General features: G+C 37.2%; 9 protein-coding genes, 2 long non-coding RNA genes and 1 pseudogene across 16 annotated transcripts; 9 read left to right on the top strand and 3 right to left on the bottom strand.

The window, feature by feature from the left end:
• The first annotated feature begins 17,989 nt into the window (after positions 1-17,989).
• LOC114142042 (uncharacterized) lies at positions 17,990-18,899 on the top strand. The gene is made up of 2 exons (XR_003594950.1): positions 17,990-18,246; positions 18,551-18,899. It is a non-coding gene; the product is annotated as an uncharacterized LOC114142042 (long non-coding RNA).
• A 16,266-nt stretch (positions 18,900-35,165) lies between these two features.
• Positions 35,166-51,855, top strand: fcgbp (Fc gamma binding protein). Its single transcript, XM_028012987.1, has 23 exons — positions 35,166-35,237; positions 35,331-35,378; positions 35,961-37,211; positions 37,302-37,648; positions 37,740-38,316; positions 38,420-39,018; positions 39,110-39,677; positions 39,787-40,052; positions 41,465-41,806; positions 41,894-42,467; positions 42,558-42,757; positions 42,974-43,115; positions 44,312-44,640; positions 44,722-45,301; positions 45,397-45,995; positions 46,365-46,932; positions 47,262-47,860; positions 48,537-49,104; positions 49,187-49,386; positions 49,510-49,890; positions 50,007-50,293; positions 51,445-51,494; positions 51,589-51,855. The coding sequence occupies exons 2-22, from the start codon at positions 35,333-35,335 to the stop codon at positions 51,452-51,454; spliced, it is 9,033 nt and encodes a 3,010-aa protein (XP_027868788.1). The 5' UTR covers positions 35,166-35,237; positions 35,331-35,332; the 3' UTR covers positions 51,455-51,494; positions 51,589-51,855.
• Positions 51,856-54,277: 2,422 nt separating this feature from the next.
• LOC114142167 (FXYD domain-containing ion transport regulator 6-like) lies at positions 54,278-73,688 on the top strand. 6 transcript variants are annotated; one of them, XM_028013302.1, is made up of 11 exons: positions 54,278-54,520; positions 54,705-54,744; positions 59,972-60,028; positions 60,154-60,180; positions 62,402-62,425; positions 62,623-62,646; positions 64,816-64,890; positions 66,556-66,592; positions 66,693-66,730; positions 66,852-66,876; positions 66,955-67,217. In XM_028013302.1, exons 3-10 carry the CDS (start codon positions 59,977-59,979, stop codon positions 66,854-66,856), a joined length of 282 nt encoding a protein of 93 aa, XP_027869103.1. In that variant the 5' UTR covers positions 54,278-54,520; positions 54,705-54,744; positions 59,972-59,976; the 3' UTR covers positions 66,857-66,876; positions 66,955-67,217. The 6 variants fall into 6 exon arrangements, with proteins under 6 accessions (XP_027869103.1, XP_027869102.1, XP_027869105.1 ...); XM_028013301.1 differs by lacking the exon at positions 54,705-54,744 and having other exon boundaries at positions 54,279-54,520; XM_028013304.1 differs by lacking the exon at positions 60,154-60,180 and having other exon boundaries at positions 54,279-54,520.
• Positions 73,625-85,313, bottom strand: nfkbid (nuclear factor of kappa light polypeptide gene enhancer in B-cells inhibitor, delta). Its single transcript, XM_028013297.1, has 12 exons — positions 85,169-85,313; positions 80,250-80,386; positions 80,119-80,152; positions 78,889-79,076; positions 78,600-78,781; positions 77,282-77,387; positions 77,027-77,173; positions 76,853-76,904; positions 76,589-76,743; positions 76,236-76,352; positions 75,936-76,100; positions 73,625-75,452 (listed from the first exon to the last, which is right to left on the bottom strand). Exons 1-12 carry the CDS (start codon positions 85,182-85,184, stop codon positions 75,381-75,383), a joined length of 1,371 nt encoding a protein of 456 aa, XP_027869098.1. The 5' UTR covers positions 85,185-85,313; the 3' UTR covers positions 73,625-75,380.
• Positions 85,314-91,363: 6,050 nt separating this feature from the next.
• Positions 91,364-95,039, top strand: hcst (hematopoietic cell signal transducer). The gene is made up of 5 exons (XM_028007575.1): positions 91,364-91,484; positions 91,892-91,962; positions 92,128-92,148; positions 92,365-92,499; positions 93,703-95,039. The coding sequence occupies exons 2-5, from the start codon at positions 91,923-91,925 to the stop codon at positions 93,750-93,752; spliced, it is 246 nt and encodes an 81-aa protein (XP_027863376.1). The 5' UTR covers positions 91,364-91,484; positions 91,892-91,922; the 3' UTR covers positions 93,753-95,039.
• Positions 95,040-96,798: 1,759 nt separating this feature from the next.
• On the top strand, positions 96,799-98,245 carry tyrobp (transmembrane immune signaling adaptor TYROBP). Its single transcript, XM_028009405.1, has 5 exons — positions 96,799-97,215; positions 97,297-97,317; positions 97,402-97,545; positions 97,632-97,699; positions 97,907-98,245. The coding sequence occupies exons 1-5, from the start codon at positions 97,179-97,181 to the stop codon at positions 97,961-97,963; spliced, it is 327 nt and encodes a 108-aa protein (XP_027865206.1). The 5' UTR covers positions 96,799-97,178; the 3' UTR covers positions 97,964-98,245.
• A 58-nt stretch (positions 98,246-98,303) lies between these two features.
• Positions 98,304-102,064, bottom strand: LOC114139440 (uncharacterized). The gene is made up of 11 exons (XM_028009394.1): positions 101,514-102,064; positions 101,351-101,415; positions 101,205-101,237; positions 101,063-101,110; positions 100,838-100,882; positions 100,706-100,756; positions 100,581-100,610; positions 99,007-99,363; positions 98,866-98,904; positions 98,720-98,759; positions 98,304-98,562 (listed from the first exon to the last, which is right to left on the bottom strand). Exons 1-11 carry the CDS (start codon positions 101,519-101,521, stop codon positions 98,544-98,546), a joined length of 735 nt encoding a protein of 244 aa, XP_027865195.1. The 5' UTR covers positions 101,522-102,064; the 3' UTR covers positions 98,304-98,543.
• Positions 102,065-103,730: 1,666 nt separating this feature from the next.
• On the top strand, positions 103,731-112,859 carry LOC114142037 (casein kinase II subunit alpha). Its single transcript, XM_028013058.1, has 15 exons — positions 103,731-103,881; positions 104,607-104,694; positions 104,962-105,039; positions 105,213-105,341; positions 107,820-107,931; positions 108,016-108,117; positions 108,222-108,272; positions 108,352-108,411; positions 108,495-108,578; positions 108,668-108,778; positions 108,899-109,000; positions 110,543-110,643; positions 110,747-110,895; positions 111,696-111,785; positions 111,982-112,859. Exons 4-15 carry the CDS (start codon positions 105,241-105,243, stop codon positions 112,095-112,097), a joined length of 1,179 nt encoding a protein of 392 aa, XP_027868859.1. The 5' UTR covers positions 103,731-103,881; positions 104,607-104,694; positions 104,962-105,039; positions 105,213-105,240; the 3' UTR covers positions 112,098-112,859.
• A 2,308-nt stretch (positions 112,860-115,167) lies between these two features.
• Positions 115,168-118,399, top strand: LOC114141748 (serum paraoxonase/arylesterase 2-like). Its single transcript, XM_028012540.1, has 9 exons — positions 115,168-115,324; positions 115,417-115,487; positions 115,571-115,626; positions 115,813-115,975; positions 116,482-116,608; positions 116,709-116,909; positions 117,007-117,088; positions 117,477-117,605; positions 117,730-118,399. The coding sequence occupies exons 1-9, from the start codon at positions 115,248-115,250 to the stop codon at positions 117,889-117,891; spliced, it is 1,068 nt and encodes a 355-aa protein (XP_027868341.1). The 5' UTR covers positions 115,168-115,247; the 3' UTR covers positions 117,892-118,399.
• Positions 118,400-119,036: 637 nt separating this feature from the next.
• On the top strand, positions 119,037-124,369 carry LOC114141747 (serum paraoxonase/arylesterase 2-like; annotated as a pseudogene).
• LOC114141746 (potassium channel subfamily K member 5-like) lies at positions 124,015-127,873 on the bottom strand. The gene is made up of 5 exons (XM_028012538.1): positions 127,593-127,873; positions 126,972-127,083; positions 126,486-126,652; positions 125,287-125,455; positions 124,015-125,197 (listed from the first exon to the last, which is right to left on the bottom strand). Exons 1-5 carry the CDS (start codon positions 127,773-127,775, stop codon positions 124,500-124,502), a joined length of 1,329 nt encoding a protein of 442 aa, XP_027868339.1. The 5' UTR covers positions 127,776-127,873; the 3' UTR covers positions 124,015-124,499.
• A 114-nt stretch (positions 127,874-127,987) lies between these two features.
• On the top strand, positions 127,988-130,234 carry LOC114141749 (uncharacterized). The gene is made up of 2 exons (XR_003594901.1): positions 127,988-129,994; positions 130,134-130,234. It is a non-coding gene; the product is annotated as an uncharacterized LOC114141749 (long non-coding RNA).
• Positions 130,235-130,716: the final 482 nt, after the last annotated feature.

Genomic DNA, 130,716 nt, shown 5'->3' with positions numbered 1-130,716 from the left:
TTTGGTTTATTTCTAAAATCCAAGAAAAAATATTTCCGATTGGTGAAATGCGTGACCATGTTTTGGCAATAAGTGAATCTCTATCCATTTTAGCTTCTCAAACAGGTTTACAACTAGCAATCCTGATTGTTACCAGTTTAAATATTAAATTGCATATATGCTGCTACAGCCATTTTTCCCCCCCATTCTTAACACTTACCATCACAGTTTTTTATGGCCTCTGTCCCAGCTTTGTGCATAACAATTTTAAAGTTTAAAATAAAAATATTAACAGTGGAATACAATAAAAAAATCAATTAATGCATATATTTAATTGTATGAGAAATGCTTTTTTGTGACTCCCAAATCATTCAGCTTTACTCTTTATTTAGATTGGTTTAAAGTTCTAAGTTAGTCTAGTATTTCAATTGTTAATACTGTAGGTATGAAGAAACCTTACATCAATACTGTGAACAAAAATACATTATACTTACTTGGATTTTCTTTTGTACCTTCATTTTCAGCTTGGGAGCCTTCAACATAGGGAATAACTAAGTGGCAGAAAACAAAAGAGCAGTTACAGTTTTCATTATATATACTTCCTCTCAAGTGTACAACAACAACCTATGGTTTTCCGAAGCCATTACTTTACTAATTTGAACTTTTAAACATTTTGATTTGTAGATTTTTAGTCCGAGCTTATGCACTTATATCCTATAGATAGAAAAAAGCTTCAGGCTCCTGTGATGAGTCGTAATCATTTGTAGAAATGCTCCCCTTACAAGAGCAGGCACACAGACTGCAGCCCTGGTCTAACGGTCTGTAATTCTATCAAATGCCCATCAAAGCCTGGATGAGGAGTGACAGGGAGATGTGTGGTGAGAATGAGAATGCCAATGTTGATTAGGTGACCGACAGGGCGGCAGAGATATCAGCATGCTCATTGGCCTTTCAGCAGGATCCACAGGGCCTCTCTGGAGAGCTAATTGATTCCATTCAGGGCTTAATGGTTAGAAGGGGGTAAACGCCAACAGGGGCCACAGACCCTCTGCACATCTCACTGGACTGGAACAGCCTATACACAATACTGACGGTAATTAGAGGCCGTAACCTTCACATACTCTCCTGTGAGCAGCTGCCATTACAGCGATTGTGGTCAGAAGAAGTGGCACAATTCAAGAATCAAACCTGCTGTTGGTGAAGTGTGGAGTGAAAAGAAAAACTCACTCTTTCTCATAGCAAAATCCTCATCATCTGAATCTGTAAAAAAAACAACAGAAGAAATACCACTGTAAGGAGAACAAGCAGAGCACACTTTTAAATGACTCAAATTGGGAGTAGATAACAAAACTCTAAATGAGGAATTCAATTAAAAAGGGAAGCTGGAGCTGTACATGAGAGTCATCACACAGAATTATGCACCACCTGTTTTTCACTTGGGTTTAAGCAAGTCAGAATGTGGAGATGGATGAGGATAAAAAGCCCTGGAAAATTACCCTCCATTTTTAACAAACAGACTGCATGGCGAGCCTACCTCTTCACTCTTGCTCACTCTGTTAAGAATTTATTTATTTTTAACAAAATCAACCAAGCTTTCCTGAAGTTGAAACAAGAACAAAACACTGACAAATAACAGCGCTTTTCTGTGACTTCAAAAGACAATTGAAAAGTTTCTGTAGAATACATAAATATGAAGTTGTCATCTTCAGTAATTCAAACAAATGCAATAATTCATAACTTGAAATTCAAGCTCAACATTTTCATTTTAAGCTCCGAACAAAGCACATAAAGATCATCAAAATAAATGCTGCCTTTCTAAAGATGATTGAATTGTGTTGCATGCAAAGTGCACTTCAGATATATTCGTACCTCTTAATTTTTCCATTTTGTCTCATTACCACCAATCATTTCAATACTTTTCATAGGGATTTTAAATAGCGAAACTAACACACAAACAGGCTAGGCTATTATGCCTTTAAATAAAATACAGTAATATGAATTACTTTCTGAAGTAGCACATAACTTCAAAGAAAAAAATATTTGTTCTGTACATTGTTTTTATACCACTATATAATATTCAATCTCATACAACACTAGAAAATAAACTGCATTATGAACATCAATATGTGGAAAAGTGCAAAAAATAGGGTGTGAATAGTTTTGCAAGGCACTATATCTGCATTTGGTTTCATTAAGAGTTTTTCATCCCCAGTCCTCAAGCTAGCCTCCCTGCACACCTGACTTCAATTGATGGCTGATCAACTGCAGTCAACTGAATCAGGTGTGTTAAAACAGGGAAGCGTCTAAAAACACGCAGTGCATCTTGAGCGCCAGGGTTGGCAAACATTGGACTTCTTTCTGCAAGCCATTTTATTGTTGCACATCCAACAAATCGTCTCCATGGTATCCACTCCCCTTTCTCGTATCTTTTTAGGACTATAACGTCCTTGTGCAGTTATGTGGGAGTTTTTTTCAACTAAAGTGAAGAAAAGCCATGAAAATACATTTGATTTTAAGTCAGCCCTTAGAGGGGGCTGAAACAGGCTAAATTACATAAATGTGGTGAAAGAAATTGTCTTTTATTTCATTATACTTGGAGTATGAGCTAATATAATCCAGCAATTACACAAAATTGTCAGTTCACTTTGAATAACAGGTCATTATTATCAATAATGGCACATAATGAAGGCTTGTGTACAAGAAAAAACCATGCTTAAGTCTTTTCAAAACACATCAACGTGGTAGTAGTACTTGTTGAAGTTGGGTGTGATCTCAAGTAAACGTTTATTGTAAAAAAAAAACAAAAAAAAACACTGACATTTTAATCACTAAACTATTGCAATCCAAGAAACAGTTGCTATTTACTTGGTAACCTTAAAATCAACATGAATATGTTTCCATTTTATGTTTTGTTCTCAGTTTTCCTGAGTGAGATGTGCAATTCATACCATCAGCTGATCCCTCTAAGTCTTCTGAAAGCACTGCAAAACAAAAGAGGGGTAAGAATTATGAAGCCAAGCAGTTTTTTTAAAACATTTAATGTGCAGGGTTTTGCAACAGTGTTTATAGTTCTGGAACTTATTTCTAACAACCTAGGCAACCAACCACAAAGCTGTAAATGAGCCTGGATTTGGTTTCATTTCATGCACAAGCAGGTACTCTTTATTTTTTTTTAATCAGGAAGTAGCATGTTCAAAGTTATATGCAGCATTTATTCTCCATTGCAGTTCATATTCAGCATGTGCATCAAAAGTTACTTTTCGGTCAATCTGTCAAGAGTACAGTCTTCACGTTTGCCATGTCACATGGCTTGTGTGTGACTTTTTTGTTCTTATCTGCATGACAAATAGCTGACCAATCAATAGCTTCTACCCATGGAGCTGGGGATATTTGCAGCTCTTCCAGAGTTACTACAAGCTGCTTGGCTGCCTTTTCTTGCCTGCATTATCAACTTAGGTAGGCGGCCATGTCTTGGTAAATATACAAGGAAGGTGCAAAGCAAATGGTGCCCCGGGTCCTATTTAGGAGTCCGAGTGTAAAACGGACTGAGTACAAATACATGCCACGCAAATTTTAATCAAAGAAAAATTTTATAAGATTTTCTTTGATAAAAATATCTTTTTTTCTTTTTATCAAAGGAATAAAGTAAGTAATAAGTAAGTTTACTTGAGGAATACCACTACGCATTCCTAAAGTAAACTTACCAAATAAAGTCTCAATAAGTGACACAGAAATTTGTGGTTGTACCGTGACAAGGGACACACACAATTTTGCAATGTAGAACATAATTATACATAATGTACTTTGGTACATGTCTTTCAGCACATTGACAGATCATCAACTTTTTCTTTTCTCTCTACTAGAAAAAAAAAAAAAACATGGACTGTTGCCAATTTAATTTTCATGTTTTTCTTTCTGTCTTGTTCATTTGCTGTTGAGGTGAACAAGTTCTGTCATTGTGTGCTCCTTCTTAGACTATTGCGAAATCAGGCAGCGGGTGCATGTGGTAATCTTGTTGCACACAACACAAGACAGTTAACGCATGTAGGCAGTTGAAGAAGGCAGCCTGGCACATGGATGCCTGAGCCCCGATTAGATGTTTATCAACTGAAAGCGTAGCAGAGATGAGAACATACCGGTGGCAGCTGGCAGCAGTAGCAGTACACAGAGGAACAGCAATCGCATCATCTTCAAATGCTGTAGGGAGGAACAAGAAAAAGAAAAAAAAAACACACACACCCAAGTTAAATATATCTGCTATTAATATGCAGTCACTGATGTGAGTGAAATCTTGGGGTCCTTGTGTAGAGAAGGGGGGTGGGGTGTTGGAAAGCAGAAAGTATTATTGGGACTACCGCTGGTACTTTTGAGATTCAAGCATTGCGTGTTAGCGGAAAAATATAAATTCTGAGAAATCCAGGCTGGTTTAAAAAGTGCACATGCAAAATATAGATTGTAATCTGAGATGTATGATGGTTAAGAGGGTCACACAGAAAAAGTTCCCACTATGATCAGCAGAAAAAGGAAAACATATTACAAAAAGCTGTTTTTCAGAGTAAGCTGGTAGCAAGTGCCTGCTCAACATTTCCACCTCTTTTGCAAAGCTATGGTGCCATACCTGTTGCGGAATGTTTCCAGGAAGATGCAAAATGACTAATTAAATAAGCATTTCTTTTTCTGTTGCATCCTGGCAACTAAAAATATCTAGAAATTTGCTTTAGTCCTTTTGATATTTAAAATGTATTCACCAAGTCATTTTTGGTATGTGTTGTTTTTTTACCTAATGGAAAATGAATCTCTCAACTTCCTCATGGCAAAATTCCTGACAACAAGCCATTCTGCACTTCCCTATTACAAGTGCATAGATGCAAAGCACAGATGTTCACAGCTGGCAGAACAAAAGCACTGGCTATTTTCAACACAATATAGATGTTGGTATTTTTAAAATGGGAAAATCATGAGAATGACCTCTCCTCCAGTTTATGTCCAGAATGAAACTTCCTTGTTCTCACATAGGTACTGAAACAGGCTCCTTCTCAGGAACTAAGATCATTGGCTCATGTCTGGTGATACGAGAACAAAGAGTGAACACTCCTGTTGAGCTTTCTGCCACATGTTGAACTATGGGCACCTCATCATTGACCGCCATTAACATTGTGCTCTTGTTTCCTCAGCTGTTAATTACCATGAGGAAACGACTGAAGTGAGAGACGAGCGCAAATCCCAAGGCACCTACTAAGACTGCCAAATAAGAGGAAATGACTCTCAGCTACCACAGAGAAAATAAGTAAAGAGGCTAAGGTTTCAGGGTTTTGGAATTTCCAATGATCTAATCACTACAAACATTGTAATGTTCAGTCATTATGAATATGCATAACATTGACGTGTGAGCTACAAGACTAGCATCCACTAGCTGCAGACTGGTTTGTGATGTAAAAGTTTACCAAAGTTTGAAAAGGCCATGGTTTTCTAACCCCTTGGATTCGGAGTGATTCTGTTTCCACAACGTAATTTCCATAGATGCTATAGAAAGTGTTGTAGTGTTGAAATTTGTTTAACAATATGGAGCATAGAGTAAAGAAGCTCTTCTTCTCCCCTACATGTTGCTGACAATTAACCGTCTCAAAAAAGACCCCAACACTTTTCTCTGCTTTTGATAAGAGGGACAAAATCAGCTATTTGGAAATATTTCTTGTTGCAAACATATGGCCAGTCACGAGTCAGAAACAAAGGAGCATCACTGATTATCCTAAAAGGATTGCAACAACTCCAACAGAAATTATTTATTCCCATCACTTACACCAATTGTTTGAGCTTAAAATGTCCAAGTTTCTATAAAATTACATTGAGCTGCCTTATCAGGTGCAATACCTGAGCTTGCCAAAAGTTAAGCAGCATATCAAAATTAAGTTATTAAGCAGGAGCAGAAATTATGTTTATCAGTTTTAAATGAAATCAATTAGATTAGATTGAACAATTCAGATTTTTATGTTGCATAGATACATTGAAACCAATATTTTTACTGAATATTGTCACACCTTGACAAGCTTGTATTGGTCATGCGTAGCGTTCACAATGCAGGGTACTCTGGTACAAACCAATTGTCAGGATAATTTTCCTACTAAAAATAGATACACGGCATCAAGAACTGTTTTGCTTGATTATATTGGGAGGAAGATGTTAATCACACAGCCGTGGCTGATTGGAGAGGGAGTGCTGTATGTGGGCTGCTTAGGCCCCTTGAATAGCTGGAGTAAATCTCCAAACGCAACCAACCTAAGAAGCTGCAAATAAAAGCCCCTTCTGTATCCAATTTGCTTTTCAGAGTCGCTTTGGGTGAAATAATAAGCTGATCCAATTTGCAAATATTTATCAACCCAGTCCACTGCCTCCACATCCAAATGGCTCCTGACGCCTGTATTATTCCTCAAATTGGGTAATATATTCTTGTACGTTCGAATTTGCTCTTTCATACCAAAACCCAATTTGCGACATATAATAACAGGCAGCACGCTCATAAAGCAGATATGCCAGCTGCCTTCCGGCCGGAGGACTATAAACAATAAATGAAGAAATCAACAAATCATGAAACTATTGTGCTTCACTGCAAGACAGGAATGGACAGGGTTCGGTCCATTCATTAATATTGGATTATTACAAACTCCCACACCAATCTGGTAATATTAGAGAGAAAACACTCTTAATTCCAACTAGGAAAGGTTGATTTTAAGCCAAAACATAATCTAATCTAGCCAAAAGTTCACACAGCGTTCAACAACAGGTCACTTCAGCAGGCTTACAGGTCATTTCTTGCTTATCTGCTTTCATAGATAACAAGCACTGAGTTAAGGACAGGGCTGGTACTGGCGATAGCAATCACAAATGTCTGAACAGATCAGCATTTCAGCAGGCAAGAGGGTTCACAGGACAGCAAATGTGACTTAAAACATTTGTGGGAAAGTATCAAAGCTATAAGTTTGCTCCATAAAGAAGGAGCAAAAACAATCATGAGTGCAGATGGAAGGCAAAAGAAGGAACCTAAATCGTTTGTTATTCATTGGCATTGAGCTTTCTAAGAAGTGAATGCTTCCGGTTCACAAGAATTGTGTACTTAATTCTGCAAACTCTCACAGCTGCTGTTTATCAAACCGGACTTAATGCAAAGGCATTCCTTCCATAATGGACTCCACCAGAACAATTGCAACAAGAAAATTTGCAATGGCAATCTTAAAGCAATTTACAAACTTACCATGGTTCAGCCAGTGCTGTACATTACACCAAGCCGATCAGTCAGCTGAGGAACTACAGGGTTTGTGAGTGAGTTTTTAGTCTACTGGGCCATTGCAAGTAGTGAAATAACTAAGAGGATATGAATGTGTGCCTATAACAATGAGCCAGTGACGCCTTTCCTGTATCCTCTCTCCCCTACTTCAGTTGAATGAGTGTGATAAAAATATATACTTATAAAGCCAATAAATAAAAAGAGCTCTACATTTCTGCACGATGTAGGCATCTCCAACCTTACCTAAGCTCAAAAACGCAACACAAACCAAAATAAAGACATACCGGACTACAGTCACGTACCGATTTTCCTTTTCTTTCTTTATCTGATGAGAACAAAGCTGTTCTTCATTCTGTTAACCCCAACAACCAACTGGTTCCAGTCACAGTGAGGGTTTGCAAAAAACCCTCATTTATCTCAAAATCCAGCCACATCAAAGCAACAACAAAGTTTTTTTTTTCTTTTTTTTCTGTAGATATAAGAAGCAATGTATCTGCCAAACTGTAATGAAGATTTAAAAAAAAGGACATATGTACACTGACGTATGTAGAGGACGGATAAGATGTCATGACAATTACAGACACACTCACACAGGAAGTGTGAAATGAGGTGCAAAAAGTGAGTAGTATTTATCTTCTGAATAACCCTGTCAATTTCAGTTGCTATTGCTTAAGAGAGACACCTGATAAGCACAAAAACGTGTGAAAAGCACACAGACAGAGAAAAATACAAACATGACCAAACAGAAAGGAGGGCATCTGTAGACTTCCTGCATCATCATGTCACGCCAGTTTCAAATAACCTACCCTTAAAAGTACAAGACAGATCTGGAGCAAAGAAAAAAGCGTATTCTGCTTATAAAAATGAAGTTTCTCTGTTAGATTTGGTTCTCCATCTGAGCCCTGAGAATCAACACCCTCACTCACCGCTGCTTGCTTGTTGCTCTGATGACTCACAAGTGAAGTCCTTAAACAGGATATGTTCTCTTATTGCTGAGTGGGCTAAGTCAGGAAGGCAAGAAAAACTTTTTGTCACCTGCAAAAGGGACTTTACTGCCACCTCATTTAGAGCTGAAATTTACCCTCAGTTTAGTTTTTTTCTGTGGAAAATACCTCTGCTGACATCATTCTCATCAAACCTCTTGACTACTTTCATGTGAATTTCTTAGAAACAAAACATTTACTCATCCAAAAAAGAGGAAATGTATTTATATATACATAAATCCCCAAATGCAAGGAGCTAAACACTGACTTCCTTTTTAAAAAGTAAGATCTTGCAGTTCTTCTTGATGATGGTGATTCTAATAACTTGACAGCCCCATATTGGTCTCTGGGCTGATTGACAGGCTCATAACACAGGTGTGCAAACAGGACATTCACTGCCAACTTTCCCCTTCTCACTTCTTCTTAATCTTTAAGTGTATTCAACAGTGTGCAAATGTTTTTAAACAAGAACCTATATATAAATAGGTGTGTGTACTCTGTGACAGCTGGCTTTTGAGAGATACTAAAAGTTAATACTGCCTCTCCAGCTGTGCTCTGCAAAGGAGAATTTTCTTTGCAGGTGCAGAGCTTTAATTACCCCCAGATCCAAAGGTCACACTTTGCACAAACACCCAGGTAATGGATAAGCCAGACCAGTTTTGCAGCATGTTAGTCCTCACTTCACGCGCATTCCTCCTGGACTTCTATCCACGCAGTGGTGTTATTTTACCAAAGGCCATACAGCATATGCAGAGCCGACTTAAAGAACTGTACACAGTTCATGTCAGTCACAATTAATAATGAGTTTTCTATAAAATCACCTGCATGACTACACCGGCACCCAGTTTGACTTCACTGAAAATTCAGTTGAACTTTCCCTCATTAGATTCCACACATATAAACAAAAACGTTCTCATGACTACATGAAAGATAGAAGGTATAAAACTATAGATAAACCCTTTTGATAAAACTCTTGGCTGAAGTGTTTACTTACGTTTAAATGAGCTGTTGTTGTTCAGAGTTGCTTTAGCACACTGCTGGCTTGGTATGATGTTTCTTCTCTCGCAGAGTTCCTTACAATCTTTGAGACTACCAGCGTGCAAGCTCTCTTTAGACCAGGTGTACTGACTTTAAGGAAACATTTTATGATTGGCTACTGAGCTTTTGAAATGTGACACCACCCCTCCGCCCTTATCTGCTTTGCAAGTTAACGTGCTATGCTTAGAGGGTTTATTGTGAAACTCTGTTGCTGGTTTCTGCAAATAGATGTACAATTATTGTGTTAGAGGGAGAGTGACGTTTGCATTTAGACAGTCCTCTGCAGTCAGATCAACTCATTCTGTTTAGGGTGTTTTTGTTCGCACATATGGATATATTTTCTCCAATTACAACTGGGATTATTTCCAATTGTTTTATTAAATAAAATGGATCATGTGCAGGCCTGACCACCTTAGCTACAGTTAATTTAATGAGAATAACCTTTCTCAGGCTATTAGGTTATCCCCATCTCTTTTTAAAAGCACACTAGAGAGAAACGCTTTTCTTAGGGTGGACACAGACCTCAGACTTTTTTTAAAAACAGGTACCACCTTTTTTCCTTCCAAGTCCTTTTAAGCATGACCTTGCTGATGGGCATTTCAGAACAGTAGAATATGATTTGGACTTTCTCAATTTGTTGTGTTATGTCTTTAAAGCAATAACAGAAAGGTGAAAACATTCTTATCCTTTTAAAAAGCTAATATTTCAAAGTTTAATGTCGTTCTGGCGATTGTGTGAGAAACAACAACAACAAAAAAAGCACAACAGCTATTCTCCTGTCAGAATTTCAAGCAAGAAAGTCTACATTTTTTCCCTCAACCACAACCTCAAAATCTAACATGGTTACTGAACATATGAAACCTGTTGGAAAGTACAAAATGCAGAGCAAAAAAAAAAAAAAAACCCATTAATTCCTGTTTCTAATCGTAGTTAGTTATAATAAGGATAATTAGAAAAAATTATCAGGGAAAAAGGTTTTGAAATGATGATTTTAATAATTAAGGTGAAAAAGCTATTAAAACCGACATGCCCCTTTGTGAAAACTAATTCCTCTGTAAACATATTAAAAGGTTGTGTCACCCTTGAGTGAACAACTGCCATTAAACTTTGTGAAAACTGATAAGAAATCTTTAATATCTTTGGGGGAATTGTATCCTACTCTTTGCCAGCTGTTCAAGGCTTTTTGAGCATCACTGGGCTCACTGGTGTCATTTGGATCATTATTTTGTTGCATAACTTAAGTGTGCACATGAACTGACACTTGGACATTTTCCTTCAGGACTGTTTACAAGATAGCAGAATTTGTGGCTCTATTACTTACAGCAGGTCATCCTGATCATTGACCAGCAACTCATCCCAAGACCATCCACCCACACGCTTTTCTGTCGGTATGATGGTCTTTTTCTTAAATGCGGTGTTAGTTTTACATCAGATATAATGAATGCACACCTTCAAAAAAGTGTTGCTATTGCCTTTTAAATCCTGTGAATTACTTTCCAGATGGCTTGGGGATCATCAAGATAGTTTTTAATAGTTGTGAGATGGGCCTCTGTGTTTCTTTTAAACATCATTGGCCTGCAGGAGTCCCAAAATTTAATTGGGTTACTGGCACCCTTTCCAGATGCCAGTAACTTTTTTTGACTTTCTTTAGAACAGAACACAATCAGGTTTTAGAGATCCTGGAGTCTACTTTATGTTGTCAAACAGGTTTTATTCAAGTGATTTCTTGATTATACTGATCCGTCAGAGACTTGTGAATTTGAATCATCTTTCCAAAACACGTAGTTAAGTGTTGTTAATTCATTATTGCTTCATGCAATGATTACATAGGGTTTTGTTTGTTTGAAAACATTCTCCCTGATAAATAAAGTCTTTCTCTGAAAACTGGATTTAGTTTTTTTCTTTTCTTGTTTTGTTTAATTGTCAAAAATGTGTGATGATCTGAAACGTTTAACGTTTTCTTTCAGATGTTTTTCAAGGTGCTAGATCAATTTGCTTTAACAAGCTCACATTTATGGCTGCTGTACTTATCATTGCTACGTCACAGCACAGTGATAAGTGCTCATATTTGTGGTACTTATCATTGTGGTACTAAAAAACATCTGATTCCAAAGCATTTTTTAGATAATAGTTGTATTTACAATAGTTAGCTTGACTTTTCTGAAATACTCAGCTATGCACTGTTGGTATCAGTATTTTCATAACTGAAACCACCTTTGTAAATCTGATATAAAAAGATACAGCAGTCGTGGTGAAAATCTTGACTCTAGTTTAAAACATATATCGCTGCAATATCTTTTGTTTCCAGAAAAATTATTTTTTTCTGGTTTCCTTATGGACAATAGTTTACAGTAGTTGATTTGCACAAAAAAGACTTTTCTTTTTTTTTAAATTCTGCCTGGATTACATTTTTACTCAGAATTTTTAAGTAACTCGCAAAACTGAGAAGCTTTTTAAAATCTTCTTTCTTTGGAATCTCCCTTTCAAAAGTTCCCAATCAAAGAGAAAATAGCTCTACTCTTAAAAAAAGTTTGCTGTTCACAGGAAAAGGGTGAATAGTACTTAATTTAGAGATTTCCAAGCCTTATAAACACCTGCCTTCTGTCACTGAATTAACTAGCCACATGAAATTTGAACAGTCTCTGCTGCAGGAATTCTGGACTTGAGTTAAAGATGAATTTTCTGAGTTTACATCATGGACTGAAATCCTGAAAAGGAATTTGACACTCTCTAGCAATGTACATTGGTTGATAAATATATTATATTGATTAAATACATATCAATGTATGGAAATAATCAACATAATCAACATATTAATACTTTCCACCTGTTGAGCGATTTCTTATTTGCCTATTTTAAAAAGCAGTGATATATTTCTAAGAATTAAGACATAATTCAATAATATAGGTATTATTAGTTAAATTCTGCTGGCCAGTGGTGGACCTTCATTCTGTTTGCATCAGGACTGAGGTATTGTGGTCAAAGCTATGTAGTCAACCTACACCATATTGTCAAAAAGTTCTGGATCACTCATCTAAATCACTGATGTTGACGGTTGGGATTCCAGCCACTGTCAGATGTAGTGCTGCAAAGCCTGCTGACAATAGACACTAAAGCCGTGAAGAATTGTTCTCTAGAGACAAATCACCCTCTCCTGTCTGATAATCCATTGGATGAGTCAAGGTTTGGCTGTTGCTAGGAGAACATTACTTTTCACACTAATTCTTCCCAAGTGTAAAATTTGTTGGGGGGAGGGTTATTGTTTTTGGTTGTTTTTTCAGGGGTTGACTTTGACTATACAGTTGCAGACAAAGGAACTCTTAAGTCTGAAGCTTACAAACACATTTTGGAGGATTAAAGGCTTCAGAATTTGTGAGGAAAGTTCAAGAATGGTATATTCGCATCTAAAATGCTCCTTGAGAGAAATTAGATCTTAGCCTTCTTGTCAAGCAGAAGTATGTGATCTCATAGACGTTCTAATGCAGAAATGTTCAAATATTCCTATAAACAAGCTTTTAATCTTTGTTGAAAGCCTCCCTAAATAGGTGAAGCTGTAAAAGGGTGTGCCAATGTCGTTTTAAAGCTTTTGAATTACGAATTAGAGATCATAACACACGGTTTATGCTTGTTTAAAGACAGGTGACCAAGTGCTTCTACTAATATAGTGTATTTGTCAAAGTAGTCATCATCTTTATGAACAAATGAGCCTGATTTCTTTTTAAATGTATTATTAAATATATCTTAAGAATTTATTTAACAGAGATCCCAAACCCCCAAATCTATTGTTAACTCCAAAACCCTGGAGAGATAATTCATGTATGACAACTTGGTTGGTTTGGTTGAAAGCTCAAACTTTTAGAAAGTTTATTTATTTATTTATTTTATTGTACAAATATTTTATTTAATTGATGGTTTCTCTGGAGTGTTGTCAGATTCATCTGTGATGAACAGTAATTTAGCACATGGTTTGAAGTCATGCACCTGAGTCAGGACAGAGCTCTATGGAGACCAATGTCATTGTCACATTTATACTCTGCTGTTATAACTTCTCATATGCAAAATCTTTTCTGGTACTTTCATGGGTTACCACTCAATCTTTGGTCTCAATCCACAAACTCCCAAGTCAATATATGTACGTGTGCAGTATACAGATGAGTACTGAGGGTCTTGACTCAACATTGTTGTACAGGTTCCACTTAGGTTGAAAAATTTCAACCTATTCCATTAAAACTATTGTGACACCTTACATAGATCTTAGCTAGGTCTTCAGGAATTAAAAAAATGATTCAATCTACCAAAATCTCCTTCAACTCATCACTTGAAGGAAATGAGTTCCACTTTTTCCCCAAAGTGAATTACAATTATATTGGCAATTACTATGGGCAACTATAGTATTTTATGTCCAGACAATCCTCTCGCAGGCCCATAATTTAACCCACCTGCTTCCCATATGGGCTCCATATGTAAATTTTTCCTGGTATGATCCACAATAAATTACCAGCTCCTCTGTATATAAAGAAATGTGAGCTGCAGTGAAAAAAATGGAAGGAGTCCAATGTTTTCATATCTGTACTCAAGAGTGTATACACATATGTAGATTTTCTGTTGTAATTGTTTAAAAGACTTCTCTTCCTTTTAGCCTTGCGAATAATGATCCCTCATGCTCAAGTCACACATATGACAGCTCCTTTTCATGCTGAAATGCAAAGAACGCTGGATTTGCCTTCCTTTTTCTCCACAGTGCTGGGTGTGTGTGAGCCAAGCTCTGCGTGGTTGCATTTGCATTGGTGTTCACCATGAAATTCATGAGAGCTTCCGTTCTAATGAGCACTGTCAGCTGTATCGTGTGACTGGGACACAACAGGGTGCACTTGTACCCACTCAAGGTGCCCAAATGTAACAAAAAATATGCCAGACAAAATGGTCAGAGGGCATCCCAGTACATCACAATAAGTAGAAATCTCTGAAGCTACTCCAGACATTTTTTTTTAACACGAGTGCTTTCAGGAAGTGTTGCAGATTTTACTGTGGTTTGAGTGTTACTTAAATTATAACATATTTAAATTCATGCATCTCTGAGCTATTCCTGCCCAATTTCCTTTCCGCCTTTTGACATGTGACCCACTCTGTTATGGAAAAAGAGGTTGCTGTCACTTCACTTATAGTCGGCCTAATTTGACAGAAATGCAAATTGTTTGTCTTAGTCTGAAAGAAATGTGCAACTTGTGCAGATTTAACAGACTTTTTATAACTGATAATAAACAACTTAAAATATATATTTCAAATAATGTGTTTAACCTCTGAAAATAAAAGCAAAATAACTTGTATTATTTAGCTATTTAATTTAATTCAAAGTATTTCAACAATATTACAACTGGATTTAGAATGCTTGTAAAAATATTAAAATATTTTTTAAAGTTCTGCATGTTTCGTCACGTTGCATCCCCAAACTTCAATGTGATAGCACATATGTGCAGTAGGTGGAGGAAACATACATAGTTTCCAAGAACAAAAAGAAAGATAGGGAAATCTGACAAAGTGCATTTGTATTCAGTTTCTTTGATTATGACTTCCATTAATACATTGTTGTGCAACAACTTCACAAGTCTTAAACATATGAGGAGACAAGAGACCACTTGATAATTCTTTAGGAGCTGCAGAGGTCCACAGCTCAGGTGGGAGATTCTGTTGACATGATTTAAAGAGTTTAAAGAGGCCATTTAAAGAGTGACAAGAAGACAGGGACTGTTAATAAAAAGCCAAAACAAATCCTATACACAGTTTGAGAGTCTTGTGGAGGACACGTAATAGATATAGAAAAACATGCTTTGATCAGCTGAGACCAAAATATTTTTTTGGTATCAGCTTTACTTTTTTCCCTAAATGGAATGCACAATGTGTAGCTTGCAGTTGTATTCTGATGGGATGAATACAATGCATACTATTTTATTTTATTTTATTTTTTTGTCAAAACACAATGGCGCCCATTCCTTATCTTCATTCCACTTCATAATTATGCACTAGTTTGTTTTGGTGTACAAAATAATAAGCTTCTGCAAAGTTACATGATTTGTTTTCATCCAGTGATGCATTAATTTCTCATTGAAATATATCATGGATGAATAGAAAGTCCAAACAACTGAGTAAAGTCATTTCAAGCACATCCCAAAGATTGTCAAAATCCAAACTCGTCGGTGGCCAATTCATGTGTGAAAATAATGCTCCCTGAACCACTCTTTCACAGTTTGAGCCCAGTGAATCCTGGTATTGTTATCTTGGAATATGTCCAGACCATCAAAAATGAAAATAAAAGTCATTCTTCTATTACGCTATCCACAGAACATCCGTCTGGTGGTTTTTGTTTTACTGGATCAGCAATCACAGTCAGAATCATTTGATGGTTTCCCCACTTTCCTTCCTGTTATTAGTAAAGTGTTCTTAACCCAATTTCTGTTGTTTCTCCACACTCCTTATATGCTTTTTCAGTTTGAAGCTAGCCAGTGTTTCGAGCCTTCTTAGACAGACCAGCATCTTTTCCATAACCAAGGGTTGTGTCTTTCATCATAGGTGTTGAGGAAGCTGCTTTTTGCAGCAGTTGGGGTTAAATACCTAGTCGTTAGCTGAAAGATAATTGCCCATCTACTTGTTAATCCTGGTGACAACTTTTTTATGGGCCAGAGAGTGTACATTAAAATTTGTGGTTGCAACATTAGAATGTGTAAACCAATTAAGGGGGTCAGAACTTTTGCAAGACATCATATTTAAAGCACATTCAGACCCAGTACAGGCCAAATTATTAGATGTCAAAGTTGAGCAAAACAAGTGACAAAGTAATTTCATGAACTCCCAATAAGATGACTCATTAAAATCATTGCAAAACAAACACATGAATCACCTACACCTATTACAAATGATTAATCAGAAAGTCTTCTGCTTTTGTGTAATCCTGGGTTGCTTATTTGCTCAGTCTTTCAGTAAAACAGTTGTGTAACACTTACACATTGACTCACTGCTGGCTATAGATTGGGGCGAGAGCGTGCGCTGAGGGATGCTATGAGCAACAGAACTGCTTTGCAGATCCCGCAGTGCTCTATGAGCCTCCCTGTCACCCTGAGCGATACGGCTGCACCCTCAACAACACCTAAGGCTGAGAGACAAAAAGTAAGCATAACAGGTTCTGCCAGATCAGGTGACAAATAAACACAGAATAGATGTTGCTGAATAAATGGCCCTATTTTATATGTCAAATTGTATTATTCTTGCAGTTACATGGATTTGAAAAAAAATTTTATTTTTTTTTTACTTCCTCTTGTTTTTACATAAAATGATTTTGTATTGCATCTCTTTGCATATCTGAAATCTGCTTGTTTTCCAGAGGGTAGTCATGGCTATAATGCTTGTCAAATTTAGCCAATAATGCATCCATTTCTAATAGTACTTTCCATTGAGAATTTAATAAACATGTCACAAACCACTGAAAGTATATGAATATTTCAACCTATCTAATATACTTGGGGCATTTTTTTTATCACTTCTGGTACCATAAACTGTTTGCATATAACTCAGAAGCCAACTGCCACTGCCTGCAGGTAACTCCTCTACCCAAAATCTCATTTATCTTTCGCCATTTAATGAATTTTTTTTTCTTTCTTTCTCACCAAGTCAGTTACAAGAATTATGAGATTCTTGTTTTCACAAGCAATTTTTATTAAACCCAATGTTGGCTATGTGAAAGTCCCTTTGCACACTTTAATTATGTTTCTCTTACAGGAAAACTGTACTTACATTTTGATCAATAACACCAGCAGGAATATTTCATTCAGTGGTAGAGTAGGAGATTTTAAACTGCAGTGTGGACAGGAAGAATCAACAACAACAACAAAAAAACCTTTATTGAAGAGAACATTATAACAGATATCTCATGTATGCTTTCCCAGCTGATACATCTCTGGGCAGATTGTGCAACACTTCACTTAAATTATCTATAATAAAAATAAAAATTGGGTGCTTGATTGCTAATGTGTCTTTATCTACACAATACAGAACCTCACTCCATCCCATACCTACTAATATTTTGATAAACATCTTTCATTGACTTGTTTAGAAACCATGCGTTTTTCATACACATCAAAAGGCTTTTGGCATCATTCTAGATTGATGTTTCAGTGCTCTACTTATGAGAAATACTGGAGATCACTTGAATTGCTCAATTCCCTTGGATGGAGCTAGCTTTTCTACAAGGTCGGCAAATTTTAAACGTGGTTGTGGTCAGGGCCCTTTCATTCCAAAAGTAGTTTTAAGGTGTGTTTATCCTGCTGAAACACCCAACTGTGTCTCAATTTTAACTGTCTAGCTCAAAGGTGTCCAAAGGCAAGCCTTCTGATTCTGAGAATGACCACAATGTATTTATCTTTTAGTATTCAGGTATATATTTTTGTTTTTATTTTAAATACATTGTAACTAAAGCCATAACCATCTGGTAAATTTGACCCCAAAGCAGAACAGCGTGCATTAACACATAAAACATTGCTAAATAAAGCAATTGTTCTTTTGTTGTTTTTTTTAAGTTTCACTATTGCTGGTTAGAACAGACAGTAGTTTGCAATATCACATGCCTTTCTGTGTTTTGGCAAACTTGCAAGCTATTTTTATGTATTAGACTTCCAATTCCCTTTTAACAAGTGTAACCCCCATAAACTATGCTGAACTGTCTGTATGTTTAATGTGTTTGTTTGTTAGTTCTTAGAATGTCCTGTAGGGGGCACTAGACCCACATTTCCCCTGTGTCGGTACGAGAAGAAGAGTAAAGAAGAGGGAAGAAGAAGAAAAGAAATGGCAGACTATTCAGACTAAGCACATTTCAGCAGAAGTAGAGAAGTTACTACGCATAAGTGCTGCTGTGATATGAGAGAAATCTGTTTATTTTGAACTGGATAATGTACATTCTGTTCTGAGATTTCTCCGGTGAGTCTGTTGTTTTATTTTCAGCTGCTTACTTACGCAGAATGGCTACCTAGCTGCAGCTAACGTTGCTCAGTGTTTTTCGAACTGGAAAAAAAACCAACCGGAGTATAAAGTGTCGCTCTGTAAGCAGCATAGCTCTGTGAAATGAGACTGTTTATGATGAAGTGATGTTTATTAAGTCATTTCTTTATTACTGAGCGTTTTTGGTTTATTTTAAATGCTAATTTGATTTTCACTGAGAAGTAATTGAAAGATTTCTATGATTTCCGTACACCTGCATGATCGGTTAACGCTCTGCATGCAGGTTGGTGTTTTTTTTTTTTTTTTGGACGACCGATACCTGAACGAGCCAGTGGTTCCAGAACCAGGAGGGATCCGCCGCCATCTTTGTGACTCGGACTGAAGCCTGGAGAGACGGAGGGCCTGGTGCTGCTGGATGTTTTGCGTGGACAACAGATAAGCTTATTGAACAAAAAGGGGCCCCAAAACTTTTTTTTTTATTCCACAAACTATTTGTTCATGAACATTTTCATAACGGACAACTTATGTGCACATTGACTGAACTGACTGACCGAACTGTTATATTGAAGGACTAACTGGAATATGTAATTTCTTTTGTTGAAATAAGCTTTAAAGCTACTGTTTAAAAAAAACTACCCTCAATTTTCTATACATTAATTTGATATTTTTATGTAAGGGTGGACAATTTAAGTTTTATACCTTAATTTTATTAAGGTAATTAGTGTTACCTGGATTATTATTTTTTTGTGGGGAAAGAAAAATAAACTTGAGTTGTTAAAACTTGTATGCTTATCATCCTCCTGTGTGACCCTAGAACAAAAGTAACTTTCCTACTGAATTTATTGCTAATTAAATTAAGTAGTGGTTACACAAGGATAAATAAATGAAATAAAAATCAGAATGACTCTTTAAATTGGTTTGTGTTGCCGGGGCAAAATGATGAGACAGTACAAGAAGTGTCTATTTGAAGTAAAGTTAAACAGCTTAGAAGGAATCATTCTCTAGCCATGTTTTGCATTTTGCCAGTAGCACCAGCAAAGAAATAGACAATAAGTATGATGCTACCACCACCATACTTTACAGTTGGTTTTATGTGGACTCCTTCTTGTTAATGTAATTAAATAGGTCCATTTCTGTTTCTTCTGACCATCAAACTTAACTGTGAAGACATTTGCCTTCTCAGTATGAGCAGCTGCTAATTGTAGCTGGATTTGAAGTTTCAGAAATGACTACATGGTTAGCATGCTGTAAATACATGTCAATGTTACATTCACTTTGGTGTGGACGTTGACTGTTGCATCAGTTTCCAGTTCAATATCAGATCAAGCCTTTAAGATTTTCAGGTTGTTCTTGAACATCATGAGAACATTTTATTATTGTCTTACACAGACAGTTTGTGTGAGACTGTAGGAACTGTGTTAGAATTGATTGTTCCCACAGGACATTGATTCTAAAATACAGATCAAATCTGGATTTGGAATGAAAGCAGGCTAAGATTAGAGTTCCTTAATGGCCTTCTGCAAAGGCATGGGAATATACAGTACAGACCAAACGTTTGGACACACTTTCTCATTGAATTCAATGAGAAGGTGTGTCCAAACTTTGGGTCTGTACTGTATATAAACTGTATTTTACCAATTCTTAAATGTCCAGGTCTTATCACACATGTAACAGAAAGCCTTTCATAGCTACAAATGTACAGTCAAGGTTCCACTTGCACAGTGTGTGCTAAACCAGTTTGTATTTTGTAATGTTATTCAATATCAATAATTCTGATCCTGTGTAGTTCAAAGGAACCCCACAGTAAATTTAAACTTGTTTAAAAAAAACAATAAATAAATCATTGTAGTTTTATGTTGTGTAATAATCCACTCTGGAAGAAGAACATCTCAAATGCATCGTAAAAACAGTGATGTTCATGGAGGTCATGAGTGCATGTAAACTTCTGATTGAAATTGTGTAGTGTGTGTTAAGCAGATAGCGGAGTTGAAACAGCAAAAGACACTGCATCATTTATGAGTGCTTTAAAATGGCAGGTAAACAGCATGTTTCATACAAAGGCAGTTTGATGAAGTCCTCATAAAAACCTGGAATGTCTGATGGAAATGCGTCACAATGGTGTCATTTGGAGAATGTAATTCAGACAACAGAGCTGGATTTGGGATGGGAAGAAGAGTGAGGCGCAGAATCTCAAGTTTATTGGTACTTTATCAGCGTAATAAAACATAGAGTAATTTCACACTAAGCATTTATAAAAAATTTAAGACAGTTGCCTAGTTGTTATGCTCTATAGTTGGTTTGGTGGTTTTCAGTGTGAAAAACCCAAAACGCACTAAAACACTGAAATATAATGATTTTCAACACATCTACAATGAAATAAGATTTATGCTTTATAGTTTGCCTTGTTATGGCTCCAGTGGGTATAATTAAGCAAACATCAACATCTATTTAGCTACATTGTCCTTCTTAATATAGTTTTATTACATGATAAAATGTCAATCAGGCAACCGGCAACCAGTTTTGGTTTAAAACATTGAAATTGCTTATGACTTCTCACATTGTGCATCACACACACAAAAACTGCAGGTCAAGTCACAAAAAGTTTTCAGAAAAAATACATTTAAATTAAACTTTTGTTTCAAGGGGAAATGTTTCTGATTGATTGTTTGATATTTTTTTATTTTGCACACCAAGATAAATGAACAAATTGGTAATACCAATACACAATATTGCATAGTTAGGAGGTGAAAAAATGTCCCATTCTCAAAATATTTTATGATGTAAAATCTGAAAAGTGTGGTGTGAATTTATATAAAGTCCCCTTAACTCTGGCACCCCAAATAAAAACCCAGCAAATTCAATAAAAGTCAAGAAGATAAATCAATATGTAATCTAATATCAGTATAGGTACGACTGTTCTTTGAGGCGTTAGACATTTGTTAGAAAATATTAGTGAAAATGTATGACCTAAAGTTGAAGGTTATTGTTTCTGCCACAATGTAGTGGAGAAAGTGGAGAAACAGCACCGTCTGCTGTACGTGACTTTAAGTTACAGTGAAGTCAATTGTTTATTGAAATTTTAAAGGTCTCTTGAAACTTGGCACAACCTGTTAAGTAAAGATGTCTTGTTAGAATTTTATTTTATTTTTATTTTTAACCATGTAAAATTACAGTTTTAAATAAAAGTGCATTTAAATGCCTTTTTCTCCCTTGTAGTCATCCACTCAGAGAGCTCTAACTCTATATGAGCCACATTTAGACATTTACACACTTGTTCGTACACCGCTTCTTAAAAATATATAGTCTCACAGAGACTGTGAAGTTCTCTGTGCTTAACATATATAACTCATCATGTCTGTGAAGTGGTTCAGCCTTTTGCCTGAGGATACTTCAAAAACCAGAGAAGGTGGTACAGAACCCTGTGACATTCTGGTTAGCAGACAAATTATCTGCTTCCTGAGTTGGTCCGTATTTTCTGCTTTTCAAATACTTCTAGCAGTGTTTGAAATGTACATTTTGTTTCATCACAACATATTAAACAATTTCAACAGTCATGAGGCGGAACATGCATCTTCTTGCTAATATGTAGTATCTTGAGGTGACCAATCAAAAATTCAAAGAAATATTTTGTTAGAACTGGATTTTTTGTTGTTGTTATTTATCTGAGCTAACGGTTTAAAATTTCCGGAAGACCTTACAATTGTCCCGGATAGTTTTTTTTATTACAGTTGAATTTTGGGGCTGCCTACTTTTTTCTATCAATCCCTTCAATGCTATCAAAACTTGATGGCAATGTAACTTTGTCCAGGAAAATCCATTGGTCATAAAGGCACACAAACGTCTTTATCAGCACTCGTGGTGGATGTGTTTGACACTGTATAAAATTAAGCCATTGGGTGGAAAGAATGGCCTAAAAAGTCATGAGACAGAACTGTGTCAGGGCACAAATATAGGGAAGGATAAATATGCTGTTCTTCAACTTTTGAAAAGCCAGCTAAACTGAAAAATCATGAATAAAACCTTTTCCTCAGCCAGATAAAAACAAGACAACAACCATGTAAAAATGATAGCGGCCTTCAAATTTTTAATAAATCAGTGATTTATCAGTCTCAAAAATACATTTCATTAGTCTAATATCTATTAAAGTTTAATCTGAAGGATTGTTCATTTGATTGAAACTGAATTATGACAAATACACAAAAAGCAGATATAACCAATGAAACCAGAAGTAAAACAGGAAGTGAAATTCAGCTTATTCTTTTTGACCATTTTTTTTGCGTAGACCTTCTGATTGTTAAAAATAAAGACATTTGTGGAAAAAAAAGAATTTGATAACTTTCTTTCTTGCTTTGCATTGAGAGCCCTGCAGCTACTGCTACACATACCAATTGTGTGTAGTGAAGCAATTTTAGAAGCTTATGTGAGCAGTTTCCCTCTAATGTTGATCATTCTCCCTCTCTCCGATCAGCCGTTTCCTGCCCACTGAATAGCCATTATGGTTCCTGGGGCACAGCCTGCTCTGCCACCTGTGAGGCTCCATTCATTTCAAGTCCCCCGACCCCTAAACCCCGTAGCTTGTGGGCAGATGTGCCTTTGCAGCTCTACGGTTCATCCTGGATGATGGCACCTGTGCCCTTTTGTGATGGTGTGCGTGCACACACAGTGTCAAGTATTGGTGCAGCAAACATCCATCTGGGCTCATGAACGATGTGCTGTTGGTGACCCAAACACCAAATGGACACACTCTTATTTAATTTATTGTGGCTTTGAAAAATAGTGCTGTGTTAATCCCATATCAGGCATTTATGCATGTCTGCTTGCCGTCTACTGTATATCAATATGTATTAGTTTGAAAACAGCAGCATCCACAGTTATTGGTACACCCAAGGATGTCTAAAAAGCAAAACTAAGGGACTCTACAGAAATGCTTCAATTCAATTTACTTCACAGGATTAGTCAGAAATGCTGTTATATGTTGTGTTGTTTTTTCTTAAGTTTTTTTTCCCCTTTCAAAAAACTGATAAAAAAATGATGTTAGAAGATTTATTAAATACATCATCCCTAAGTATCATCATCATAACCAAACAAAAGAAACTTAAATACTTAAAGCTGGACTTATTTTAGGCTTTCAAACGACGTTACTACACTAGCCAGTTAAGGTGGAGGATCATGAGTGATTTAAATACAAAATGGCATGTATTTGTGTAGCGCTTTATTTACACGTTTAACATAAATAAAGCATTTATTTACATGTAGTGTTAATGTAGTGGAGCAAGTAAAGCATAAGGACATAGATGTACCTTTCAAAAGGTGTGTTTTTATCTAAATATATAAAACAATTTAAAAAAGAATCAAACGTCACAGGACACTGAAAGGAAGTCAACTGATTTGAACCAAGTTTAGCTCATAGATCAAATAAAACAAACTTTTAGGAGGGCAACTGGTCGTTCTGGCCTTCCCTTGATTGAGCTGCATTGAGTCTTGCCCAATCAGCACTTCCTGTGCAATTACAAAGTTGAACATACAAGAGTGAACTAAATGTAGATTCTCCAAAAAGAAGCAATGTATTTCATATGTGTCAAATGAACATTTATTATGTAACCAAAGCTTATGTCATGGCAGTGAACACGAACAAAAATAACTTACATTTTGCTTTACATTGGTGGATTGGGGTTAGTGACATTTATTGGGTGGCTGCAGGTATGGCCATGAAACTGATCAATCATTTCTACTGAGCCTTGCCCATCTCAGGCAATTGAAATATCACATTAGTTAACAAAGTTCCTAATTTTTTATGTCTACTTTATTTTATTCATTTATATTTTGCTAATGCCAGGTTTAATTTTTGATTCGCCTTAGTGGCAAAAGGATATATCGCACCAGTGACAGCTTTCTATCAGGAACTGCACTCTCTCTCATGCTGATTTTACGTATAAATAAAGTCTCTGAAAGGGTTCTGATACTAAGCAGAGAACTCTTCAGAAAATATGCTAATTTAGCTCACGTTCTGAGTGCTAGCCTGAACTCTGCACCCACTGTTGACCTGAAACCATTAAGCACAGAGAGGTTTCACAGTCAAGAGTATTTTTCACCTCTTGGAAAAAGTTCAAAGACTGTGAAAGAATGTCTTTGGAAAACGATAAGTAACCAAGTGCCCAGCCTCCTTCTCTGAACCAGTGGATTGCTGAAAGATTATTGGGGAGTGGGGTAATGGACCATTTACACACTGTCATGGAGGGGTGGACCTCTCAAGCTTTTACACGAGCTGTGCCAGTGACCTGAATCTTTACGGCGGTCTCCGGTGTGCACTGTCTCGCCCTCATGGCAGATTATCCAGCTGTCTGCTTACCCCAGCAAGGCCCCACGTTATGCCTGGAGGAGTCCAGGATTTTTTTGAGAGCATTAATAAGCTCCCCTGTTCTGCTGCTCGAGTGAATTAAATTAATATCCCCTACAATTGTAGCTGTACTATTTGGAGTTCAGCATCATTGCACATCAAATGAAATATGAAGTGACTGCAGATGCCTTTGCAAGCTGATAACGTTTCATCATAGTGAGATTGTTGAAACCGATTACAAAAATGAGGAAACAGAGGAGGGAGATATGCATACAAATCAGACATTTGTCTGTAGGTATTTAATGTTGTGCTTGTTTTGGTGTGCTTAGCGCATAACAGATGGCCTGCTGGGACTCAGTATTGATGTTGTAACCTTTCAGGTGCAATTGGGCCACTAGATGGTACTAATGCATCACTGGTCAACCCTAACCTTTGCAAAGTTTAACTGTCTTTCTGTCCCTGGTGACGGATGTATTTCTGCAAAGCTGTCTGTCGCTTCAACTACACATCTGCCTCTATTCCCTGCTGTTTTACCTCAGATAATAAAACTTGTCCATGGATTTAAAAACTGTCTCCTTTCTCTAGCATGTGTAGGCAATACCATCTCCATCTCAACAAAGCTGTCAATGGCATTTGGTGGGGACACATCACATATCACAATGTTTTCTGAGAAGCGTGTTGCTGCTCTGAATCCAAGCCATCAAAATGCTCTTTAGAAGAAACTCAGCATGCTGAATTTGATTGAAGGACTTCTGAATTCCATAGTTCTTGTAACTGCACCACTCCACACAATTGCTCTTACAAGAAATTGAATGTATAGACTGTTTTGATAGCAGCAAAGCAGATTCAAAGCATGCAATCTACATTCACGTCAATGAAATGCATTCTATTTTTTCCTCTCTCTTCTTGAAAAATTCAAGCATCCTGTGTAATGACTTCAGAACCCTTCAACACAATTTATTCGTCCCTCAGCATAGGTGCCCTACTGTATATTTTGTGTATGAATTATTCTCCCAGGTAAATTGAGTTGTGGGAACCTGCCATTCTGCCAAAAAACCTTCACTGTGCATCAGGAAAATGAATGGATAAACACCCAGAGCCTTCAGTCAAAAGAATTTATTTCTAACCAACAGAGGGGAAAAAAACACATCCTGAGGAAGATCCACTGATTTTTATTCAGAACTAGACTTTTCTGTGATATAAGCTTGTGCTGTGAAAAAGCCTCTGTGTGTGATCCAGGCAACCTTTAACATGTACATTTAATGTGGTACTGAGGGAGCTTCTGGATGAGCAGTGCTGTTCTGTATGTTGTAGATTTTAAAATTCACAATAGTTTAATTGGTATTCCTACATATATTACTTGTTAAAATGTCTGTCACAAATGCCTAGTTTTCAGTTCATCAGTTTTAAAGTGGGAATATTTTCCTTTGAATTTGGAGCCAATATTTCTGGAGTAGTCTGGATTTAAGTATGAAACTTGAAGAAACTGCCAGAGGATTGATGGAACTATCCAAAATATACCTAAATTAAACTAAACACTTCTACATAATTTAAAGATTATGTATTTAAAGTTTTAGAATCTCTAATATGTTTAATAGAGAATCTTTATCATGTAACATTTTATCTCTTTAGTAAATGCATTCCAGTAATTATTTTATTAAGCCTATTCTTTTGAAAAATGACCTTTATAATACTTGGGTTGACAATGTCACCTCTGGGTATACCTTTGAGTAATATTCTTTACTCCAACCTACAGATTGAAATCTTCACATAGACACATACTCTGTCATAAATAAGATGAGAATTTAAATGTTTCATGGTTCTTTTATTATTTTTTTATGATTATTTCAGGCTGCATGGTTCATTCATATACATAAGAGATGTTGAATCATCCACCATAACATGAAATTATGTGGTCTTCCAGAGAAAACAGCAAGGAAAAAGATATTTAAACCTCTACAGCACAAGTGTCAAACTCCAGTCCTCAAGGGCCGATGTCCTGCAGTTTTTAGGTGTGCCACAGGTACAAAACACCGGAATGAAATGGCTTAATTACATCCTCCTTGTGTAGATAAGTTCTCCAGAGCCTTGCTAATGACCTAATTATTCTATTCAGGTGTGGCGCAGCAGAGGCACATCTAAATGTCGCAGGACTCTTGAGGACTGGAGTTTGACACCCCTGATCTACAGTGTTTAAGCCCCTGGAATTCATGTTGTGAGGCAACAGTAAAAAAAAATGCAAGTTAAGTGGTATTAATAATAGCTAATTAACCATTTAGACTACTGAAATCATAAGCATGACACTCATATTGTAGACTCTTTAAAATAACCAAATACTAAAATAATTCAAGCTTTATAAAAGTAGACTTTGTTCTAGTCCAAAAACCAACTTTTTACACTAAGAGAAAGATTTAGGGATCTTTATATTCATTTGCCAAAATTATTTACCAATAACCCTTCGCTAAAAAGAAAAAGCAGAGCATAGTACAAAGATTGTACTTGTTAACTTTTGGGTTTTATGTATATTTTATAAAAGGTAGCAATCTTGAATACTCTAGAAAACCTTTTAACAAAGTCAAAAATAGTGTAGAGAACAACTGAAGTTTAGACAGTTTATTAAAAAGAAAAAGGGCTAGGACTAATAACGTTGTGCTGCTTTGGATAACAAAGGTAAATGTTTCTTCTGATTTGTCTCATACCATATAAGTGATTTCTTTAAGATTTATTTGCGATGTGTTAAGTTACCATCTCCAAATGATGACAATTAAAGTATTTCTATAATTTTTTTCTCATAATTTTATGTTATAGTTGTGTTAAGGCTTGTAGCTGAAAATACAAATTGATGATGACATTGACTGATGACAATTATATGCATTTTGATGTGTAAAGTAAAAACATGTGTATAAAAAGTGTGAAAGAAAGAAAAAACAAGAACACAGCAGAAAACGCAAACCCAACAGATCCAAATACAAACAAAGTGGCCCAAAAGAAAATTACAGCAACTAACCCAGACAGAACTTACACAACAAACACTTACTCAAGCAACAATGAATAAACACAGAGAACTAGTTCAAAGGCAGTAAATTACAGCTAAACTATACGACAATGTTCAATTTAATGGCCTTATTGTCCTATAATTTCTCTAATTCCTAATGACTATCTTCATTTAACCATGTAACATCAATAATACTGTAGAAATGTAAGTAAAATTATATAATTTTGATCCTCTTGTCATTTCTCTGAAAACTATAGCCTTATCTTGGATGCAAATGTGGGAAAAGTAGGGGAAATGATCAACAAGGATAACTGAACTGTATTTTTGGTTAAACAGATTTATTATAATTTATGATTGGTGTGACTACAAAACAAAATCAAAAGGGTCATCAACAAAGTGTCAGTTTAAGAATCTACACATTTTTTGCAACTCGACCTTTAGACTTCAGAAGGAAAGATGACATTTTGCCCTCTTTACCTTCATTTCTCATTCTCCACATATGTCAATTTTATGTCCTCAGAGTCAGAAAAGCTCTTTAAACTCATCTGCAGAGTGCCTCTTGAGTAGAAAACATAAATTGCTGATCTAATCGAGGAGCAAAATATAGCAGTTTTAGAGACTGTACAATTGTGGATTACAATGTAAATAAATTACAATATGGACAACTAAAATGTTGATCTACATTTACAATACAAATTATATTTGAAAAGACTTAAACATCAGTTTTGATTTACACCCAAATATTTTATTCAAGTACCTCTACCAAAAGCAAAAAATAAAAAAGAGAATGGAATTAATGATTTGAGTTCACTTACTGTCAACATAATGAAATGATGACATTTACTTTTAATACCCCACAAAGCCTTCGGATACTAATTTAGCAGTGAAAGCTTCACAATACTCATCAGAGACAAAACTTATGATCTGGCAAGACAGACAGAAGTCATTGTTATCTAGTAAAAAGCTAAGTTTAGTCAGACAGTAGATAAAAGGGGTTTTTGTTCAGTAGTTTTTGTTTCATCAAGCCAGAACAGATATGTCTTGGACATTTCTAAGCTAATTAAACTCATGACAAGATGCTAGCTCATCTGTGTCTCATAATTCCAAGTTTGACAGGCAGCCACCTTAACTTGTGGCCAAAGCAGTCAGTTCAAATAAAAATAGCTTTGCTGTGTCCCAGATGTTCTTTGCTGCCCGTTCCTTTGGGGCTGTGTTGAATCTGACTTTGATGGATTACTGGCTGCTCTGTTTGACAACGCCTGTTGCCTCCACCTCTTCCTTCTGTCTGTTTACTGAGGTCAGTTTTAGCAGTGCTCCATAAATGGCATCTTGAGTTCCGTCACCAACCTAGAAAGGGTGTAATCTGCACTTTGTAACCCGAATGCACATTGAAAGGTAAAACCTGATTGGATAAAGGGTCTTTGTCAACATCTTTTTTAAAGTCTTGCTGCGGATTTTCATTGAGGTCTGAGTTGACTTAAGTGTAACACATAAATTTACACTTGTGTTTTATTTTCATTGTAGCTCTACCTGTATGTCTAATGTCTTCTTACTGGAAGGTGAACCTTTCCACAGCCTCAAGTCCTTTACACATTTTCTTCTATGATTACTCCTGTATTTAGCTCCATTCAAGATGCTGCCACTATAAATATGTTTTGGGATGAACTCCTTATAAACTGGTTATGTTTTAGTCATGAATATTTTAGGAATCAATGTTCACTTCAACCCTTATGATGTCTTACACTTAATGCTTATTTCATCTAATTAAGCTATCCAGTAGCCACCTACTTGGATATATCTATGAACTCCTCAAAGGTTGTTCACTACTGTGCTGTGCTGGATTCAACCACATCATCCTCTGGGGTTTTACTTGGTCTTTGTCTTGGCAGTCATGCATAACTGTTCTCATTTGACTGACTACTTCCTGGTACTGGGTGTTTTTACAATCTCTGTTTGCACTGACATTATGTTCAAAAAAAGTAATACATGAATTTGAAAATGTTATATGAATTTTAATACATTTCTGTTTGTAAATGGGTAAAACTACTCACACTGTGCAGCTTAGCTGTTGATTAAAAAGAATGGTTCTACTGTCTTTAGTTAGCAGCAGTGTAATAATCACTAAACTGAACAAACAGCAACTCCCCCACTTCTCTCATCCCCCACAATCTGCCAGTGTTTACTGTGCAAGAGGTGTGTGACACCACACCTTCTAGTCTTCATGGGAATGTCAGTGTAGACCGATGATGCATAACAAACATAGATTTGTCCATTCAGTTTCCACATGACAGCAGAGTCTGATATATCCTCACCACACAGACTCTGTGTTCACAGAAGAACACAATAAAAAACTCACTGCGTGTGAATTAGTTTTTAATCAAAGTTTCAATGTACCTCTAAAGTTTCCTAACAGCAGAAGCCTTCCATTTGTTCTTTTTTGTTTGTTTTTCATGTGTCCGCCAGCGTTGACTTAAAATTGTTGTCGTGTGAGGCCCAACAAATTCACTTTCACAAACAGAGCATTAAAGCTTTTGCCTTAATGCTCCACTTGAAATGCATATATATATACACTGCTCAAAAGAATAAAGGGAACACTTAAACGACACAATATAACTCCAAGTAAATCAAACTTCTGTGAAATCAAACTGTCCACTTAGGAAGCAACACTGATTGACAATCAATTTCACCTGCTGTTGTGCAAATGGAATAGACAACAGGTGGAAATTATTGGCAAATAGCAAGACACACTCAATAAAGGAGTGGTTCTGCAGTTGGGACTACAGACCACTTCTCAGTACCTATGCTGTCTGGCTGATGTTTTGGTCAGTTTTGAATGTTGATGGTGCTTTCACACTCGTGGTAGCATGAGACGGACTCCACAACCCACACAAGTGGCTCAGGTAGTGCAGCTCATCCAGGATGGCACATCAATGCGAGCTGTGGCAAGAAGGTTTGCTGTGTCTGTCAGCGTAGTGTCCAGAGGCTGGAGGCGCTACCAGGAGACAGGCCAGTACACCAGGAGACGTGGAGGAGGCCGTAGGAGGGCAACAACCCAGCAGCAGGGCCGCTACCTCCGCCTTTGTGCAAGAAGGAACAGGAGGAGCACTGCCAGAGCCCTGCAAAATGACCTCCAGCAGGCCACAAATGTGCATGTGTCTGCACAAACGGTTAGAAACCGACTCCATGAGGATGGTATGAGGGCCCGACGTCCACAGATGGGGGTTGTGCATCTTGCCAGGGGGTTGTGCATCTTGCCATTTGCCAGAGAACACCAGGATTGGCAAATTCGCCACTGGCGCCTTGTGCTCTTCACAGATGAAAGCAGGTTCACACTGAGCACATGTGACAGACGTGACAGAGTCTGGAGACGTCGTGGAGAGCGGTCTGCTGCCTGCAACATCCTTCAGCATGACCAGTTTGGCAGTGGGTCAGTAATGGTGTGGGGTGGCATTTCTTTGGAGGGCCGCACAGCCCTCCATGTACTCATCAGAGGTAGCCTGACTGCCATTAGGTACCGAGATGAGATCCTCAGACTCTTTGTGAGACCATATGCTGGTGCGGTTGGCCCTGGGTTCCTCCTAATGCAGGACAATGCTAGACCTCATGTGGCTGGAGTGTGTCAGCAGTTCCTGCAAGATGAAGGCATTGAAGCTATGGACTGGCCAGCCCGTTCCCCAGACCTGAATCCGATTGAGCACGTCTGGGACATCATGTCTCGCTCCATCCACCAACGTCACGTTGCACCACAGACTGTCCAGGAGTTGGCGGATGCTTTAGTCCAGGTCTGGGAGGAGATCCCTCAGGAGACCATCCGCCACCTCATCAGGAGCATGCCCAGGCGTTGTAGGGAGGTCATACAGGCACGTGGAGGCCACACACAATACTGAGCCTCATTTTGACTTGTTTTAAGGACAATACATTAAAGTTGGATCAGCTGTAGTGTTATTTCACTTTAATTTTGTGTGTGGCTCCAAATCCAGGCCTCCATTGGTTAATACATTTGATTTCCATTGATGATTTTTGTGTGATTTTGTTGTCAGCACATTCAACTTTGTACAGAACAAAGTATTCAATGAGAATATTTCTTTCATTCAGATCTAGGATGTGTTATTTGAGTGTTCCCTTTATTTTTTTGAGCAGTGTATGTATATATATATATATATATATATATATATATATGTTATTTTCAAAAGGTAGTTTTAATCTGACATACAAGATTCATTGAGACATAATATATTCTAATTTACTGAATGAAACTGTATATAAATCAAATCAAAGCACATTCCTGACAGAAAAGACAACACGGGTATCAGTACTTGTGCCCTTGGACAGAATATTTTAAAGCAAGCAGAGCATTATTGTTTTTCCCCAGATGAGTGAGGAATGTTAGCTTGAAGTTCACACACAGAAATGCTGGTGCCCCTATTTGAGTCAGCTGATATGTGTAGATCTAGAGCCCAAGGCACCACATGTCTGCAGAGTTAGGAGATAGCAGACTGGCTCATGAGCCTCCTTCATTATCTTACTCCATGATGTCCCTTAAGAAAGGAAAACAGCAGACACTGGCTCACTGTAGTCAATTACAAAAGGATGTTGTGATGGGAATATTTAAAAATTATTGGTATTTCCAGTTTGCTTGAAAATGGCAAATAGTAAGCTTTAATTCAGTTTTTTGTTTGTTTTGGGGGGAGGGGGGTTTACCAGAAATGCCTGCTTTGAATTTGAGTTGCTTTCCCAGCATATTCTGTGGGGTTTTAGAAAGTATTTATAGGAAATTTGATCAAAATAGATGTCATTGTGTGGTAGAAAAGTAAAAACTTGAACCTTTTAGTAAGATATCCTGTTCTTGCACTAATTTTATCAAGTAATGTATTCTGGAATGTCTAGAATCTAAAATGACATAATCAACACTTAATAGTCATTGGTTTACCAAGTCTCACTATGAATCTTTCTAGCACTTTTAACATGAGTTTCAACAGAGGTTGAGATTATGGCTCTAATTTTTGTTGAGTGGGTTTTATGTTGTGTTTGGACAGAAAACTGTCAGTCAGATCTGTACTGTCTATGCCATGAGCCTGCATTGTTGCAGTAGTCACTTGATTCAGGGTAATGACTACCTTGATTTATGAAATGGCACCCCGCTTTCTGAAACGGGCCCCTGGCTGTATGTTTAGTGTTGTCGTCCTGCTGAAAGAAAACCTCCAATGTGGAACTTTGTTTCAAAAAACAGGTTTAACAAAACCTGAATAGAAGACAGAAACTCTGAAAAACCTATTGGGGTCTGTGAAGTAAATCATTTTTGTTTTCAAAACAGGTGATGTCAATCAGGTAACTAAATTCTGAGTCAAGTTAGCTTCAAGTGAAGCATGAGCATATACAAGGTGTTGATGACAAACCAGTCTTGGAGATGCTTTTGCCTATTTTTTGTTGCTCACATATTCTCACATGACAGGAAGATCAGAGTTACTCTCTCTCACTTGTTGTAAAATGGAAACAGAGAAATAATGGTGTGTCTTGGGAGAAAGGCTATGACAGGTGGAGATTGGTGCCATCTTAGTCCAAGCGTCCTCTGTTATTTTAGCAAATTGTATGATCTGTGAGGAAACTTTAATTACCTTAATTTGCTCTGCTCAAGTCAATCAAATCATTTTTTAACACTGGGCAGTAATGTAGAACAGTGGAGCTATAGTCTCACTAATTAGTATTTGGACAATGAGGAGTTATAAATAGGTTCATGTGAATTTTTCAAAGTGGCATGTCTGCTGTAATAAATATTCCGCAGGACCCATTTGAATACAGTAAATGACCAATTTCCGTGCTCCTTTTACCGAATAAAAGCTAAAAGGAGCATTGTAGGTCACGTACGTTTTAAAGCAGGATCATTCCTTAGAAAAAGGGTGTTGAGGGCACGCCTTTATCCAATCCCAGCAAAACAGGCCATCTGCCCTGCCCTGCCCTGGACTGCATGAACACCAATTAAATATTTGAGTTTTTAATCCTTATTTTAAAGACACAGTAATGCAAACGTTTGAGTGCCAAGTCATATTTACTTTCTGCAATTTTTTGTTTCAGCCTATTTGACAAGTTGTTATTCTTTGGGTGGCACACTAAAGCCAGCAGGGAATCCACCCCTATTGGTTCTACCACCACCGGTCGAAATGTTGGTTTAATCCACAATGCATCCGTTTCGTGTGATTATCCGCCCCTTTTGCAAGCTTGACACAAGACATATTTGACAAGCATAAAAGAAAAGAACTTAAAACACACAACATGAACATGATCAGATGATGTATTTAAGCACTCAAAAGCAAGCAATATGACTTGTCTTTGATTACAGCATTTTATTACAGCTTGTTTAATCTTCAAATCATTGTGTAAATTGGGCACATCAAAAGGGTAGCTTATGATTTCTTTGAGCAAGTTGTAAATGTTCATAATGCAAGTGAATGTGTACAATTTTCTGCTTTTTCACACATTTTTCATTGTTTAAGTCTTGGCCTGTTGCAATAAGCAATAAGTCAATTAATCATATGATAAATTAAAACAAGCTCAATAATTTTCATTTTCATAAGTTATTTTTTTTTCTTTTCTTTCTCTCTATCAAAAAGTGGATGGCAAAAGTCTGGCGCATTATGGTCTCAGTTTTCCTTTTTTGAAGGTCAATTTTGTTTACAGACACTTTGAGAATGTGTTCTTGCATTATTCTCCTATTACCATTATATTACTGAAAATGGTCCAAAGCAACAATGTAATTGTTTGACAATAATTTATGAGACAATTTATTGTCCAACAGAATTTTCAATTGTGACAGGCCTACTTATGTAATGTTGATCAAAATGTAATATGCAGGTCTCTGTTAAATTGTCTTGACCTCCACAGTATTTAAGTTTGTCATATGAAACTTAACATGCAAAACCAGTTGTCATAATATGTCAAGCATAATTCAAAACATTTGCATTTTACTGTGCTGTGTGTATTATGCATGTGGGGGTGTGTATGTATGTGCATTTATTTATCCATCCATCCTTCCAGCCAGTCATCCATTCATTCACCAATTCATCCATCTATCCATCCATCTTCTTTCACTTATTTGGGGTCAGGTGGCGGGGGTAACAGCCTAAGTAGCAACACCCAGACTTCCCTCTCCCCAGCCACTTGTTCTCTCCAGGGGAATCTTAAGGCACTTCCAAGCCAGCCGAGAAACATAGTCCTTCAACGTGTCCTGGGTCTTCCCTGGGGCCTCCTCCTGGTGAGAACACCTCACCAGAAAGGCGTCCAGGAGGGACCTAATCAGATGCCAGAGCCACCTCAAATGGCTCTTCTTGACCTGAAGGAGCAGCGGCTCTACTCTGAGTCCATCCTGGATATCTGAACTTCTCACCCTATCTCTAAGTTGCATTACACCCCAAGTACAAATGATTATTCCTAGAAATGTCCACACCCATGTCAGCATGCAACAGGACCTAAAAGTCATTGCCAAGTTTTGGCTCTGTTTGTTTAAGAGGAAGGTTATTGTTAAAGAGAGGCATATATTTTTCTGATTGGCTCAAGTGTTTTTCTTTCTTTTTTTTTCTCGTCCATCGTTATAAAAAAAGGATGGAGCAGTAAAAAAGTTGCTCACACAGAACTAGTCAACAGGTGAGCACATTCTGGATCAAGCAGCATTTGTGTAACTTAGATAATATAACTGTTGGATCCTTTTTAAACTAAAACCATTTTTTACTTTTTCAGCCATGGGGATCCTTGTGCTGTTTTGTGTTGTGGGGGCTTTATTGAGTTGTAAGTACAACTAGTTTTTGCTGATTTCTATTACTGTGTAATTTAATTTGTTCGGCTTAAATTAAAGTGTAATTCAGCAAAGTTTTGATTGCATATGACATAGTTTTTTAGACTGCTTATTGAGTGCCGCTTAGAAGCAGTCAATGAACTAAAGTTCTTCAAAATATATCAGTCTATTTCATAAAAAGTGACCATTCATTTCTTCTAAAATTGTGATCCCTTTTCAGCAGCCATCTTTTTGGTTTCTCAAATAGTATAAGGTTTCTTTGTACTATTTGATAAATATATACATATTTATATATTTGTTTTGCCTTTTTATATATTGCATATATACATATATAATATATATGTAATATATATTTTTTAAATTTTAAAACATAATTGCTTCTGTGAATCCTTTGATCACTGTGGTGACAATAGTCTCATTAATTTCCTAATGCTTTTATCACATATTTTTAACACACAATATCCTGTGAAACTCAGCTGTGTATTGCTCATTGTTTTTTGAAGCAACTTGAAAAAGCTTTGGCATTAAAGTGTTTCTTCATTTTTTTCACCCATTTTTCATCCTGTATCACCCAGGTCCATCTCATGCTCTTTGGACAGGAAGGGAGTTTATCCTATCATTTATGGAGAATTATGCACCAGACTATGACAGTCCTCGTTTTCAGCTGTATATTACAGCTGTTCAAGCCAACACCAAAGTGACCGTGCAGGTGCCTCTCTTGAAGTTCAAAGAGGAAAAAACCCTTAAAGCTGGGGAAAGGGTCACTGTCAGTGTCCCTACTGGTGTCGAGATGTACAACAGTGAAAAGTCCTACAAAACTGTTCAGGTTGAAGCTTCAGCAGATGTGTCTGTAACCTCCTTTAACTGCAAGCTCTTCACAGCTGACACCTCTGTCATATATCCAACTACTGCATGGGGGAAAGAATATTTCATCCTCACTCCTCCCAGTGGTCCCTACGGCACTAGCAAAGAGTTTGCTGTGACAAATGGCAAAGACAAAAACCAGGTGGAGATATTCCCTGAAGCATTAATCACCTTTCAGGGACGTGTCTTCAACAAAGGCAATAAGTTGGTTATAGATCTTGAGCCATATGAGAGTGTTCAGCTTCAGAGCAAATATGACCTGTCTGGTAGTCAGGTTACTTCCCAGCATCCTGTTGCTGTGTTCTCAGGACACACTTGCTTCCTTCTTTTCTCTAAATGCAACCACGTTTATGAGCAGCTTTTACCAGTGAGCAGTTGGGGAACCAGCTTCATCTTATCTGCTCTGAGCTTCCAGAAGAACTATGACTCTGTTTATCTCCAGGCCTCCCAAGCCACCCAAGTCAGCGTTAACGATGGTAAAGGCAAGACTGCCTTTAGTCTCTCCAGAGGCACGATAAAGGAGATCAAATTAAAACACCCTGAAACACTTTTTATTCAGTCTGATCATGGCATCCAGGTTCTGATGCTTTTTAACGGCGTTGAATATAGTTGGTTCCAAATATATGATCCGTTTTTTATGACAATCCTGCCCATAGACCGCTTCTGCTCTTCTTATTCATTAGAAGCTCTTGAGAGTTTTGACAACAAAGCCCTTATTGTGGCAAAAACCAGTGCAACAGCCAGACTTCAATTGGACAACAAAAATCTACCACAAGATGTACAATGGAAAACGGTTGCTGGGACAGATTTTTCATGGGCAGAGATGTCCTACAAACAAATCTCTGGCAACAACATCCACACTGTGTCCAGCTCTGGTTCTAGCTTTGGGCTCTACAGCATTGGAGTCAGTCAAATGAATGGCTATGGTTCTGTAGGACACTGTATAGAGGAAGGGAATTCAGGTAAGTTGCACAAACTAAAGCTGACCAGAAATAATTTTTGTCTCAAACATATCAGATGAATAATTGTAAATATATTCTTTTTTTCTGTAGGCTCTTTATCGTGCAGTAGCATTACTTGTAGTCCCAATGAGGTCTGTGAAATGAGTGGTGGGTTTCCATCCTGTGTGGCCAAACCAGTGAAACCACAGCTCGGTACCTGCTGGGCCATGGGAGATCCTCACTATCGTACTTTTGATGGACGGCGTTTTGACTTTATGGGCACCTGCACATATGTTATTGCTAAAAACTGTGAAAGTAACAGCAAACTCCCAACCTTTGAAGTCCTTGCCCAGAATGAGAACAGAGGCAGCCGCAAAGTGTCATACATTGGTCTGGTCATAGTTAAAGTCTATGATATCACTGTCACAGTAGTTCGGTCTGAAAATGGTCGTGTAAGGGTAAGGGCTTTTTTATATTTTTTATCTATATTATAATGTGTCAGCTATGTTTTGTTAAATTAACATAATTTGTATTTTTTTTATTGTGCAGATTGACAACAGTTTGTGGTCCTTGCCTATAGTCTTGAACAACAGCAAACTGAATCTGTTTCAATGTGGCCGCTCTGCAGTTATAGAGACTGACTTTGGCCTCTCTGTCCGTTATGACTGGGATCACAATCTTGTGGTCAATCTGTCCAGCAGCTTTGCTGGTAAAACCTGCGGACTCTGTGGTAATTTTAACGGCAGCCCCGCTGATGATTTCACCACACCCTCTGGCACCCAGGCAGGTGGGGCTGTGGCCTTTGGGAGCAGCTGGAAGGTTCCCGGATTGGAGCCTGATCCTAAGTGCATAGATAATTGCGTAGGTGGATGTGACACCTGTAGCAGTTCCTTGATGAATAAGTATGGGAGTAACTCGTATTGTGGACTCATTGAAAAAGAAAATGGTCCATTTAACAAGTGTCATCCAGTCATAGACACTCAAGCTTACCTGGAAAACTGTAAATTTGATTTATGCATGGGAGGTGGTCTTCGTCAACTCCTTTGCAAAGCTTTTGAGGCCTACACTGAAGCCTGTCAGAATGCTGGAATCCAGGTTCAAGATTGGAGGAATATGGCAAAATGCCGTAAGTGCCTTAATGCAAAGTAAAAGATAAAGTCTATTTGAATATTCACAATCCATTATTTAAATTAATCTAATGAAGTTTACTCTGCTTTTTCTCCACACAGCTGCCAAATGTCCAGCAAACAGTCACTATGAGTTCTGTGGAAACGCCTGTCCAGCTACTTGTTCTGACCCAACTGCACCCTCTAAATGCAAACACCCTTGTGTGGAGACCTGCACCTGTGATAATGGCTTTGTTCTAAGTGGAGACAAGTGTGTGCCTGCTGCCAAGTGTGGTTGCACCTATGAGGGTCACTACATTCCTGCTGGGGAAGCATTCTGGGCTGACCAGAGATGCAAGCGATGGTGTAAATGTGTTCCTGGAACCAGGCGTGTAGAGTGCCAGGATAAGGGCTGTGGACCAGGGCAGCAATGCAAATTGGTGAATGGGATAAGAAGATGTCAAGCATTGTCCCAGAGCACCTGCCATGCCACCGGTGATCCCCACTATTTGACCTTTGATAAGATGCGGTTTGATTTTCAGGGCACATGTGTGTACCAACTTGCTGCACTGTGCTCAAAAGACCCAGAGTTGGTTCCCTTTGAAGTGCTGGTGCAAAATGATCAGAGAGGCAGCAAAGTGGTTTCCTATACTAAGTTAGTACAGATCAATGTCTACTCTACCAGCATTGTCATAACAAATACACACAAAGACTTGATTTTGGTAAGATATCCATAAAAAATATATGTGAGTTTTGATTCTACCTTGATTTTTTTTACTGCCCAAGAGTGCAACTAAACTTTCTCTCCTTTAGGTAAATAACGAGCTAGTTAACCTTCCCATTAATCTCAATGATGGGCAGATATCTGTGCATAAAAGTGGATGGGATGCTGTTGTCACCACAGATTTTGGCCTAAAAGTCACTTTTAACTGGCAAAGTGCTGCATTTGTTACTTTGCCGAGCAACTACATGGGGGCTGTGTGTGGTCTTTGTGGCAACTACAATGGCAAACCCCAAGATGATCTAACCCCTAAGGGTAGCAACAAACCTGTCAAGCCAGCAGACTTTGGCTCAAGCTGGAAAGTGGCCGAAATCCCAGGCTGTGTCGAAGGCTGTAAAGGGGTATGTCCCACTTGTGACATTACAGACAAGCTTCAGTATGAGAAGAAAGATTTTTGTGGGATAATCAGAGACCCTAATGGGCCGTTCCAAGAGTGTCATGCAAAGGTGGATCCAGCTGACTACTTTGAGGACTGTGTCTATGATGTGTGCCTGTATAAAGGCAGGAAGGATGTACTCTGTCAGGCTATTACATCATACACATCTGCTTGCCAAAAAGTGGGGGCTAAGGTTCACAGCTGGAGGACCACTCAGTTCTGTGGTAAGAAATACGTCAATAGAAATAACAATTGTATACTTTTCTGTGTACTTTTTTGTAATGACAATGGCAAATTATTTTTTTTTTTTTGCCATCTGTCCTTTGCTTGCAGCTGTGAAATGTCCCAATAACAGCCACTATGAAATCTGTGCAACTGCATGTCCTGCAACATGTAGCAGTCTTGCTCCTCCTCAGGGCTGTGAGGATATATGTGAGGAGAGTTGTGCCTGTGATGAAGATTACATCCTCAGTGGAAATCTCTGCGTCCCCTTCTCACAGTGTGGATGCGTCCACAATGACCGGTACTACAAAATAGGCGAGGTGTTTTACCAAAATGGACAGTGTCAGCTCGAGTGCAAATGCACACAAGATGGAGAGGTAATGAATGACAGTAAATATCCTGTCCCTTGCAAAATTATTCATATATACTTTTGTAACTTATTAAGAACCACAAACTATATTGTATGTTGTCAAGGTAAAATAAAAAGAAATCTTGAGTCAATCATTTGTAGAACCATGTTTTGCTGCAATTGCAGCGGCAAATATTTTAGTCCATGTATCTACCAGGTTTACACATCCAGAGATTCAAACTTGTCTGCATTCTTCTTTGCCTGATAGAGCAAACTCATTCAGATTGGATTGAGATTATCTGTGAACATTCATTTTCAAGGTTTGTGATGAACGCTAAATGGGATTAAATGTCATCAATATCTTTAACCTAACATTATCGTTCCATGAATTCTGTCCAGATTTTGTTTTGTGTCCCTACTGTTGTGCATAAGTAGCACTTAAAGGGGTTAGCCTATCACCAAACTGACTCAAGCCTAAAATACCATCTCAGTGTAATCACAGTTCCCATTCAGAAATGTGAACTGTGAAACCATTCACAGTTCACATTTCTGAAGAGGTATTTTTTCAAAAAAAATTACTTGAATGATCAGAGGTTCCTGAAACTGTTGAAAGCTGAAAGGGCATAATAGCACTTTGCATGAATCTGATAGTTGAATAATCTAAATAACTGATCCAGTTTGTTCTCTAATGTTCTCTAGCAATCCATTGAGGCCTTCAGTAAATATCTGGATTCATATTGAATTCATTGGAACATATAATTAAGAGACTTCTAAAGGCAATATGAGTAGGGATGTGACAGTAAAAGGAGATTAATGCAATTGCACATTATACTTTTAAATGTTCCCTCCTGAAAAAAATCTAAAGAAGTACAAATCATTTGCTGGGCAGCACAGTGGTGCAGTTGGTATCACTGTTGCCTTGCAGCAAGATGTTCCTAGGTTCGGTCCACAGCCTTTCTGCATAGAGTTTGCATGTTCTCTCTGTGCATGCGTGAGTTCTCTCAGGGTACTCTGGCTTCCTCCAACAACATGACTGTCAGGTTGATTGGTTTTTCTAAGTTCTCCTTAGGTGTGGGTGTGTGTGCGCATGTATGGTTGTCTGTCTATGTGTTTCCCTGTGGGGGTGACCTGTCCCAATAACCGCTGGAGATAGGCACCAGCACCCTTCATAACCCCACTAGGGATAAGCATGTGAGATAATGGATGGATATTATTTGTGTTGGTCTATCACATATTTGTGATGTTTTAATTTATATTTTCTTATAGTTACAGCTGCTATGTTGTATTTTAAGTGCTGATTTGGTAATTAAACTTATTGACGTTTGTGGTTCTAATGTAACAAAATGCAAAACAATTTCAAAGGGTGAAATCTTTATCAAGGCACAGTTAATTTACCTTGCTGGATCTGCAAACACTGTTTCATGTGTGTCTTTCACTCAGGTTGAGTGCAAAAACTTCTCATGTGGCCCTAATGAGAAGTGTAAGATAGAGAATGGAGTTCAGAAATGTCACCCAGTTGGGAAGGGTGTTTGTCGAGCTTCTGGTGATCCCCACTACCTTTCATTTGATGGGAGGAAATTTGATTTCCAAGGCACCTGCACGTATACTCTGTCTAAAAGTTGTGGCGTGGAGGGGACCCACCTCCAGGCCTTTTCAGTTCAAGTGGAGAATGAGCAGTGGGACCAAATGAGGGGAAAGAAAAAAGTTTCTGTCACCAGGCTGGTTGCAATGGAGGTCTATGGCTTCACCCTCATAATGAGAAACAAAATGCTGGGAGTACTGGTAAGTGATGATATTTTTATTATTATTATTTGAATGTGTATATTTGTTTCTGCAGTATTTATGTAATATAAATCCTGTGTATTTCAGATAAATGGAGAGTTTAACAACCTTCCGGTCAATCTTAACAATGGAGCAGTTAAGGTTTATCAGGAGGGCAGAAATTATGTCATTGCAACAGATTTTGAACTGGTAGTCGCATATGATCTGGTCTACCATGTGACGGTCACAGTACCGGGTAATTACCGTGGTAAAGTCTGTGGGCTATGCGGCAACTTCAACGGAGACAAAAATGATGACTTCCAGATGTCTAACCATCAAGTCACCAATAACGTCAACATGTTTGGAACATCATGGAAAATCACTATTCCCAATGTAGTGTGTGAAAATGGCTGTGAGGGGGATAAATGCCCAAACTGTGATGCAGCTCATAAAGCTGTGTTTTCAAAGCCCACTTACTGTGGTATCATTGCAGCAGCCAATGGACCTTTCGTAGCCTGCCACAGTAAAATTGACCCACAGCTGTACTTTGATGACTGTGTGTTTGATTTGTGCGCCTCCAACGGAGAAGGAAATGTGCTTTGTGACAGCGTAGCAGCCTATGCTTATAACTGTCACTTGGCAGGAGTGGATGTCAAAGACTGGAGAACTCCATCCTTCTGCCGTAGGTTTTCCTATTGTCATATTATTGGGTCCTACATTTAAAAAAAATATTTTTCTCACGTTTTTAATTTTAGCTGTTTTTCTTCTTTAGCCATGAAATGCTTTTCCAACAGTCACTATGAAATGTGTGCTGAAACCTGCTCTACTTCCTGTCCTGGCCTCACGGAAATTGTTGAGTGCCCCACTGGCTGTACAGAAGGCTGTGAATGTGACACTGGCTTCCTCTTCAACGGACAGACGTGTGTCAACGAAACTGAATGCGGCTGCTATGAAAATGGAAAAACATACAAAGTACAGTTCAGCAACTCTTTCAGTAAACCTGCATAAGACTATAATTATAAAAATGAGCTGATATATGAGGTCCATTTGCTTCAAATTTTAGATTTTAGCTATTTACATTAAGATGTAATCTGCAAAAAAGTTAAGTTTAATCTGAAACTTGTTTTAATTTGCCTTTGAAGGGATTTAAACCCATTATTTTCTTTTTTTTTTTTTATTATTTACCAGCCTGGTGAAATCATATATCAAGAGGACTGTAACACAAAGTGCACGTGTAATCCAGCAACAGGCCTTGTCTGTGAAAAATATTCATGTCCTAAAGACACTAAATGCATGGTCAAGAACGGAATCCGGGCATGCCACAACACAGGTAAGATGCAAACACTACAACATATTTACTGATATCAAGAAATGTGGTAAAGTGGGAAATAAAGTAATAATACTTTATTTTCAAAAATATATGTTGAATTTATTGGTTAATACAAATGTATTCAAACCCCTGGAATAATGTATATGTTGACATATAACAACCAGAAATTTTGATGTATCTAATTGAGACATTATGTGACAGACATAACTGAAAATGATGTTTTAAAAATCTCCAATCTAGCATTCACACTAGAGTGGCAATATGCAAGTCATTGTAAAAAAAAATAAAGAAAATAAAAAAGAATAAAATACAGCTTAGTCTGCAGTTTGACGGTGCTCTGATCCCATAGAACTAAAAGTGAACTGTCTAGTATACATTCAAAATGTTTTACATTGTAGAAAACATTACATCATCTTAAACAAACCATCCCCATGGTAAAACGAGATGATGACGGTATTATGCTGTGGGGGTGATTTTCTTCTGTATCTCAAGGAAGGCTGGTAAGAGTTAATGGAAGTATTGATGGTGCTTAATGCAAGTCAGTCATGAAGTACAACCTGTGTCAGGGGTGTCAAACTCCAGTCCTCAAGGGCCACTGTCCTGCAGTTTTAGATGTGCTTCAGGTACAAAACACTGGCATGAAATGGCTTTATTACCTCCTTCATGTGTAGATCAGTTCTCCAGAGCCTTGCTAATGACCTAATTATTCTATTCAGGTGTGGTGTAGCAGAGGCACATCTAAAAGTTGCAGGGCAGTGGCCCTCCAGGACTGGAGTTTGACACCTGTGTGTTAGAGTCTGCAAAAACGTTGAGAGTGCAGCAGAGATACACTCTAATTGAATGTTTAGATCAAAGCCTACATATGGTTTAGCTTAGTCTAGTAAATGTCTAGACTTGAATCCAATGAAAAATGTTGTAAGATCTGAAATATTATGTGTACAGGCAGTCTTTACCAAATCTGATTGAGCTTGAGCCAAAGAAGAAGTGATTGTTTTTCTTTCTAGATGTCCAAAGATGTTAGAGACATTTCCTAAAAGACTCTAGAATTTTAGCATTGTAGGTGGAGGTTATGCTAACTTGTGGAACAAACTACAACGGCAAGGTTGAGATCACAATGTAGCAAAAATGTAAACAATTTCAAAGAGTATGAATACTTTTGAAAGCCACTGGAACTTAATCTCGATTGTCTCTTTCAGATCCCTGCAAAGATGCTAATTGTCGTGTCCAAGAAGAATGTCGTGTTGAGAAGGGCAAGGCTCTGTGTGTGCCCAAGTTCACTGGCACCTGCTGGGCCTGGGGTGACCCACACTACCACACTTTTGATGGGTACAACTTTGACTTCCAAGGAACCTGCAAATATGTTATCTCCAAAACCTGTGGCACTCTATATGGTCTTGTTCCATTCTCTGTAAACGAAAGGAACGACAACCGAGGCAACACAGCGGTTTCTTATGTCAGGGAGGTTGATGTGCTTGTTTATGGGTATACCATAACAATTCGAAAGAACCAAATTGGTCAAATTATGGTGAGATTTTAACCTCCTGACTGATTCACCTGCCAAGTTTCTCTGAGTGGTGTGAGTATTGTTCTGATATTTGCTTTTCAGGTGGATGGTGAGCTGGTGAATCTTCCTGTTCAGCTGGGTGATGGTGAAGTGACTGTGCTTCAAAGAGGGAATGCTGCTGAGCTACAGACAGATTTTGGTCTAGTTGTCACCTATGACTGGAACTGGCACGTTGTCATCAAGCTTCCTAGTAGCTATTATGGCAGTGTCTGTGGCCTGTGTGGCAACTTCAATGGCAACAGTGGAGATGAGCTCCAGAACCCTACTGGCCAAGCTATCTCTTCAGTGATTGAGTGGGGAAAGAGTTGGCAAACACCTGATCAGGACAAGGACAATCCCTGCTGGGATACATGTGAGAAAAACTGCCCTACCTGTGACGATAACAACAAGAAACTCTACCAGACTCAGGCTTTCTGTGGGGCCCTAACAGCAAAGACAAATAATGTGTTCCAGAAATGTAATGGGAAATTAGACCCTCAGGCCTTCATGAACAGCTGCGTGTATGACATGTGTTTAAATAAAGGAGACAAAAAGATGCTGTGTCAGGCACTAGACTCCTATAATCAACAGTGTCGAGAAGATGGAATAATAATCAAGAACTGGAGACAGACGTTTGGCTGTCGTAAGTTTAAAAATTATTCTGCTGAAGATTGTAGTTAAATATTTAGCATCTTCTCATCCTTCTTTCTGTCTTTGGAACATTTTATTTACATCCAGCCATGAACTGTCAAAGGTACAGCCACTATGAAGAATGTGCCAGCCCCTGTCAGCCATCCTGCCCATTCCCCAAGGAAAAGCAGATGTGCAGCGGCACGTGTGTGGAGGCCTGTGTGTGTGACATGGGTTATGTTCTCAGCGCTGGTGTGTGTGTACCATCTAAAACATGCGGATGCTCATATCAGGGACTCTACTTCAAGCCAGGCCAGCAATTCTGGGCTGATGAAACTTGTGGTCGCCTGTGTACGTGTGACACAACTCTGGGCATGGTGACATGCCGTGATGCCTCCTGCTCTTCCAATGAGAAATGCACCGTAATTGATGGAGAGCGTGCTTGCAGGCCCATCAGCTACAGCCTGTGTACAGCCTCGGGTGACCCACACTATCGTACCTTTGATGATCGCAAGTATGACTTCCAGGGCACATGCGAGTATCAGCTGGCTGGACTGTGCTCCCAGCACGCTGGGCTGGTGCCCTTTAATGTGACTGTGCAGAATGACAACCGGGGAAGCAAGGCAGTGTCCTACACCAAGACTGTCAAGATTTCCATTCATGGCGCCACTCTCATCATCAGCAAAGAGTACCCCTACAAGGTCTTGGTGAGTATTGATGAAGTGGTATGAATAATAAAGCATGTGGATGTTGTATTAATAGCAATAGGAGTAATCTGCTTTTCTGCACATTTGTGGAGGGATAAGAATTAGGACACAGCTTCCAGTCGTTTCACTGAAAATAAAAACCCATCTGATTCGAATGAGTGGATGATAATTTCCTTTGTATCTGTGCTAATTTCCTCATCCCTCATGCTCTACTGTATATATATTTAATCACATATTAAAAATTTAATCCAGACAGTCTTAATTAAACTAAGATTTAACTGCACATTAGAATAGATCAGTGGGGTGTGCAGAATTATTAAATGTATAATCTCCTAAAAATACCCCCCACCCCCATTCTCTGCTCTTCAGCTGAATGGGCAGCTTGCTTTGCTGCCTCTGGATTACAATAATGAGCTGACTGTGTTTCAAAGTGGCCGTACAGCTGTATTGGACACTGTGGCTGGTATCACCGTGAGCTTTGACTGGGGAAGCACAGTGACCATCTCTCTGCCCAGCACCTACCAGGGCATGGTTTGCGGTCTGTGTGGCAACTACAACGGCAAAGCTCAGGATGACCTGGCCATGCCTAATGGACAGACCGCTCCTGATGGGACCAGGCTGGGGGACAGCTGGCAGGTGGGCATCACACCTGGCTGCTCATCTGTCTGCCAAGGGCCTTGGTGCCAGGCCTGTTCAGACTCGCAGAAGAAAGTCTACCAAGCTACCAAGTACTGTGGTATCATTGCTGATAAGGCAGGGCCCTTCAGAGAGTGTCACAGTCTTGTGGACCCCACTCCTTACATGGAGGACTGTGTTTATGATGTTTGTCAGTACCATGGTCATCAAGGCTCAGTTTGTGATGCAGTGGAAGTGTATGTGTCTGAATGTCAGAGCAGAGGAATCACAATCCACTCCTGGAGAACAAATACGTTCTGCCGTAAGTTGTGTTTTTTTCTTTATCAACTTAAGGGTATATTTAATTATTTTTTACAATATTTTCTATCCACTTGTGTAGAGGCTTGTAGCTCACCATAATTATATTAATTTCCATGACTAAAATTGAGAAATATTTTAAATACCGGTAACCTGGCAGAACGCAAGTTAGTGCAAGGTAGCCAAAACAATGGAAAAAGTTGTGTTTTACATGTGTTTCATACTTTCAAGACGTTTACATGCTCTGGCTCATAAAATATGAAGCATCCACTTTAAGCATTGTTTTAAGTATGTATGTCACTTTTATTCTGGGTGTTTTTTTCTGTCCTGCAGCAATGAAGTGCCCTGCTAACAGCCATTACACCCTATGTGCCACGGGTTGCCCAACCAGCTGTGCTAGCTTAACCTCTTTCGCCACCTGCCACAGGCGCTGTGCAGAAGCCTGTGAGTGTGACCAAGGCTATCTGCTAAGCGGGGAAACTTGTGTGCCAGTGAGAGAGTGTGGATGCTCTTATGATGGTCAGTACTACAAGAAAGGGGAGGTGTTTTACCCTGAAGACAAGTGCATGAAGAAATGCACCTGTGGAGAGAATGGGGCTGTAACCTGCCAAGAGGAGAAGTGCCGTAAAGGAGAAGTCTGTAAGCTCCTAAATGGTGTGAAAGGATGCCATCCAGAGGGTGAAGCAAAGTGTGTGGCTTCCGGTGATCCTCATTACACTTCCTTTGATGGTCGGAGGTTTGACTTCCAGGGTACCTGCATCTATACGCTGGCGAAAGTTTGCGATGATGACAAAGGTCAGCTCACACCATTTACTGTTACCCAGGGCAACGAGAAGTATGGAAATGGAAAAGTGGCTGTAACCAATGCAGTTGCAGTGACAGTCTATGGTTATGTGATATACATTCAACAGCGCCTGCCATGGAAAGTCATTGTGAGTTTGAGCATTTTTTCCAATACATTTGTTAGCTTGCTACAAAGTTTTTTAAAGATACTTTTTCTCTGGTTTTGTAAAAATCTATCCACATTTTGTCTGAGATTCCAAGGGAAAGTGTTGCAATACCATGTATGCTGTTGAAAAAATATAACTTTAATGATACCAAAAATCAGAAGAAAAAAGTTCAGGAGCATGTCTTTTGCCCAAGATATACTTGGGCAAAAGAGTCCATTTTAAATTAATTCAGAAACAATATTTAAACTACAAACATGTTATTGTGATGCCCTGTACAGAAAAACAAAGTAAATATGTTCAAAAATCTTTCTTTTTGTTAAGCTTTTTTTTTACCCCTCCAGGGGGTCTTTTGTGGGCTCTAGTGTGCCTTATATGAAAGTAGGCTGACAGGACAGGGGGGAAGGCATGTGGCAAATGTCGTCGGGTCCTGGAGTCGAACCCGCGACAGCCGCGTTGAGGACTCAAGGCCTCCAAACATGCGTCGCGCTATCCCCTACGCCACCACGGCACGCCCTTGGGGTTTTTTAGTTTGCTTTTTGACAGGATTTGCAAGCGCAGCAGAAAACGTATCTTTTAAAAATATAAAATGTTTATGAGGACAGGACTTTAGCCTTTTCAGCACAGTCTTCACAATGTTTTCTCTAACTTATGTTTACAGGTGAATGACGAATTGCTTAACCTGCCTCTCTCACTGGAAGAAGGCAGTCTGATTGTCACTCAGGAAGGTCGCAATATAGTGATCCGAACAGTGTTTGGGCTCAAAGTCCTCTACGACACTGTGTATTATGTTGAGGTGGTTGTTCCTTCTACATACCAGGGTAGGATGTGCGGTCTATGCGGCAACTACAACAACAAAGGTAGTGATGATTTTATGCTTCCCGGTGAGAAACAAACTAATGACATCACTGACTTTGGGAAGGCGTGGGTGGTGGACCTTCCTGGATACGTGTGCGGTGGCTGTGGAGGCCAATGTTCTTCATGTGAACCAGTGAAGGCAGCTTTGTATGGAAAACCAGACTCCTGTGGCATCATCAGTGCACCTAACGGACCTTTCAAAGCCTGCCACAGTAAAGTTGATCCTGCCTCATATGTGTCTAATTGTGTGTTCGATGTCTGTGCAACTGATGGCAACAAGGATACGTTGTGCGACAGCATACAGGCCTATGCTCTGGCCTGCCAGGGTGCAGGAATTCAAATCCAGCCATGGAGAAGCACCTCCTTCTGCCGTAGGTCACACAGTAGCATTTTACCTACCTATCCAAGCTACCTACAATTTGTTATTAATAAGCACATTTTGTTTTATTGCAGCTGTTTCCTGCCCTCCACACAGTCACTATGAAGTGTGTGCGGACACCTGCAAAGGGACATGCGCCAGCTTCCTTCAACAAGTCACTTGCTCTGAAAGCTGTTTTGAAGGATGCCAGTGTGATGCAGGCTTTGTTTCTGATGGCATTCAATGTGTTCCACTTGACAACTGTGGGTGTGTGCACAACAACAAATACCTGACGGTAAACTTTGAGAGAGACTTAACATCTGCTAAATCTGGTGGACAAGAAATTACTCATATATTTCATTTTCGTGCCAACGCTCACCATTGAATTGGGATTTTACTATCCCTAACTGTGTTTCAGGTGGGTCAAACTGTAGTAGACAAAGACTGCAGCTCCAAATGTGAGTGCCAGGCCTCTGGGCTGGTTACATGTGAAAAGCTGCTCTGTACCAATGGAGAGGTCTGTGACGTGAGAGATGGGGTCAGAGGTTGTCATGTCATACAGGGCCATTGCAATATCAGTCCGGTTGGCGAGCTGAGCTCCTTTGATGGCATGTCTGGAAAAATAGGAGCACAAGGGGCTTTTGACTTGGCATCTCTTTGTAATGAGGCCAGTAACCAATGGTTCCGTGTGGTTGTGGATGTGAGGCTTTGCAGAAAGAATGCGCCTCTCGCTGTTGCCACTTTGTATGTGTTCTTTAAGGACACTACTGTGGTAGTAAACAGTGAGCATGTAACCTGGGTGAGGAGTTTAAACCATGATCCTTTTAAAGCAGAAACAATTTAGACTTTGGGGAGCTTTTTTTTTTTTTTTTTTTACATCTTTTCCTCTTATTTCCTATTCATTATATTCTCCAGGTAAATGGTCGGAAGGTGTCCCTGCCCAGCAAAGTGACAAATGAGTTATCAGTCCAAATCTCAAACAGGAGTGTGGTTATTGAGAGGCTCTCAGGTGTGCAGGTTATCTATTCTATGTCACAGAAGGTCACTGTCACTGTTGATGGTAAACTATCTGGTGAAATTTGCGGTGCCTGCGGCAACTACAACAATAACTCCAAAGATGACATGAAGACAGCAGATGGGAAAATTACAAGTGATTTCTCAGCTGTGATTGGGTCTTGGAGTGCTGAAGACTTCTCTAGATGGTGAGTATTTTAAACATTCTGCAACATTTTGTGATAAAAATGTTGTAATATCTGCAGTCCTTTCAGACAGTGCCTTGCAAAAAGATATTTTTACTGTTGCCACTACTATTTCATTGGGATTTCATGAGATGAAACAGCACAAGTGAATGCAAAATTTCAAAGCATAACTGAAAAGCGGGTAAAGATATTCTGCAACTGCTGTGAAAAGCAATGCTTCAAAGTATTTGGAAGGGTTACTAAAAACAAATGCACTCATACTTTTCAGTTTTTTTATTTGTATGTCCACTTCATAATGATATGCTGCCTTCTGTTAGTTCATCAATAAAATACCTAAATAATACATTGAGAACTTGAGGCTGTCACATGAGAAAATTCAAAAGAAAAAAGGTCAAAGAAGGAAATACATTTACAAGTGGCAACATGTTACATGTTTATATCACAGTGCTTCTCACGCTGGCTTTTTTGCTTTGAACAAAATAGCTTCACCTTCTCGTTCATTGTCTTTAACCTCTTTAGTTAAGGCGTATGATGCAATTTTTCCGCTCTATTATCCAAACTTTCAACTTAATTTGACCGGTGAAATAATCAAGCAGAGATCGGTGAGAGAAGGGACGTTGCTACAACTATTCAACCGCTTACTCTCTTAACAGCATGAACTAAACAAGGACTCCACAGAGCCCCTTTTAAAAGAATGAGAGTGTGGTTTTTAATTGCATTTGGCTCAATTTAATTAAGAAATGCTAGAGAATCCCCTATGGTAATTACTGATTAAAAAGCAGGTGAGGCTGACAGGCATGGCCATCAAAAGCTACCAAGCTTGCAATCCAATCTCTGCTTGTCATCCAAGGACACTTAAGACTCATCTGGGTGCAATATTAATTTGAGAACTTGTCTTTAGTTTAGTGTCCTAGCCTCAAGTTAGACCTTTGGAATCCCCCCATGTACCCCTCCCCCCTCCACTTCCTCTTATTTAGTTATTTCACCTTGAGAAACACAAGAAAATAACCCAAAGAAGAAGTGCTTGCTCTTACATATGTGCATGGGAGGATTCAATTCTCAGAAGAACTGCTTGTAGTCTCTGCTGTGCTTGAGTGGTAATAAAATCCCTTCCTCCAATGCCACTTTGACTGCAATTTTCTTTTCCGCTGCAGTGGCCTGTAGAGAAGCTGCTTCTGTGTCGATAGAGGCCACTGGTACACAGGTAAATTATGAACCCATTTCCTGTGGAAAAATGTGAATGAATAAGACAGTTGTACAGTGTGACGTAAATGTGTGTGTTTTTCTCTGTTATACAGGAAGAAGAGAGGTTTCTTTGTTTGCAGCCCTGATTGCCATACTTCACCGCTTCCTCCTGATTGTCATTGCAGTTTTTGTTGTTTCCTGGGGATTTGGTTCTCTATTGTTCTCTTTGCTGTTATTGAACCAAATGGCTTACTCTTGTGCAACATCGCCATCTAGTGGAAGAAAAAAAAAGAAACTATACCTGATTTGGTATACTTTCCCAATCTTTTGCAAATGTGTAATCCAACCTGATCACTGAATAAATATATACCTGATTACAATTTGTACCCAAGTTATTTGTTTCATGTATTTAAAACATGCTGTATACAAACACACAGATTACATTGTGCTTTGTAAAAGTAATCACATCCTGTGACCCTTTTAAAATGTTGTCACATTAAGACCAAGACTAGCAAATTAGTGAATGTATGAAATGGAAAGAAAATGAGAGAAGCTTTTCATTTTTGTCTAAAAATCTGGAAACTTTGGTCTGCATTTGTAATCAATTCATTTATACTCCTAAAATAATATAAAGGCATAACCAGTTGGCTTAAGAAATTACTTGATTAGTAATGGCCAACATTCCATATCACCCTGAACACCCCATTCACATGATGACAGCAACATCATGCTGTGGGGATGATTTCCTAAACATGACTGGAGAAGACAGGCGGAGGATGACATTAAATACAGGGAAATGTTGGAAGAAGACTTGCTATTGGCTGCAAAAAGACTCAACCAGTGTAATGGTTCGTTCTCCATCAGGACAGAAATCTTAAACATTCACCCACGAGTACAGCTGAAGAATTTTGGTGAAATCATATTCATGTGTATAAATTGCCCAGTCAAAAGTCCAGACCTAAATCCAACTGAGTGTAAGACTTGAAAATGTTTGCTCTCAGAGGTTCTGCAGACCAGTTGACTGGTTTTGAGCTATTTTGTACAGGAGACTGGGCAGAAGCGTAGGTTGGTGGACTGCTGGTAGAAACACCCCCCAAAATGCTTGCAGCTGTGATTGCAGGCACACACAAGCACAACCCCCACCACTTCCTGTAAAATCCTGGATTACTAACATACTCTGTCTCTGCGGTTCCTGATCACATCAAATTCTATCGTAGAGGAAACTCTGGGAACAATGGTGAGAGCAATGTATTTCTATGATGTGTTGACACAGAGGCAGAGAAAAGAAATTCATAACACACTTATTTATTTGTACTCCTAATGCATGCACAACAGTGTTGGTCTGTCAGATAAAATCCAAATTAACTTTCCTATAGTGTTAGCTTTCTGTCACCATCCATGGTGTTTGGAATTGCCTAATTCGCAGAGTAACATCTATGGTGTTAGGGTAGAAATTGACCTCTTGAATTCTTCAAATTGTAGTGAAATAATATAAATACAAAATGAAGTGCATATTAGTACCCACAGTTGCCTTAGACTGAACACCTATGGAAGAAGCTGCACCCATCTCTCCCAAACATCCCTTACAGGAGAAAACTTGTCAGACTTTGAGTGTCTCTGTTTTCAAATCTGAGGGTTCTTGAGATCATTCAAATGGTCTAAAGTGACATTGCTTCTCTGAAAATATTTCTACCAGATGACGCGTCCCAGAGGTATTCAGTGGTCTCGATGCTGGATCTGTGTAATCCACCAGCAAGAAGAAGAACACCAGTGTACAGAGACAGGTATTCCTCATCAAAGTCAATCCTTTAGACTTTTTGTCCTTGTAGGTTTGTTATTGTGATTCTAACCTTTTTAGTGCCAGTGGCATGATCAAAAAGCATGTATTGATTTCACAAATCTTCTCACAATGAATCTTGTGACCCCAGGGGTCATTCTGATGACTTTTGCCGATTCTCTAGTTAGAAGGGAGGTGGATGTTTTGGTTTTATTTTGTTAATTCTGAGGTTTCTGACAAAGTAATAAAATCTTAATGTGACCAACAAAATTTATGTGGTTAAGTGCTTTTATGCACATAAAAATTGTGGTGGAGGTTAATGGTTGTACGGTGGTGAAATTTAAAGAAGTCCAAGGAGTGTGAATACTTTGCAAATGCTTTTTTTGTGTCAGTGGCCTCTGCTGCAGTTGGCATATCGGGAAAGAGAAATTCAATCACCAACAGATAATAAAAACACAAGGCCCTTGTAGAAAGAGGGAACCTGGGAATAAATACAAACTATGGGATGTTCTGCTGACCAACCATAATGAGGCAAGGGCCTGTTTCCAGTTTGGATCAGCTTTGTTTTTGCTCACTTGGAAAGGAATCTATCAGTTTTTCTTTTCTTTTTTTTCTTTTTTTAGGTTGTTTGCAGAAGAAGCAACCTTATGAGGACTGTTTTCATACTGCCCTTGTGACAGACTGCTATGGCCCTGAAAGCACTTCTCTGTTTATGCTTTGGCTTCACAGCACCAAGCTTCTCCCTCAGAGCCAGTAAATTACTCCACAGTACAACAAGCTCACTGTTCTACTCTGCTTAAGGTCTCTTAAATTTGCCTATGGGGAGCAGACAGAATGATCACAGCTCATTATGACGTTATATTTTAATATCTCTGCAGGCAATAAATTTTTGTTTTCCAGCAAATAAAAATACATATACAGCACATGAACACAGTGGTATGTAGCTGTGGTTATGTTGTTTAACAGTGCAGGGCAGCTCAGGGTAATTTTTGGGAGTAACTTCAGTGGCACCCCGCCCCCTCCTCCACTTCATTCCTGAGGCAAAAAACCAAGACAGAGCAGATCTTGACTAAGTTGTGCAGAAGAGCCCAGACTTACACATGTAGCATGCAACAGAGCCATTAATTTTAAGTTAGTTAATTTTTCTTTTTCATTAGCTTGTTTTTGTATATATTTGGTTATCTTGGCTCAAGCAACAACTGAGTGGGAAACTTTCTTGGGAAGTTTGATTTACTGAGGATCTCACAGTTACAAGCGGCCGGTGCACGGTAAGTGGATTTTATGGAACAGGTTCATGAAAATTTTTACTGAATCATTTGCATTTAACTTGCAGTCCAATTGATTCTGCGATAAGCTAACAAGACAAATTAAAAACACACCCTTTCCATAACAGCAGCCTTATTTATGAGACATCCTAGTTTTGAGGGTTTTTTTTTTTTCTTAAATCACCAGGTCTCAACTTCCATCCTCCAACTAGAAGAACCTCCTCTGTGTAAATATAACCCTGTCTAACTACTACGAGATATGTGATTCGGTCACAAGTTCACATGCTCGTGTTTGATACATCTGTTCGCAATTTCCTGTGTGACTTTAGGTCTAAAACTTATATTTTCCCATATTTTGCAGAGCTTTTATGTCAAGTGCAGTAATTTTTCGGCTTTAATGAAACTTGCCCTCATGCGTCCACACCGCAACTTTAGTTTACTTTCGAAGGTGCTGGGGGAAATTTCTTCTCACGCAAAGTATCGCGGTAATAAGCGATAACAACGACGCAAACCAGAAAAAAGGGGGCCACTTTTCACGGTCTGATATCAGGCAGGAAATGGGTCTAAATTTAAGTGATGGATTCAGGTTCCAGTGATTTTTATTTATTTATTTTATTTTATTTTTTTTGAAGCGCAATGCTGGAGCATGAGTGATGTTAAGAGAAGATTAAACTCGTGAAACAAATTATTTTTATTGCAGGGTGGTTGGTTAAATTTTCAGAGTTGTAAGTCAAAATGATTACATCTAAAAGAGCAATACAATAACTTTCGAATTACAGCAAGATCATGTGGCAATTATTCAAAGAATAAAACAGCTACATACTTTGTATTTCTCCTAGCTCGGTTTGGAAACCTGCATCTTTGTGTGTGTGTGTGTGTGTGTGTGTGTGTGTGTGTGTGTGTGTGTGTGTGTGTGTGTGTGTGTGTGCGTGTGTGTGTGTGTGTGTGTGTGTGTGTGTAAACGTCATGGCAGCAAGCCAGCAAAAGGCGAATAAAATTTTGCACTGTTTTTTTAAGCAAGCGGAGTAAGTTGTAATGCTGTATGCTAAATAATGACTAGTTATGCCAGTACATCAAGATGGTTAACAAGAATAACCTAATTCGTTGTCTGTGTTCAGAGGTCGGTATTTATTTGTGGTTACATTTACTTGAGCAAATGTTTGAAAAACAGAGGGGAAAAAAAGTCTTATGTGAATAGTTTTACTTCCCTATGCTTTTTACTTTTACTTGAGTATTTTTGAACTACTCTTACTTGAGCAGATTGATTTTGCATTTAAATAAAAGAGATTGGAAACATTTTTAGATTTCTGCAGTGTTTTGAGCTAATGTTTATGTGAATCTTAGCATAATTTCTCAGCCTTTTCTACATGTCATTGTAATTGCTTTTGTATTAATAAACATGGCTATTTTATTTGAAAGGTTACATAAACATATGTTTATGTATTTATACTACATTAAAGTTCTGTTTACTGTGCCCCCAAGATAAGCCATTGCCCCTTGCTACACTTAATTCCTCTGGAGCCGGATCTGGGTACTTTGTAAAATTATATATCCTTTATCTCATTAATAAGTGGCACAGTGCTGTAGGATAGTCTTTCTTACATGTTCCATTTGTTTTTGAAGCATAAAGAAATAAGCATTTTTACAGAGTTTTCTTGCTAATATAATTTTTGATACATTCAAGTTGTCTTAAAAAGCACAGCTGGGCATGATGTGATATCTGATTTGAGAACTTTTCTTGGATGTTGGAGACAGTGAGATTTGCTATATTTTGGTAATAAATTTTTCTGCAAGCTTGGACTTTTCCATCTAGAGTTCTGATTTCAGGGTCATTCTTGTTTCAGCTAGAAACTCTACAAAATTCGACTTTCAAGTGCAAAGAGAATGCATCATTAATACTGCAACTGTTTTTTTTCTTACTTATAAGTAAAATGTGCTATCCTCAGGTGTTACATCATTCCTAGATCTGAGCTACAACTTCTGAGACTAATTGAGTGTAGCATAACTTAATTTAAATTCAAAGAACAAGACATAACCAACTGCTTGAACAAGCACAAGTCCAAAGACTGTCAAAACAATTTTAGTTCTTCTACATTAGTTAGCTGTTCTTCACTGGGCAGCCCTGCTTGTTGCCAGTTGATTGGCAGCAGATCTAGACTTGCCGATAGTAGGCCTAACATAATACAAAAACATGCCATTGTTATATTTATCTTAGGTTAATACTTTAGTTTCTCAAAATGTGGGACAATATCAAGGGTGATGCTTGGGTTGCGTTTGGTAGAACTCAAAGAAAATGTGAGTATCAAACTTTAGATTTTCCCTCTTGGAATTTTGACTTTGTGGAAGTCTGGTAAAGTGGGTCAGTGGTTAAAGCTGTCTAAAGCAAGTACTGGTCAGGAAATAGTAAAAATCTGTATGATGCAATCAGGTTCTGATGTTCATTGTTTAACTCAGACCAGAACAGATTTAGAACATTTTGACAAAATATTGAACTCCTGAAATGATTATTCACGCAGGAGCAAAACAAAACAAAACACACACCATTTATCCTACTGTTACGATGCCAAAATCCTCAAACTAAAGGAGTAGGAGTGGGCTACTAGTTATTTTGCTTGAGTTTCTTGGAATGATCCAAATTAACAATGGTCTAATCACATAACTAGTGGCGTGTAATCTAATTGTCATTCTCAGTGATAGCTAACTACCAATCAATTAATTTCAAGAGAAATTAAAGAAGAGGTTATTACTTCAGATAAATTTCCAGCAGCCATGTTGGATTTCAAGATTTTTGATGCTGAGAAACATCCCCACTTGAAATTTCAACTTTAGGTGACTTTAAAGTCCAAACCTAAATCCATCAACAAAATATAATGTACCAATGGAAAAGATTTATAGTTTTCTTTTTCTTCTTGAATGTTTTTGTGAAAAAAAAAACAAGCAATCTCTTAGGTTAGTACTTGAAAATTTTGGTATTCACTAAGGTCATACTTGTTGTAAATAGCTTAACACTGATGTGTTAACAAAAGCAATCTGAACCAAACTATCTTTTTTTTTTACCTGCTAAACGACTGTGTAAACTCCAGTTTATTATAATCCACTTCATTTCACTTAAAGTGCTGCTTTATATGTTTTTTTTGTTTTTTTTTCTGTCTCCCCATTATTTCCTTTTATATAACTCAGAGGGCTAACAAACAAGATTATTGGATTGCCTCTTGTTCGAATAGCTCGCTGTGTGTTTGTTTGATTAAACCTGATTGGCAGGTCTTTGTACTTAATCCTGTTCCCGGGGCTTGAAGCGTTCATTTTTCGCTCTGACTACAGCGCGATGTTCACACCCCCGCGTTGGTTGTGCATGAATCTCCAGCAGAGCTCAGGGCCAAGGAGGGAAGCATTGGCTCTGCTTTGATCTCCCCAATGCAAAACATTTAATTTCATGGCTCAACCGCACAGCTAAGTTATATCTACCTGTGTTGCATTTGTGTTGCCACGACTCGGGACCATACTGGCATAATCGGTCTGAGGAGCAGGCAAAATCACAGTTGGTGTGATCTCCTAAAAGAGAGCCTTCTTCAGCTCGCGTGTCCAATTGCAAGAGGTTGTCTGGTTTCTTGTAATCTTAAGGGTGTAAGAGAATCCCAAAGGAATGTTCTAGATACTATATAGATTGAAAAATAGCACCCCCGTTACCCCCACTCATGGTGATGACCCTGCGAATCCCACTAACCAAATATCGAGTGCAACTTTACACCTCTCTTTTCGTTGCACCCCTCTGCTGCCAAGAAGATGTTCTGATCTGCAGGGCCAAAAATAGATACTCTTCTCCTACTCATAGCCTGGAAAACAAATTATGAAGGCATAGATCCTGTTATGTTGTGTCTACAAAGATGGAGCATTATGTTCTTGTCAGGAATTAAATCATCGAATGGGTGAGGTTTACTCATGTAACTGAGTTTACTTTAGTCTTCATAAGGATATGATTTTATGTAGTGTAACATTATACCTCTGAGTGATTCAACCCTGAGAATATCACAAAGATCCAGTGAAATGTAAAGTCGTTTGTAATGTCAAGTGACATTACAGTGGCTGAGAAATGATTTCATACTCTTTTAGTCACATTATAGCCACAAACTTTAATATGTACGTATGTTTAGTATGTTACTAGGATGCAATAAAACAACTAAAAGTGTTTAATAAGTGTAAGAATAAAAAAAAAAAAACCAAGATAAAGATCCATGGAAACCCCCTTTTTTGCATTTACACCCCCAAAGTCAGTTTTGCACATTCAGAGATGGAAACTCATTTAGATTTGATGGAGAGCATTGCTAAAAACATTCATTTTCAAGTCTTGCCACAAACTGTTAATACATCTGGATTTTACCTACCCGTTTCAACACATGAATATGTATTGATTTAAATCATCCAAGACTAGCTTTCCATGTATGTTTAGGGTCATGCTCCTGTTGGAAGGTGAAGCCTCTAACAGGTTTTCTTTCAGGACTTGCCTGTATTTAGTACCAACCAGCTTCCCTGGAGCTTTAAAAAGCTTCCCATTCCCTGTTAAGAAAACCATCACCCACGGCATGATGATGCCACCATCATGTTTTATTGTAGGGATAGTGTGACCAGGGTGATGTGCAGCGTTAGTGTTTCGTCACATAATGTTCTGCTTGTAGGTAAAAAAAAATCAATTTTGGTTTCATCTGACCAGAGCACCTTATTATTCAGTGCACTACATCTCACATTTGGCTTGTGACAAAATGTTAACAGGATTTTTTTTATAGATTTCTCTTAACAATGCCTTTCCTCTTTTTTAAAGGTCAAATTGGTGTCAAATATTTCTCAAGCAGTTTTCAGCTACAGTGTCACAATTACATGGTTTTCCTCATATCATGCAGCCCTAATTTGCAGTTGTGCCATGTTGTGCTGGATAATGGATAGAACAGTTTCTCACGAGATGTTCAGTGTCTGGGGTATTATTTTATAACCTATCCCTGATTTTTATGGTCCCTGGCTTGCCTGCTGTGTTCCTTGGTCTTTATGATGCTATTTGACCACTGATGTTATCTACAAATCACTTAGATCTTAACTGAACAGCTATATTTAAACTAAGATTATATTGCCAACAAGTGGACTCTTCTTACCAATTGGGTTACTTATGAAGGCGATTTTATTTGGATTCATTTATGGATATCAGAGCAAGGGGGGATGAAAACTATAGAACACTATATGTCCTCTTCCTTCCACTTCTGACTGTGTGCTCCTTTACATTGGTATGAAATTCAAATATAAACTAACAATATATGCATATACACAGCATTCTGCCTTTGATGAGAACCTAACTTATGAGCAACATGTCATTGTTTAGCTGTCTAGAGAATATCAGCTAAGTCTACATAAAATAAACCTCACCTGACTCCTTAATCCTGACTTGTTCCTCTATTTTCATTCAAACAGGTACAATGGATCTTGTATTTGTGGTGGCGTTCAGCTCTTGGCTGGCTCCTGCACTCGGTGAGAATGAATTTTCTATAATTGCTTTGGCATTCGGACCCTTACGAGCCCAAATGTGCAAGCGTGTTGTTCGGCAGTACACTGCTGTAGTTGTGTTTTAAGTTCCTGATGTGTGTGTATGACAGGGTCAGCGTTTGGCAGGGAGGTGTTTGGTAAGTTTCCTGCATTAGAGTGGCCCCTCCCTGAAATTGCATGGCCTTTACTCCCTCGTGTTGTTTTGTCGGCTGGCTTTTTGTGAACAGCACCACTTGTTTGAATTGCAGTAAATCATTTTTCATCCCTCTTTTCAGTTTGTTTTTTATTTGTCTGGAGATTTTGTTTTATGCCTGTGGATTTCTCCCAAAAAAGGGTTTTGTTTCTGCAGTTTGAATAATCAATCATCCGGTGCTGCCTGGTTTTCCATTGTTACAAATACAAATCTTGGTCTCTGACTTGTTTCCCTAGGCGCTCCACATACCGTCAGCAGGGTTTGATGCTAAGCAGATTTGCCTGCACCGAGTTTTTTATTTTTTATTTTTTGACTCAGTCTTGTGCCTGACTGCAGGTCACTTTTTAAAGCCTGTCGAGAAGCAAAACATGTTTTTCACCTCAGAGAAAAATACCAACAGTTCAGATTTATTTTGTCTAAGAATGAGGTCAGAGGTAATTTCAGGACAACTTCCTCTTCAGTAAACAAATTGCAGTGTTTTGTTTCTTTTTTATAAAATGAATGTAAGTCAGTGCAATCTACTCTAATGTAAAAAAAAATTTCGGAGCAGATAAATTAATTGTTGATAAGCTTTTTAGTATACTATATCCAATCGCAATTGTACCCTAGGACTTAGTTTTAATATGATTTACAATGTCTAATGATATTAGTTATAACAACTTTGCATTAAGTGATGATGTAAAATGTCAGATGGTCTAAACATCTGACATCTTTCCAGCTCTTCTTCCATCTGGCTCTTGTCTAAATGTTAGTGTTCACACAATGTCTGCTTTGTGTCTGACATAAACCTAAGTTGGTTGCTAAGTAACCCTGCATGTTTCCGGTTAGGCCACTAAACTTAAGGTAAGAATTGTGATTTAACAAGTTGAGTTTGTTTTTTGTCAACATTTCATAGTTTGGGCTCCAGGCAAGTCTTGTTTTCCAGGAGGAGGCTAGGCAAAGAGAAACTAGTACAAACAACAGGGCAATAAAATAAAAAACATTTGAGGTGAACCAATGTTATTAGAATTTTACAAATGTTGCTACATGCTGATCCCCTTTTTAATGGATGACTGTTTAAAGGGTTGATTGTTTTGTAATAACTTTGATCAGTAATGTGAAAAAGTAAACACATACAGTGCTGAGTAGCATTTTCCATACTCCTGTCACATTTTTTTTTATCATGCTGCAACTACAATAAAGGACATTGGAGTGTAATTCACTGGAATTTTATGTTGTGCACCAACTGTCAATGGAGTTCTTAATTGTAAAGTGGAACAAAAATAACACATGATTTTATTTTAATATAAAAGTATGAAAAGTGTGGCATTTAGGTCTAAACTTCTACCAGGCATTTTTGGCACATAAATACACTTTAGCTAAATCATTACATTCTCAAAATTCGTTCAAGTCTTACTGTTTATTTAGCTCCTACCATCTTCCTTTCTTTGTTTACCAGCTTCCTTTGCCCTCCTGAAGTAAAGCAGGTGCAGCATAATGCTGCCAGCGCCATGTTTAGTGGTCGGGGCGGAGAGTTCAGCATTATACATTGTGTTTTAGTTTTCAGCCTTGCATAATGTTTGCATTGACTCAAAATTATTGGTCTCATTTGATCGCAACACCTTCTTTCACATGTTGTCTTTCTCCCACACTTGATTTGAGGCATCTGACGGCCTTCTTTGAACAATTGCTTTCCTGTTAGCTGAACCTTCAGCAATCAAATTGCAGTTATATATTTTCCTGATACTGTCCAGCCCTCTTCCATAAAGGCCACATTTGTGAGGTGGACTACTAACTGTTATCACATCCACAGAACTTCTCTGAATTGTGCATTTCTGCATCTCCTCCAGAGTATCCTTTGTCCTATTGGTTGGTTCATTATGCTGTAATTGGATATTGTTACTAATTAGATTACCTTTGGAGAATGTTTGTTGCCCTTGAACATGTTTAGGAGTTTAGTTGTGCAGAGTGAACAGAACAGCAAAATGTTTTATAGTTCAGAATTATGCTCTACTTTGCATTGATGTGTCTCATAAATCCCTAGTACAACTATAGAATTTTGTGAAAGAAAGCCACTATTAATTTTATGGGGTGTACCTCGTGAAGCGTACTCAGCTATTGTCACGTTTGCAGTTTGCTGGCAGGTACTTAAACCACCATCTGATATGTTCTTTTCTCTTTTATAGTCTCAGCAGCAGACGATGAGAAAGGTGAGGACATTTTAAGAAAAAGCATAAAATAGTAAAATTATTAACAATTTGCTGCCATTTAAATCAGGAGTGTGAGCATCTGAAGGACTGAAACAACTGCAAATCTGTCATCTGATGAAAAGAGTCTGAAGTGTGTCACTGGTTTCATCTGCCTCTCATTCATTACCTCTCTGTCTTCTGTTTTTTTTTCCTTCCAGACTTCGACAGCGCTTTTCATTATGGTGAGTGCTGAGCACGCAGAGGTTCTCCTTTTAACAGTCGACCCCTCTGCTCAGGAAACATCTGGGAAGTCGAGATGAGTGAGCATTGTGGTCTCGTTTTTCCAGAGGTGATGGAAAACTTTCACCTTTTGGCGCAAGTTTTTGCAGCAGAGCCAAAAGAAGCACTTGACATCCTGTTTGCTGATTTTAATATTAAAAACAGCCACAGTATATACTGAACAAGAACATCTCAGCTGTTTACATTTTTTGTGTTTTGCCCAATCTGATGGTCCAGCATTTTACGTTCTGTTTATGTTTGAGGTTAGATTAAAAAAAACATCAGTCAGTTGCATGAGCTACAGTGCCTAAATGTTGTTTGCATTTTGGTTTTTTCAATAAGAACATTTATTAGTCTGGGTTTAGACTCTACTGGAAAGAATATTGGAAATGAATAACACAAGATTCATCTACAAATGAAAAATTGTTTTGTTTTACGAGAAAACAAAATGCTAGCTGATGATGTCAACAAATAACAGATGTTGTATAAACTGTAGAATAATGCCTAAAAAGTTTGACCTAAACTAAGATTTTAAACACCTTGCATAATTGACTTCATATTGTTAAATTTTCCAAAAGCATTTTGAATTTTCCAAAATGGAAGACCAGTTAAAATAATTCTGTTGATTTATTTTTATGGAACACAGCGGCCTTTAAAACTATGTAAACCTTTGCTCTCTGTATCTGACGAGCTCCAGACATGTTAGTAAATCCAGGTAAAGATTTCTGTTAACTCCTGTTAAGCTTGAAGGAATTTCAGTCCAGTCATCAGCCGTAACACTTTCATTTTTTCTCGGCCAACCTTTGTATGTGTTCTCATTATGCGTTTCTTGGTGGGACTAAATTTGAACGGATCGCAAATTTATAATAAATAATAAATAATAAATTTATTTTAGTTATGTGGTGGAGAATGACTAAATGCATGTAGTTCTAAAGGTAAATCTACATGCTTTGTTTAGATATTTTTGTTGTCTTGAAGGCCACCTCATAAAATGTGTGTATGAAATGTATTCATGTTCTCACTTTGGTACTTGTTACTTAGAGGAACATGAAGTCTCTGAGCAGTTTTGACATGCCGCATTGTGGAGCTAATCTTCTACTTTGTTGTTATTCTTTGTTACGCAATGGAGTTATTGCAAATATGCAAAGTGTTTCTTAGTTGCAGCTAAGCATCTGAGATCGTTCTTATTCTTGTCCCTCCTCTCCTTGATCTTTTAAGAGAAACAAATCCCATGACAGTTTATCAGCCCAGCTGTAAGATAACGACAGAAGTGTCCCAAGATAAATGCAAGAGTTTTACAACTTTCTTTTGTGTTTTCCCTCATTTCCCCTGTGACATGCAGGAGCAAGATGATACTTATTTTTACAAAGGTCACAAACCAAACATGTTCAAAATCACAGAGCAGATTTTAAAAAAATCTATTTAAATACTTTATTTTCCCATTTTACATTTTGATTATTTTCCAAGTGCAGATTTATTGACCTCTGTAACTTGACCCTGGGATCAGAATATTTTTAAATTTTCCAAAGCTTGCCTTACACATCCCTAAGCAGCAATTATCCACGGCAAAAACACAAAATCTTAGTGCACTTTAAATAAGACAAAACTAACTCACAGGTAAGTTGTCAGTAATATGTACAAACATGTTTTAAGTCAATATTTCTTTGAAATTGATTAAAAGTACTAGCTCTAATAGCAGTATTTTTTTACTTATACGTTTAAAAAAAAATTAAGCTTGTTTTGAGAAGGATATTTTTTTGCAGTGTTTTCACTGTCGGTTGCTTTGCATGCGTGGGAAAGTTTTCCTGCTCTTCTTCCAGAGAACTGTTACAAAACAAACTAAACGAGATTGCAACTGTTTTTAAAGTCAAGACTTGACACCAGCCCCGAAATTTGTTTACAGATCTGCTGTCTGCAGCTTCTATGATTTGTTTTGGCACTGTACATCCCAACAAAGCCATTATGAGACAGCAAATTACCTCTGCAGTGCTTTTCAATTAAAATTTCATTCGGAAGCCTCAGAAAATGCCTCAAGATATCTATTTTTTATGTCTTTAGGAGAAAAACTTCTGCATGTCTCCTTTCAGCTTTGCAAACATCTCCCCAACATTTTTTTTATTTTTTTATTTCAGATTATGAATCTCTGAGAATCGGCGGCCTGGTTTTTGCTATCGCTCTGTTCCTGCTGGGCATTTTCCTCATCGTCAGTAAGTATACAAGTTTGCAACAGATGTAAAACATCAAACTGAAATTATGCTACAAAGCATGCAGACTCTTTTTCTGGGCTCATGGACTCACGCACACTTCTTGGAAAGTGTGTGTGGGAAAGTATCAGCCAGTCACAGCATTTCGGCCATCATAGCTCGTCCTTCTCTTTTACTCATGGCGTCGTCTCAAAATTCCTGCTCCAACCTGCCAGCTCATCCCGCTGCTTCTGCCAGTTAGAGATGTGAAACCATAACTAAGCAATAAATAATTTAGTCAGACTCAACCTCTCTGCAGCACGTCCTCTGTGTTTACAGGGACTAAAGTGAGTTTCAAACATTTCTTAGAGAAAGCCGGCTTATGAAAACTTAGGGAAGGTAGAATAAAATTTCAGTATGTACAGACAGATGCCTATGAAACATCAAATACTAATCTAATCAACTACTAATTTAATCTGTCTTTAAATGTTAATCAAAACCAATACGTCTTTATGTTAATATCTTTTTTGGCAGTACTATAAGCTTTAATGAGATTTACATATGTGTAACAGCTCAATGGAAGAAACAATGCAATGCTTATGCCTTTTTATCGGTAAACGGATGCAACTTTAATCTTATTCCTGACTCAAAATAACTGTTTAAGATTCATCTGTCAGGGTGCTAAGGCTTGATTTATTTTCTATATAATTTCCTGTTAAATTGAAGAAAGTCTGTTTGATCTCATTTTAATTTAAAGAGCTTTTTAGACAGTGTGTCATCAGATTACATGGGCCAGGGGCAAGTAAAGGAAGGGAAGCATAAACAGAATTAAAAGATACACTCATGAAGGAGTATTTTCTGTCTAAATATTTAAATTGAACAAAAGAAAGATGGCAGTTTGAATCATATTTGCATTAAAATATTCCTTCTTCATTTCCTGTTTGCTTGCAGCAGTGGTGGTTCTTGCATCACTGGTGCCCCCTCTTGGTCCTTTATAATTCATGATTTTCCCTTTGATAACTTCTTGTTGTTTTAGTTGTATTCTAGATTTACTTTTCGAGTTTTGATTTTGGCATCAGTGCTAGTGTTTCCTTTGGTTACCAAAAGTTAATAACCTCTCACTGTGGACTAGGTGTGCAGAAAGTATCCAGGTTTCTAAGGACACATCTTTTTTTTTTTTCCATTTGCTGTCAGGATTTCAGGATCACATGATGGGATAGCTCCCATTAAATTAAAGCTATTCTATTTGAATTTATTATTGTTTTCTAAACCACAAATGGTTAAAATTATACTGGAAGGTGAAAGTCTATGCATACTCGTTCACACGAATAGAATATTGCGCTCCAACCAAGAATGTCAGTAACATTCTTCTGGTATAAGTTTGGCTGTATTTTTGGCAACTCCTCATATCAGAATTGGTATAGTTTATCTAAATGAGTTGGTTTCCAGGAGTAGAGGACAGAGAGTATTCTAAAATAATAATAAAAAATAAATACAGTGAGAAACCATAAAGCTGGGATGCATCTCAGACTTGCTGCCCAGAACATCCTGAATTGTTTTATACGTAATTTAATCCAGTTCTTTTTATAAATGGTGGTGCAATGTCAAAGTTTCATAACAGCACTGTAAATTTAAATGTTATGCTATATTAAATATTGAATATTCTACCCACCTTATTTTTTTAAACAGCTCGAAAGTGTACCTGTTCAAAGAGTGACAAGCCAAGGTGAATTACACAAAATAAGACAAAGATATGCTTTTGTTTTCATATTATATATATGTACAAATGTTATTTTTACATAAACACCTATCTGTATTTCCCTTAGGCCCAGGAATCCTGAAGTTGAATCAGCTGTCCAGAAAGGTATATTTTACATTTTCTTCAATGTTTACTGTTATGACCTGACATACATGTAACATTACACATAATACTAAACTACTCTGCTGTAATTTATGACTACAAAAATATATATGTATTTTTTCAGCTTAACTGAGGCTACAGAAAAACTGGTAAATGTCTCCAAAACATCAATGAATCAGATGATTTAAATGAGAAATGAAACTCAGTTGACGTCTTTGCGTCTGCAGTTTGCCTACTGGCGCCACTAGATGGCAGCAAATACCGCGAAGACGGAAGAGAGCGATCCTTTGAAGAGGACAGCATTGAGCCTTTTTAAATGACATAATCCAGTTGTTTCTTTTTTTTCCCCTCCTTTTTTATGTTTTTATCACCGATAACTGTCACTAGATGATGTTTTATCTTTATACAGTAGGAGTAGTGACTTTCATTTTTATCTTTCTGATTTTCAAACAGATGCTAGATAATAAAGCAAATGTTTGAAAAAACAAAAGTTTGCTTTGATTTATTTCATCCTAAATATTTTTTTTCTTTTTACCAGTGTGGTTGTAGAACTGCGAGTGTGGCCATCTGGTATGCTGCGCTCATGTTTCTGCTGACGCTGCACACTGTTCAGTTACACATGCAGTTGTAACTACCAGCAGTGTGTGAGGACTCACTGCATTATGCAGCATTCAGAAAGATTTTCTTTAAGAACTACATTGCACCCTTCTTTGGTTTTCAAGCTGCTAAATGGCAGCTTTACACTCTAGTGTGGTGGTAGCTTCTATAAGAGGAAACACTGCATTCGGGTGTATTCCCCCGACACTGCAACAGAGAACATGGGAAGTGCTGCTTTCACTGCATGCAAACTCATCTCTCTGAGAATTAATAGCTGGAAAATAGGTAAAATTATTCAGATATTCTCAAAACAAAATATGTCATTTAGTCTATTTTTTCCATGAATTAAAAATGCTCACAAAATAAGACTTTACAGTTCACTGAAGTAGTTGGATATTGTCTCTTTGTTATATCCATTTTTTTTTTCTTCGGGCTGGGCCACCGTCTCCTTTAATCTGCAGCCTGTGTGCTTCATCACTATTGGGATTGCCCCTGGATTGCACCAGTAGATGCGAAGGATGGATGCAGTTTTTCATTATCACCAGCAGAGGGACGCCTGCTGAGCTTGTACAATGCAGTCACAGTAAGATGTTCTGCCTGCTGCACTGCCCAGTTTCTCCAACCCTATCCAGGCTGTAACTGCAACCCAGCAACTTGCTAAATTTCCAGAAGGAGTCAGAGCTCTTCAGCATCTTTGCATCGCAGCCATGGCCACCGCGGGTTTGTTCTCTTTACTTCTGTCTCTATCATTTAGTACTCAGAAAGATATTTTGGACCTAAAGGAAAAGAAAAAAAATTTAATTTTAGTTTGTTTGATCCCTGTCTTTATGTTTGATTATTACAAAAGTAATGGAAGCTTGTTAAAGTAATGATGCATGGATCGGTGTCACAATGAGGGGAGTTCCTGAGTAAACTACCAAACTGAGAAGGTCAGTTTTTAGCACTTCTGCAAAATCAGAATAGTTTCACAGCTGTGGGAGAGCAGTGGTGTTACATATAAAATACCAGTTCAACCACTTGGGACTGAGAGCTCAATAAAAACATACTATTGGCAGCATCTCCAGCCTCTAACACTTTTGTGTTTATGAATTCTGGCAGCAAAAGATATCATTAGTAATTATAGATCTGGTTGAAAATTACATAACTGCTTTTTTCTGTTGAAGCTCTTACCCCCTCCTTTCCCATATTCTTGCCTCTGCAGCTGCTGCTGGCTTGTAACCCTTTTTTTTTTTTTCTGCTGAGCGAAGATGCTGCATTGAGTGCCGTTCTGTGTAGGGCAAGAAAAAAAGCTCCCAAAGTGTGTTGAAGCCAAGTCTGCAGACATAGGAACAGAAGACCCCGCTCAATTTCAACACAACCTTAAACTGCTCTGCTGAAATCAGCAGTTCTGGATCTGTAAATGACGAGAGTCTTTCTTTTACAGAATCAGTGTTTCCAGACCAAAGTGACTTTCACTATGGTAAGATTTCATCCGATTGCAGCACTTTGCAAAAATATGCCACTCTTTTACATTTTGTCACATTATAGCCACAAACTTCATGTATTTTACATAATAGCCCAAAAGAAGGGAAGGTATAATCGAAGTGTGAAGCCCCTAAGCAAGACTGGAGGTTTGCCATAGAACATCAGTGAACAAAAAGTACCATGAAGACCCAGGAGCACACCAGGCGGGAAGACATACAGCAGTTTAAAAAAATAGCCCACCTTTTATACAATCTTAGTGTAATTAATACACAAACCTACTAAGATATGGTCATCTGCGTAAAAGCAACAGGCAAAAAGAGCATTAATACAGAGCAGAAAAGACCTACAAGGACATGATGTGCTCAAATGACAACAAAACAGATTTTTCTGGCTTCTGTGTTAAAGGCAGTTCTTGAGGAAAACAGTTTAGCTTCTAAATATGATTTGGGAATTTTGTAAAGATTCACCTTCTAGCAAGACAATCATCATAAACCTACATCCAGAGCTACAATGGGACGGTTTAGATCGAAGATTATCCATGTGGTATATTGGACCTAAATGTTTTTGGTAGATGATGTTCATCCAATCCTTTGCATCGTATTTTTAACATTAATACCTTTACTTGTTTAAGTCACTTGTCATTTTATCCCCTGCAGATTATGAGACACTGAGGACTACAGGGGTCATCCTTGCTGTCGTTATGTTTGTCTCTGGCATTTTAATAGCCCTGAGTAAGTTTAATTTTTTTTTTTTTTTTTCAAATATGCCAGTAATACTGAGACTTTAGTAAATATATAAAAGATCAAACTTCTGTAACTTATCTATCATTCCTCAAACAGGCAAAAAATTCACAAAATGCTTTAAATCCTCATCCAAGTAAGAATTAAGTTAGATTTAGCGAATGATCTGCCCGTGCATGTCGTATGAATGATGTTGAACTGATTACAGAACCTATGCGGTGAAAAAAAAACATCTGTTCTTGAAACAACTTTAAAATATTTTTTAAAATTTTACCCTGTCCCTTCCTGGATGCCACTTGAACATAAGTGCTTTCTCCTTGTTCAACCAAAAATTCACTTCCATCACATCAGTGAGTTCATAAACAACCATTAGAGGAAAAAACTAATTTTTAATGCTTTCTTGACCCTTCCACCTTAGTGCTTGGCCTGAAAGGCATTTGTTTAAATGTATGCATTCAAGCAGAGACACTCCTTGTGTGTTGGTAGTGAATGTGGGAAATCTACTCTCAGCTAATCGCATGTTGCTTGAATGGCAAGACAGGAATAAAGACAAAAGCTGCTGTTTCAGGAGGACAAGGACTTGGCATTTTGGTCTGCGGTCATGGTGCTTAAAAGTTTGAAAACTCTTAAGGTTTCTGTTTTTATAAGCCTAAGATACAGTATAATCACATTTACAGAAATATAATAAAAGCAGGTTTTACAGGTGACAAAAAGGTGTAGTATGAAATGATTTTATATATATATTTAAAGGCTTGAAGCCCTTATATATAAATAAAATACTGCTGCTATTTTATTAAAAAAAAGAAAAAAAATCACTACCACTTTTTGCCAAATTTAGAAGATTTAGATTTAAAAAATCACTTAAGCCACTATTTTAAGAAAGTGATTATATTATATTATATTATATTGTTATGTTTTATTTTCTTTTTTCTTTTGTTTTTTTGTTTTGTTTTACATTAACTGCTTGTGTTAATACCCTGTCATAATTAAGCTGAAGGTAAAATTAATTCTTTTGGATGACAGCTTTGGGACTTCACAATAGGACTATAGTTACCCTTCTCAGAACTTACCAACCAACAAACAACGCTATGAGATCACCGCATGTGAAAAATGTCACCAAGGACCTTAAGATACCGTAAATGTATAACTAACCATAATGTAGTTTGATGAAATGAGAAGTGACGTTTTATGAAGAAATGAATATTGCATTTCAGCACAAAAATTCCAGCTATGAAATATGGTTGAAAAAGTCACTTACTTAGGCATGTTTCACTTCACTGGGACTGTTCCCCTCAATAAACAATAAGTCCTGAATTAAACCGGTAAACTCCTGAGGACGAAAAACTAGACTTGAGTTTGTGAGGTGCAAAAAATAGAACTGAGGTAATGTTTAGGAAAGTCAGGTTTCTGACATCAGACTGACAGAAATGTTGTAAAGAAACTAAAACTGGATAAATGGAAACTACTGAAGATGTCTTGACAAAATGTGAAATATTTCACATTCAGGTACATCATAAATTGCTACATCTTCATATTCAAAAGACTAAAAGCTAAAAGCATAAAAGCTTGTTCAGTTTCAATTGGCGAGATATTCTCTGAGTTGTTTATCTGCACTGTCTTCTGTTTCATTATGTCTATAAAGTTCTAACAGATGTAAAGTTGTAATGTAAAACTTTACTGTTCAAACAATTTCATGTCCATGTCTGTACAACAATTATGTTAAAACAATATAATATTTATATTGTAAGAATGTGAACTCTTTTTATTTAAAACACAATAAATATATATTGTTATAATGTGATACCATAAGAGTTTATTGTTAGAAAAATATTATTTTAATGTTATAACATAATTTGGTTCTACTTTTTCCTTTATTTCCGTAGGAAACTCAACATCTTATTTTTTCTTTTGTGTTTATACAATAACATTCTTCTGATCACGGTTAATGAAAATATTTACATTTAGTTTTTTTTCTGAATAAGAACAAGGCAGCTATGTTTTCCTCTTAATGCAAAAAGGAAAAACTCTTAAAGTTGTGCCACTCACAGATCTAAACTCATAATTCTTACAAGGCAAAAGTGCAAATGTTCTTTTTTTAAATCAATGAATTTTATTGAGACAGAGTCTGTTTCTAGTAACTAGGTGAAACCTAGTTCTTCAAAGCAAATGATTAAAAAAATGAAATCTCTAAAGCGTTTACAAACTTTTAAGCACCACAAATCAGAACCCTGTGGCTCCAACTCGTTTTAGATCTGGTAATTCTCAAAATGTGCACACTATGACAAATTCAAGACAAAGTTGTTGCCACAGTTTTCACAGTACAAGTATATTTTACAGTAACTAATTTAACCCTTTCATGCATGAATTATGATAACCTCACTGAACTTTTCATTTCTCTGTCATTTCAGTCGACTTAAGCCCTGCACATAAAATATGCAGCTCATTTCCTAAAACATGTTGTTCAGACCTTTTCACTGATTTTAAAAATTTAAAATTATGAATATTCTACACCGAGTGAAAACTATACATCCATTCATCTATTCATTGACTATATCTGTTTTCACAAGCCCCAACTTATCTCTAACCTACAGTATCTATAGCAGCCGTTGGGTGGGAGGCAGGGTACCAGTCCATCAGGGGGCAACACAGAGATACACAGGACAAACAACCATGCACACATTCATGTCTAAAGAAAAATTAGAGAGATCAATAGCAGTCATGTTTTAGGTCCTTGGGAGGAAAGTAAAACTATTACTATTGAACTAATATACCAAAATACCACATTTTACCATTTTCTAATACTGGTCTGCATGATGAAAAGAAACGCAACTTCAGACCACAACAAATATTTCTCAAAGAACAACAAAAACATTGCTCTCTGGACTAAATAACAATAATAATAAATGAATTTTTTAAAAAACCATGCTGATTTATTATTTGAAATATTGCTTTTCACCATAGACATGCCAGATTGAACATCAAGCTAATTTAGATCTATTTTCCTTGGTGGATTAATGTTGAAGCAACAAACAGAAAAGCAACAAACACATGACTGTACATACTAAGAAGTAACCGCATAGGCAAGCACCCACATTTCCAACCACATGTGTGTGAGTCAATATGTTCACACACTCAGATATTGCACATGAAGGGTTGCGACATTAAATTCATCTTCAAAGAATATTGAAAATGCAGGATCTAATACACAGAATATGCCCTTTCTGTGCAAATATTTTCCAGTACAATACAAACACAGTACAAACAGGCAGTCAGCCATGATGTCCTCTTTTATGGGAAAATTATTAGGTGAAATTTCCTGCCAACATAAAATTGAAAGTTAACGCATTTAACACATTTTTTAAACCCCCACTTATTAATAGTTGTTATCAATAATTTTCATATTGATAAAGTATGACAAAGTAAAGGTGTCATACTTTGGTGCAGCAAAGTATTTGCTAGTCACTTAGAATTTCTGTCTGACTGCCAGCCTAGTCAGATTGAAGTTGAACTAATTGACCAATAGGTGGCAGTGTATAGAGTCCAACCATCCCCACACCCAAATGTGTTTCTTTGTGCTTTTTAAACCATTATCTATTGTAGTGACCTCTATGCGTGAAAGGGTTAAATGAAATAAAATACATATGATGTATAATTAAGTGTTTATTTTCATATTTGCCTTTTAAAACAGCTCCAGCACGTCTGGTACCCAAATACCAAAAACAGAAGGTGAGTTACTTTGTCTGAGCAGGACTGCTTACAGCCACGTTGTACTTAAATGCAACAGTAAGAGCTCTTTCACTGTCATCCTGTCTCATATTTCTTTCTCTGTTGCAGTTCCTCCTCCAGCTGTATAGAAAATGTAGCACATGCCTACAAAGGAAGAGTGCCGTCACAGGACCCCTGCTGACAAACGCATTGTTTTCTTATAATGTCTTTTTGGCAAAAATATAGAATATATCTGACGATTGTCAATAAACCGGGTCATCCAACGCATCTTAATTTGATCCCTATACTTATGATTACTTTAGGTAAAATTCTTCTCATAAAAATGATTCCGTCCACAAGAGTCTGCTTAACAGAACACATGAAGCAAATGTGATTTGTCTTAAATATATTTTATTTGTGTTGAGCAATAAAATTGGCAGCATGATTACAAATCATACATTTGTCCAGTTTGCATCACTGTAAGTACTGCACATGTTGGTCAAAAGCAACAAAAGATTTTCTGACATGTTTGTTGTTCTGTCTTCCATGATCATTTCATGGGAGAAAATAGAGAAAATAGCTTAACAATACAATAAATACAAACACAAAGCATAACAATCATAATCATTCTGTAATGCCTTAGATGTTAAAACAGCTTTAAAAAAAAAAGTCAGTCAGATTAAGGCAGTAAAAAATTCAAATGAACTAGATTTTTCTTCAGACCTAATAAGGCAGATTTTAAATGAATATTGTCTATTGTTGAAGTTCATATTACCTCATTTCATGAGAGAAAATAGAAAACATAGCTTAACAATACAATAAATAGAAACACAAAGCATAACAATCATAGTCATTCTGTAATGCCTTAGATGTTAAAACAGCTTAAAAAAAAAGTCAGATTAAGTCAGTAAAAAATTCAAATGAACTGGATTTTTTTTCAGACCTAATAAGGCAGATTTTAAGTGAATATTGTCTATGCTCATATTACCTCATCTATCACTGAAATAGTTTTACAGTAATCTTAGTCAGGAGCTGCTTGAAATGGAGTTAATCACGCAGCAAGATTAATTGTTTTCTTTGTGCTATAGAGAAATGTCAAAGATGACACACAAGTGACAGACTTAATGATTGTCATTTCACATGTTACAAGGGTTCATCCTCCTCATATCAGTACAGGTAGGTGGGTAAAAAGAGATCTTGAAAAATAAATACTCTTTCACTACAAGTGTAAATTATTGCCTGACACAGCTCTTATAGTGGGATGGTGTATTTTCCACCCTGCTCATATCTGTCGCGCTAAATGTAAATGGGACTGTTTAAAGCTTGCCCTCAACCATAAAAACAATCTTATGGAAACAATGTTATTGTACTTTTACTTGTGACTCATAAGTAAAATGTACAGTGAATCAGACAGTTTGTCATCGCGCTGACTCATCTGATGTCTGCTTGAGAAAAAAAAAACATTCTTTGTCATAGTTTCTTAAGTTTTACACAGTAAAGTTTCTATTTCCATAATGAAAAAAAATTGCATCCAGTGTCGCACACAACATATGTATGGTCCATACAGACAACAAACCATTGAATAGGTTCTTGTTTGAAAATCAATCGTTCTTAACAGAAGAAGACACGTGCTGATCGATCTCAAAACCGCTGCTCCGAGTATCATTATGATATCGTATCAGTGAGGGGTTTTAACCAAAGGAGTCAGAGAGGTTTCAGGGACATGGTCCCAGAGCTTTTACTCACGATTTCACAGAAATCAACTTTGAATTGGGAGATAGACCTATCAAAGAAATAAGTACTCCAGGCTTCAGAGAAGCAAAAATACATAATCCATTACCTTATGTTTTTGTTATCTAATATTGTGTTTGTGTCACATTATTTTGATAATAATAATGTTGTTTTTTTTAGATTTTGAGAATTTGTAAAAATGTTTTACCTAATAGACTGATAGCAAAATCCAATATTTTAGAAATATTCTACTTTATGGGCAGTAAGTCACGGGCACAATTTATCTGAAAAAATCTAAAGTAATCAAACTTTTTTAATCAACATTTAGGTCAAAGACTCCCAAATTAAACTGAAAAGTTTCTCCCCTTCTCAACAGAGGAGTCACCTTGAAGACGTTTCATCCCAGCAAATCGGGATTACAAGTGATCTAAGTTGTTCCTGGTCCTGCCAGAACGAGAACTGCTTCGTCTTTTCAACATGAATTTGAGCTGTGAAACAGAAAGGATAACTCGGTGAGATTAGTTTACCTTAGGACAAAAAGCAGCAGTGTTTAAAAGGACCGTTCTACATGAGGCTCTTCTTTAACTGCAGTTGATAACTCTATTGGAATATTAATTTAGCATAAATTCAGAAGTTTAAGTTTATGTCCAAGACCAAAGTAAACTTCTACCATCATGAAGCAGCTCCAGTCTGAAAAATGTCCCCACATCTAATGTGAATGAAGTATTTTATCAGCCTTTAACCTTTTATCACTTTGAATACAAACAGTAGCTGAAAAGTCAAACAGTGTAAAAGGTAATAAAATAATGTTAACTTAATACTCATTCCATTTTTTTTTTTTTTTTTTTACAAGAACTCAGCCTCCACAACAACCTAATTTGGATTTATACCAAATAAAGACACAAAGACAGTTATCAGCAGTAGCTAAGATATTTACTGGGGCTAACAGTGAGAAATGATTGGCAGGTTACCCGTTCTCCTTGCGGGCCACTCTGCAGCAGGTGAGCTGGCTGGTCGTTCTCCAGGTTGCGGATGCTGGGATCGGCTCCTCGGTCCAGCAGCAGCTGCAGGATCTTCTCCTGGTTTTGGTTGCCATGAAGACCCGCCGCCATGTGTAAAGCCGTGTGACCATGGGCCTGTCGCAAACGTGTTAAGATGTTATGACTTGAAAAGTTCAGTCAGCGCAATTTTCAGGTACAACGTACAGTGAACTCATGCGCGGAATCAAACCGAGAATACAGTTCTGACTTTCAGGTCAGTGTGGGACTCACTTTCATATTAACAAAGTCTTTCATGTTTTGGAGGCGACTCCCCAGCAGGTAGTCCACAAGCTTAATGTTCCCCTCCTTCACAGCCAAGTGAAGCACTGTCTTGTTACTTTTGATTTCCTGGAATTTGATAACGGGAAGTGAGGGAAGGAATTATGAAACCACCACTTCAACAACAGCATTTGAAAGTCAAAGCGGAGAGACAAAACAAAAGAGAGAGTAGAGAGAGAGGGTGGCCAAACTATGTCATCATGTTGGTTAAATGAAACGTGGCACTTCCCTTGTACTTTCTCACTCAAGGTTCTTGGTTTGACATAAGTACTGTAATAAACTGTGTCTCTGCTGAGCTAAAGTACCTGGCTGAGAAGGGAGGCCCCTGCATGGAAAAGCATCCGTACACATGACAGCTTCTCCTCAGCTTTTGTCTGAAGACTAACATCTGCCGGTGCAGCTGAAGAAGCTTTCACGGTGACACTGTGAGAAATGGCTGCACAGTGTAGAGGTGTCATGCCTAACGCAAAAAAATAAAATGATATATGGCTTTCAAAATACATTGTTTATGGGTTATAAAACAACAGTGTTTGCTTATTTCCATAAAAAAATGTAAGACATTAAATTACCTTCAAAGTTGCGAGCTTCCAGGTTGACATTTGGTCTACCTGACAGAATTGCCTGCAGAAAAATAGAAATCACTGGTGAGGATTGTTAAAAAAAATAAAATAAAATAATAAATCTTTTTGTAATTTTTTTTTGGGGTATGATGAAAAACTAAACCATTGTTGTTGTTTCTTTACCTGGAGAACTGCTGGGAATCCATAATGAGCAGCCAAATGAAGAGCAGTTTGACCTTTAAAGTCGCAGGCATTTATGTCCGCTCCTAACAACAGAAGATCCTGTACAATCTCTGGCTGGTTGGCTGTCACTGCCACCAGTAAGGCAGTCTGCAAAATCACATTTAGCATACAATCACTCAATTATATTTCTTAAACAACGCCAAGAGAAATCCTTTGTTTTGCTTAGCGCATTTCTATTCACATTTTATTTCATACCTTTCCCTTGTGCTCCTTGGCATCAAGCCTCCCCACTTCTCTCAACCTCTCTGCAGCAGCAATGGCGTACTCCCGGAGTCCTTTGGCTGTGTAGATGTGCAGGATACTGTTCAAGAAAAACAAATGATGAGTCACTTGTAAATGATATTGTGTAACTGTGGTCATCCCCACAGTTATTCCGTGTTATTGCTTTTCTCTGCTGAAAATGTTTTTTTTTGTTGGTTTTTTTTCATCTTATCTGACTCTAGCATAAGACAATGACTCAGACTTTCTTTTTAATCATTCAAAAAATTACCATGTTCCAAATTTGGTTTTCACTTTCAGCTCACTGCCAAAAACAAAACTCGATAGTAGTAAGTAATTTGTTTACAATCATCTCGTAATCAACAGTTCAGTCATGATAGACGTGGTAGAGCTTCCTCAATGTTATTTTTCAGCCAAACTCATGTTCTGTATTGTACGTATACAACTCTGTGTTTCCCAATTTTTCAGTCTGTTAGTCTGTTTTAGCCACAATCTCTGAGACTCCCTTTTCTTTAAACAATCTTTCATTTTCAAGACCAATAAGACTTTAGGTAGGTGCACATTCTTTGTTTAAAGTATATCAAAATAACCATTGAGATATCAATTAGGTATATAAAGAATAGCATGAAAAATAAAACTTTTGATTAACACCACCACTGGGTTATCTCTGGACTTCTTAACTCTTTCTAATCTCTTTATAATTTCACATATAGTAAGTTAGTAAGCAAAGTTTGTTTATGAAGCGCTTCTCACAGACATAAAATCCCAAAGTTTTGTGCAATAAAATCAGCCTAAAGAAATATATTCAAAAATGATGCATGATGTCAAAGGAGAAACACTGAGTGTATCACAATCTTTCAAATTTGCTTTGAGGAAAATTTCTTTGAGATGTAGAGATTGTCACTGTTTTATTTATTTTCTTGTTTGTTGATCCGCCTAACCCTGACATATGAATATTTCAGGCTCAGAAATGTAAAAATAATAATAATTAAAAAAAAACACATTTAAATTCTGAAGAAAAAAAATGCATAAATCCCTTATAAAAGTTATCAAAAATGTTTTTAAATAATTGCAACAATGTTTCACTCTTTATAATCAATAAAACAATATTTGGGGTATATTATATTTAATAGGAATAGTTCTGTATGCTGTTTGACTTACCAGCTATGACCTATTCTTAGCATGATGCAAATAGGCACTTATTAAAAGGGCCGACCTCTTACCCAGGTCACTCTCGTAAAAAAAGACATTGGCTTTCTTACGTGGTTAATAAAGTTTAAATATAATAACTCACGTGTCACCGTCTTCGTCCTGACAAGTGGCTCTGCTGTAGTCCATCCCACTGAGCAGCATCCTGGCTTCATCCAGTTTTAAAGTATCCATTGAAGAGCTATATATATGCTGTGTGTTATCACTCAGACTCAGATGGGACCAGGATGGAGCCACACTGGGTTCTGGAACCGCCATAGAGCAGTCCTGAAAAAAAAAGTCAAATGTAAGCCACTATTGACCTCTTAACAGGTTTATGGACTCAGAAATGCTACAAATTCAAAGATGTGCCAAACTGAGAATATTTCTCTTACATATGGCGTAGATATTGAGTCTCCAAAAATAGAGACTTGCTGCTGTGTGCTGTATTCAGGTTGCATCGGAAGGTAGGATGAATCATAACTGGGTCCTGGGTCACTGCTGTAGTAACTGTTAGTGGATTCATGGGGTGGGGCCCAAGAATGATAGCTCACTGCCATGTCAGAGTAGCTTATTGCTCCACCTAGAATGGAAAATACCAGTCAACATCTTATTATGACTTTTTATTCTGCCTTTTTCTTAAAATTCCCAAATAAGGTAAGGGCTCAGCCAGAGCGACATTCTTGGAAGAACCACCTCTGAGTGCAAAATATCTGTAAGGTCCTATTTTGTTAAATATAAATCCCCCCAAGCTGTTCTTACCTTTAACTTGCAATATATAATTTAAAGAAACTGACCAACAAAGAAATTTGTCATAGGAAAAAAACAACAACCTTGAACTAAACTTTTGTTAAAGCACCTTCTGATTCACTTTCAGCATCCTGTCTTCTTGAGGTTATGCTTGCTATCAATTCTACTGAATTGTAACCTTTCTTTATATTCAGCTGACCTAGTAGGATTTTCCTGACATTTTGAAATCTGAGGAGAGCTTACAAATGATGAAAAGAATCTCCATGTAAGAAGTGGTCAGTCTGGTAAACAGCACAAAAAAATTATGAAACCAGTCACAATACTATACATTGAAAGCACCAATTGTCTAAAACTGATTAAAAGATGGGACACAATGGTCAAGGTAGCTGGAAAGATGACAACAGTAACAATCAAGGAGGTGCAAGGATGTTCAGCAAGTGCTAACTAAGGTTTACATGTGACAGTAGTCTCCTCTAATCTCCTTTTATCTCAACTAAGAAGAAGGATTGCAAGACAAAAGTTTTTCTTACAAAAAACCCCATCCAGGTGTGGCTATACTGCCCAAAAACCTTTTGGAAGAATGTGTTTGTACCAACTTGGCAGGCAAATACAAATACTATATGCTGATATGTAATCAAAATAATGCTTTAACTAAGTATTATTTTAAATATCTTCATAATTACGCACCCATATTGTGGCAGCATTTATATTTTTTCCTATATCAGATTTCTTTGTTGTCCTTTTGAACTATACAGAACATATTTCACATAACATATGAGAAAGGTATTTGATATTTTTATTTCTGTTTATTTGAACATTATTTCACATCAGTGTATAAAACATGTCCCTTTTGGCGTTAGATGTTTCACCCTTACCTGTAAATGTAAACGTCTCTGGTGAAGTCAGCTCCTAACAGATGCAACAGAAAAACAGTATATGATCACTAAACAAACACAAGTCACAAAGTATTAGGTGAGACGTTGACTAAGTCAGTATGTGGGCTTACTGCAATAGTAGTCGGAGGAATTGGACTTGTACTGGCAGCAGAGCAGGGGGGAAGCACAGCTGATGTCTCACGTCTTCTCTTCTGCTCCAAAAGTTTCTTTACTGTGGGCTGGGTGCAACACGCCTTCTCTTTTGGTGCTGGAAAATAAGAGTAAAACCAGATACAATTACATTGTTTTTTCTGACCTGATTTAAGATGTTTAATACCAAGTTACTAATTGATTTCTTTTAAGACAAACTCAGAAAAAAAGATGAATGTGACATACTGCAAAAACATCAAACTATCCAAACATGAGAGGATTTAATTTAAAAAAAATAAAGCATTTGGTGTTTACCAAGGATTCTATAGGCATGATCTCATCAGACGGAGAATGTTTCTTCCCTCTATGCAAATTTCTTCCTATCACACAAACAACTACCAAACTAAAAGGCAGCAGCAGATGTTGAAATTAAACTGTAACCTGTAACTCCCTCCATCACATCCTCACAACATTAGACAGAAGAGTGTTTGAGAGTGTGCAGTAGAAGTACTGCATCTCACAGCAGCTGCAATGTGACTGACAAAGAGGGCCCTGCAGTGGATAGTGAGGGAGCCGAGAAGGGTCATGTGATCCTCCATATGTACAGGACATGTTTCAAAGCTGCTGGAGGGAAAGGCCTCAGAATGACTTCTCATACCTTTCGCTTGAAAAATTTTAATTGCTGCCATCAGGCAAACTGTTTGGAACTATGAAAAGCAGAATCATGTTGCGAATCGTTCTGCATTAAAATGTTACTCATCTACCATTCAGATGAATCATAGGATTCATTTTGCATGTGAACATTAAAAACATTCCCATTCTGTAGGTTCTTCATCTTTAGATTAGACTTCTTCTTCATGTTTTGTGTGTTGTGTAAGCATTTATCCAGTCTTTTCGCTACTTCCACTATACAAATATGAACAGTTTAATCTGAATATAAAACAGTGAACTTTGTTGTATGCAAAGTTCCAATAAAAATGAATGTAGCTAGTTTTCAAACCACTGAAATACCTTGTAATCTTTGAAGGCTAACTGTCTCCCTTTATTTTCAAACAGAAGCAATATTCAATGTGTAAAGGGTCAATAGATAAAATAGAATAACCAGATACTTAAGCTTTGTAATATATTCCTTTGCTTCCATAGGATCACTGTTTATATTTCATTAAATTTTTGATCGCTTTTTCCTGCACAAAGAAGAAGATAAGGGCATCATCAGTGCAGCTCCTACATTCAATACTTTTTGTAAATACATTCTTTATTCTGCCACATCTTACATCAATAAGTTATACATAAAAACATAGAAAAATCCTTTTTTTTTCTTCTTTTTTTTTTTACAAAATGTGACTTTCATATAACAATGTAAAAGTAATTTGAATTTAAAGCCCTTTAAACAAGAAAATGCCTTCCAGGTCATTTCCTTCTAGTTTTTATTTTATGCATTCATTTCAGCCATTAGGAAAATTACAGAAATAAGCAAACATAAATTAATTAATGAATAAATTAACAAATTAATGAAGCAACAACTAAAGTCCTCATTGATCTTAGAGTAAAAAATAGATCCAGTTTTTCATGAAGCTCATTACAGTGTTTAACTTGCTGCTGTGTCCACATTTTATCCCTTATAAAAGATCAAATAGTATCTCTGTTCCTCAAACCCTTAATCATCATGATGGATGTCAAAAGGTGTCTGAATGATTCTTCAGTTTTCTCACTTTAATACCAGATTAATTTCTGTTTCTCTTTTTTTTTTTTTTGCCTTTAAAGTCCAGCTCCACAACTTTGTGAACTCTGGTCTACTTTATACTCAGACTTTTGTTCTTCAAATAATTTCTGCTACAATTTTTGGTCTTCAAATACTTCAGCTGATGCTTGGCAGGTCAACAAGGAGTTCTTCTTTACTTTATTTTCATCTGACTGAAATGTTCTAATGTTCAGACTTACGTTTGCCTTTTAAACATCCAGTTAATTAGCAATAACTCCTTAGCAATAACTCCTTAGATTGAAATGTTTTGCACAGGTTTCTTGTAAATTTCTTGAAAAACTTGATTTTGTTTGCCCATTTTTAGAATGAAACACAAAGGATTTTTGCTTCAACTATTTTTCAACCTATTACATTTTTGATGAAAACATTTTTTTTTCCCTATTTGTGTTTTTTCCTTAAACATTTGTTTCATTTTTAAATTCAGCTAGCTGTAGGAAGCCCTTTTTCAGACAGCTTTAGAGAGTCCAGGAGACATTTGTTTGATGACACCACACACTTTCCAGCAGCGAAGTGAAAAGGAGGTTTTTAAAATAGTACTTGTTCCAGCTCTACTTTTCCATGGAGGTTATAATCAGTGACACTAAATCTGTACCCACAGATAAAGGTGTAAAAAATACAGGAGTCTGCCTACTAGCACTTTTGAAAAGAATAATTCGATTGAGGACTTGACGACAAAAAAATTGTGTTTTTTCTTCATTTGGGTTTATCACTTTAATCTGTAAGCAGGACTTAATTACTTGATCTGCTTGCTTTTTCTGTACTTTATCAAAGAACAAGTAACTTGATCACACAATTTAGAGATAAGATGCTATTTTTGTTAACTGACTCTTCATTGCATTAGCCTCAAAAGGTCATATAAAATACCTTTTAACCATAAGACATCAAATATCTTGATGTAAGATTAAAAAATGTAAGATAAAAATGTTTCCAAGGTTGAGAACATTGATTTCTACTGCAGTTGTTTTGACAATAAAATGTAAAAACATTTAGATTACATGCATAAGACTTTTGTGTTTCCTGTTGAGTAACACGAGTGAATGCAGTAAGCAGTTTACTAATAATATCTACCACATTTAATATGAAAGAAACAACAAAAACATCTACTGATGGAGACAAATAGTGAACTTCCAATACAGAGAGATTTTCTGCCATTTTAAAAAGCAAAAATTGTTAAAAAAATGAATGAAAGTAACATAAATACTTGAAGTTGGACTTCCCTTTAGGGTTTTGTTTTTAATTTAATCGTATTAGTTTTATTTTAGCTTACACTGAAGATATTATCTATTTAAGCTTTAAACACTTCAAAGATCTTTTCTGAGATTCTGAACTTGGTTTCTCCATGGAGGGATTTTCTTTTTCTTCTCCTCTTGCCGTGCACCCAAACATCTGTTCTTTTATTTGATGTGCATGTTTCCTCTTCTAAGTCTCATTTCCACTCAACAGGTAAAGGAAAAGCGTAAAAACAGAAAAGAAAACAACACCGCATAATAGAAATCTGCTGTTTCCAGCCGACAACAAGCGACAACACAGGTTTGTTTCCTCAAAAGCTTCCCCCGCTACACGTGAAAGATAAAACGAAGGCCCTATTTCCACCCTGTCGGTGGAACCCAAGAACAAAGCTCAGACTCAAAAAAAACCTCCTCCTTTAGGAACAAATATCTTTTGCGGGCAGCTGTACAAATAAAACGGAGAGAAAGACAAAGAGTGAGAGAGATTCATCAGAAAACCTTCAGCATGGGATTGCCAGCACTCATTTTCTGTGACACCTTTCTGTCTCACTCCATTACGCAAACCACATCTTCCTGCCTTTAGTGTGTCAGAGACGCGTCACTTAGAAACGCATGTAGTTTGCCTTGTGTTTTCTGTTGCATCTACATTTATGCGAGGCACAGGCATTGTCTTCAAGCCCATGAGTGATACCATAGTGATATTGTCTGTGGCAAACACAGAAAAACAACACCCAAAGAGGTATTATTTTGGTTTCACTTTGCCCTGCCTTGTCTCTTTTCAAAAACAACTGTTTCACTTCCCCTTGCAAATGTATAAAATAGAGCCAGTGTCTTGTGTCCTATTTTGTGCCCCCGAAACACCTGATAAAAGGTCACTTTCATCCGAAATGACATCAGTCAAAACAGATCAATCCCGCAGGGTTTCGTTTTCAGGTTCAGGAGGTGTTACTACAAGTTACTTAATGCTGACTCATTTGTTCTTCACAGCTAAATGCAACCTTTGGCCTTTTCAGTGATGATACAACGCTGGCACAAACAGCCAGAGAAGGTGCATTCATTCAAAGGACTTTCATCAAATGTAGAAGTTGCTCCGTGCTTCACAGTTACAGAAACAGGAAATAAGGGGATGGTTTTTAATAGCTGGTGCCAGACTAAATACTCTGAACTCGAGTTTGTGCTAAATTCAAATCGTGCCCTGTGGAAACCCCTGGACAATGAGTCACGAGCGTGGGAGGACTGGGGATTCCGACGACCTTTCTCTTTTACTCGATCCTCAGAGACATGAAAGAGGCAGTGCATCACCAGTTTCCTCATTTTGTGGGTTTTTGCTCTTGGGCCAACCACACGGAACAAAATACATGTAAAGTGATCGCCCAGGCAAAAAAAAACCTGATGAACAAAGAAGTTTAGGCAAAGCAGGCTGTCTCTGTCATGTCACACAACTTGCCTCTTTGGTATTAATCAAAAGAGGAAATGAAAACATACAAACAGGGGTGGAGATGCATCAGGGGTTCCCCAAAATGAAGTCTGGACTCTTGGATTCACCCAAATAGTGATGTCACTGCACTGAAATGGTACACTGGGTGACATTTCAATGTAAAATACTAGATGAGACAGGTTGAGGAAAGTGTGACTAAGAGCAATAATAAGACGCATTTGTAAATGTTGCCTTATTAGATTTGGCAGCCAACATTACAAGGTAAAGATAGTTTGATAACCTGATGAGGCTGATGTATATTTTAGGGGAAAATATAAAAACAAACACTTTGCACAATAACATTACATCTGTCCCAAAACTAATTTTCAAGTGTAAGCACATTAACCAGAAAAGCATCAACGACACACCGACAAACCTATTGATGGCTAATATAAACTAGATCTAACAATCCATCACAGGATTAATACTCACATTTATCAAAGTGCATGTCAGAAACGGTTGTGCTCTGTGTCCCTTTCTCGTCGGTTCGTCCACTCGGCCAGCAGTCTTTTCAGAAACGGGACTTGTACACAGATCCGTTCAGGTAGGCTGAAGAAGTGAGTCTGGTTTGTTGACTTACAACCCCTGCCGCTTGTAGGCACCGCGTTGTCCCCGCCTCGAAGCCCCGCCCCCTGGGAAACCCAGCACACCCCCGCAACTTCAGCCAAGCGAGAAGAGTGCGGAGAAATGCGACGTTGCACAGTTATGGAGAAGTTAGCCTCTTGTTGGGCGATCAGCTGTGTGAATTACAGTAATACAGAAAGTCTGGGATAACGGAAAACTGACATTAAAAACAGCATTACTATTTTTAAAAGAATATTTTTATTTTATTATTAATTATTTCAAATTAGTGCTATTTGTTGTAGTTTTATTGTGTTCAGCAGGATATAAAACTGCAATTTTCATATAAAAGCTAAAATTATACCAGACAACTACTGCCATGAAGAGTTGGTTATAACTGGCAAATAATGTTACTGTATGTTGTTGTTGTGGAGTTGTGGCCCTTTCTGGATTGCTTAATTGTTATACTTCAGTCAGGGGATTTTTGATCATCACTTGCTTATTCAATGTTGTACTACAGCATTTCAATGTAAATACAGCCTTTAACTAGGCCACTCCAAACTGCTACTTTTTATATCTTTAGTTATTTGAGCCATTCAGATGTGGTGTTTTGAATTATTGTCCTGCTACATGTCCCAAGTGCAGTGAGCTTAAGGTCACAAATTGACTACCAGACTTCATCATTTTCTGCGAACCAGCAGAATTAATATCTCATAACAAAAAAGTCTTCAACATGTTTTTTGAAATACAGCAGCCAAAGAACATCACCCTTGTGTTAGTTTTACAACACGTGTAATCGGACTCAAAGTGTACAAAAAGTTTTGTCACATCACTTAACTCAATATTTTCTTGAAAAATGTCACCTGATTGTTCATCACTTTGATCAATATGAGCTTGTCATTCATATCTAATGAAGGGATATTTATTTTACATTTTACTTTGGTATAACTAAAAAGAACTTTCAAAACCAGTGTTGAACAAGAAGGATTCTTCAAAGAATGAGAAACTTAACAAACTGCTCCTCTTCAGGTAGTAAAAAAAGAAAAACATCAGAAATTAACTAATTAAAATAAGTTAAAAAAAAATTGTATTTCAATAGAGCTCATATCCAATAACACAAAGAATTACTATGCCTTAAAATGATTCCACCTAAAGCTGATTCATGGAGTCACCTATTCTATGAACAGCACATGGATAGTATTCTATAAATGTATTTGTGTTTACGTATTGCTTTGAATTCGCCTGGATAAAAGGCTTTGAATTGAAAGATTTTCCTAACACACCCAACATTTTTTCAAGTATGCACTTCAAAACAGATTTGTGGCTAGACACGTCGTCATCAAGGACTTGCAAGGTCTTCTCATACAAGTATAGTTCTTCTGAAACAGTCTTTCCATTAGTCCTTTCAGAAAAGTTAGTCATAGACTTGATATTTCTAGAAATGTCTTCCTCTCTATCAACAGACCCAAAGTGTAACAGAAGCTAAGCTATTTGTAATGACAATGACAAAAACACCCTAAATAAAGAAGAAGACATGGGTCATGGGCATGAAGCTTGCTGTTGTTACACTTGACATGCTTAAGGTTGAAGGTTTAGATTTGTGTTTGTGACATCATCATTTCAACATGATTACATATTGGTTATGTACACATAAAGCCAAAAAACAAAAATTCCTCACAGTGACATGGGCTTACAAGCTAGTTGGAAAATGTAATTACTTTTGTGGGCAAAACATAAATTCATCCAAAAGAGATTTTTTTTATTTATTTGTTCTTCATTTATACTGGCGGTCTTCATTGAGATCCAAGACCTCATTATTTTAGGGCACCCACTAAAACCTCGGGGACCACAATCTCATAGAGGGGGATTTTAATCATGCTCAACTTTTATTAAAATTAATAACATTTTGCATTAAATATGACACTATCTAATCTTGAACAACCTTGCAGAAAACTGTACAACAGCCTGAAATATTACGTTTCTTTGAATCTTGACTAACGGTCCGCCTGTTCAAAATTGCCTTTGATTAGCAGTAAATGGAAGATTGATCAACATCTCTGATCTTGTTTGATGATTTTGATGACACATTTGACAAAATGTAATGTTCATTGCTTGTTTCACGATTGTTGACTCTATGATGTCTTTTTTATGATGTAAAGCATGTTCAACTGCCTTGTTGCTGAAATGAGCAATACAAATAAACTTGACTTGACAATCTACAAGTGATCATGTGTTTTTCTCTTAATAAGATATACAAAAAAGGATGAACTCAATCTAATATATTTGTGACATTTATAGGACGACATTTCGTTGTGTTTTGCTGAAAACTGAATTTCTTCCAGATGCCCTGAGCTGCTGAGACAACACTGTGTGAAAGGAAATTCTGTAACACTTCATAGAAAACGTTAAAGCCTCATGTCTTGTCTCTTGTCTTTTAACCAGATGACTAACTTCTTCCAAAAAATAACTCAACAATAACTCTATACACTCACAAATCTTCACAAGGACTTTGCATTGACTTCCATTCATTTTGTACTCATTTTTATAGCCTAACGCTGAACCTTATCCTAAACCAAACCACTACCGGTATATGGCTACCCCTGAGTCTAACATAAACTCTCTCCCTTTTGTTCTACTTGGTTCTTAATTTGCCTCTGAACTGTTCAATCTGTAGGCTGTACAACAGCTCCCTCTACTGTCCTAACGAGCAAAAAACAGTATTTGAACTAGCACTGCACTGCTGATATCAGCTGAAAGACCAAAGCTTCTTAAATGTACAGAATGTAATGTAACAAAGGAAGGATAAAATATTGAAAAAAAAAAAATTTTAATCTCTGCTCCATTTTCTCTGATTACTGAATACTTTTTGATCCATCTCATTAATTTGACATTTTAATGAGTGATTGAACAATGAAATACATAAATAATATGCAATGACAATGAGAGTAGTCAAATATAACTTTACTGATGTGTTATTATTATTATTTGAAAATTGTCTTTTGCACTCAATATCTAAAACAAAATGATACAATATTCTAATTTATCAATGTAACACATAAGAAAGCTACAATAAATGTGTTAACCATTCAATGTGGAAGCAAAAGAGTCACTGAGCTTTTTCTGCATTTATCAGAAAAGATTAGATGGTATGGAAAACAGAAATCCAGATTTTTAAGGTGACCTTTTATTTTTTTGATGACCACATGAATCAGGCATTTAAACTAGGTCAGTTATGGTGAAAAGCAAATGTACACCTTGTCTATTCCAGGCTTTTGATATAAAATATATAGATAAATGACCTTGTTTCCATTTGCCTATAAGTTCACAAAATATATGTTTATTAGACTTTCTCAGGTGAAAATAATTTAACTGAAAAATCATATTTGAGTTTAATTGTAAAGCAATGTGTTTTCACGTTTGTTTTTATGAATGTACTTGTTCTTTTGAAGAACCAGTGTTCTAAGAAACCGGGTATGGGGAAAAGAAATAGGTACACCAGTTCTTCTTTGATTTATATGCAAAACTGTTTCAGCAATGTCCTTGTAGTGCAACACTACATTAAAAGATCATGTTATTTCAGGGACAACAAAAATGTAGCATCATAAGGACAGCAGAAGCAAGACACACAACAGAAAATGTAAATGAGATAAATGTTTTAAAGGTCGATCTTATAATCAAAGTCAGAGGTGTGTCGGCAATCTTAACTATTCCTGGAATGCCGCTTATCTCACATCCTGGCTAAGGTTTTCATGGGATGGTTCTCAATGTACAGTAGTGGAGAAGAGAGTCTCTGGTTCAAAAACCTCAGACTTTCAAGTTTACTGTCTGGATGGAAGGATGGAAGGATGGATGGATGGACGGACAGACGGATGGATGCCAGGTCACCATGCTTTAATTCATGGAGTTGAGCCTGCTCACTGCAAGTGGTGAGGCTCAAAGATTGCACTTCCTGACTCAAGGGCTGTCATTTAAACATTTGGTCTACTTGGAGCCCCCTGCTGGCCACATGGATGGTATAACACACTTTAGACAATAATGAATCAGACCTTCAACTGAAATTCTGATTAGGGTATTGTACAAATTTAGACTGATGCTGACTAAATCCGTTTCTAGTCCAGAAAAGGACAAACAGATACAAACACATATACAGTCATTTTCAATGAATTAGAATATCTATAAGTTCATTAATTTCAGTAATTCAGTTCACTAAGTGAAGCACATTGTGATGTTCACATTGTACTGTTTTCTGTTTGAGCCAATCCTAGTCACGCCCCTCATTTCCGTTATTCCTCGCACCTGCGTTGCTTCCTGATTGTCTCCCTTCTTAAGCCTCTCTCAGTCGCAACCACACTGCCAGATTATCGAACGCTTTCAGCAAGTAGTTTTCCAGCACTTTTACCTTGCCCTCATAGCCACCACCACGCTTTGTTCCTCGGACCTGCCCCTTTTGCCTTGCCCTTGTCGGACTATTACTATCGCCCTTCTGGATCTCGACCCATGCCTGTTTCAGTTACACCGCTCTCGCCCACTCCCACGGATTCTACCCTTAGCCCCGATCGTGCATGACCTCGGCCCGTCTGACTAAGGATTCGGATCTGGATTTGGTTCTTCTGCTGCCTAACTAGTTTGTAGGCTGCCCTGCATCAGCGCTTCCCTCCCCAGGCACTTCCTGCCGAGCTTTGCGTCAGCGCAGCATCCGCGCTCCTCCTGGTTCCTCAGCCGATCACTTCAGTTACTGATCGCCAAGCCAGGTTAGTGTTCCCTTCACACACACGCAGTAACAGATCCTTTTGTTGCTATTTGTCCAGTCACCGATCTCTCCTCTCCGCCCCCCTTCGCAGTGCTGCAGCAGACGATCCTGCGTGCCCGGTTTAAGCTGCCTTTTAATAAATATCAGAGTTTTCTGCTCACTCCTGTGTCGTGGCTGATTTTCTGGGTCCCTCTAGTGAACCATTACACACATACAGTATATGAATTAACTACACCCAAACTGAAAAGAATCCTCCCTTTTGATGGTAATTTTGATGATTTTTCTACTTGCAGTTTATGAAAGCACAACATTTACAATCAAAATATTACATCAGACTGATAAAATATATTTTAACAGAGGAATCTGGGCCCAGTGAAAAATAAGTTTAACATCTGTCTGTCTATAAGATATTGTCAAAAGATAGTTAGAATCTGGCAAATGAGTCTCATCAGAGTGCACATTCTAATTGAATGTATACCATTAGATCTCAGTTCTGCATTTCACATTATGATCAAAAGATACTGATCGAGAAAAAAAGTGGATGAGATTGTCTGTTTCTGTTCTAGCTTAGTTTTTGTCCTTCAACAGATAGAAATCTGAGCTAAAAACAACCACATGTGGGGTTTCCCAAGGCTTTAACGTCAGGGTAAACTATGTATATCCAAATGCTCAAGATACAGACTACGGAGTATTACAACATCAGGGACTCCCTGACAAGAATATGAAAACCCTTTAAACTTTAATCAGGAATGTTGCATAATTTATAAATGCTTTAATGTACTAATTTTTCACAGAGGCCTTAAGCAAAATCATATGTGTATTTCAACACACTAATCTATTAAAACATTCAAATAAAATGTTTTGCATTTACATAATGAAACTTAGTTTACATGGCACAATATTAGGCATATGCTTATTATAATTAATATGTTTTACGTATTTCTTGCACTGAAGAATCAAAATACAACAAAAACAAAGTGAAATAAAATGATGGATTAAATCTTGAAGCATGGACAGGTGTGTGATGAACATAATTTGTCATCATCTTAGTAATAATGATGTCGGATTTTTAACAGTTAATCATCAGATTGGAACAAAGTGTTGACCTTTAAGACGCCTACACATTTTGTCACCTTCCCATAGCAGATCTGTTATTAGCTGTTCATGTAGTTCACAGGAAATGTGTAACGACAGCCATTGTCAGAAATTATAAAGGTATTTGTGTGTGTTTTTAAATTTAGCTAATGTGTAATGCCCACAAATAAAATACCAAATAAAAGAAGGAAGCAGCCTGTTGATGACTTGTATTGTTTACACGAAAACAAACAGGCAGCATTTCAGCCCACTATAGGAAGTCAGACGTCACCTTGCTGCAGCAAACACTGTTCTCACATCATCTTTTGGATTGCACAAGGCACATGAAGCCAAGCAGAGAAGGTATGTGGAGCTAGTCTCTTACACTGACTTTCTCTTCCACAACTTTTCTTGTTTTATTATTCTAAAACCATCTAAAGTTGTGTTGATCCAAAATACTCATCTATTTTCGACAGATGTTGATATAAAAGCTAACATTTAATATTTAGTTCCAAGAATGTAATCTGCTTTAAGGCTAAACGGTGATGATTATTTAGAAATATTTTGTAAAAGGTTTTTTTTTACTTACTTTTTGATCTCCTTACATCTTTCTTTGTTCAAGTTTGTTCAAGTTTGTTAATCACACCATGTACAGCATTCATCTATAATGCTACCGTCAAATACGATGAAACTGAAAGGTACAATTTGCGAATGTGTACTGAATAATTTTTTTTCCTCTGAGATATGTGTCTCTGTGTTTTGCTCTTCAGATTTAACAAACTTGAACTGACTCAAAAAGCAATGGCTGACAACTTCACCACTCTGCTGTTTTTTCTGTGCAGTAAGTGTCATTTTTTTGCTTTGCTCTTTGCATCTCTTCACATTTAGGTGGTCTGTTACAGGAAATGTAACCACCAACACTCAGTTAAATGGAAATTTCACAGAAGCACTAACATATCACCAGTGATATATTTCAGTTCTTGTTTCTTTGTTTTCTTTGTGTTAGGTCTGACTGTGGCCCTAGCAGGTATGTACATCACATAGAAGATGAACACAGCCCTGAAATCTGTTTTGTACTCTCACAATCTGCAAAAGAAAAAAAGCAAACAGCTGCACAGCTGCAGAACCAAAAACCTGCAAACTTGATCAATCATATTTTCCATTGGTGTGTCTTTTATTGTGTCAGTTGTCTAGCAACCTACTCCTTCTTCTGTCACCTTTTCTGTTTGTCTCCGCTTGCCAGACAGCAACGTCTCTTGCTACAGAATTGAGCCAGGGACAATAGCAGGCGTCATCGCTGCAGATTTGTTGCTGACTCTTATCATTGTGGTCGTCACCTACCGATGTGCCAGTTTCCGACGTCAGAAAATAGATAACGGTAAGGCTTTGAGAGGAAGCTATGCATAGATATTTGTTTTTTCCAGATCTAATACTGGAAATAGTGTCCTTAGAATTTAATTAAACTACATTTGAACCCAGAGGTTCAGGAACACTGAAGCAAAAGACATACACACTGTTTTTACTGTCTGAAGTTAAATCAGGCCAAACTACTCTTGTTTTAAGACAGTTACAGTTACCAAAATTATTTCTTTTTGCTAAATACCACAATAACATTAGCTACAGTCAGATTTGGAGGCCGCATCTTTGCACAATCCTAAGATCTACCCACAAACTTATACAGGATTAAGATCAGGTCCACAAACAAAACAAAACATGGAGTTTCTTGTCCTTAATCCATTTTGTAACCACTATGCATATGTATAGGATCATTGTTTATTTGTATTTCCCTGGCTGATATCTTTCAATGTTGCTTCAATACTTTCACATAATGTGCACATAAGTGCACTTGTTCCTCCTGCAGCAAATAGCTCCGGACAGGAGGTTGCCACCGCTATTCCTCACTGTTCAGATGGTGTTTCCAGGCTTAATATGACTTTTTCCTCCAAAAGAAATTATGGCCATTCTGCCCAGTCTCACTTTAGTTTAATCAGGCCACAGGATATGTCTCCAGAAATGAAGGTCTTTGTCTCTGTACGCATTTGTAAATTACAGTTTACAGAAACATGTTCTGTAAAGGACATGTTTCACTGTGTGTAACAACATCGTCCTACCAGGTTCAGGCAACATCTTAAAATGGTGTGGTCTTAAAATGTATCAATAAGTGTTTCCGATGTGACATAAGTTAACTTATGATTGGCTAACTTATGTCAGTTAACCTATCATAAGCTTCCAAAGACATGACATCGTCTTGGCTTTCCCCCATTGTAGAGATAATAATCATTCTGTATGTATACTTCTGATTTTGAAGACATTAAAAAATAAAACTTTGACATATTTATATGCTTGTGATTATCGCAGCATTTAAGACATAGAATTAACTTTGCTCATTCTAACTGACCTAAAGCAAGAGGTGTTTGGCCTGATTAAACTTCAGACAGTGAAAAGAAATTGTGAATGTGTCTTTTTATTTGGTGTATGTAAACCTCTGGTTTCAACTGCATATATCTGGCTCCTTTTATATGTTTTTCATGCCCTATTTTAATTTTGTGTGTTGTTTCTCTCTTCTCTCATCTCTTCACAGCTGACAAGGTTTATATGAATGTTCGGGCCAACGTGAAGAACATAAAATAAAAATGTTTTATTGATCATTATCCTAAAGTGGTGGCTCTCTTTACTATTTTTTTTCAGACAAGTATTTTTACAGCATCCTCCATAATTATTGATATTCCTGGTAAATATGTGCAGAAAAAGCTTTGAAACAAGATCATAATTTGCTATCGCCATAATCCTGCTGCTGTTTTCTAACATCTAGCTTAAAAATACTTTTTTATCACCCTCCCTCATTTCCTCTTCCTCCATGTGTGCGTTTGGCAAGTAAAGCTCATCATGCCTCGTTTGTTACAGTCTACTTGCTACAAAATGTTTAGAATTGCTATATGAGCAAGTTCTGGTGAGCAGCTATTTTATTGAATCAATTTCTTAACTAATTACTCTGGCTTATTTGAATGGTATTTTCTATTGACTGTCCCATTTTGAAGAGTAGATAAGAGAAATTGCTGTCAGTGTCACAACATTTCAGTACAACATAAAAACAGCCAGTAAATATTCTCTGATCAAATTTTAAAAACTGGCACTATAAATGTTACACCAGTAATTTGCAAAAATACTTGGTGTCAAAATTGTAATTTTTAATGTTATTTAATGATTGTGTTTTTTGTATTCTTGACTGAGTAAATCTACTTGTAGCAATGATTAAAAAAATCTCTTGTTGCTGCAGTAAATGTTAATTTTGTTTAAATGGAGTATTTTTTTAATTATTTAACCAAGGATCCTCACAATCATTAAGAACACCATTTTAAAAAGGTAGTCAAACTTTCATGATGTCTTACAGAATTTGCCAGATCCCTATTTTAATCACCTTTCAAATTAACTTTACTTGATCATTTAGGCCCATTTCTGTTTAAAGACAAAATAAATAGTATTCATTTTAAACACACAACAACAACAAAACCGACTTATTTTGGGTATTTAAACTTCCCACAAATTCTTGTTGGGGCTCAGTCACATTTAAAAGATTGGTACGTTTCGTTTTAGTTTTTTGTTTTTCTTCTACATTTTTACTAAGTTTTGCAATGAAAGCTTTGGAAATGAAGAACTAATTGTGAACTGAAAAAAAATGTGGTTGAATGTTATCCGTGCACATTAAATATTGGTTAGAACTACGTAACAGCGCTCTCTGCAGATTGCTTTTGATATAGATTAGACTAGACAATGGTGGGAAATGATTTATGGGATTTTAAAAACAATATTGTCTTTGAACATTCTCTTGATTATGCACTATCCAACTATTACTTTATTAATGTATACATCATCTAATGTGCTGTTTTAGCTTTGTTCTAAATAAATTTCTGAAGCCTATGTGTGTTAAATGTTTACTTATTTTATTTGAATAAATCAATGGGAAGTGTCTTTTTTGACCAGTTATGAAATATTTCTTTCTTGGAGGACAAAAAATCAAGTTCATTGGAGGGAAAATCAAAGAATTGAAATTTAGCCATATGTGTTTGTTTTATTTTGCATTTCACAACACATCCATTTAATCGGGGTTATTTTTTGGTGTTTGTCTTCAAATACCTTTCCTTCAAAAAATTTTATTAATTCTGTTTGGTTAATAAAATCGTGTTTGTGCTTGCACAGCTCCATTGTAATGCTTTTTACCTTCTATTCTCTTTCTATCTTATCCATCATTGTGGTTAAGTGACTTTTCAGCGCTGCGAGCTGTTTTGGAGACTGGATCAGATATGAGCAAATGTCTTGCTGCTTTGTTGATCTAACCCTGCGGTGAAACTGCTGCTTGAGTCATCCCAGAAAACATGCTGACCAAAATCAGCTTTATATCTCTGTTTTATCTGGCTGATCTGTTTCTTCATTGTCTGCCCAGTTGCTTCATTCTTTAGTACAATAAAATAAAATAAAAAATTTATATGTCGGACACTCAGACCTTATCGCTCAGATTCTTTGCCTAACTTTGGAGAAAATCAACACAATATGTTAAATTCCCCCAAGTCCAACTATTTGTTGATAGGTTTAGTTTATGCAGACCGCTTCTCTCTCTCTCTTGACAGGGACAGTAAAAAGGCGTTGAGCTTTAATTAAAAGATTGTGAAATGAACCTTATCTTGGACAAATGAACTTCTAAGACTTTACATTTGTGTTCTTGGAAGTGGTAATACATTTACTCCAGAAGTACTTAGCAGCAATTTCAAGCGTGGTTTCCTTAATAGAGATCAATCCATAAACTAAAATATAAACCAAAGAGTTTATGGCCCTTCCCATTGTCCACATTAACAGATAAAGTTGTGGAAAAGCAAAAGCACACTTAGGTCAAAAACGACATGCTTTTAACTACTCATGATGTAATTTATTTGCTTTTATTTACTGATGTAATGTGTGTTGGTCAGTCCCTCGACTATAGAGGGGAGACATCTGCACTACCTAGCAAGAAATGCCACTTCATCTGAATGATAAGCTGACATAGGACAACATTAATCCAATAAACAGCCAAGAGGCCAACGGTACAAGGTTGCAAGGTTCAGTTTGGAGAGTCTCTCAGGAAAACCCCTCGCTGAGAACTTCACAAATCTGGTCATCTCTGTGGTGAAACATGTGGGGAGGCAGAATGTTTTTCTTCAGCAAGACCGGGCAGAAGTACGAAAGCAATTTATTATTTGCAAAAAAAATCGAATAAAATATAAATAAAAACTTTGAAAACTATGTGCATTTCTTTGTACTTCACAACTATGTACTACTTTGTGTTGGGCTAATACATTAGATTTACAAATTAATTGTACTGCAGTTAGATGCGGCAATAGTTATGAACAGGCGCAGGTGTGTGAATCATTTGAAAAGGTTCAGTGTTTGATATTTTTGACAAATACAGCATTTAATTATGAACCAAAAACAGATGTTTTTCACATAAAACCAGTGAACACAAAGTTCACTTTCATTTTGCTGACAGGACAGTGTTGTTACAGATAAAGCTGTGGTCGAGGGCCTCCAGAGTAGACTCCAGCCGCTTGCGCTAAACCACACCGTCTCAGGAAACTCTCCGTTTGAAGATGTGATCGCTTGTATTTCAGCAGAAACTCTGGGCGTGAGAGTGACCTGATGCTGCTGGTTGCTGCTGCGTCGTTTGCATCATTCCATTAAAATTACAACATGAGGTGAATTATGGCTTGAAAGCAGGAGGTGAAATTGACACTTTCTATTCCAGCGACTACAGGTGCCATAGATATGATATGTAACAGAAAAAAGGCAAAACAGAAAGACCACTTCCTCTTTTGTCAGTGGACTCCCACTTTGTGCTCCTCCTTCTTTAACAGACTCTAGCACATTGCTGACAAATCTCCACCCTTGTAATAATATTGGTTGTGGAGCCTGAAATCCTTCTGACTCTCACTTCCAGCATCTTGTTTATGGACACCACTAAGCAGCCTTTTGGCAAAGATCAAAACAACAGCTGGTCTTCGGATTCTCATTTCTCCCTCAACTGAGAAGATGCCCGACGCTCTCTGTGTTGTGGGCTCCATGTTTGGTGAGTCACATTCACGCTCCCTAACAACAACAGTCTAGACATATGCAGACTCTGATGCTTTACTATCATAATGTGTTACAGGGTCAGAGGAAGAACAGCAAGGTAGATCTCTTCAACCATTTGCTTTAGATATATGACATGACATTTTGCTTCATTTAAAATATTTTTTAAAATGTTTCCTCACAGAATGTGGCACCTGCTACCTGATAAACATGGGCTCTGTGATTGGCATCATTGCCTCTGACATTCTCTTGACCATGTTCCTCATCATCTCTGTGTTCTTCTTCGCAAGTCATCACAGGAGAAGAAAGGAGCGGGAGTCTCACGACGGTGACCTTGTGCATTTCTGCCATTTATTGATATTTGTGTTGAATTTTGTGTTTATTTTACCTACCCTAAATATTTTCCCTCAACAGGCAGAAGAAATCTGTCCTTATCTGCCTCGAAGAAGATGACCCCAGAAGACACAGAATCTCCATACCAGGTAAAATAGTAAGCTTTGAAATGATAAAATACTTATTATTTTTATAAAAGTATAAAAACTGATGCATATAATAATTCCTATTATGTAAATGACTATATGTTTCTATGATTTGACATTTTTTATTTTTTCTTATATTTATTTAAATATTTTAAAATGTGTTTTGTTGTGAATTGTGGATGGTTAACTTAAGTTTCCTTTACTTTTAAGGAATTACATGGAGTGCAGTCAGATATCTACAACGAACTTCGACACTTTAGGAAATGACATGCTGTGGAAAACTGTTCAAATTCTCAACTTTATGTCTGTGACTTACTGTAAAATATATAAAAGAATTATGCCAAATAACCCTTTGTATAATCTTACCTTGCAATTCATAATTTAGCATAAATCTAGTGATAAATAGTGTGGAGTATCTGAATGTTGTTTCTGTAGTTAATTTATGTTGTGCTCATTGAGAATGTAGAGTGGAGCATGGCATTCAGTACATGTTGTGTTTGTAAATTCTTTTGTATTTACCACTTCACTAATAAAATACAATAAAACCCATCTTTGCAATCATTGTTTACCTTCAGAAAAATTCTGGTCAGACTCAATAAAACTGGTTTCATTTTGTTTATTTGATTATATTTTTCTTACGTCAGCTTTCATTGCAAGCAGCCTATTATTGCTTTACATCCAACATAAGATTCATTCAAAATATTTTTATTTTTCTCTATGTCTTCACATGATCAGAATATTAAAAAATGGACACAATGCTTCTATTTGGAGGTATAAAAAAAACTCCCTGCTGTATTTTGAAGCATCCTGTCTGTTGTGAATGAGTCAATACATGGTGGCTCCTGACTCAGTCAGAGGAAGTAGCTCTAGACAAAAAAAAAAAAAAATAGGGAAAGTAGGTGTATTCACTTACAACAGATGAACTGCATGTACACACGATACTGAAAGATGTCCATTATAAAAAGAAACTTGAGAAAGTTGAGAAAATGATGAGCGTCGTTTTAAAATGCAAAAGAAACAAACCTTGGTCTAGACTTGACTGGAGCAAACAGTCTACTGGCATCTGTGAGTGAAAGTAAAAATAAGCAATAAAACATTTTTCTGAATGGCTTATGCTTCCACAATCAGCTGCTGCATTCCTCCCTTGAGGAAGGAAAATGCGTTCTTACCAAAGGGATAAGTTTCAGACCTGATGTATTCTCTGGTTTCTGTGGGAAAATTCAATTTTTAAACATCTTTGAAGTGTTCACCTTTTTTTTTCTTTTGAAAACTTTTGAGTGCCTCACACATGACACGACAGCTGTTCTTACCTTCACTGTTGTGCACCGCAGTCAGTTTTCCATTGTTGACCTCTGCGCTTTCCCAAGATGTCTCCGTGCTTTTATCTGCATTCACCCTCTCCCCCTGGATTTGGACACTTGTGCTTTGCGTGGCTCTGCCAGACCTCACCATCGTTCCCTCTTCACTGTCCAGATCAGTCTGTCCGTCGCTTCCCTGTTGCTTGCCTAGACCAATGATCTGCTCCTGGCTGCTACCCTGAACATGCCTGCTGGTCTTATCCAGCTGCTGCATTTTGTCTGTGCCTGTTTGTGTTTTTCTCCTTGATGGCGCAACTGCTCCAGCTTTGAGATCCACAACATCATAGCTGTCGTGGTCTTTAGATGTTTCTATAAGAAAATATATTTCTTTATATGGCATGTGAATCAACATATAAAGTCCCTTACAAAGTTAGTCATACCCTTTCAACGTTTTGTCATGTCACAATTACAAACTTCATTGTTTTTTATAGGAGTTTTATAAGGTGTCCCAACACATATAACTACATAACTGTGAAAGGAGCAGGATTCACTACAAAAACTTTAATCTGAAAAGTTTGATTTGAGTTTTATTCAGCGCCCTCACTTACACTTAGATCCATAGTGTAAAATCTTGTGTTAAGAAAATTTGACACTTCTTCCACACAGCAGACAGGAACACGTATTCCTGTCTGCTGTGGGGTCATTTAGAGCATGATTAAGTTATAAAATAATACCACAAGCTTTAAATATCTCACAGAGCATTGCTAAATCCATCTTTCAGAATTGGAAAGAGTATGTCACAACAGCAAATCCACCGAAATACATGGCTGTCTTCCTCAGCATTAGTCAGAAGCAGCCAAGAGGCCCAGGGTAAAACTGCAGTGGCTGCAAAGATATACTGCACAAGTGGAAATACTTTATCCCCTCCATAAAACATGGTGGTGGCAGTCTCACTGTGGAAATACTTTCCTCAGAAAGGAAAGCTGGTCAGATTTGATCATAAGATGAATGAAGCTGAAAACAAGGCAATCCTGAAAGAAAGCTGCAAAACTTGTTACTTACAGCAGGATGTAAAGCCTAGAAATACAGCCAGAACTACAACTGAGCTCCGGCTGGAATGGTTAAGTCAAAGGCCAGATCTGGTATAGAATCCAATGATGCCCTCCATCTAATCTGACTGATCTTAAGATTATTTTGCAAAGCAGAATAGACAAAAGTGTTTGCTCCTGCCACCAAAGGTGGTAGAAACATAGCCCAAATGACTTTCAGGTGTAACTGCAGCAAAAATTGGTTTCCCAAAGTATTGAGCCTGGTGGCGTGAATACTAATACACAGTCAACTTTTCAGGTTTCTGTTTATAAAACCAAATGTAACTAATCTATCTATTCCAATCTAATTTATTATTAAAAAATACTTGATGTTGATCTATCAAATAAAGTCAGAATTTAAAAAAAAATACCACTATTGTATTTGTAATACTACAAAATTGTGACAAATGTTGTAAGGATATGAATACTTTTGCAGGGCCACGTAACTCTGGAGTCTTAGTAATTTAAAGAAATTTAAAACACAGATTCAAACTCAACCTTTGCTTTCACTTCCACTTTGATCAGGTCCTGAAATATTAAGAGGAAATTTTCTTTTTTTACTTTTGTGAAAGTAAATATAATGTCTATATATAATCTCTGTATCACAAACATATTTAATGTACCTGGATATCCAGATGTGACAAAACTCTCCACTGATTGCATCTCAGACAAATCTGTAAATTAAATTTGTTTTCTATTAAAATTAAGATCCATTTTTAATCGTTAATAAATACATTTCAACAAATTAAGCGTACCATTGGAGTCTTGGTATCTTAGTGGTTTATCAGGGTTCCTCTTTGCTGTAAACATAAGAAAAAGGTAAAGATTAACACAAAAACTTCAAAATGACCAGGTGTAGGTTTCTCTTCCCACTTGTTTGTTTCTCTTTCAATGTTCTGACAGGGAACCAAAAGTAAGTTTAAGGATCTAATGAGATGAACAATGAAGACCTGGAATTATTTTGTTTGTGATGCACCAACCTGTGACTTTGGCTGGTGTGGCTCTTTCAGTAGTTACTCCAAATGCCTCTGTAAGAATATAAAAATGCACAGTCGTTAAAACATGCATTATTCCACAAATATCAGGAGTTAGAGGGAAGGAAATAGTGATAACAATCATCACCATTTAGAAAGATCAACACATGTCGTCTTTGAGCTTGGAGGGAAAAAGAAGGAAAAAAATGTAATTAGCTCTGCCTGGTTTAGTGGTTTCAAACACTTTTCACTACAAATTGGTTTTGAAAAAACAATTAGGTTCATGCTGTTTACCTTTCATTTGGCCTTGTACTCCCATGACTTCTAATGGCACCAACAGCAGCAAACAAAACAGGAAGCTGAAATAGAGCAAAATTTGCTGTCATTTCATTTCTATGCATCCTAAGAATTAAAATGTATCTTAACTAAAGAAAAAAAAAATCTACAAACATCTTACCACTTCATCTTTTTGTGGTTTCCCCAACTCTGTCTTCTGTTGGTTAAGAGTGCATGTAGAGCTTTTTATCCACTCCCACATCAAGGCTGTACTAAAGTTAATTACACATTCTGACCAGATGGATCAGATTAAGTCTTACAGTCAAAGACTCCATCTGTGTGTTGAACACTGCGTCATTTCTGTGCCAGAGAGCAACAATTAGATTCTGATAAGTTCACAAGGGCCTATTCATTCCCTTTCAACCTGAAAACAACAGTTCATAACACACAGATTCAGATGAGATGGGTCTTACCCTCTAATATATGCTAATTACAGGTGACTGGTTACTTCAGAGAATGTCCTTTGACCTTTTCTTTGACCGAAGTCAGCTTTGAAATACAGCATCAGACCAGAGTTGTTGATTTTTTTCCCATTTATGTTGACTGATAAAATGTGGCCTTGTTTTTAATTAACAAAGGTCCTTTAGGAGAGCAGCAGTTTCAAAAATGTCATTCTGTGTCTTTAATGATTACTAAATATTATAATTTAGCTTTCTTCCCTAAAACTGAAGAAAAATAGCAAAGAAGACAGCATATACATACACCACATACATAAAAAAATAAACATAGCTTAAAACGTACAAACTTATTTTCAATTTAAAAAACACAAACATTTTTTAATAATAAAAAAAGTTGAGTAGGGGCTCCGTAGACTCTAGGCGCATGTTTTAGTAAATGTTTTTTTTTATCAAAACTCGTAATGAAAAACAACATTTCAAGTTATTGCTTTTTGTTTAATTTTACTCCTAGAACAGTGATTTAAAATCCAAGCCCTTTAAAAGAAAAACAAACAACTGACTTGTTTTCTCCATTCTGACTTACTGTACCCTCATAAAACAGTAGTAGTACGTATTTAATAAGAAGAACCCGGATTTAAATCTTGGAAAGAGATTTAAGTGTGGAGCCTGCAAGCTCCCTTGCAAAGGGTTCTTATTGGGTATTTCAGCTGCCACAATCCAAAACATGTAGGCTGGGTTCATTTGTAATTCCAAACTGTATCTCAACCAATAATAAATGAAAATGAAGTCTCATGGAGGACCGCATTGATAAAGTAGGTACAAAAAAATTAATGCAGATCAGTAATTCTGTCTGTAATGTATCACCATACCTTAGATCATGAAACAGTTCTTTGGAAGCTTTGCCCACTGCAACAGAAAGGCCCACATCCATTCTGCTCTAGCATCAAAAGGGCACTGACTCGTCCAGCTGCTGTAGCACCATGTAAGAGCCTCGCAGCTCTACACAGAGCCCTCACATGCTAAAAAATAGACATACAGGATATCACCGTTTTCATATGCTTACTGTTATTTTCAATTCAGATTTGAGTTTTTTAAGTTTTCCGATTTCCTTTATTAAGGAAAAAGTATACATGGACACAGAAGTCAAGGTAACATTTTTTGACAACAGGTCTTAATGTTCTGAACACACAATTCCATAGAGATACATGGTGGTGGCACCACCATGTTGTGGGGATGCTACACTGCCTGTTCTTTTGACGGGGAAGCACAGGTAATCAGGAGATAAAAGATTCCTGCATTCCTGAAAGCAAAATGTCTTACAGGCTGCAAAAAATAAAATAAAAAAAAAAAAAATGGAGAGGGGTACAGATGTTCACCTTTCAACAAAACAACAACCTTATTTATGAAGCCAGAGCTACAATAAAATGGTTCAGAACAAATGAAGCAAAGCTGTTGTTCTGTTAGAACGACCCAATCAGTCAAGACCTAAATTAGTCTAAGATTGTATAGCCGTAATTGACTATTATTGCTTACAGGCACTCACTTTTTAAAATAAATACGTTTTTCAGATTTCTATTTGTAAAAATAAATAAAAAATTTTAAAAAGGTTTCAATTTTGTATCTATTCAATATAACCTTAATAAAATATAATTAATACTATTGATTTTACCATCCATGGCACAATGTGGAACACTTCACGGGATATGAACACGTAATCAATGCATTCAGTGTGCTCCCACTTTACCCCCATTATACATACTGTAATATTAAATGTAATAATCACGTTCTCCAAATGTAGTCTCAATAATTGTAGAGGACATCGCGTTGACTGTGGACTGAACCATGAGTTGTGATAAGGAAATAGTGCATATGTCTCTCTTGATAAAACGTCACATCTCAGATTAAGTCCACTCCCAGACACGTGTAGATCAAAGTTTGTCTTTCAAACAGACAGACCTGTTGGTGGCAGAAGAAGCGAAAAATCCTTCCGTGGAAAACAGAAAAGAATGAGCGCCCCCTGCTGGAAATACCTTTCGCATTAAGCTCTTGATCTCGAGCATCGCCATATTGACGTCCCAACAACGCTGAGAGGTAATCATGTTATTTAATCACAAATCCTTGTTGTTTTATAACCCGCGTTGATCTTATTAGACGGGTTGAAAAGCCGGGAAAGGGTATCTTATCCGTGGTGGTCGTTGTGCCCCTCGATTACGGTGTTCCTGGGCTGTTTTATCAAGGCGTTGTCAGCCAGTTGCCTCGCTAGAAAGCAGTCTATTCACTCCCTTAGCCTGCTAGCTTAGCACTTTTTAGGTTAGGAAAATGTGCCCATTTTCGAAGCTCGCTGTAAAGCCTGGCGTAAATAATGACCTAGCAGGCGATTAGGTGGCTATTTGAAAGCTGAATGTTGATTCCATCACGATATCGCCCTGCAATGTGGTCGAGAACTGGCTGTGACTTTCCTACCGGCTTTTCACTCTGCAGTTGACGAGCTAATGCTAACTAGTTAGCATCCTTGTCAGCTTCCCGGTTCTACCGCTAGCTAGCTTTTAGCACTCAACCAGACCATAGGCCGCATTTGGGATTCGACTGGTTTCATCTTTTAAATTAAATTATCAAGCCAATTATTTGCTTTAATGCAAGTTTCTAAACTAATTAATTGACGTATTTAAATTTTTGTGACACTATTGTGTGGATACAAACCCCATTAGCTTCAGCTTCCTTCGTTGGCGTGCGCTTGTTCACATACTTTGCTCATGTTTGCCTAATTGACTTTATTGATTTTAATCAACCTACTTTCTACCCCCGTTTTCCAACAGGAGGTAGTCGTTGTAGCCCCCAGTGATGACTATACTGAGTCCTGTGCCTCCCGATTAGACTGGTTGGATGCCCCCATTTAACATCCAGGTTTCTCCATTTCATACGCCATCATATGCAAACACACCATGCACCAATTGCTTAGCTCATGAGAATTATTATTTTTTTGTGCTCATTTTGTTTTAAACTGTTTATTTTATTGTAGACGTCCATTGTATAATGAGGGGGGGGGGGAGTAGTTATCAATTTAAACCTTATCTCAAGATACAGATCACAGTTCAAGTTAAAAAGCTTAATGATTGCACAGTATAGCAAGCAACTCTAACAGCAGATCTTTATTTTTCCTTGTCTGTTTAGCTTTCTTGCAACAAAGGCATCTCAGCAAATCTTATTCACTTTGTCTGTCAACAATTAATCCTGGAGGAAACCTCCCAGGTATTGTTCTATATATGTTTATATATGTATATTTACATGGGTGTTTACTGATTTAAATATTATAATTAGTTGCCAGTAAATTGAATATGTCATGCCATTATCATTAATCTATGCCCTTGTCATTCTTGATTTGTTTAATTTGTTGTATTTTGCTTGTGTCTGTCTTTTTATAGGACATTTAGAAAAGATCTCGTACAGAATATGTCTGGCCCTGTTCCAAGCCGCTCTCGAGTTTACCCTGATGTAAACACACAGAGACCTCGGGAGTACTGGGACTATGAGTCCCATGTTGTTGAGTGGGGGTAAGGAAAGTGAAAGCCATTCAGGCTTTTATTGTTCTTTATCAGTATTGCAAAAATAACTATTTAAATAACTGATCACAAAAAATGGTATAAAAATATCTGTCAAATAATCTCTGCCTATGCAGTCATGACATATAAAAATGTGTTAGAGCTGGGTGATAAAGCAGTAGGAATGTATATTGCAAAATAAGTTTTTCCTTGATAGACAGATGAGAATGTCAATGGGTCAATAAGACTTTTTTTCCGTATTGGCAAGAACCTGCGAGGTATTTCCTTTTTTTCATTCCATGTTAATTTTTCTTCATCCTCAAGGATTAGAAATGTTGTTTTAAAATTTTAAATGTTTAGTAATTACTGTTTGGGGTGCCCCTATGTTTTTCTTCTTGAAAAAATAAGAAATCATTAGACCATCTAAAATACAGCATTAAATTCATTTGTTTGTTTGCAATAATTATTTAGTTAGGTGTTTGTAAAGGAAGACAATACTTGTATCTCACACAAGAGAATGGTACTAAAGGAATTTTCCTTTATTTCTCCCATATCAAGTTGTAAGTGGGAAAAACAATTTAAGATTAATTTAATTAGCAACTTATGTACTGCTAATTAAATCTTGAAAGGTCTGAATGAGTCTTTACATGAAGTAAATTTAGAATTTAATGACAAATTCAGGATTCACATAAATTAAATGACTTTTCTTTTTCTGTCAAATGTATTAAAATCTTTTGGGTCAATCTTCATAGAGAAGACATGAAAATATGTAGGGCCAGTGCACAACACTTGAATAGGGCTTTTTCACCAGACAAGTATCAGGTCTGGTATTAGAGCCAATTTTAAATTTGTGCTGTAAAACGACCAGTTTGGTTTACTATCAGCCAAATTGAAGCCATATTAAAGTCAATATGAATTTCTCATTCAGAAAGTGTTTGACTCTGTCTTTTTTAATCTGCATGCAATGTACAGCATTGCAACGCAGGGAGACAATTTAAATGCGGAAATTGCATAATCGATCACAGTACGTCTGCAAACAGAGGTCCTAAAAACAGTTTTAGAAAGCAAGCTGTGTGAGTTTTTTACAGTTTGACTAACTGATCTCAGAGCTGCACCATTGGTGCTGCAAGAAGCAGGAAAACAAAGTGTTTACAGCAGGCAATATTGATTCTTCTCAACAATATTAAGAGTAGGGGGTGATGATACTTAAACTTCACATTCATTTCACATACCATTTCTCAGTAACAAGTTTTATTCTTTTTTTAAGGCAAAGTGTTTGTTCTAATAATGAGAAAAAATATAAACAATTACAACATAACAAAAATTTTATTGTCCTAATTAGGACATAGCCAAAAAGTAGGAAAGAATTTACCTTGCATGTAGAAAAACCGTATGTAACTTAAAAGTGCTCCTACGCTGTAAAGCAACAGTAGACACCATAAAGTCAAAGTCTTTGTATTATTTTTAAAAGTATTAACCTTGGATTTTTATTTATTATTTTCAATGCGCATATCTGCATGCTTTCATTTTGCTGCTGACACCAAAGGACATGGGTATTGGTCTAAAATAGATTATTTCTTAAAATGTGCACATGGATCTGGCCCAGGCCAATGTAACTTTTTTTAATAATAATTTTACATCATAACTTCATTAGGGAACAACTACAATAGGTAGATTTAGTTGCACTTGGTTCTAACTATTATGGGTCCTCTGTTTATTAACATTTTCTGGTTCTATTATTAGCTGCTAATTCCTTTACTACTAAACAGAGTAGCAATGGAGGACAGCATGTTGGGCATTATGCTACTTAGCCCACAGAACAGTTTTCTGGAGAACATTTTCCTGCGTTAATTAATACCCACAGTATACTCTTTTTCTTGGTGAAGTCAGGCTGACATAACACTGTAATGAGTTTACCTGTAAGTTGCTAATATTTAAACACACAGGTTAGGTTGTTCACTTCCTCACTGTTGCAGATGCAGAAGCATTTCTGACATTTTTAAGTTGCTCTCAGACGGAGCGTTGGTTGCAGCGTTATCAGAGCTCTCAGGAATTCATCTGCTCTTCCTCCCTGTCTTTCTTATTGGAAAAATACCTCAGAAAAACACTCTCACCTTGTTGCCTAAATAGGGTTTCAGATTCTCCTTTTTGGACATACTTGGTTTGTTAGCAGAAGTTTAAACTTCAAGTGGCAGCTCACAGTTTTAAAGCTCAACCATGATTGTTCAAGTGACATACGGCAGGTAGGAGAGAGACTGTCTGTTTTGTTGCTGACCTGCTGTGTGAAGTATTTACAATAACTTAGGAAGACGAAAATGGGTTTGTAACACAATATTGATTTTGTAACTCATAAAAGACAGCGTCACGTCAACTCTGTGATGGGTAATATAAAAATTAACAGCAAGACATCAGTCTGACTTTATTAATGCTGAAGCTTTGTGCTAATCAACTTTTCTGAATATATGCTCAAACTTTTTTCTTTTTTTCCAGAAATCAAGACGACTATCAGCTCGTCAGAAAACTAGGAAGAGGCAAATACAGTGAAGTATTTGAAGCCATAAACATCACAAACAATGAAAAAGTGGTGGTTAAAATACTGAAGGTATGCTGATGATTATTTTGCAAACATGGCTATATTGTTTCGTGATCGGACATATCAGGACTGGACTCTCTTTCTGTTTTTCAGCCTGTCAAGAAAAAGAAAATCAAGAGAGAAATAAAGATCCTGGAGAATCTGAGGGGTGGCCCAAATATCATCTCACTCTTAGATATTGTCAAGGATCCCGTGGTACGTTTGGTCTCCATGTTGTCGTGTAAAATGTTTATTTAGGATTTTTTTTTTTTTTTTTAAATAAACATTGACTCCTTGTTTTTTTTCTTTCTCCATTTTAGTCACGAACCCCAGCTCTGGTCTTTGAACATGTGAACAACACAGATTTCAAGGTAAGAAAATTTTTTCTGTCTTCTTTTTCTTTTCTTCTTTTACTTTTACAGCCACTTGATTTAATTTTTTTTTTTCCAGCAATTGTATCAGACTCTGTCAGACTTTGACATACGGTTCTACATGTATGAAATCTTAAAGGTAAGAAGTAGCCTTAAATCTAGCACTGTTGCAGTATTTCGGCTTTAGTTAAATATAAAAATTGCTCATGTTTCTTATTGAAGGCTCTGGATTACTGCCACTCTATGGGTATTATGCATAGGGATGTCAAACCCCATAACGTAATGATCGATCATGAACACAGAAAGGTAACTTAGGTTGTTTTATATACATGTCTTTCTCACCATCTGTGATGCTGATTCATTGTACTAATTAAAATGTACTAAACTTGTCATAGCTCCGTCTAATCGATTGGGGCCTGGCAGAGTTTTACCACCCAAACCAAGAGTACAACGTGAGAGTGGCATCCAGGTACTTCAAAGGTCCTGAACTGCTGGTAGATTACCAGGTGAGTTTAAAGGCAACCAAGAACTGGTGTCACAACAGGAGAGATCTATTTTTTCTTATGAGTTTTTAAGAAAGCCAAGACACCTGTTAAAGATTTTTACTTATTCTTGCTAATTTCTAGATGTATGACTACAGCTTGGACATGTGGAGCCTGGGTTGCATGCTTGCCAGCATGATCTTCAGGAAGGAGCCGTTCTTTCACGGTCATGACAATTATGACCAGGTAATGTCTCGCCATGAGTTATTTTATTGTCTGAGCACAGACTAGAAAGCGGTGCGAAAGTCGCTTTAAAAAATAAAAGTCGGCCATACAATTCTGCGGTTTAAAGTCTGTTCAGTGAAATTCCAGAAAAAGTGCTATCTTTGAGTTTTCCTCCTCCTGTAAAGAGGCACGATGCAGATCCCCCATTTGTTGCTGAACACTGCTGGTCTGCTAGCTGAAAGAAGGCTGCTAAACCTTTTTTTCTTCTGAATTTAAAGACCCACAGATTTGGCTTTGGGCTGGTTACTTGACCTGAGCGTCTTACTGTTTAACTGGTTAACACCAGCTGTTGTACTAGATTGAGGAAGTGTTTAATCAATGCTTTTTATTATGTGCATGTCCCAAATGACAACTAAATGTGATATACACCATTCTTATATTACCAGGTGGGGGAAAAGTAGCTTATTTGACTTTGGATAAAGTTGTTCCATGTGTTGTTCTCTTTTTTTCTGTTTTAAATGTTAGTATAAATACAGTGATAGGATGAAACAGTGGTATTTTTACTCCTAGTTATCATACCATAAGCATCTCATACTGACCAGTACTTAATTTAGTCCTTATCCTGGTAGCCAAACAAGTTTAGTGTTTTTTTTTCCTTTTCCCCCACATATTACACAACATATTTTAGTCTTGCAGAGCCACACCCTGGCCTCAGCCCTGTGAGGCCTTTTGTTAAATGTAAGATAAGATTTCTCATAAGTGACAGGTTAATGCCTTCCTCAGTAATAACTGTTAAGTTAATCTACAAGTTAAAGAGAAAAAAATCCAGTAGTCTTACCATATCTGCATATTATTCCCCACCTTATTTCTTTTCCCCTGCAAGACGAGCAGCAATAACATAGAGATGCACCAGTCAGTTTTGTGGCACATTTTCAATTTTTTGTAAAACTTGTTGTAATTCTAACCCTACCAAAGTTTTTCCTATTCAGATTTCTGCTTAAAATTTGTAATTAAGGTGGCTCAAAATAGTTCCTGCAATGAATGATTATTATTCATGTGATATCACACAGTGAGGACATGGTTGCTGTAAAACAGTTGTACCATTTTAAAACAGGTAATGGTGACAGAGCTAACATTTGAAATGATCTAATTGGCTATTAATTAGCATTAGTTGCTGCAACTGCGCTCTCACTGTTGTTTATGGATGCACAATAATTACAGAGCCAAGAGGATTTTTGAGATTTCAAAGCTCATGTTGACCCAGTTTTGTTTGAAAATATATCAGTTCCAGTCAGTTTCTGGGTCCTGTTCTAGTAAAATTGTAGTTATTTGACCCCATTTCCAACTTATAAGCAAGCAGTTTAGTGTTTTCAGGTTTTGTAGTAAAAGTAATTTAAAATGTTTATGTTTTTAGTCTTGTGGAGACCTTTTTTAAGTTTTATTATGTGTTTTTTTGTTGTTGTTTTTTTCAAACGCTCTCGTAACATTTCATTTTTGAATGATTGTTTTGAATCTGGAATACTTAAGCTCAACTTTTTAATTGATAAATGTTTGAACTTACAGCTTGTGCGGATTGCAAAAGTACTTGGCACAGAGGATTTGTATGACTACATCGACAAGTACAACATTGAATTGGATCCACGGTTCAATGACATCCTGGGAAGGTGAGTCATTGAGTCAACTGTTTTACTTTTTAGCGGTTTGACAGATTGTTTGGCCTCAACTTGACCAGCTAATTTGTCTCCCTTTCTTCTCCTTTATCTGTAGACATTCCCGCAAAAGATGGGAGAGGTTTGTGCACAGTGAGAACCAACACCTAGTCAGCACAGAGGCTCTAGACTTCTTGGACAAATTGCTGCGCTACGACCATCAAGCTCGCCTCACAGCCAGAGAGGCCATGGATCATCCCTACTTCTGTATGATTGCTTCTTCCCTTGTTCTGTTTTTTTGTTAACATTGTGGAGTTTATGTGCAGCCCTTAAGTTCACAAGTTCAGCAAGTTCACAAATGTAAATTCATTACTGAAGCCAAAATCTGCTATCTTGATGTTCATATCTGCGTCCAGCAGCAGGTTTTCTTCCTTGAGGTCTCTGTGTACTATACATTTCTGATGACAATACTGCACTGCTGACACAATCTGTCTGAATTTGGCACGTGCTTCTTTTTCCTTCATCCTGCCGTGCCCATTTGCTTCCTTCTTTTTGTCCTTTTAATTCTTTGTTCTTCCTTCCTTTATTTATAGTCTTTAATAGTATTTCTTCTGTTCTTAATGTTGTTCTGCCATCCTTGTTTTTAATTTCCTCTTTAAGAAGACATGACCTTTACCACGTTTACCTCTGTGCATCTTTCCCTTTCCACATGTCTTCCTTTCTTCACTGGAGTGCCTCCACCCCTTTCTATTTGTATCTCCTTTTACGTTTTTTCCCCCATTGTGACCTTGTGTCCTTCCTCTCTTTCTGTTCTTTCTTGAACTCTCTTTCCTTCCTTATGACCTTACTTCATGCTTTCCATCTTGCCTATACTTTCTTCCTTGCGTCCTTCTTTTCTATTTGTCTCTAGTATTTGAAGGTGTGATATGAAGCCAGTTTTATAGAGATTATTTGCATTTATACATAAATATGGGTAAAATGGTCAGGAATATGATGGAATTTTTACATGAACATTTGGGAATGCTGGCAAGATGTTTTCTAATCCATCTGGTGTATTATATTCTCAGATCCTATCGTCAAAGATCAGGGAAGGGGGGCCACTCCTGGGGGCATGGCTGCCAGCTCCACTCCAGTCAGCTCCTCGAGTATGATGGCTGGTGAGTCACTTTGGACCAGTTTCTGCACCACACTCTTTCTTTTTTTTTCAAAATTGTTTTGGTGTCAAAGTCTTGGCACAGACATTTCCTTGAAAGGCTGCTGAACAATTTGAGTCACTAATTTATTTTTATTTTTTAAATGGTGTGAACGAGACGAGCCTTCGCAAATGAGTAATAACCCTATTTTTCCTTTCAGGCATCACCTCCATGTCCTCCTCACAGCCGCTGGCTAACATTGCTGGATCGCCCGTCATCTCTGCCCCAAACACTCTGGCCACACAAGTCCCTGCAGCCACCGGGGCCCAGCCCTGAAACCTCTTCCTCACCTGTGTTAAACGTGTGCTCATGGCCATGCCCTGCCTAGCTCTCTCTGCGAGCCAGGGCCATGGAATCCCCCCCTAACCCCCCCTCTTTTTATGTTGACAATAACAAAGAAGATTTAAATTACTTTTCATGTTCAGTTCTATTTTGACACCTGGACTTGACAGAACCGCATTGTTGCACCTGTTGGGTTTGTTAGACATTAATTTGGGTGTGTTACTTGACAATGCCATTGTCTAGAAATTCTAATAAGATGTAGACATAAAGAGAATGGATAATAAAATTTATTTTGTATGTTCCAAATATACAGTCTTGCTTGAAACTGTTTGATGGGGATCCTGCTGTATTACACTGTGAAACCTTTACGTGACTTCACACAAACGGGGAGTCGGGGAAATCTGGTGTGTCCCACCTATCAGTGCTCGCCGGTTGCACACGATGTAATGTGCAGGAGTTGTTAGTGTTTTGAAGTTGTTAGATGCTTATCATTCTTTAATTGGACTTTTTTGTAGATATTCTACAGTTACTGTCAGGTTGCATGCACCCAATGCTGAGTTTCACAGGGTCAATAGTTTGCCAACTTTATGTTACTTTCACTTCTGTATGTGTATGTAAGTGTCCATGTTTGTTTTTTATGAAGTCTCTTACACATGATTTTGATTACATAGACAATTTTGTAACTTTTTTGTTTTATGTTGGGAGGAGTCATCACCTACGGAAAAACAACTTCAAAAATAAACAATTTAAACAGGGCTTTACAGGCACTACGTTATTGACTGTACCATCCCATAAATGGTTTGCGTCAACTGTGAGTAGATTTGGTGTAGGGCAGGAAGATAACTTTAGTTTAAAATGAACTTTGTTTTACATATTTTACAGATTTCCCCTGAGTAGAATCATACAATATCGCCTATTCTCAGTAGTTCAAAAGTGAAACTCGTGGATTCATTGCATGCACAAAGGTATATATAAATGTTTTTATGTAAAATTCTAAATTTGATCAGAGAACTTGAGTTTTATTAGACCAGAAAAAATGAGTCAAATACAGAATAACTGACAGGCATGTCTTTGTTCTGTACAGATTATGCACTTAACTGGGCATTGGCATGCACGAAGTCAGCCGTTGGTTCTGTGTAGGTGTTTAAAAATCCCAGGTTGGTTTAGTTTTTTTTAAGTCTGGTGTCTCATGTTTCTGACAATACTGCTGAGATTCTGTGCTGGCCTATAAAGCACAGCAATAGCATGGTTATCAAAACAGGTTTCTGGTACTTTTGACAGTATAAGCTGGTGCTTAGAAAATAAAACCAATGAAGCTTGTCAGCGGGCATGAGGGAGTATTCTAACCATCACCAGCAGACATGGGGCCCCAAATCATCACCCTGGACCTCAATGAATGGACTCTCAGCACTGTTCCTGAGACATCAATTTCCAAATTAAAAGCAAGTGTAACTTATCTGAAAAGAGGACTTTGGAGTACTTGAGCAACAGCCCTGTTGCTTTTCTCCTTAATTATCCAAGGTGAAACATGGTCTTGGAGCTGGCTCAAGAGTTGCGCAACATAATGGATGGGACAGTTGTTGCCCATGTTCTGCAGGCGTCTATGTGTGGTGGTCCTTAAAGTGCCTGAACTAGCTGCAGGTCATGCCTTGTAACTTCTGCAAATACTGTAATGGGCTTTACTACACAATTCTTTTAACTTTATGATTATCCCTGTTGCACCCATTCTGCCGCACCTTTTCTTTCCACTGAACTTTCCAATGATGTTGCATTCTTTGTAAACAGCCTTCCTGTTGAAGATTTCAGTGACAAAATAATTATCTTTACCAGGATTTCGTTAGTCATTATGGCCATAGCATCATTTCTAATTTAAATATATATTTTTTATTAGCCTAATTTTTAGACTAATTGATTTTTTGTTTTTCATTTGATTAAGCCATAGTCACAAATGTTAGGGTTGATAAAAGGCTGAAGCTGCACTCATAAATAACACCTGACATTGAACAGGTGGGCCTTTGGTCAAAAGGTCAAGTGACAATTATAACCAAAGTCAGCTGTTGAACTCCATTAACAGGCTCAGCATCTGATGGACAACTTCAAAAACACCGGAACACGTTTTGACTGAGACCCATGAAGTTCTACATGCACATGCTACAAGGACAAGACCACAGATACCGCTGCCATTTTTCACTTCTTGGGAGTTTTGTTTCCTATTCAATACTTAACTTATGTCTAGATCTTTTAATTAACCGCATACAGTTGCAAATAAATAGCAGTCCAGGCCGTTTTAAAAGGGATTGCTAAGTAAATTTATGTGAACATGTTCATGTTTGACTCACTGAATGGAGTTAGAGCAAAGGCAATCAAGTCCAAAGTTGTCCAAATGGACGGACAATTTGCTCATTGTCCGTCCATCCATATTTATTGTCACATTTTACTTAACGTGAGTTCCTACCACCTATCCAGGATGGTATGAGACTTTTACAGCGTAGAGGATTTTTTACTCCTCTCCGTAAAATGTCAATGTTTGACGGCAGGGAAAACGTGCCGATTCTTCTGTAATTTGCCGGTGATTTGTTTGAGTAAATCAAATAAAAAAATAAAATTAACATGTCTTCTAATCTGTTTAAGTTACAAAAAAAAAAGCTTTGCGGTTTACTATGCAATATTTTGTAACTTAAAACAATCAAGTAAAAATAAATAAATAAAAGACTTCGTCTTATTGTTTTGGAATTTTTTTCTGGTTTCTGTGAGAAACAAAAAAGCTGTTACTAAAACGTGAATAGATTCTTACTGATATTCAGACGTGTAAAAAATGATGCATTACGTAGTGTTGGAAATTACTTTTGCCAGCGATTTCACATTTTCACAAACAAAACAACCTCCTATGTCCCATGAATAAACCATAAATGTTTCCTATTATTATTTTTGTTCTGGTGAACCTCTATTTAAACCCAACCCAAAATATGAGAACAGCGCAGCTATCAATCAATACGACCCTCTGTCTTTAACAAGAAGAAATAGTTGTCATTTGTCCTATATTATTGAAAGCAGCATTGACCCCGCCCGTTGTTATTCGTCTCACGCGACTGAGCCCATAAAGATTCAAGCACAGTGTCAAAAGTTTGCAGTCGCGCTGTGAAAATGGGAAAACTTGCGATCATTTCGGTTGCAATAGCAGCACTTTCGGTGCTGTTCGGAGAAAGGGTCCTCAATATTAGGTAAGGTGGAAGTCAGCTGGCTTCACTGCCTTGTTTGTCTTTATTACAACTGTTTGCTGCATGCAATGTAACTTTGTGCTTAAATTCGACAGCAAAAGGTACCTCATTTACAGGGAGTTAGGCAACAAACATCTGCCCAACTGCGTTGCGCTCAAAAACATAGGCAAGCGATGAAACAACCAAAAAATGCAGCCAAAACAATGTTTGAAAAATATTAAAGTAGTGATTCATTATTTTCTCCTGCAGAACATGGCTCGGAGGATATAACCGTTGTTGGAGATGGCCTTGCCTTTATCAGCGCTGTGGGTATTTATTTTGTAACTCAGCCAAGTCTTTCCCCATAAAGCAAACGTGCAGCAAACTCAAACATTGGGTCATATTTAATTTTAAATCTGTTGACATTTATTATTGTCGGATTTATTATCGATAATCAGAATTTATTGCTTGATTATTTTATGATTAAATTATTTATTTTTAAATATTTACAGGGACTCAAATTTCCTGGACTCCCATCCTCGGATGAGCCTGGAAAAATCTACACCCTTGATCTCAAAGATCCTAATCTGAAACCGGTGGAGCTGCGTATGCCAAGGAACTTTGATTTGGAGTCATTCAACCCGCATGGCATCAGTGTATACACGGATCCAAGTGGTAAAATGTTTCTTTTGGTTTATGGAATTGAGGACATATAGCTAGTGTTAAGCTTCCTCTTGTCTGTTGCGGCTAAGTATATGCCAGGTTGTGGTATTAAAGTATAGGGCTGAACAATATTAGGAAACATGCAATAATATCCATGAGGTTGTAATAACACATCACCTCTGATAAGTGCGTATGTATTTGTGTTTTGGGTTCATAAACAGACTTTAAAAAGTTGCTTCAGGCCTACATTTGCTGTTTTCGAGTTGAGAGTCTAGACCCTTTGAATGAAGTACAGCGTAGTACAAGGGGCTGGTTTTTACCAGACTGGTATGAAATCTGCTGATAAGAATCTTTTCTATGTAATAGTTTGAGTCTATATATGAAAATCAAAATAACATTAAATTGATGGGCACTTTTTTTATTTCAAGTTTTCGTGCATCGTTTTTCTCACTTGCATTCCTAAAGCTTAGTTTGTGAAGTTCCTAAAGTGTTGCTTTCCTTTTTTGTTTCTTTGTCAGATGATACGATCTATTTGTTCGTTGTTAATCATCCTCAGTTTGAAAGCCAAATTGAAATCTTCAAATATGTGGCAGATGGTTCATCCCTAATGCATCTTAAAACCATAAAGCACGAACTACTGCACAGGTGAACACTCTGTGATTATCTGAAATTTACTACAATATGTAATCAGTCTTAAAAATGATTCTATTTTTTTTAAATTTGAGACTATTTTTGTTCTTTGCAGTGTAAATGATGTTGTTGCAGTAGGGGTTGAGAGTTTTTATGCCACCAACGATCACTACTTCTCTAACAATCTCCTGAAAACATTGGAGATTCTTTTGCTTATGCCTTGGACCAATGTAGTGTTCTACAGTCCTAAAGAAGTGAAGGTAGTCTCTGATGGCTATCACTTTGCTAATGGCATCAATATGTCTCCAGACCAAAGGTGAGTATTCTTACTAGGGGTGTGCAACATGGTGGCTGTTTGCTTTTTTTTTGTGTGTGTATTGCTTCATGGTTATAAAAATTCCTCTTCCTTATAGGTACATATATGTGGCAAACATATTTAACCACAGTGTGAATGTATTGGAGAAGAAAAAAGACAACACACTGACACCAGTAAAGGTAGAAATACTCAGGCATGCAAACTTTCTGTGCTTCTTTGCTATGCTTTTTAAATCGAAGATAATTTATGATTACTTTTTGACTGGATTTTATAATGACATTTTTTAATATAAATATTCAGCAATATTTGATCAACTGGATGGAAAATTTCAATAAACACTTTTGTAGCGGTCTAATAAAAATGCAGGCAACTTGCGTTCTAAAAAAATGTTTTTTGTCTTTATTACAAATAATTTTTAAGGACAAAAGTCATGGAAATTTTTAGAATTGCAAAGGCCGAAAAACAGACTGTATTGCCCAACTATGGGTGTGGTGCATGCTTGTTCTCAAGTGGTTACTTTTTTCACAGTTTTCTTTGGATGCATAGTAATTATCGTTTCCTCACCAGTCTGTGCCTTTGGGTTCACTTTGTGACAACATCGAAGTGGATCCTGAAACCGGCGACCTTTGGCTGGGCTGTCACATTAACGCAAAGAAGCTTTTCCTGTTTGATCCCAAAGATCCTCCAGGCTCAGAGGTTTGTGTTAACTGAAGAACATAAAAACATTAACCTTCTGCTAAGATATAATATAGGTGGTGGTGTTAACTATTTATTACTCCTGATTGTGCTTTTTACATTATTTATTTATTTTTCCTTGTAGATCATCCGCATCCAGAACATTCTCTCAGATGAACCCGTGGTGACCCAGGTGTATACAGATGATGGCAATGTGCTCATGGGCTCTTCGGTGGCAACTGTTTATGGGGGGAAGCTGCTCATAGGGACCGTGTTTCATAAAGCATTGTGTTGTGATTTAAAATAGGCAAGTGAAGGTGATTAACCTCTCAACTGTCACACCTCAAAGCATTTACATGTTGGTCAATGGTGCCATGAGGACAGTGGTGTCCTTATACAGATTAAAGTAAAGAGGTTAAATAAGGAAGTTTAGCCAATAAAATGGAAATCAGGATATACCTCTGTGGTTAGACAGGGCAGTGACGATTTTAATGGTGATGTGCTGCAGGGTTTGCTTCTTAGAGTCTTCTGAAAATATACTTGAAAGGATCTGATAACAGAAAACCTCTCCAAGTTGGTGCTTACTGAGCCACACAGCTGAAAAAAATGAAAAATAATATTTACAAGTGAATTTTCTTCCTTTTTTTTCTCCTGTAGTGTTGGGCAGTAATTCAGTCATTTCAAAGACATGGGTAGATTGTTCAGGTTATTGGTTTGTGTTCATTTAAAATAATATTTTGGGTGAAAATGTGGGTTTTAATATGGTTTAATTACTGTAATTTTTTGTAATTGAAATAAAAAAGTTCTTAAAGGTACATTTTTAGCTAACTGTTGTGCCACATGGTATATAAATAACATCCTTTGTACAACAGAATGACTCTAAAAGTAGTAGTATGTTTCACATCTATCTTTTCATCAGGTTTGTTGTGGGTTTTTTGCACAATTTTCTTGAAATATCAATATTCCATAGAAGAAAATATATCCATCCTCTTTTGGAGAAAGTTTTATTTTAAAACACCAAGATAGAAATAACATTGAGCTTCTTTAAAAGTGACAGATCTCCTATACTAGATATTTATCACAATTTATAAGTTGTCTTTTTTCTTTCCAAAGTTCATGTAACATTTAGCTGGACTCAAAAGTGGCTCTTTTGACTGTAAAGGATGAAGACCCCCAAGTACAGAGGCTGACTGTTCGTAGAGTGCAGTGTCAAAGTATATTATTGGAAAGGTAAGAGGAAGGAAAAGTGTGAAAGAGAAATGTACACAAGCAACAAGGACAAACACAGAGGATTTTGAAGTAAAGCCCATTCTAGAGTAAGATTAATAAAGGACGGACTGAGGCTGGGGTCAATTCTTCAAGAGCCAACACACAGGTATTTTCACTGTTTGTTTTTTTTCAAGCACCCACTTAAAATTTGTGGGGTATTGAGGAGAGGAAAATAAAAGAATAATTTTACTTTTTTATATAATACTCTTATAAACAGGTATGTCCTTGAACGTAATAGCTTTTTTTGTTTTTACTCACCTTTTGTGGGTTTTATTTATTTGAAACCTTTCACAGTCCTACCTAAATGACTTAAATCTTTTACAAGGAAAACTCCCTAATTAACTAATATAAATTCAGAAAAATATAGTTACATTAAAGATAAGTGTTGAAAATATTGTGTTTGGATTACTTTTTATCCCCAAAGCATTCCAAATACTACTTTTAAGTGTTGCTACTTGGCGCCATCTTTGTTGGAGGCGTGTAAAGGCACTTCGGAAGTTCAGTCAAACATGGCTGCTCTAAAGAAAACGCTAATCGCTGCTGCTGTTGCCGCTGTGGCGGCTTTCTTTGGCCACGCATTTCTTAAAATACAGTAAGTAATCTAAACTTTTGTCGACCGGTGATAAATTGCAGATACAGGACTGGCAATATTTATATTTTTAAATGCCGATAGTTGATGCCTGGACAGTCTAACGTTTGAAGTGTTAATATTATTTAAAACTATATTAAAAATAGAGGTCCATCTAAGCTTAAAACATAACATTTCAAGCTGATTTTGTTGACTTTAGTTGTTTTTCTGCAGGAGGCTGAGTCTTGCCTCCAGAGAAATGCCTGTCAAGCACCTCAAGTGTCGTTATTTACCCAATATAGGTATGCATTCTTCACTTAGAAGTGACTTCTATTTTGAATACACAAACCTCTCTCTTTTATTTTTTTTTATTTATATTTTTGCACCAACTTAATTCAGCTCTTTGTGTAACATATAAGAGCAACAAAAAAGTCTGAAGTCCAAGCATTTGAAAGTAGGTCAAGTGTCAACAAGACAACAGACTTGAAGAACGAAAAGTACTAAGTTTCACCATAAACCCTTTTTTCAGAGTATGGAGCAGAGGATATCACTATCCTTAAAGATGGACTGGCCTTTTTGAGCACAGTATGTTTTTTAATCACTGAACATCTAGTAGTTAATCTGGTTTGATTTTTTTTTATTTTTATCTGTAATTCGAATCATGTTTATTGCTCAAGTGTGTAATATAATGAGAATGCTCTCTGGCGGGGGATGACTTTCATGTAACACAATAGATTTGGAAAATAATCAAAAGTTACCAAAAGAAAAAGGAGCCTTGTAGTAACTTCCTGTAAAAATAGCCCATCGACTGTCAAGAAAAATCTCTTAACAGTCACTGTTATCCGTGTAGGGGCTGCATGACTACCTTGGATTGCCTTCGTTCTCCAATGAACCAGGAAAAATGTACGTTCTGGATCTGTTGCACCCAAAACCGACCCCAGTGGAACTGCAAATCAAAGGAGAACTGGACCTCAGCTCTTTCAACCCGCATGGGATTAGTGTATACACGAATGAAGCAGGTAGAACACATTCCAGCTTCGAAATATAACATGGAATCGTTTTCTCATTTGTTTCTGAAGTCAACCGATGAGTGAACAGCACTGGTGGTTGCTTTTAATGATTGTAGCAACTAACAAAGTAATGATGGCTGCAAACAAAATCCCCTGCGAATAATGGAATATATTTGGTTACGTTAAATGTAACCAATGTAGCAACATAAACCTTTTTGAAAATAAAATGGAGTTTTTTCAGTCTATAATATAATGACATTTTGTAGAATGTTATAACCTTATTGATGTATCATAAAAAAAGCCTTTAGAAATGTAGTAATTGCAGTCAGTAATTTAAAAACGCATAAATATATCAGCATTTCTTGAGAATGTATTTTTTTTTCAATTTTCTCAACAAAACTTGGTTTAATTAATGGCACAGTCGTGCTATTCATTCATTGAAGAATATACAATTCAGTACATTTATAATGCTTTTCATTAGTTTAGGTATCTAGGTCAATAATTTTAAGTATAGGTAAATAAATTTTAACTATTTACTGCAAAGTGAATTTGGGGCTAAGATTAGTGAGCTCAATCTGAAAAAGAGTCCAAAGAGCATTCTGAAATATTCTTAGCTTTCTCACAGTGGCAAACAGCAGCAACAATAGCAACGACTTGTTACAAAATTGAGTTTGACCTGGTGAAGGAGAGAATGGATTCTGAGCTCAAAATTAAGCAAACAAATTCAATTATATTCACACACACACACACTGCAATATTTGGATTATATCCCTTAGCCCTGTTGCACCTCTAGCCAGCTTCTTGCTGTACAGACCACCTTGCATGACAACTGCCTGGAACTATGTTAAAGTAGAAAATAAACTTCTAATAGATTGTCAAAGAGCAAAACATACTACCAAATACATAGATTTAGCAGGAAATAATCACACTGAGTCTAATGACAGAAAACGATTTATTTTACAGATGACTCTATATATCTGTTCGTTGTCAATCATCCTCAGCAAAAAAGTCAGGTAGAGATCTTTCGCTTTGTTGGGGAGGACACACTTGTGCACTTAAAGACTGTTGCACATCCTTTACTGATCAGGTATTTACTGTACAATAAATTCCCCTGGTTTACCTTTAGCAATATGCTGTACATGTTGGAATATCCATCTTATTACTGCTTGTATTTGTTTCAGTGTGAATGATATTATCGCCGTTTGACCAGAACATTTCTATGCGACAAATGATCGCTATTTTAGTTCTACACTTCATCTGCTAACTGTCATCCTGAGTATGCCCTGGTGTAACATTGTGTACTACAGCCCTGAGGAAGTGAGGGAGGCAGCTGGTGGCATTCAGTCTGGAAATGGGATAAATATATCTCCAGACAAACGGTTATTTTCAGCTCGTTTTATTGTTAACAATGACAATTTGCACAATGAATCTTGCAATTTAGAGGTGTACCTCAATATACTACACAGTAATAAAGTTAATTTATCATAGTAATTATTTATAGAGAGTGAAGCTTTAATAGCATATGCTTTTATTACACACATATTATAAGATGCCAAACATATGTTTAGAATTTATCTCTGGTAAATTGATGATCATGGTTTACATCAAGGGAAAATCCAAACTCCAGTGACTGAGAAAATTCACTTATTACACAAGATTGTTCTGAAAAGTATGTACATGTACACTACAGTATATTCACTCAGTACCTGGTCAAGTCTCCTTTTCCAGAACCACACGCTGATAAAGTCCAAAACTCTGCTGTTGTGAAAAATGTGCGAACACCAATGTACGTTAGGAACTGCAGGCATGTGTCACTCATGCAGAACAACAAAATTAGCATCTTCATGAAGCTTTTCAGCTGAAGAAATGCTCTAAAATATCCCAGTAGATGGAAGTTCTTACTTTAAGAAAACACAATGTAAATAATGTTAAGGTTTTAAAAGTGATGGAAGTATTAGACAAATACCGTTTTTGGTTTTTTTTCTCCAACAGGTATATTTATGTTTCTGATATCCTGGACCACGAGGTGGATGTTTTTGAGCGATTAGACGGAGAACAGTTGGTGTACATTAAGGTGTGTGTTTTCGTGTTTCTTAATCTTGGAAGTGACAAAGATGGTTCTGCCTTTTGATACATTGTCAGTATTTCAAACTGCTCCTGATCGTTGGACTTTCTGTTTGCTCCAAAGAGCTTAATGTTGTACATGAATTTCTTTTTTAAAAAGCTGTGCATTACTATGACGTTATTTTATATGCTGTTATTTTATATTCTGTTACTTTTCTTATTCTTTGCTTTTCCATCTGAAAAGTTTCACATGCTCTGATCTGACAGGGCATAGTGATCACATCTCTTGTACTGTGTGTTTTTTGAACAGTCTGTTCCAGTTGGAACACTTTGTGATAATATTGAAGTGGACCACATGACAGGTGACGTCTGGCTGTGCTGTCATCCAGATGCCACTAAATTGTCCAGTTTTGATCCAAAAGATCCTCCTGGCTCAGAGGTCTATGATTTTTTACCGTTTCTTTTCTTCTTCTACAATTCATACTTGTTTTTCGTTATAAAATAACTGACAACAACCTTTCCTGCAGATCATCAAGATCAAGAACATTGTCTCAGATCAGCCAGTGGTAACCCTGGAGTATGGAGACGATGGTCATGAGCTGATGGGCTCCACCGTTGCTGCACCCTACGAGGGAAAGCTGCTCATCGGGACAATCTTTCACAAAGCCCTGTACTGTGCTTTGAAATAAACTGCCAACTATTTATCCCAAAACACAGTTTTCTTATCTCTCTTGAACAATAAAACTATTTTGGTTTGTCATAGAAAAAGATTATGAGAAAACAGAATAACATTGTCACAACTTTTTCTCCTGGTATTTACACATGGACCTGCTATGCATAAAAAAAAAATCATTTGGTGCAGTTATCCTACTTTTATTGCAGGAGTCAAAAATATAGGAATAGTTAGGCTTAAAATAGGCAGATATCAATGATAAATACAGTTCTGCTAATTTGTTTACACACACTCAACATGGAAACAGTCTATAATGCAATGTCAGTGAATTGCAAGAATTGGAAGCATTGTATTTATTGTGGATTTCCCCTTTAGTCCCTACAGGGTAGCAGCTGTTATATAAACATCAGGGTTTTTACGCAGCCTGGAAATGTATACTTTCAATCAATCAATCAACAAAACTTCACAATTTTATAATCATTTATTGTTTTCGTACCTACCAAAATCAACAAAGAAAGCACATATACTGAAAAGGCTCTTATCAGGGCCAGGTTATTATGTCTCTTATTTTAAGCAATATATTTTAAATTGCACTTTGTCAAAACCTCTGGGCTGGATACAGTATAGGCCAGTACCATTTATTGGCCATCATGGCTCTTCCCAACTCTTTTTCCTTTTCATTTTAAAGATATAATATAATAAATTGTTATAATGGTTCTTTTTAGTAAATTTGTTTGCTTTGTTCATTTTTCGTGTTAAATAAAAATCAAAAGTTTAATTAAAATATTACTCAGTATACCTGCTTTCACAACAAAACAACAACTATATGAAATTTGGCAACATAAGTCCATCATAAGTTCAAGTTTATTTTAAAAAATGTGACAATGCGTATTAATGAACATTTACAATACATGAGGTTATAGTCGCTAACTAACTTCAGTCTGGTCTCGTTGACAAAGTGATGTTAAAGCACATAATAAATACAGGAATAAAAACCACAAAATAGCATTACGAAATAAGCAATGTATTAAACAATCTTGAAATCCATACATCGTTGCATATAATCAATGTTGACATTAATACTGTGAGCCAGTTTTTAAGATGTTTTTCTAACCATCTAAACAGTGAATGCAAAAAGACTTCTAAACATATAAAATATTCTGATTTGCCAAGTTTAAGCTAAAATAGGAGGCTACAGATGAAAAACGAAATCTTTTGTGAGACACACAAGAGCCGGCTCCCTGAAAAGAGCCAAACTTCCCATCATTATTTGTGAGCTCACCATCAAATACAACTGAAAATATTGTTTCTGTTTCTCCAGGGAGCATGTATCATCCTTTTTCGTCTATACAATTATTATTTTCTGCCACCTTAGCTATTGTAAATCTAGTCTCCCCACCATCAGGATGCTGCACTTTCTCTTCTTCTGCAGCATCACTGTCTGGTGATGTGAAGGTGATCCCATCATTTACTGATTCAGAGGAACCATCTTTTCTATTTTCCTCATGGTCTGTTATTCCACATGCTTCTGATGTGGGTTCCTTGATATTTTCCTCTTCCTCTTGTTGGCTTTCGTCCACCGTTGCATTTGCAAACACCTCACTTAAACTGATGTGTCTCTTGTGCCGCGGTGAGTGCTCCAAGGTCTGGATGTAGTCGGCCAAAATGTCACTGCAGCTCTTGGAGCGGCTTATGTTCTGGATTGGCGGTGGTTTCCTTTTCCTTGCATTAATTCCGATCTCTTTGATGACCGTGCTGTAGTCTTCGTCCTTCTCAGAAAGGAAGTTGAAAATGTCAACGACAGTCGGCCTCACGTCTTGTTGCTTCTGTTGTTGCACAGGGTCTGGCTCCATGTACAAGGGTCTGTTCCTGTGCCTATGCTGTCGTTTCTTCCTCAGCACTTTATGAGCTTCCACAACCATGTGGACGTTCCAGCTAAAGAACAAAGACAGCCAGGCCAGTCCCATGTACATCCATAACTCTGCCATTATCCTGTAGAGTCTTGGGTATTCGATGTCAGGATTTACACCTGCAAAGAGTAAAATAATTCTCAGGTGTGTGCAGTTCATTTCAAATTTCATATTCATACTGCCACCCTTTCCGAGTGAAAAGTCTCACCTGCCACATAATCTCCAAAGCCAACTGTTGTAAGTGTGATGAAGGAGAAGTAAATCCCTTCTAGATAGCTCCATCCTTCCACAGACATGAAAACAAGCGGAGGGATCACCAAGTGCACCAGCAAACCCCATAGGAGGAATAAGGCCGTGCATGTCAGCTGGACCTTTTTCTGTCAAAAGCAAGAGAAGAAATGTATGTATAATAAAGCATGGTGCTCAAATTTGATTAGAAATAAAATTTTGAAAGGTGTGGTGTGCATTTCTGGTAACACCAATTAAAATCCTGTGAACTTGCCTTCAGAAGTCAACAAGTAAATAGAGTCCCAATTAAGTGTGTGCAATTATATTACATTATATTAACTGTTCTATGAAGGCTTCCTTCCTTTGTTAGAGAATATCAGAGAAATACGGAGGAACACAGCAGACAGATCGGGAGAAGGTTCTGGAGTTTAAAGCAATGTTACAAAACTTCATTCTATACTTTAAACATCGCATATACGATTATTCAATTCATTATATGAAAATGGAAAGACAATGGTATAAATCATGAATTAACCAAGACACGGTCTTCCACCTGAATTGACTATCTGGGCAAGTAGAGTAACATTAAGAGCAGTCAAGAGGTCCATAAATTTGGAGGAGCAACAGAAACAGTTCAGGTAAGGACGACTGGTGAAGCGCCACGACAAAGCCTGTTAGAGCAGAAAAACATGAAAATCATAGATTTCAGAGAAAATAGTGATTTTAATTGTTTTTTTTGTTTTGCTAAATATACAAGTTGAAGTCATGACAAAACCGCCCTGTGCTTCAAATAACTTTCATTGGCTTAAAATGGTAAACTCCAAACTAACAGATGAATCCAAAATACAACTTTTAGGCCTAACTGAACATGTATTGCAGATCAACATGAGCACACCACCCCCAAAGTACAACATGGGCATGGCAACCTCATGTTGTGTGCATGCTTTTCTTCAGCAAGTGGAAAAAGTTTGGATAAAGTTAATAGAAAGATGAATGGAGCACAAATATGGGCAGTCCTGGGAAACAAAGCACAGAGCACCGTTTGAGGCTGTAAAAGACTTGAGATTGGGACTGAGATTTGCCTATCAGAGCTACAATGGTATGATTGAGATCAAAGTGTGTTTAAGCATGATAATGGTTCAATCAAAGTCCAGATTTAAATCCAGTTAAAAATCTTACCACTGAAACACCCTTTTCTATCAGGATCCCAGACAGTCGTTTAGTCCGGTCTCCAAAGAAAGATCCCAGTGTGCTTATCCACACCAGGCAGAGAGGGATCCCACACAGGCCATACAGGATACAAAACACGCGGCCAGCTTTGGTCTTGGGAGCAACATTTCCATAACCTTCAGATGAAAGAAAAATGAAAATTGACCAGAGGTAAGACAGTTGTAAAGTTAGCAAATCATCAATAAAACTTCTGATAAGTAGATAGACGCTAGGTTAGGAATAGTGTCCTATTAGTTAAAAATTTCCATATTGAGTTGTCCAAAAGGGAAAGTTATCACAAATGATTAGTCTAACATTAGTAAGTAAAATGTTAGCTGCTTGCTGATAATAAATCCTGTACTTTGGAAAACACTAGAAGCAATGAAAGACATGGATTCATTATGAAGGATAACAACCGGCTAGTTTAGTTACAGATTGGCAGGATGGGTGTAATACCTATAGTAGTTACGATGGTGGCAGCAAAGATAACAGAATTGCCCCAGTCCCATGTGTTGCGGTGATTGTCCCCCGTAATAGCCACACCTTGGCCGGCGGCCTCGGACGCTATCTGAAGGGAAAAAGTACAGTAAAGTAATCTCCAAAAAACAAAACAAATAAACATTTATTAAACATAGCTCCTGCTAGTGTTTTACCCACTGAAACGGACTGTATTTGGAACAATGTAAGCTCTTTACGTTTCAGCATTCCCCACAGGTGAACACACCTTGTGGAAACTTTCAGACGTGTAGCGGCGTGTGGTCAGAGCGTCTGCTCTTTCAACAAGTCTTTCAGTATTACTAACTCGTATAACTAGGGAATGATAAAAGAGAACTTTTTCCTGTAATTGTTTGCATTTAAGTTAAGTATGCTGTGTCTTTTTAGAGCAATAATAAATAAATAAATCCCGACTCAAATGTAACTGGATGTACTGTAAAGCAGAGAAATTGTAGTTTTTATAATTTATTTATTTTAACTTTAATACACCACATTTCTAGTAACATTTATATACGTTCATGTCATCAAAAGTCATAACGAACTTTTTTCCTATATGTACTTTTTAAAAAACGAGCTCCAAACCTTCAGTATCTCATCTAGGGTTTCCTTTGTGACGTTGTTGCTCCTCAAGATGTTTTCCTTCTGCTCAATATATTTGTCTCTAGCCGCTTTCCAATTTGGCTCCTCGAAAATCTGAAAAATCGCGGCACCGATCGAGAGGTAGAAAATGATGCACGAAGTTAAAAACGGACCTTTATCGGCCATGTTAAAGCCATAACTTCACACTCTCCCTCCAAAGCGAGCCGCGGCGCATTCCAACAGAGGACTGTTGTTGAGTGTGTTCTCTTTTCTTCCTGGTTTTTTACCATCAGGGGTTGGCAAAGCTGCCCTCGGAGCGGGACACACAACGAGACCTCTAAAACTTTCCACAATAGGGTTGTGAAAATGTCTTCGCCTCTTTACAGTTTTTTTTTTTCGTTTTAGGTTTTAACTTTTTTTTTTTTGCTTTTTGCCACACTTAAATGTTTTAGATTATCAGATAAATTGTATTAATAAAACAAAGTAAACCTGGCTAAATACAAACTGCAGTTTTCAACTGATTTTACTTTACGGGGGAAAGTTATTCAAAACAGTCTGATCCTATGCAAAAAAGCATTTGTCCCCTTCAACTTGACAGATGTCATCCACCATTTGTGTTTACACCACTGTGGATGAATTTTGCCTACTTTACTTTGCAAAATATTTTTGTCAGTCGACATTGGAGGGGCTGAAACCTGCTTAAGGCAGTACCTCAATCCACTTTCAGACTTTGTCTGGGCCACTCCAAAAGTTTAATTCATTCAATTTTTATTTTATTTTATTTTATTTTTTTACCTTTTAGACATGATGTGCTGAATAATGTGCTGTACTTTAGTGTTATATTGTGAATTGAAAGCTGGACATCCTGGACATCAGGATTTTCTGGTAGTCAGAAAAATTCACGGTTTCATCTTTTACAGCAAAATCTTTTATCCTACTTCATGTTGTCAGATATGTGCTTATCTGACAACATGATTGTTTCTGCAGCTTAGCCAGTAATAGAATCAGTTAATTTGTGAACTGCTATCCCGTCTTCCTGCAACAGGATGCTGTGGATATCTTTTCCTCCCATAATAAATGAAACTATTACTTGAGAACTGAATTTTCCATTTACTCAGCTTGTCTTTTCTTATATAAAGTTTGCTTGATAGTCAGAAACTTGTTGGTTTTACAATAAAAGCTCAATCAATTTCCATGGCAAAATTTAGAAGTAAAATTTTAAAACGTTATATGTATGATTAGCTAACGTCTAAATGTTTCTTAAATAGAATATTCATAGAATGTATTCTTGATTTCATTTTTTAAAGTAAATATAAAGCCCAAAGAATCCCAAGGATGAAAACTGGGGGTAATACTGAATATTAGAAAAGCTGAATATTTATCAATTATGCAACAGAAAATTAGTTTCTGAGAACAATGTGACTCCTAAAATAGAAACAAAGGCTAATGCAGCTGCTAGTAATCTTGAAATACCTGTTCTGACATTTTATAGCCATCGGGTTTGGAGTAATGAACAAATGGCAGGGCCTTTGGGCTGACCTGCTGGGCAAGTTTTGATTTGTTTCAGCCTGCATTATATGATCCGCTCTACCCAGTTCTACTGGAAGTGTGGAAACCATTACTGAAAGGAAGGCAGAAAAGGGTTAAATGCTGCAAAGCTGTGAAGGATTTTATAAGGACGCAAAAAAACAAGGGTGGAGCTCCACTCTGCTTATTTGCACAACACTTTTCAAACTCAAAGTGCTACAAGAAGCACTGCTAACATAAAAAACAAATAGGGGCAACTATAAAGCAAATCTAAGCTGGGATGCAAGTATCACATGAATTACCCTCACCATTAGACAACTCATGTGAAAGAGAGGTTTTAAGCTTTGTTTTAGAAGAAGAGGGGGTGTGAGTGAGCCCCCTAGACAGGAAGCTGATTCCAGAGACAAGGGAGCATTTAAAATTAAAAGCTCTTGTTTTAGAAATTCTGGGAACAACCAGCTTACCCGCATACTGAGAAGGAGGGCTCTCTGTGGGACGATAAATGACAGGATGTGGTTTGGCCATTAAGAACTTACAGAGGAGTCAATTGTTTGAACCTCGGTTAAATTCCTGTTAGCTCATTTAAAAAGTAACACTATTTTTGTAGTTATTTCTTTGATTTGTTGGAAAGCAGCTGATTTCCAGTCAGCAATATAGAGAACACTAAGCCTTACAAAACTATTTATAGGCCTGGAAAGTTTTAACATTCTGACACAATGAAAACAGAAAAATGTCACATACTGTACCTTAAAGAAGTATCTCTGTCTTTCCACTTTACAGCTAAACGCAATTGTGAAAGCCATGGCCTCTCTGGAATCTTTAAAGGTTGTCAGAATCCCTGAGGAAGGATTTAACTACAGACACAGAAAAAAACATGGGTAAGTAATGACTTCTACCAAATCACACTCTTAAAATTGCAACAGTAAATTTCCCTCAAAAAAACTTTTTTTTTCTGTTATCAGTGAAACCAAACAGTGGACCTTGTTTGCTCAGTTTAACACTGCTCTGATTTCACAGGCAAATCATAATCAGCAAATAAATGGAGCAGCCCTGCAGAGCATGAGATACAAAAAGCTATTTGCCAATAATCAAAATGTCAAATGAACAATTAAGTGGTTTTTGTGTGCACATGGTCATTACTTTGTGTGTAAATGTATACCCAAAGGGAGGGATGTTTGTACTCTGCATGGATATTGTAGTTTTAATTATATTATTGTACAGAAATGGAGTCAGTGTCAGAAGCTGTCAACATTTGTCTGTACAACAAACGCTTTACCTATGATTTTTATTATAAGTATAAAGAAGGTATGTATATTTATAAAATTCAAATGTATTCACCAGTCAAAAATATTAAATAACAGCAGGTTCTATTTCTAAACTATTGAGTGAAAACAATGTAACGATGCAGACTGTAACTTTACAATCTTAATCTACAGGGTAAAAAGTTTAAATTTGTTACATAAAAAGTGTATATTATCTAGGCTTTTTAAAGGCATAATTAGTATTAAATATTTTCTTGGTGTTACTTCAGAGTTTAAAGAAATGGTTTCACAGTCTGCTTTGGAGTTCTACTACTTAGCTTTAATTTAAAAGGTGAGCA

Source organism: Xiphophorus couchianus, chromosome 3, assembly GCF_001444195.1.
Source record: "Xiphophorus couchianus chromosome 3, X_couchianus-1.0, whole genome shotgun sequence".
Taxonomy (NCBI): Eukaryota; Metazoa; Chordata; class Actinopteri; order Cyprinodontiformes; family Poeciliidae; genus Xiphophorus; species Xiphophorus couchianus.
This window is presented reverse-complemented; position numbering and strand designations above follow the sequence as displayed.

Coding starts and splice junctions, on each gene's coding strand:
- tyrobp (XM_028009405.1), top strand. CDS start 97,179: ATGCCCGACGCTCTCTGTGTTGTGGGCTCCATGTTTG. Junction 97,546..97,631: donor GGAGCGGGAGTCTCACGACG/GTGACCTTGTGC, acceptor TTCCCTCAACAG/GCAGAAGAAATCTGTCCTTA. Junction 97,700..97,906: donor ACACAGAATCTCCATACCAG/GTAAAATAGTAA, acceptor TTTACTTTTAAG/GAATTACATGGAGTGCAGTC.
- LOC114141746 (XM_028012538.1), bottom strand. CDS start 127,775: ATGGCCGATAAAGGTCCGTTTTTAACTTCGTGCATCATTTTCTACCTC. Junction 127,084..127,592: donor CCCTAGATGAGATACTGAAG/GTTTGGAGCTCG, acceptor TTTTCCCTTCAG/ATAGCGTCCGAGGCCGCCGG. Junction 125,198..125,286: donor CTTTGGAGATTATGTGGCAG/GTGAGACTTTTC, acceptor TACTCTTTGCAG/GTGTAAATCCTGACATCGAA.
- hcst (XM_028007575.1), top strand. CDS start 91,923: ATGGCTGACAACTTCACCACTCTGCTGTTTTTTCTGTGCA. Junction 91,963..92,127: donor TCTGCTGTTTTTTCTGTGCA/GTAAGTGTCATT, acceptor TCTTTGTGTTAG/GTCTGACTGTGGCCCTAGCA. Junction 92,149..92,364: donor TCTGACTGTGGCCCTAGCAG/GTATGTACATCA, acceptor TCCGCTTGCCAG/ACAGCAACGTCTCTTGCTAC.
- nfkbid (XM_028013297.1), bottom strand. Junction 78,782..78,888: donor ACTCAATATCTACGCCATAT/GTAAGAGAAATA, acceptor TTTTTTTTTCAG/GACTGCTCTATGGCGGTTCC. Junction 77,174..77,281: donor CCAAGGAGCACAAGGGAAAG/GTATGAAATAAA, acceptor GTGATTTTGCAG/ACTGCCTTACTGGTGGCAGT.
- LOC114139440 (XM_028009394.1), bottom strand. Junction 101,238..101,350: donor AGTACAAGGCCAAATGAAAG/GTAAACAGCATG, acceptor TTTCCCTCCAAG/CTCAAAGACGACATGTGTTG. Junction 101,111..101,204: donor TGTGTTGATCTTTCTAAATG/GTGATGATTGTT, acceptor ATATTCTTACAG/AGGCATTTGGAGTAACTACT.
- LOC114142037 (XM_028013058.1), top strand. CDS start 105,241: ATGTCTGGCCCTGTTCCAAGCCGCTCTCGAGTTTACCCTGATGTAAAC. Junction 108,118..108,221: donor ATATTGTCAAGGATCCCGTG/GTACGTTTGGTC, acceptor TCTCCATTTTAG/TCACGAACCCCAGCTCTGGT. Junction 108,779..108,898: donor AACTGCTGGTAGATTACCAG/GTGAGTTTAAAG, acceptor GCTAATTTCTAG/ATGTATGACTACAGCTTGGA.
- LOC114141748 (XM_028012540.1), top strand. CDS start 115,248: ATGGGAAAACTTGCGATCATTTCGGTTGCAATAGCAGCACTTTCGGTG. Junction 116,609..116,708: donor AAGCACGAACTACTGCACAG/GTGAACACTCTG, acceptor TGTTCTTTGCAG/TGTAAATGATGTTGTTGCAG. Junction 117,606..117,729: donor AAGATCCTCCAGGCTCAGAG/GTTTGTGTTAAC, acceptor TTTTCCTTGTAG/ATCATCCGCATCCAGAACAT.
- fcgbp (XM_028012987.1), top strand. CDS start 35,333: ATGGGGATCCTTGTGCTGTTTTGTGTTGTGGGGGCTTTATTGAGTT. Junction 35,379..35,960: donor TGTGGGGGCTTTATTGAGTT/GTAAGTACAACT, acceptor TGTATCACCCAG/GTCCATCTCATGCTCTTTGG. Junction 49,105..49,186: donor GAGAAGCACCTCCTTCTGCC/GTAGGTCACACA, acceptor GTTTTATTGCAG/CTGTTTCCTGCCCTCCACAC.
- LOC114142167 (XM_028013298.1), top strand. CDS start 67,847: ATGCAGTTTTTCATTATCACCAGCAGAGGGACGCCTGCTGAGCTTGTA. Junction 67,908..67,993: donor GCTTGTACAATGCAGTCACA/GTAAGATGTTCT, acceptor CTAAATTTCCAG/AAGGAGTCAGAGCTCTTCAG. Junction 73,255..73,362: donor CCAAATACCAAAAACAGAAG/GTGAGTTACTTT, acceptor TCTCTGTTGCAG/TTCCTCCTCCAGCTGTATAG.